At 49.7% G+C, this 138,889-nt stretch overlaps 8 protein-coding genes and 3 long non-coding RNA genes across 17 annotated transcripts; 6 read left to right on the top strand and 5 right to left on the bottom strand.

Moving 5' to 3' along the window:
• The first annotated feature begins 20,140 nt into the window (after positions 1-20,140).
• LOC120095536 (protein FAM246A-like) lies at positions 20,141-22,141 on the top strand. Its single transcript, XM_039088716.2, has one exon. The coding sequence runs from the start codon at positions 20,869-20,871 to the stop codon at positions 21,559-21,561; it is 693 nt and encodes a 230-aa protein (XP_038944644.1). The 5' UTR covers positions 20,141-20,868; the 3' UTR covers positions 21,562-22,141.
• Positions 22,142-22,411: 270 nt separating this feature from the next.
• On the bottom strand, positions 22,412-25,357 carry Car15 (carbonic anhydrase 15). The gene is made up of 8 exons (NM_001105901.1): positions 25,218-25,357; positions 24,976-25,011; positions 24,419-24,589; positions 23,834-23,994; positions 23,659-23,751; positions 23,057-23,123; positions 22,796-22,962; positions 22,412-22,676 (listed from the first exon to the last, which is right to left on the bottom strand). The coding sequence occupies exons 1-8, from the start codon at positions 25,279-25,281 to the stop codon at positions 22,464-22,466; spliced, it is 972 nt and encodes a 323-aa protein (NP_001099371.1). The 5' UTR covers positions 25,282-25,357; the 3' UTR covers positions 22,412-22,463.
• A 2,647-nt stretch (positions 25,358-28,004) lies between these two features.
• On the bottom strand, positions 28,005-78,549 carry Dgcr2 (DiGeorge syndrome critical region gene 2). 4 transcript variants are annotated; one of them, XM_039088526.2, is made up of 10 exons: positions 78,191-78,352; positions 58,152-58,274; positions 46,882-47,004; positions 45,410-45,629; positions 44,292-44,368; positions 43,782-43,958; positions 37,410-37,613; positions 32,612-32,764; positions 31,566-31,802; positions 28,005-30,395 (listed from the first exon to the last, which is right to left on the bottom strand). In XM_039088526.2, exons 1-10 carry the CDS (start codon positions 78,267-78,269, stop codon positions 30,139-30,141), a joined length of 1,650 nt encoding a protein of 549 aa, XP_038944454.1. In that variant the 5' UTR covers positions 78,270-78,352; the 3' UTR covers positions 28,005-30,138. The 4 variants fall into 4 exon arrangements, with proteins under 4 accessions (XP_038944454.1, XP_038944456.1, XP_063126728.1 ...); NM_001012146.1 differs by having other exon boundaries at positions 30,112-30,395; positions 45,410-45,620; positions 78,191-78,549; XM_039088528.2 differs by lacking the exons at positions 31,566-31,802; positions 32,612-32,764.
• A 1,573-nt stretch (positions 78,550-80,122) lies between these two features.
• On the bottom strand, positions 80,123-96,611 carry Ess2 (ess-2 splicing factor homolog). 4 transcript variants are annotated; one of them, XM_006248635.5, is made up of 10 exons: positions 96,423-96,610; positions 95,389-95,557; positions 95,211-95,306; positions 93,231-93,400; positions 93,001-93,118; positions 92,527-92,660; positions 91,718-91,820; positions 91,010-91,119; positions 88,781-88,896; positions 80,123-88,223 (listed from the first exon to the last, which is right to left on the bottom strand). In XM_006248635.5, exons 1-10 carry the CDS (start codon positions 96,564-96,566, stop codon positions 87,944-87,946), a joined length of 1,440 nt encoding a protein of 479 aa, XP_006248697.1. In that variant the 5' UTR covers positions 96,567-96,610; the 3' UTR covers positions 80,123-87,943. The 4 variants fall into 4 exon arrangements, 2 of the variants coding, with proteins under 2 accessions (XP_006248697.1, NP_001012490.1); NM_001012472.1 differs by having other exon boundaries at positions 87,664-88,223; positions 93,231-93,403; positions 96,423-96,569; XR_005491045.2 differs by lacking the exons at positions 80,123-88,223; positions 88,781-88,896; positions 92,527-92,660 and having other exon boundaries at positions 93,231-93,403; positions 96,423-96,611.
• Tssk1b (testis-specific serine kinase 1B) lies at positions 80,157-81,580 on the top strand. Its single transcript, NM_001011900.1, has one exon. It carries the CDS (start codon positions 80,273-80,275, stop codon positions 81,368-81,370), a length of 1,098 nt encoding a protein of 365 aa, NP_001011900.1. The 5' UTR covers positions 80,157-80,272; the 3' UTR covers positions 81,371-81,580.
• Tssk2 (testis-specific serine kinase 2) lies at positions 84,577-85,932 on the top strand. The gene has a single exon (NM_001012019.1). It carries the CDS (start codon positions 84,645-84,647, stop codon positions 85,719-85,721), a length of 1,077 nt encoding a protein of 358 aa, NP_001012019.1. The 5' UTR covers positions 84,577-84,644; the 3' UTR covers positions 85,722-85,932.
• Positions 96,612-96,674: 63 nt separating the features above from the next.
• LOC134481038 (uncharacterized) lies at positions 96,675-99,379 on the top strand. The gene is made up of 2 exons (XR_010056212.1): positions 96,675-97,453; positions 98,698-99,379. It is a non-coding gene; the product is annotated as an uncharacterized LOC134481038 (long non-coding RNA).
• Positions 98,384-100,372, bottom strand: Gsc2 (goosecoid homeobox 2). The gene is made up of 3 exons (NM_001108846.1): positions 100,084-100,372; positions 99,695-99,948; positions 98,384-98,967 (listed from the first exon to the last, which is right to left on the bottom strand). The coding sequence occupies exons 1-3, from the start codon at positions 100,370-100,372 to the stop codon at positions 98,866-98,868; spliced, it is 645 nt and encodes a 214-aa protein (NP_001102316.1). The 3' UTR covers positions 98,384-98,865.
• Positions 100,373-102,081: 1,709 nt separating this feature from the next.
• Positions 102,082-103,839, top strand: LOC134481037 (uncharacterized). Its single transcript, XR_010056211.1, has 2 exons — positions 102,082-102,347; positions 103,742-103,839. It is a non-coding gene; the product is annotated as an uncharacterized LOC134481037 (long non-coding RNA).
• A 9,885-nt stretch (positions 103,840-113,724) lies between these two features.
• On the bottom strand, positions 113,725-116,742 carry Slc25a1 (solute carrier family 25 member 1). The gene is made up of 9 exons (NM_017307.3): positions 116,535-116,742; positions 116,099-116,206; positions 115,920-116,019; positions 115,708-115,846; positions 115,193-115,277; positions 114,970-115,074; positions 114,694-114,809; positions 114,538-114,611; positions 113,725-114,432 (listed from the first exon to the last, which is right to left on the bottom strand). Exons 1-9 carry the CDS (start codon positions 116,626-116,628, stop codon positions 114,318-114,320), a joined length of 936 nt encoding a protein of 311 aa, NP_059003.1. The 5' UTR covers positions 116,629-116,742; the 3' UTR covers positions 113,725-114,317.
• Positions 116,743-116,909: 167 nt separating this feature from the next.
• LOC102555762 (uncharacterized) lies at positions 116,910-119,320 on the top strand. The gene is made up of 2 exons (XR_358439.5): positions 116,910-117,050; positions 118,350-119,320. It is a non-coding gene; the product is annotated as an uncharacterized LOC102555762 (long non-coding RNA).
• The last annotated feature ends 19,569 nt before the right edge of the window (positions 119,321-138,889 follow it).

Here is a 138,889-nt window from a genome sequence, read left to right as displayed (position 1 = left end):
TTTTATGTGTATGAATGTTTGCCTGGTACCTGTGGAGCTTAGAAGAGGGTGTCAGATCTCTTGGAACTGGAGTTCAAATAGGTGGCTGTGAGCTACCATGTGGACGGTGGGACTTAAACTCAGGTCTTCTGAAAGAGCAGCTGGAGCTCTTAACTGTTCACTCATCTCTCCAGCCCACCCCAAACCCTATTATTTTTAAAGACAGGGTCTTACTATGTAGCCCTTGCTGTCTTGGAATTCTGTGTAGTCTAGGCTCGAACTCACAGAGCTACACCTGCCTCTGTCCCCTGGGATTAAAGGTGTGTACCACAACGTCCAGCTTACAGTGGCTTTTTATTACTGCTTTTCTGTACACTTTAAAGCACATTGAGTGAGTGTTTAAAGCATTCATTCTAGAGGCATGACATTAGGCATTTTCTTTCTTTTTTTTTTTTTTTTTTTTTTTTGTTGTTGTTGTTGTTGTTGTTCTTTTTTTCGGAGCTGGGGATCGAACCCAGGGCCTTGCACTTCCTAGGCAAGCGCTCTACCACTGAGCTAAATCCCCAACCCCTGACATTAGGCATTTTCAATCACTCTGCTGTCCCTTATGTGGCAGGACACCCTTGATATTTTAGGGCTAGAGACGGGACCTTTTTGAACACGTTGAAATCCATTGTTAGCAAGGTAGAACTGTTCTAATGGTGCCATCTAGTGGTGAACACCAGCAACACCTGGAGCAGAAATGAGTCCTCGTAGAAAAATAACCCAGGGTGTGTTGCTAGGAGAGGACACTGAGGTGGGGATCCCAGGCTCAGGTCTTTGACCAAAGTTGGCAGTAGCCAGCTAGGGGAGAAGCTCAGAGATTGCTAGATGCTGGTGGTCTGGTGGGGTAGGAGTGGCAAGGACAGGAAGACACAGGGAAGTGAGGCAAGAGAGGTGAGGTGGGGGGTGAGTTGCACTGCCCACCTTGAGGGCACCTTCCAGACTCACAGACCTTCTGCTAGGCTTCTGTTTTTAAACTTAAAAATAATTATAGTGTTATGTGATGTGCGTGCACATCTCAGTGCAGGCACAAGATGCCATCGTGTACTGTGGCGGTCAGAGGCCAGCTTTGGAGAGGCAGAGCTCCCCTTTCACTGTGGAGAGAACCAGTCAGGCTTATGAAGTAATTGTATCTGCCCTGGTGAGCCATAGTGGCTTGTCATTGCTGGAGCACGTTGCAGGCCGCCCATCCCTCAAGATTTTCTCTCTCTCTCTCTGTCTTTCTCTCTTTCTCTCTCTCTTTCTTTCTTTCTTTCTTTCTTTCTTTCTTTCTTTCTTTCTTTCTTCCTGAGACAGAAAGGGTTTGACTTTGTAACCATGGCTGTCCTGGAACTTGCTATGTAGACCAGGCTTGTCTCAAATTTAGAGATCAGAACTGGCTTAGGATAGTTTCCTGGATTCATCAATCGAGTTTCCAGATTCCTACTCCTGTGACCTGGGAGCAGGACTCACGTTAAGGCGGACGTTACACTGTAGATCATCTTTGCTCCCTGTCTTTGCCCTCTGCTGGTTTATCCAGCTTTAGGGGCAGAGGAAACAGGCCATTCGGTAAAGTGCTTACTGCACAAATACGAAGGCCTGTGCTTCATGTCCAATGCTCATACTTGAGATTCCAGCTCTGACAAGGCGGAGGACGGCCAGAGCTCTGGGGTTCACCACACAGCCTCGTCAGAGTCCAAAGTCCTAAAGAAGGATGCTGGCAAATGGTTCTTGAGGAAAGATCCCCGAGCTTCCCAATTCAGCTAGACCTGCAAGCCCTAGGGGTCCTTCTGTCTCTACTTCCCCTGAGATTACGAGCATGTCACCAATCCTGACTTCCTGCGTAGGTGCTGGGGATCTGAACATAGGCATGCGTCGCTAATTTCAACTTCTGTTTATTGGTGTGTGTGTCTGATGTGTGTGCATGCATGAGTGTGTGCACCCATGTGTTTATTTACAGAGGCCAGAGAAGGACATCAAGTGTCTTGTTCTATCACTCTCTGCCTTTTTCCTTCAAGACAGGGTGTCTTATGAACTTGGAGCCAGGCTAGCAGCCAACAAGGCTCAGAGATCCTCTTGTGTCTCTGATTCAGTGCTGGGAGTGTCTGTGCACTCTGGGGACTAGAACTCAGGTTTTTACGTTGGCACCTCTGTGCCAGTTCTCCAGACCCTTTGTGTGTGTATCTGTATACATATTGGAGTGTGTGCTTCTGGGGAGACACCAGGTGCCTTCCTTTATGGGTTTCTACATTATTTGTTTATTTCGAGACAGTCTCACTATGGAGCTCTGGCTGGCCTGGAGTGCTCTCTCTCTCTCTCTCTGTAGACCAGTCTGGCCTCAAACACACAGAGATCCTCCTGTCTCTGCCTCCTGGGTGCTGATATTAAAGGCATGCACCATTATACACTTCATCTTGTCCTACTTTATTTTCCAAGCCAGTTTTCTGTGGCCGGAGGGATGGCTCAGTAGGAAGTACACTGGCTGCTCTTCCAGAGGACCTAGGTTTGATTTCCAGCACCAACATGGCAGCTCAGAACCATCTGTAATCCAGTCCTAGGGAATCTAATCTACTTTTCTGGCCTCTATGGGAACCAGGCACCCAGGTGATGCACTAGCATCCATGCAGGCAAAACACGTTGAAGAAATGCCAGGATCTCACCAGTTAAGCCGAACGGACTGGCTGGAAAGCTTCAAGGGCTTACTGGTTCCTGTCCCGCTCAGAGCTGGGCTTACACCTATCCACTATACCTGGCTTTTAAACAGGATCTGAAGGGGCAGACTTAGGTCTTCGTACTTGCATGGCCAAAAGCATTTTACCCACGGACACATCTACATGGTCCTTATTTCCTTTTAAAGGAAAGTGCCAGCTGGGAGGTGGTGATGCACACCTTTAGTCCCAGTGCTTGGTAGTTCAAAGCCAGCCTGGTCTACAGAGAGCTCCAGAACAACCAGGGCTGCACAGAGAAACCCTGTCTCAAAAAAATAAAGAAAGAAAAATAAAGAAAAAATTTTAAAAAGAAAGAAAATGCCTATGTCTAGTTGCAAAGAAAAAACCAGAAGGAAATGTATGCAGGTGTTCACCATGCCAAATCTTCAGCCAATGACCCAGGAGCTGGTACTGGATGCTATTTTTTTCTTCTTATAATTTTGATCTTTCTTAAACTTTTTCAGTATATATATTTTTTTCCTTGATGTGGGAGGGAGACTGGTTAGAAACAGATTTAAGAATACAGGAAGAAGGGGTTGGGGATTTAGCTCAGTGGTAGAGCGCTTGCCTAGGAAGCGCAAGGCCCTGGGTTCGGTCCCCAGCTCCGAAAAAAAAGAAAAAGGAAAAAAAAAAAAAGAATACAGGAAGATTTCACAGAAAAAAAGAAACAAGAGGCATATCCAAACAATTTTCAAGAAAGAAGTGTGATAAAAATAAACCCTGACACTGGGGGGGGGGGGGTTGCTCGGTGGTTATGAATACTTGCTGGTTTCCAGAAACATCCACACCAGGGAGTTCAAGCCCAGCTGCAGCAGACTCACAGCCACATGTATTCAAGTGCACAGACCCTCATACAGAAGTACACACACATACATGTAATTAAAAAAAAAAAACATGGCTGGGCATGGTGGTACATCTCTTCAATCCCGGCAATTGGGGAGGCAGAAGCACTACCTAGAGCTCCTGTCTCAAAAACAAAACAAAACAAACCAGACAGACTCTTGTAGACTGGGAAAGGGATTCAGTTGGTCCAGTGCTTGCTTAGCATACATTAAGCTCCAGATTCAATCCCGGCAACACATAAACCAGGCCTGTAATCTCAGTGTATCAGAGGTGAGACCAGACTGCATAGAAACTGCAAGGGCATTCTCAGCTATACAGACCAGCCTAGGCAACAAGAAACTGTCTCACGATAACCCCTCGTTAGTGGACTCTGGCACCACTAAGGAAAGCATGTTGGTGGGATGACTTCAAATCTCTCCCGAGGCTTGTCCCTTCTCTGGCTGTGACCATATCTAGTAGGAGGGAATGGCTTGTCAGAGCCTACTTTAAAAAAGCCAAGCCAGGCTTTTTCTCCTGGAGGGACTGCAGTCTGGCTCTGAAAGCCCAAAGGGCTGCTGACACATGACTTGGGGGAGTTAGGAAGTAACGAGTGGGTGTCACCCTGATTGCCAGGTTTGTTCTCCAGGGGACAGTTTCTATCAGCTGGAGGCTGTTTCACGCACAGCTTTGCTACACCCAAAGCGTGTACCAGGCCCATGCCAATCGCCTTAGTATTCCCTGCTTCCGACAGGCTGCCAGGCATGGAGCTCAGCAGGCACCTATTGAACTGAATGGTGAAGGGCTTCTCCTCATAGTGCAACCTCTGGGGCTCCAGGTGTGAGTTCCAGCCGAAAGCCTCCCCGACTTTGATGAAAGCTTTCTCTCCGGAGTGAACCTTCTGGTGTTTGGTAAGACAGTGGTTCTGGCTAAAGGCCTTGCCGCACTGATGGCATCTGTAGGGCTTCTCACCGGTGTGGACACGCTGGTGCACCCTGAGGTACTAGTGGCAGCTGAAGACCTTGCCGCCCTTGAAGGGCTCGAGCACTTGAAGGGTTCGTTGCCCGTGTGCGCCCTCTGGTGGAGGGCGAGGCGCGCGCGGCCGTGGACGGCCTTGCCGCAGTCCCAGCACTTGGGTTTGTCGCTGTGGTGGATCTCTTCTCGTGCACGGTGAGCGAGGAGTGGCAGGAGAAGGCCTTGCCACCGCCGCACTTGTAGGGCCTCTCGCCCGTGCGAATGCGAAGGTGGTGAGTGAGGTGCGCGCTCTGGTTGCAGGCCTTGCGGCACTCGGCGCATGCGTACGGCCTCTTCCCGGTGTGCGCTCGCGGGTGCGTGCGGAGTAGGGAGCTGCGGCTGAAGGCCTTATAGCAGGCGCCACACTTGAAGGGAACAAAAATATTCACAAGAGGAAATATGGTGACAAAGTTTGGCCAAGAAGTGCAAGCTGACAGGAGCCTGATCTAGCTGTCTCCTGAGAGGCTCTGCCAGAGTATGACAAATACAGAGGCAGATACTTGCAGCCAACCATTGAGCTGAGAATGGGGTCCCCAATGGAGAAATTGGAGAAAGGATTAAAGGAGCTGAAGGGGTTTGTAACCCCATTAGAACAACAATACCAACCAATCAGAGCTCCCAGGGACTAAACCACCATCCAAAGAGGACACATGGACAGACTCATGTCTCCAGCTGCATATGTAGCAGAGGATGGCCTTGTTAGGCATCAGTGGGAGGAGAAGCCCTTGGTCCTGCCAAGGCTCGATGCCCTAGTGTAGGGAATGTCAGGGTGGGGAGATGGGAAGGGGTGGGTGGGTGGGGGAACACCCTCATAGAAGCAGGTGGAGGGGGGATGGGATAGAGAGTTTATGGAAACTGGGAAAGGGGATAACATTTGAAATGTAAATAAAAATATCCAATTAAAAAATGTAATTTTGGTAAAGAGGGCAGAGAAAACAAAAGGAGCTGGGGCCAGAAATAGTCCAGACTTTGGGACTGTGGCTACCACAGTGCCTGTGCCAGGCTGAGGACTGGAGCTGTGAAGGCAGTGATGGCGCTGAGAATGGAAGAGGCTCGCCTGGCCTCTGTACCATGTGTCGAGGCGGGAGTTCAGAACTACACTTAAATCAATTAATTAAACAGTGTTTTGTTTTGAGATAGGTTTCTCTGTGTAGCCCAGGCTGTCCTGGAACTCACTTTGTAGGCCTCAAACTCAAGAGACCTGCCTGCCTCTGCCTTCAAAGGGCTGGGATTAAAGGTGTGTGCCACCACTGCCTGGTTCACTAAACAACTTTTTATGAGAAGTCACTAAAAAGAAAATGTCTGAGAGCTTATAACACGTTCTGGTAGTTGGGAGGCTGAAGCAGGAGGATCACTTTGAGTCTGAGGCAAGTTTAGAGCATAGTGAGTTCAAGACCAGGATGAGATCCTGCCTCAACAAGCCTACTCCCATTTAAAATAATAATAATAATAATAATAATAATAATAATAATAATGATGGAAGTTTTGCCAGCCTCCTACTGAAGATCTGCCCCTGGCTCTCCTTGATCAAGAAGTGGGACATGGGGGTTGGGGATTTAACTCAGTGGTAGAGCGCTTGCCTAGGAAGTGCAAGGCCCTGGGTTCCGTCCCCAGCTCCAAAAAAAAAGAAAAAGGAAAAAAAAAAAGAAGAAGAAGAAGAAGAAGTGGGACATGTAATGTGGCCTTGTCCTGCCCCTTCCTGTGCTGCCTCAGTCTTCTGCTTCTCCCACCAGCTCTCACTGAACAAGGTGCATATTCCTCGTCCATTCTCACAGACGCTGCACAGGGCGGAGATTTGGATGCGCTTGTCCACCCTGAAGTGTATTCTTGGGCACACAGCTGGTATTCAGTATATGGAAGAGAGAGGACAGGGCTGGGAGGGGCATAGAGAAGGCATAGATAAGGGTCAAGCAGTAGGGCTGAGGAAAGAAAGAGAGCTCTGACAGGGAGAACTACAAGGGGAAAAGGGACCCGAAGTCCATTATCCTTTAACAGTTACATGCTTACCTGGACAAACCTCTCTTTAAAAAAAAAAAAAGATTTATATATAAGTACACTGTATCTGTCTCCAGACACACCAGAAGAGGGCATCGGATCTCATTACAGATGATTGTGAGCCACCATGTGGTTGCTGGGATTTGAACTCAGGACCTCTGGAAGAGCAGTCAATGCTCTTAACCACTGAGCCATCTCTCCAGCCCTGGACAAACCTCTCTTGGGATCTTTCTGTGCTCCTCCCAGGGCTCCTCACCTCATTCCAGGTGGGAGATCATGTCTGGTCTGTGTCGTGGAGGCCCTGCTTCTGGGGGTTGTTGGGAGGGCAGAGTGGAGGGGGAAACAGCAGGGCTAATGTGCTCTGGTTCTAAGTTAGAAACCTCACAGGGCAACCCATGAACACAGACAAGGTACTGTAAGAGGCAGGGTGTCATCACCAGGGGCATGAAGCCTATGAGTCCCAAATCATTGAAGAGTCTCAGATACACACTTTCAGGTCCATATATGACATCCCCTCTTTGTCACCTGAAAAAGTTCTAAGGCTCCTAGCTCCCACCTTACCTTCTCAGCAGGCCTCCCTCTCTTAAGTGGTCTAGTCTGGGACCAGTCACAGCTCAAGGTCAGGAAGCTGTTTTCTGGGTACTTCTGGCATGATGGATCTGGCTGCAGATGTACCAGCACTGGTGCCCAAGGGCTCTTCCCTAACCTGTAAAGAAAACTGACAGCAGACATCCAGGTTTGGAGGAACCTGCTTACCAAGGGCAAGAAGGTTCTGGTAGTTCTCTGGCATCACCTCTGGATACAGAGCCTTTTGAAGAGAATGCAGCTGACCCCACTCCTCCTGGGTGTAGTCTATGGTCACGTCCTTGAAAATCACTGGTTCCTGAAATGGCATATACATTCTCATTCACCTAGGACAAGAGAGATGCTGTGTCCTTGGTTCCAAGGGATTAAGAACCTTGTAGAGTCCAATGTGAACAGAAGCTGACCTCAGAAGCAGAGAGCACCAGGCAAAAGAGTGAGGGGTGGGGCAGGAAGGGACAGACACTGAATTCTGGGCTTTGGCAGTGAGACTGAGTGCATACCTTGTCATGCTAACAACCCCAGGGACCTGGAGCCTGATCTTAGTTGTGCATGTCTTGGGTGGAATGTTTTATTTTCCAGGGCCAAGAATTACAACCTTAAAACCTTAAACTTTGGAGAGATGACTCAGCATTTAAGAACATTTGCTGCTCTTTGAGAAGATTTGAATTCAGTTCCCAATACCCGTTTAACTACCAGTAACTCCTGATACAGGAGGTTGGCCTATAAGCGTATCTCCAGTACACATAAATAAAAATAAGTATTAAAAAAAAAAAAAACAGGGCTGGAGAGATGGCTCAGTGGTTAAGAGCACCGACCTGCTCTTCCAGAGGTCCTGAGTTCAATTCCTAGCAACCACATGGTGGCTCACAACCATCCCTCTTCTGGTGTGTCTGAAGACAGCTACAGTGTATTCATATAAATAAAATAAATCTTAAAAAAAAACCAGAACCTTGAATATATGGTATAAAGAACACAGCAATTTTATTGAAAATTTACCAACTCCAGGCTGGAAATGATTTTTTTTTTTTTTTGGTTCTTTTTTTCGGAGCTGGGGACCGAACCCAGGGCCTTGCGCTTCCTAGGTAAGCGCTCTACCACTGAGCTAAACCCCCAGCCCCAGAAATGATTATTTTTAAGGAAGGAAAGTATGTATCAGAAAATACAAGCAGACTGCCATTGACTCCTTTTGGTGCCTTGAATATCCCAAGCAGGATTCCATCTACCACATCATCCCTGACTTGCTTCGTCCTTTAGAGGAGCAAACTGATGCCCCATATTTTTACTACTCCTGGTGAGTCTTAGAGAAATTTAAAGAAGTCCAGAAAGGCAATATTCACCAATGTAATTTGCAATGTCTAATATGCAATCAAGAAAAAAAGAAGAAAAGAAAGGAAAATCACAGGCACCAAGAGAATAGCAAAACAGTGTTTGAGATAGAAACAAAATGGCACACGGTATAGCAAGCAATGGGTGGCAAGGCCACCAACTGAACTCCAACTATGTTGCTAATAACATTCAATGCGAATGGTCCAAACACTCAGCTAAAAGGTAGACCCTGGAAGCAGAGGAGCAGCTTAGTTGGTGAGATGCTATTAAGGGTGCATGAAGACCCGAGTTCAGTCTCAGAAGCCACAGAGCAAAGCCAGGAGAGTGCTGCATGCTTGTCCCAGCAGTTCCTCACAATCGATCGAGTCTGACTGGAAGGGATTCAGGTACCATCTGCACTCCAACTGGGACTTCTTCCACTATCCAAAGGCTCCTTAAGGACTGGAAAGCAGGTGCCCAATTGTGAGTGCACGGCAGACTGCAGATCCAGGGCTAGGCAAGAAACATGGCGATCTTCTTTGTCAATGAAGAAAAGACAAGTCACTCACCTCAGATCTGGCTTCCAGGAGTCTCCAGTCTGATTTATCCTGGGAGTATCTTTGGGAGAAAGAGTAGGGCCCAGAGCTGGGTGGGGATGGAGAGACTTACCAAGAAATGAATCAAGTTTATCTACATCCATCATAGCTGTACTAAAGCCCTTGGCAGAGTCAGAATTCAGAGAAGACAAGGCAGATAAAGGGCAGGGGAGGACCCCATATCTGGCACAGTCTAATACAATCTCAGGGGTCAACTCTGCCTCTCAGGGTCCCAAACACTTCAATTAAGGAGGAAAACCATGGCTGTTCTCTTCCTCTCAAGCAAGCTCAACAGACAAGAGATGCTCCTTCAGGTAACCTGGCCCGACCTCTCTTGAGTGTTATCCTCCTTAGGAACAAAGGTGTACCTGTCTGCTCGGGCTCCAAGCCCAGGGTCTCCATAGGGACCCTTGCAGCGTCACCAGAAGGAGTAAGCAGCTTTATAGCCCCTGCGATCCTGATCAGGTCTTGCTGTCAGGATCCAGGAACTGCAGCCTACAGGGCAGCCTCGAGGTGATCTTTTACCTGGGAGCTCAGGTCCAGAGTGCTTGAGTCTCCACCCTGTCACGGCCACACACCATTACCTACTACTGGAGACAGAATTAGGATTCTGTCACCTGGGGCCAGAGGGAGAGGAGCATGGCTGGCAAGGACACAAGTACAGATAGGCCGATAATTGCTCAGTGGTGCCACAGCCTGAAAATCTGAACCCCATACAAGAACACATAGCCATAGCCACATTGACAGTTGCCGAGGGTTAATGCTCCTGCTGGGAGCAGGTATAGACTACATTTCCCAGGAGGCTGTGCGTTATATAGGCATGGACTCCATTCTCAGGAAACCTGGGGTCCCCCACATAAACACTGTTCTCCCGCCCCGTCCCCACCGCCAGCAAACTATCCGAACCTCTGATTGAGGAGTGGGTAGCATAGGCTTCTGGGAAATATAACTGCCTGGTGTCAGCGCTGAGCTCTATATGTTTCTTCCTTGCACAGTGTGAGAATGCCTGGAGTCAACTTCATCCTTGGAGAATTTTCCTAGCTGGCATGCCTCCTAAGGCCAAAGGGAAAATCCCCAAAAGACAACCTCAGGGTGGCCAGGTGACGCGAACCCGGAAGGTCACTGGACCTCAGCTACTGGAAAGCTCTGGGTATCAGCCCAACTCTTGCGCTGTTCTAATTTTAACATAAGGACACATGGGTACTAAAAGTAACAGCCATTTTTTACGGAGCAGATCGTGCGCCAGGCGTGCTCCCAAGGACTTACCTATTTCCTGGCAGAATGCTTAGGAGGCTTTTGTAATTATTTTTTTTTCTTTTTTTTTTTTTTTTCGGAGCTGGGGACCGAACCCAGGGCCTTGCGCTTCCTAGGCAAGCGCTCTACCACTGAGCTAAATCCCCAACCCCGACTTTTGTAATTATTATCCGCACTTGAGAGACGAGGAATCCATGGTACAGGAAGGCCATTTGACCCAAGATTCACAGATAGGGGGAGACATAGTAACCTCAAAACTAGAGTTTATTACTAGATTGGTTCTGGGATATTCAGATTCAAATCCCTCAGTTGCCTACCTTGACCTCAGTCTAAGCTTGGCTGCAGACTCTCACCTGACATCTCTATATCTTGTGCCGGTGCAAGCTTAGCTATACTCGGTCTTGCCCTGACAAGTACTGCGCTAGGGTTCCAGCTGCAGGATTGTGTGAATCTGAGCTGGACACATAATTAGCAAGAGTGCGTGCGTGCGTGCGTGCGTGCGTGCGTGCGTGCGTGCGTGCATGTTTCTCAAAAATCTGTTGACGTTACCTAGGAAGCGCAAGGCCCTGGGTTCGGTCCCCAGCTCCGAAAAAAAAGAACCAAAAAAAAAAAAAAAATCTGTTGACGTGAGTCTGTTGGCCATGCAGGAATATGAATGTGGACATGTGAGCTTATGTGCTAGTTAGTTAGTTAGCATTGGTGGAAATGCTAGACTTAAGGTTAGGACTATGGATAGCTCTTGGTTTGGGGTTAGGGTTAGTGTTGGGGATCAAATTTAGTTAAAAATTATATCCTTTTACTAAACAAACCATTTTAAACAGTAGCTAGATTTTTCTCAATGCTGTTTGTATGTTTTCCCATTAGTCAATGCCTCTACTTGCTAGAGAACCAGTGCCTAACAGTGAGATAATTGTGTATCTCCCCGGAGGATGCTACTGAATATATAAACATACAACTCACATTGATGAATATACTTGAACTTCCAGGCTCTGTCTGTTAGTAAAAGATTTGATCATGTCTGTCCTCTACAGTTGTCTGCATTGGTGAATACACAGAAAATAAGCAAACATACATTCTTAACCTGACACTTCCATTAATTCTTCTAAATCCAAGATCTATTCCTTTTTAAATATTTTTTTTTTCCAGAGCTGGGGACCGAACCCAGGACCTTGTGCTTCCTAGGCAAGCGCTCTACCACTGAGCTAAATCCCCAACCCTCCTTCTTAAATATTCTTAATCTTATTATTAAATAAATGCTCAGTGTCTTGTATAAAATTTAAAAAACAAGAATAAGAATGTCTTGGTGTCACATGCCTTTAATCTCAGCACTCAGGAGGCAGAGGCAAGCAGATCTCTGTGGGTTCAAGGACAGCTTGGTCTGCATAAAGAGTTCCAAGCCACTTAAGGTTACATAGTGAGACCCTCTCTCTAGAAAGTTAAATCAACAACAATATTAGCTATCTCTGCTATAAGAAGACATATTAAACTATAATACACTTTAAAATACGATAACTAAAATCCAAAACTGGTTATAGAGCTTTTCCTCAGCTCCCAGATTTAAAAAAAAAAAAAAAGCCAAGTGATTTCGTTAATTGGAAAAAGACAGCATAGCTAAGACACCTTTCAGCCTGAAGGAAAAGAAACCATGCTTTTATATTTTTATATTTATTTCTTTTAAAATAAAAAAATGTTTACCTGGGTTTTGAGCTGGTGTTTATTTATTCTGGAACTCCCTCTGTAGACCACACCTAGGAGGAGGGTTTTGTTTTATTTTTTAAATTCATCTGGTGTTGAAGCCCTATGGTTGGCATCTATGGGTTCCTTTCCAAGGACATGGTGCTTGAGCAGTAGTTGAAATCATGAAGCAGGATCTGTGTGTGTGTGTGTGTGTGTGTGTGTGTGTGTGTGTGTGTGTGTGTATGTGAAGAGCAGCCATATCAGGATTCTTGACAATATCCCTAGTGGGAGGACCTGGGATGAAGGAATAAAGAGTCAGAAGCTGGACTCAGGAGGGCTGCAAGGGCTCAAAACGACCTGCACAGCTCTTCCCGTGCCCCTCCAATGACAGCGAAGACAATGGGCAGCAAAGTGAGTACACAGCAGACCTGCGCAGAGCTCACATGCTCTGGGGAGGCAGACAAGCATTTCATATCTTAGTGTTTGCAACATTTGACCACATACATATGGAGGAACTGTCAAGCGCCAAGGCCCTGGCCCCACACCAGAGCTAGCCTTGCCTGGCAGGGACCTGGCTAGGTGAAGGCAGAATGTCCACATCTCATTGTCAGGGGCTCCCAGCAGTCTCCCATCCTGTCCAGCCCCCAACAGAGAGAAAGAGTGAATACAGGCCGCTTTCCTTTATCAGTAAGAAACCATTATTAAGCAAACCACACAATACACCAACAATGAAGGAAATGACTGCTGGAATCAGTTGTCATAAGGTTTAAAGCTCTTGTTCATGGAACAAGGCACTCACTGCTGGAGAAGAAAGGTACACACTCCCTTCCATGGAATTCCTGGATGTTGCCTGTTGGAGGATGCTGACTTGAGGAGTTTTCTAGGTGCTAAAAAATCACAATTTGATTGTAGTGAGAATTGTGGATTCTTTTGAAAACACAGAAATATAAGTGTTTTCACTTTAATCCCAGGTGTGGGATATGTGGCTACCTCAGACTGTCCACAGCAGCTGACTGTGGTTTGTCCCATGCACTGGCAGGGCTGTGATTTTTGCTGCAGAAACTTTCTACAAGTGTGTGATGTCTGGAATTCTGAGGACTCTTCAGAGGGTGTATCCATCCTGGGGCCCCAAGAGGTGTTGTGGGTTGTTGGTTGGTTGCTTTGCTTGGTTACTATTGGTCATGATTTGTTAAGCAGTTATATGCCAAGAAGAAACAAGACATTAGATATACTAACAGCAAAGATCAAACTTGCTCCAAGGAGCTCGACAGCCCTAATCAGCAGGAAGTAGTCCAATGATAACAACATCCCCTTTCCTTTCTATCCTTTTCCCTCACCTACCTAGTGTTAGGAGGTTGGATGGGTGGAATAGGATGAAAGAAAGAAGCCAGAGTAGCCAAAAAGCCGCTTGCTGCACGTGGTCAAGGTGTTAGTCTCATGGCTGAACACCGTTGTCAAATTGTATCTGGATATCTCCGTGGGTTATGTTCTACATAAGTTGAATACTTTAATTAAAAATGTTTCTTTTACTTAACTGGGGGGGGGGTGGTACACACCTTTAATCCCAGCGATCTGGAGGCAGAAGTAGGCTGATCTCTGAGTTTGAGTTCCAGGACAGCCAGAGCTACACAGAGAAACCCTGTCTCAAAAGGCAGAACATTTTTTTCTTACTTTATATGGATGGGTGTTTGCCTGCATGCATGTCTGTGTGCTATGTGGACTGGTGCCTGGGGAGGCCATAAGAAGACATAGGATCCCTTGGAACTGAAGCCATTGAAGCCCAGATCCCCTGGAAGAGCAGCCAATGCCCTTAAGTGCTGAGCCATCTCTCCAGTCCCTCCAAGGTAATATATCTTAAAATAAATTAACTGAATGAGATGGCTACAATGTATAAGAAAAACAACAAGAAGTAGAAACGAACATTTCACAGAGCAGGAGCTGTGCACGATTAACGTGCACAGAATGAAGCAGCTCTGTGTGGCGCCGTGTGGCAATGCATGCTGGGAATCCCAGCACTTTTTTGGGTGGGGGGGTGAAGGCAGAAAAAGCAGGAGTTCAAGGCCAGGTTAAAAAAATGACCTCATAAATTAGCAACAAACATAAACCAGAATGTTTCAACTGTCCATTGCTAGAAGTATAAATAATTCAGTTGAAACACTACACAGCAGTTAAAATAAATGGCTAAAGCCACACAAGGACTGAAGTGCATCTCAGTGGCAGGGGACTTTCTTGGAGCAAGGAAGACAGCCCTGTACAAAAACGAAACACAAAAAGGAGTGTTGTGTTGCACAGCAAGTGCCAGAGACCACATACAGCATAAACCAATTTAAACTCAGAGACAGGCAAGCTGAGGCATACACGGTTTAGAGGTAATACTTGGTGACCCTGGCACAGGGAGGGAGCTGGGGGTCACCCTGGTTAAATAGTTGGTTTACCCATGTGCCTTAGGTAATGAGGTTTTGCTTTAAGCAGACAGTGGGTAGTATTTTGTGTTCTCTCGCAGTTTACAGTAAATGCATAATAAAAAAATAATTAACCAACTTCAGGCTTCCTCATTTGGACACAGAAGCTGGGGGGAGGGGGGAGTGAAACTGGTGGGGGAGGGGAGCTGGCTGAAAAGGTGCAAATGTCTGAAATAACCTGGTTCAGGTCCTGGGAGAGGTCTGTTGGCTGGTGACACAGTGAGCGCTCAGATGGTGTCTGCTGCTGGGGCCTCCTCAATGACCCCTCCTGGTTAGAAAGCAGCAGCAGCAGTCCAAGGGCCACACTGTCTCTTCTCCCCTCCTGAGATGCTCAGTTGGGCAGTCTCTGCCTCTCGGCTGAAGAAGACAAGAGCGGAGCAGTGTGCCCTGGGTTCTCACTGGGCAGGAGGCGTGACGATGGAGCCAGCACCAGCACCTGGCCCTGCCCAAATATTTACCTAATGCTTACTGAATTCCAAGCCCTGGGCTCACGCTGTATTGACAAGGAACATGAATTTGTTTATTGTATAGTGTGTGTGTATATGTCCCTGTGTGTGAGTATATGCATGTTCCTGTGTGCACATGTTCCTATGTGTGAGTGAATGTGTATTTATCAGTGTGTATATTTTCATGTGCAAGTGTGTGTACATGTTCCTGTAGATTGTGCATATGTGTACATGTCCCTTTGTGTGTCTCTGTGTATGTTCCTGTGTGTGTGTGTGTGTGTGTGTGTGTGTGTGTCTGTTTCTATGTGTGCATGTGAGTTCAGAGTGCAACCTTGGGGAGGTTCCTTACCTCCCGCTTTGAGGTTTCATGGCCAGGCTAGCCCGTCAATGAGCCTCTTCCACCATTTCTGAAGTAACATGGACTGGGCTTACAGGTGCTCTTTCTACCATGCCTGGCTTTCATGAATTTGAACTTGAGTCCTCGAAAGTGCTTTAGCAACTAAACTATGTCCCCGCTGACACCGGGGCCCAGCAAACAGAGTCATTACCAGGTAATGACCTCATTAGGAGGTCAGACAAGGTCATGCTATATATGGGTGTTTCTCCAAGAGTCTGAAAGTGTAGACAGACACCAGTCAAAAGGCAAACAGGACAGGAGGGGTCACAAAGAGAAGTAGGCACAGACTAAAGAGAGGGGCGGTTTGCACAAGGACGGATAAGGGACATGGGAGGCTGCTGTGACAGGGATGTGTAAACTGTCCTGAGGCTGAGCTTGTTTACGTGACGTTTTCCACACACACAGCAGGCACTTGCTGGAATGGGAGCAGCACAGGGTGCCCCACTGCAGTGGCACGGCCAGGGCCTCAGACTGGCTTCCTTCTCCAGGAACAATGAAAAAGATTCCTCCATAGTCTGGAAGATGGCCATGGAGGGGACAGCTTAGCAGGCAGGGGAAGGGAGACTTTGAAAGACTGTCAGACACTGGACACATCCTTCCCAGGTGACTAGCCACGCTGTGTCCCGCTACAGCACCTTACATGTTGGCCCTCTTGTGTCCGGGGCTACATTTAGAACGATTCAGAGGCTGGGTGGTGGAAGTGCACACCTTTAATCCCAGCACTTGGGAGGCAGAGGTGGGTGGATCTCTGTGAGTTCAAGGCCAGCCTGGTCTACAGAGCGAGTTCTAGGGCATCCTGGGCTACACAGTGACCCTGACTTGAAAAAAACGAAAACAAAAACCAAAGCCAAAGAAACAAAAAGAGTCAGCCATATATCTGGGTAGAGCCCGGCACTGTGGGTGGTGGTGCAGGTTCTGCTGTGGGAGGAAGAGATGGGATTCATCTCTGAACACAGAGTGACAAATGGGAATGTATAGCTCCGTAGCAGGTAGGGGCTGTGAGGAGAGTGACACAGAGGACCAGGTAAGGAGGGGGCTCTTTTTGAAGATGGATGAGGCCACCAGGTCGTCTGGGACACAGTAGAGGCTGAGCTGGGTAGACATTTGCCCTTGCTAAACGGCCTTAGCAGAATTCCTATTTGGTTTGTGTTTCCAGAAACAGGGTCTCTTTAGTCCAGGCTGGCCCTGGGACTCACTTTATAGCACAGACTGGTCTTGAACTCACAGCAATTCTCTAGTTTCTGCTTCCCAAACACTGGGATTACAGGCATGAGTCATGAGTTAGGCTGAGAATCCAGAAGGACCTAGGGGACTTTAGCAGCTGAGTACGTTTGGCTGGGCAAAGGATTTTCATCACTGTCTGTGGTAAGATGGAGCACAGCTTGAACAAGGCCTTCTCCACCCAGGCCTTTGGGAGGGGCAGTCCGTAGGAGCTGAGGCACACCTGTGCTGGTGGGTTCATTTCCATCTCTCTCCCAGACAGGGGTTAGGGCCCAAGGCACAGACTGGTCAGAGCCACCTCAAGCCAGACATTGCAGGGCTGGGAGGCTGGTGACGACAACACCCAGCAAACAGAGTCATTACCAGGTAATGACCTCATTAGGAGGTCAGACAAGGCCATTACTGAGTAATGGGTCTGCCCCCTGCAGAGTCACCTGCCTCAGTAGTTCCCAGAAAACCTCACTGTGGCCAGTGCCCAGGGGTGTTCAGGGCAAGATATGCCCATGTTCAGCCTCCATGGAAGGAAGCCATGGACCGTGCAATGACATGTAGGCCCCATTCTCTTCCACTCAGTTTGCAAACAGAGTCCCCAAGTCCAAGAGCCAGAAGTTTGCGATTCTGTGTGAGGACAAACACGCTTTTCCCCCCATGTTACTTTCTGGCAGCATAGACTCTCACAGAACTGACAGGAGGGGAACTAAGGTAAGGCAGTGGGAAGTACGACTGTCTAGCAGGAGCTAAGTCGTCCTTAGGAGATGTGTTTGCACACTCCCATGTGGCTATCAGACTGTTTGAACAATTAAGGAATTAGAATTTTCCCAGAAATTTAATGCTGGAGGAGAGGAAAGCCTAACACACCAGCCAGAGGGGCGCTTGTCTCCCACAAAGAGATTTCAGAGTGCTGAGAACTTGTTAGATGGCCTCGCAGGGCAGACTACAGCAGAAACAGCCGCAAGTCAGTAACTGACCAGGATGGCTTAGCTGTTGTACTCCCTGCTCTCCACTAAACCTGAGCCTACCAGAGTCAGCCGGGGAGGTCACTGGGTCCCTTGCTCCTCTTCTCAGTGTCACCACAGGATCTCTCTCTCTCGTCTCTGCTTTTCCGTACTACTTGTCATTTTCTCTGTTGAGAGTGAACTTGTTAGGACTGCCAAGGTCCAGCTTGTACCCTAGAAACTCTGGTGACAGGGCCACCGGAGTTGTATGTATGAGCTGGGACCCTGATCCTGCTCCTTCCAGATCTCCTCACTCCCTGTCATGTTCGAGAGGCAATGCCAGAGCCCTGGAGCTGCACAGATGGCTCACACAGCCAGGCAGCTTCACCATGAACCAAGACAGCTTGAACTTGGCAGGTCTCCTGGGTTTGGGGGTACATGTGCTCTGAGACCCTCTCCCCAGTAAGGATGTGAAGCTAGTGCTGCATCCTCCTCTAAAGCCACCAAAGCCCCTCCATCATGGCTGAGTGCTCCCACATGCCCCTCTGGCTCTAAGAAATAAATCCTATCTTGGTGACTGCCAGGGCTTAATACCAAGAGCATAACAGTGGCAGTAGTGACGACATTTAAGTCACAGGAGGGGGTTGCCATCTCCATCCCTGCCTGGAGCCCCAGGTGTTCCACCCCACTGGCCTCGTTCATGAGTTAATGAGGGGTTTGGTCACTGACTGTCCTTTCAGGAGGTCCCACCTGGATGCACAGGGTTAAAGCAGGGGTCAGATGGGGATAACTCTGCAGCCAGGCTCCCTGGGCCACAGCGCCTGGCCACGCCCTGGTCTAGTCAGCCTCTCTATGCAGGGAACTAAGGATCTGGCTGACTCAGAGGCTCCCAGGAGGAAACAGAGGCTAGCCTGCCCTGGCTTCTTGTTCTGTGCCCTCCAGCTCTATCCCTGCTTTTAGCCCACCTCTTCCTTTCTGAAGACAACATCCGAGTAACCATCTGGTAAGGGCTGGTGCTCTCCCACCACAGCTTCTGCCTCCAGACCTCAGCATCTGCACTAACCCTGCCACCACCCATCAGACCTGGGCCAAGCACCCCACAGCCTTACCGTGCCCACCCCCAGCCCTCCGTGCAGGGCAAGATCCCAGGGTTTTGTTCACATGAGAGACAAACCCTCCCATCCTTGCACACACACTTGCCTTTCAGCTCTCATCTCTGCAGCTCTGCTCTGGAGTCCTAGGGTCCTCTGCCATGAGCATGGGACCCCTTGTCTGCAATGTTAGCAAGGGACAACGGGGACCTCTCTGTAGCTCAGCATATTCCTAAGTGCCCTAAGTCAGGTATTAAAAATACTGAGTCATTGGGGGCTGGAGAGATGGCTCAGTGGTTAAGAGCACTGACTGCTCTTCCCGAGGTCCTGAGATCAAATCCCAGCAACCACATGGTGGCTCATAACCATCTGTAATGGGATCTGATGCCCTCTTCTGTGTCTGAAGACAGCTACAGTGTACTCATATATAATAAGTAAATAAAATATAAAAAAAAAATACTGAGTCAGCCACTACTTGACATAAAGTACTTCTCTAATGCTGTCTGCAAGCTTAGAGTCTCTGGCAGCCTCTCTCACCTTCCCAGTTGCTAGGCTTCCTGGGTGCAGACTTGGTTCAGAAAGGGGAGAGCTCCTGGGCCACACAACCTGGAAATCAGGCCTGGGGCAGGCATTCAGGGCTTTGTAGTCAGCAGCAGGGGTTTGGGGAGAGGCAAGGTTAATGAGCTCTAGAATTCATCTGGGCCAATACAGGAGGGCCCAAGGGAACAGGTAAATCAGCAAGAACAGGGGTGACACTGAGTGTCACATTCTCATCTCCTGGCTTTAACTACATGAGCCAGAGTGAACGAACTAGAAGGGAAACAGGTGGTCCCTACCAGGCTGCCACACACCGCCGGCAGACAGCACCCCACCCCCACCCCTGCACTTACGCACACATGCAGTTGCAGGGATGCAGAGGCTACCCTCTCTGCATCTGGGCACACGGATCCAGCCTCCCCTCCCAGCACTGCTGGATTTCTGCAGAGCTCTCCCTCCTTACAATTTTCTTGGAGGTCCCAGGGCACTGAGCACCCAGAGTGCTAACAATGCCCCAGGGGTACAGTGAGAACAACACGCTTGGTGGGAAGATCCTGCCCTCTAGAGGGATATAAAACCCATTGTACAAGGCATGAGCGCAGCTCAAGTCCTACAGGGGCAGGAAAGGACCAGGCTCCACAGAAAGAGAAAGGGTAATAAAGACAGTCAGGAGAGGAAAGATTAGAGTCTGGGGACACCACCAATCAGGCATGTGGTTCATGACACACAATGTAGGCAAAATGCTCATTTGCATAAAATAATAAAAAGAATCTTAAAAAAAAATCACCCTCAAACTAAACAAAAACCAAAGCCAGCTGGTGATGGATCTCAGTCAGTAGAGGGCTTCCTCAGCTAGAGCGAATTCCTGGGTCGAATCCTCAGTCTGTCTGCATTAACTGGGCATGACGACCCACACCTGTAACCCCAGAGGCAGAGCAGGAGGCCCAGGAATTCAATCAGTCCTGGCTACGTAACCCCGTTTAAGAAACAATGAATGTGGAAGTTACCTGTGGTTGAGGCTCCAGTTACTTGTGAAATTGGGTGGGTAAGGAAGGTTCAGTGTCCTAGTGGGAGAAGCAGAAGCTGTCGGCAGGGGGAGGCATGGAGCCTAGGTACGTAAAGACAAGAGGATAGCTAGGGTGCCTGGTCAGAGGAGGTTAAACAGGATACAGTATGAGATGGGCTGGGGCTCAGCAGTCTCTAAGCCCCTCAAAGTTTTGTAGAGGGACGAGAGCTTGGGGTTGGAGATGCCAGTGAGAAAGATGAATTCTTTTTTTTTTTTTTCTTTTTTTCGGAGCTGGGGACCGAACCCAGGGCCTTGCGCTTGCTAGGCAAGCGCTCTACCACTGAGCTAAATCCCCAACCCCCGAAAGATGAATTCTTGTGGCTGATGTGCTATGTGGGAGACACAAGAGACAGAGCGGCTAGAGTGGCTTGGGTTGCTGTGGCCAAGACAACGTGAAAGAATGTGAGGTGGGCTTTGATCCTGGCCTTACAGTGTCTAGGCTTTAGCAGCTGTTGTGCCATGTGCTATTGCCACTGCCTAGAGGCCAACCTAAGTCCCCTATGGGGGCCCCAGCCGACAACACGGTCCCTACGGCCAAGTTTCAAATACCCCTGCCTACTGGCACAGCCCTCCCCCATACTCGTGGCCTCCTTGGAGCTCCAGCCACTCAGGAATTGGCCCTGCAGGGGTTCCCCCAGGTCTGGTCGTTCCCACAGACGTCCCAGAGGCGCGTCCCCGCGGGCTCAGCGGTCGCTAGGCTGCAGGCTGGTGCCCTGACCCTCTACGCTGAGCTGGCAGAGAGCGGTGCAGGCGGCAGCGCATGGCGGCAGAGTCCGGGCGTTCGTGGACTCAGGTGCGCGGCGCGTACGGCGTTAGAGAGGCGCTGAGGCGAGGCGTGGCCCGCCGGCTGGACCCGGACTCGCAGCCCAACGGTCCGGTTCCCGAAGATGCCCGCGCCCGGGGCCGCCTGGCTCGCCTGCGTGGCCAGCTGCGGGTCGAGGCGGCGGCGCGAGTCGAGGCACCGCGGCTGCTGCGGGTGGTCGAGCGCGCGGGCGCGCGAGCCGGGGCGACGGGGACCGGCGAGAGGAGCGAGGCGCGCAGCGGCGGCTCGGTGTGCTCGGTGTGCGGGGAGCCGCGCGGCGGCGCCACCTACCCCGCCGGTGTCCTAGAGGTGAGCGAGCGGCGGCTGCAGGAGGGGCTGGCGGCCGTGCGAGCCGAGCTGGGCGCGGAGCTGGAGGCGCTGCGTGCGGAGCTGCGGAGCGAGCTGAACGCCCTGCGCGCCCTGCTGCCGCCGCCGCCTCCACCGCCGCCGCCGCCACCCGCCCGCCGCGAGCCCCGCGGTCCGGCCCTGCTGCGGGTCCTCGGCACGGTGAACGCCTTGGCTTCGTCCTCCAGGGCCGCGGATAATGGCCCGGACGCCCCCGCGGATGGCCTGGCGAACCGAGTCGTGGCCCGCAAGAACTACAAGAAAACTCCAGTGCCTCCAGCGGCTGCCCAAGGCGGCGGAGACTGAGGGGCTCCGGTGTCCCCAGAAGGGGGCAAATCGGCCGATGTGCGGTGCTCCTATAGACTCCCCAGATGCCTCCAACTGACATTCCATTATTTAGAGGGTGGGCGGCAGAGGCTATGCAGATGGTTTTGCGGTGTGGTTGATGACCGCCCGGGACTGAGTCTGGGCTGTAGAGCTCCTTTTGGCCTTGGAACTGGGGAAGAATCTGGACTAGAGTGGCACTGCCTGAGAGGAGCAGCTGGCCGAGCCAAGGGATCTGCAGCCTGGAGGCAAAAGCTTGTCTTTTTCTTTAAAGTCCTCGGACTCAGCCTCAGACACTTACACGCTTACTTAGCCTCCCAACAGTAGGCCAACACCAGCTTCTCTTTAGAAAAGACTCCACAGGGCAATTATTTGGCAGGCCTGGTTTTGTAACGCTTGCTGTCTCTCACAAAACCAGCCAACTCGGTGACTCGTGTCGGACCCTGCTTTTACTTTTAAAGACTGGCCTTGGAATTTCAACCCGGGTCATCATTTTAATCGGACACAGTAACTCCCCTTGTTGATCACCCAGATTGTATAATAAAATGCAATTTCTGGAGTAGGTGGCATTTCTAAGGTGCACTGACTTTCTCCCTTTCCTCTGACCGGAAGACTCAAATAGCGTGTTGTTGCCAGTGCTTATCTTGACTGGGTCTCAGTTTTGGTTGAAGTTTCTATGGCTATGGTGGGCAAGAGGACAGTCACTCGGGAGCCTCTCGGTTCTGAGGATAGGAACATTGAGGTGAGGTTAAGTGAGGTTAAGGAGGATTCTCTATCCGCCATATACTTGACCACTAGGCACACAACCCTTCCCAGCCACATTAGGCCCAGGTCACTGTGCATGATTTATTGTGGAAACACTATTGTGGAGGTCACTGTGGATCCTAGGGACCCTGCCAGAGCCTCAGGCCAACTCCCAAGCCCAAAAGAGCCAAGTGCAAACAGGGCCGGATAGGGACTGATGATCGGATGGATGCTCCAGGAGAGGCTGATATTCTTCGCCCTCCAAGAGGCTGCTGGGGGCGGAAATTATCTGTGAGTGGTCTGGGGTGCAAACCTGGTGGCCCAGTCTGGGGCACGGCCTGGAACTGGACTACCTGAGGGTGGGCAAAGATGGGTCAAGATGTGACTGGGCAGGCAGAGAAGGCAGGGGTAGCAACTGAGACTGTGGGAAAGAGCCTGGTCGTGGGGGGGGGGGGGAGGCAGTGGCTCCCACCTGCGCATGCCCAATGGGTACGGTGTTTTCAAAGACAGTCCAGAGCACCGCGGGCTCGCAGCCTGGCGTGGTCAGAGACCCAGAGTATCGGTAGTAGCGCAAAAGTCCCAAAGCACTTGGCAGCAGAGAGGCCAGCGCAAAGGTGGACGTCAGATTCACAGAGACCCCTGGACGGGGGAAGAGAAGCTGGAACTTGCCTCTGGTGCTCTTGCTCCTCATCCACCTAACTTGCAGCCCAGAAGGGACCCCACGGCTCCTTACCAGGTGAAGATACATTTTTCAGACCAGACACGATGGCAGAGAAATTGGTATTGTCCTTGTCCTCCTCCTATGGAAGTTTTAGTAAGAGACGCTTTGATTCTCTCTCTCTCTCTCTCTCTCTCTCTCTCTCTCTCTCTCTCTCTCTCTCTTTCCTCCACCGCCCCCCCCCCCCCGTGTGTGTGAAGGTAAAGCAGGAACACCAGTGGGTAGGGCGCAGTCGGAGGGTCTGGGAGATCTAGGAGTGAGGAAGATGACCTACCACGAGGTCCACCAACACTCCATTCCTTTGGCCCCCGCCTCCTTGGTGGGGAGTTCCCTGGCCATCCAGGGAACTGACTGTCCTCAGGGGCTGTGGCTAGTTTCATTTATAGGGATCTCTTACCACCTCCCTACATCTTGTGTAGAGCCTCCTCTGCTCTGTTCACAAGGATTTGGACTCCCCTGTGCACCCCATTCTTATAGATGACTAGCCCATTTGTGTGCATGTGTTAAGGGGCAGTGAGCTCTTCTGAGTTCCCTAGAGACCTGAAGATCCCTGGTCTCTCCACACAACTGTTTTCCCTCTCTCTGGAAACATGCACAGGCCACAGCCCTTTCCTCACCACCAATAGCACAGCCAGTATAGCCAGCCCATCTGGTTGGCTCCGCGCATGCCCCATGCTCTGGTACTTTGTGTTCATGTGGACCATGTGCATCTAGGGAATACAGACCAAAGCTGGTGTCCGGGCGCTCTCTGCTCGCTATGCCCGTCTTTCTCCTGGTCCCCCCTGAACCCACCTCCATAGAGCCATGCTTCTCATCCACACTGTGCTCCGAGCCTTTGTGCCCTGGGCTTCCCCAGTGGAAATGCAGCTGCAGTAACCGGTATTCTGATGATGGGAGCCCAGCACCTCGGATGGCTGGGCAGTTCTGCTGACAGGAATGTACTCGCAGTAGCACTGAAGGCAGGGAGCACATGAGAGTATTTCTCCCCAGCAGTCCCCCCTCCCCCGTGTAGAATAACACTGTCACTAGCAGTTTGGTTACGAGGACTTTGACTTCTTTCCAGCATCTTGGCATCTAGACATGAACTGACTGACTGTCCTTGGTGGTCATGGCTAGTTTCATTTATAGGGATCTCCTGCCACCTCCCTACATCGTGTGTAGAGCCTCCTCTTCTCTGTTCACAAGGATTTGGATTCCCCTGTGTATCCTGTTCTTATAGATGATTAGCCTATTTGTGTGCATGTGTAGCGGGCAGCGAGCTCTTTTGAGAAGTTGGTCTCTCAGTTTGTCTGAGTCCTCATCGCTGTGCATGTGAGATTCCTGTAAGGTGTGTGGAGTCCTGCTTCTGGGTAGCAGTCTTAACCTCATGGTGCTGACCTGTATGGCCATCATTTTCCAGGATCCAAGGATCTTGAGGTGCTGAGTCATAGCCGTGAAAGATGAAGGGCTTAAGAGCGTAGTCCCGCTGGACCAATCGAAGGTCAATGTTGACAGGGGACTGGGTTGGGCCCCCACAGGCAGGTGCTAGCTCCTTCCAGTGGGCAGGGCCTGAGGAAACAAGGACTGGAGTCTACAGCAGGGGCGTAGGAGGCAGTGTGGGAGTACAATGAGGAGGGTGGATTCCATATACCCAGATGCCCTCCCTCTGCCCTCCACACATCTGGTTGCAGAAGAACCTTATCTGACTTAGCTACCAAGTCTGCACACATACCGGCCCACAGAGAGATTAAGTAGGTGGGTTTGGGACATGGCTGCATACTCATGCTGAGGACCATCCCAACACACACATGGTCTAGCCACACCCATAGGCTCACAGACCCCAACAACAGACACACAGAATCACAGCGTGCCTGCTGTCTGGTGTCCAGTCCCTTGGAGCACAGGAGCTAACAGAGACCAGACAGATCCACATAGCCTGTTACAACTGTTCTCACCACACTTTGGGTCTTGGGAGTCATAGCACCAGGTACCTGCAAACAGGAGGCAGGGACTGACTGAGCTGAGAACCACTATGTGGGTCTTTAAAGTTTCATCCTGGCCTCAGTCCAGGAATGGAGCCAGGTTAGACAGCAGAGGCCGTTCCCCTGTCACTGTGTCTCCTCCCAAACTCCCCACCCCCAGTGGGTAGATGTATCAGGTAGCTCTAAGAACACACAGGCAGAGCCTTGGTGCTCACCATTGGAGTCCACCTGTGCCGCCAGCATGAGGAGGAAGCAGAGCCGGAAGCCCAGGGCCCACATGATGCCGCAGTGACTGACTCTGGAGAACTGCAAAGTGGACGAGGAGTGTACAGGCAGACTACTGAGAAGGCTGCTCATATCCATTGGTAGGTGAACTTAAGGTCTGGATAAATTCTGTGGACACCCTGGGGTGGGGCTAGAGTGGGTGGAGTCCAGGTAGAGCCACTAGAAATGGAGGTGGGCTGGAGCCTAAACTTCAGAGCTGCTGCAGCCAGTGTAAGGCTTGGCATTACTCCTTAAGGGTGTCTGGTTATTACTCTCCCAGCAGTGAAAATGGGTGGCAGAGAGCAGGAGTGACGTGCCAAAGCCACCAAGGGCACTTTGGATCCTACTGCCTAAGACTTAAGAGGCTAGGGCAGGAGGCATGGATGTTTCTTGTGACAAGTTTGAGACTCCAACCCCTGTTCCAAGTCCAGGTCTGCACCTGCCTTCCTACCGATGCTCCTGTCTGAGGACTACCCTACTGAAAAAAGGGTCTTGGGTGAAGCTGCAGCCCTCCTGTGGTGGGGATACTACAGTAAGTAGTTCAAGCCCCTGACACTCTGGAGGGAAGTGTCTGACTCCTTGCCTTCCCGATGTGCCATGTGGTCACTTGACAGGAGCTCTGCACATGGGCACCATGTCTGTGGGTGTGAGCAGCTTAGGCTGAACAATGACCTCCAGAGCATAGACTGGAAGGCTGCCCCTCTCAGTCTTCCAGTCTCAGCATCTCTTTCCCATAGCCCTAGAGAGGCGAGGTACAGCTTAGTGGAAGAGTACTTTCTTAGCATGTCTTCCTGGACTCACTCTCAGTGCTGCAAAAACTAACAGCAACTACTGGAGGACCAGGTCCATCCCTGCAGAGGAGGAAAGGGCGGTGCTGACAGTGACCTAGGCACCCGGATTCATATGTGCTGAGGGTAGAACGAGGCTCCAGTCCCTACCAAAGGCCTCATAGGTCCTTAACGCCAACCCCTTGCCAGCCTTTGTGGCAAGCCTGGTATCACTGCCCCTTCTGAGCTAGGTTAAGCTGGTTAGGATAGTGAACTTGATCGATCACAGCTAGAAATCTAGTTCCCAAGTTTAATCGAGGGCTCTTGTATATATGGGGTGCTAAAACATACACTCAGGCACAAACACACAAAAAACTATCAAAATTAAAATATGCGGGGCATGGAGGTACACACCTTTGTTGTGTGTAGATTTAAAAAACACACCACCGCCTGGTTCCCTTTTGTTCCAACCGGCTTAGCTCCAGGATCATTGAAACCAGTCCTAATCCTGTTTCCTTTTCTACCAACCTTTGCTCTGGGAGGGGTCGTTACCAGTCCACCCCCCAGACCATAGAATCCGAGAATTAAAGACACACACTCAGCCTTGTTACCTTGACTGCTAAGCACAATTGCTGGCACAAATATCTCCTGCCTGGAAATTTGTGCTCTTTCAAATTTATTATCTCTGTCTCTCCTTCTGCCCTAAAGAATGGCTAGTTCCAATTAGCCCCTGCCAAACATCTTTGGTGATTTGCCTGGAGGGGGGCTGCAGGCCCTAGCTGCCCCCAAGGTCCTACATGGTTGCTGCATCCCTTTTCCTCCAAAGCATGGCAGAGAAGCCCTCTCCTTCCCTCTTTGGATCCGGATAATAAGTTACCAGTGGGCTGGTAATTCGACCCCTCCCGGAGCAAAGGTGGGTAGAAAAGAAAGCTGGGTTAGGGCTGGTTGCGATGATCTAAAACGGGCAGAACAAAGGGGAGCCAGAGGGGCTGGTAGAACGGCAGCTTCCAAAGGTAGCAGGTTTTTTGTTTGTTTGTTTGTTTGTTTTGTTTTTCGTTTTTTTTTTTTCTTTTTTTTCCGGAGCTGGGGACCGAACCCAGGGCCTTGCGCTTGCTACCACTGAGCTAAATCCCCAACCCCTGTTTTGTTTTTTTTTAAACTACAGGTAACACACCTTTAAATTCAGCCCTTGGGAGGCAGGTGGATCTCTGTGAGTTCAGTGCCAGCCAAGTCTACCATAATGAGTTCTAGGATGCTATACCATGCAGAGACACTGCGCGCGCGCGCGCGCGCACACACACACACACACACACACACAGAGTTTTGTTAAAAGGTGGACTTAAGGACCCCTTCCAGATACTGCTCTCAAGAACCCTGGTATCTCACAGAAATGATAGAAATAATAGTGTATAGGAGCCTACAATGCTGTCCCTGCTTCTCACCCCGACAGGCCAAGTGCCATAGTGAGTGGGTGTAATAACCCATCTTTAAAGGAGGGGCCCCAGCCCAAGCAAATAGCTGTTAGTCTTCAGCATCTCAAGACCTCTGGAGAGACAAGGTCATCTGATCTTGTATGGAGGGTAATCTTCTCAGAGAGCTCTCGCCTTTCCCGCCCTGTAGGAAGGGCACTGTCTAGCCTAGCCTTGGGTGTGCACCTACCCTCTGAGAAGCAGCTCTTGCTGGAAGGAGCTGCGTACACCCATCTGAGTGGCTGGAGACAAGTCCCAAGCCCTTCCCTGCTCAGCTCATCTCACACCGGTGGTCATTAGTAACTACATACACCAGCCCTGCCACTGACTGTAGTGAAACTTCAGAGGGAGTAGTGTGGCCATGTACCCTGCACAGAGGCTCCAAGCTCAGCCATCTGGTCCTCAACCAAGGGCTGTCAGAAGCCAACTGGATGCCAGTAAGGGCTGAAAACTTGGGAGAGCCCTGTTGATGGGGCTGGGCCACAGCAAGAACTGACCGTGCTTTTTCCATAACACAAGTTTATTTGGCATTGGATGAAATGGTTCTCACAGCATCTTAAGAAAAGATCAATGCCAACCCGACCAAAAATACACCCAAACTAAAACCTTTAATGAAAGGAATATGTAAAAACAGGCATTGAGACAATGTACAGTATCAAATTCCACTTCAAGGCAGGTCAGAGGGCACCTGACCTCTCAGAAGAGTGGCAAGGCAGGCCTGGGAAAGGGGCCTCCTAGGAGCCTGTCCCTCTGGGGCCTTGTGGGATGGGCAAGGAAACACCAACATCAGCAAATCCTGGATTTGGGATTATTCACCAGTAACTGGAATCGCAATAGTGCGAACAGCCCCAAACACAGGCCTTCCATGCACCCTGAAGGCATGGGGGACGGGGACCCCCGCAATCCTGACAGGCCCACCACTGCAGCACCAGCCCACTTTAGACCACCCTCTCCACCTGGGCCTCCTATTCTCAACCCCAGCAGCCATTTGGTCCCCACTTAAGTTCCAGCCTGTACAGTCTTCTGAGGCACTGGTGTGTGGTCCTTAGGGTTCTTTTGGGTGGCCTGGCACCAATACAGTTCCCAACTGTTGCTCTGGAGCATGGCTGCCCAGTGCCTAGCACTTGACACTTGCTGGAGGCATGATGAACTTCCTGCTGTTCTCAGCAATGGGGAGGGGCAAGAGCCCTCTGGCAGAGGGACTTCCGCAGCAGCTGGTCTGTGGGCGCAGACATGGGACAGATTATCTGTGAACAATCATATACCCGTCGGCCCTGGGGATCTGGTCTGAAGATGCTCCGTATGGAAAGAGGAAACGTAGGTTTCCAAGTGGTGTAAGGCTGTGCTCAGAGCTGTGTGGGTCTGATCAATCCCAGCAGACCGAGGTTAGTCACCTCCACTCCTGTTCTCACCTGGACAGGAATTGCACCGAAGTCCCACCAATCACAGCCTAGAAGAAGCTTAGACAGAGGTGGAAGAGTGGCCCCAGGGCAAATGGCTCATGTAGGGTATTGGCCCTGTCCTGAGCTCCTGTGAACCATTATCACCTGCAAACATTTGGCCATGTGAGGACACACACAGATACAGAAAGACCCAGACATCCAACATAGAAAAGACAAATGTGCTAAAAATCGCACAAACCTTGCTCATCTCCAAACCTTAGAAATGCTAAAGGCCTGTGTTGGGAGATGAGACCACTGCCCGGAGCTGGATCTGGATCTGGAGCTGGGGCCTTTGGGCCAAGCCCGGGGACCCCATTGCTGTGGAGGTCAGGAGGCAACGTATGTGATGTATGTGGCTGGCAGGCGCTAGGCTCCAGCAGTGTTCATGGGCGAAGTGGACTCAGATGACACAGCACAGGATGTCCACTTGAACATTCTCTTCCCAAACAACCGTGTATGGCACAGATACGGTGAACGGGCATGGCTAGACACAGCGGTCATGTGCCAGCAAGCAGAGCACAGGGATCTAGAGTGTGGCAGAGAAAAGCCAGCATGCCCCAACCCTCCGCAGGGGCTAGAGTCTACTCCTGGGGAGCCATGCAGAGGTATACACGGAAGAGTGCTAGAACGAGCAGGAGCCTCCTGCCACAGTGCTGGCCTCAAAGCAAAGCTAGAAGTGGTGTGGCAAGTTCAATTTCCTCCCAGGGATGGGCACCTTGAGAGCTGCAGTTGGACCTGAGCGGGAAGCCCCCGAGAGCCAATCAGCAGCTGCGAATGCTCTCCTCCGGAAGCAGTCCAGACGCTCTGCTGCCTCTAAACAACCCCTAGTGCTAGCTCTTCTGTCTACACTGGCTGACGACTGGCTTCTAAGGGGAGAGAGTGCAAGCCCATCCAAAGATGTATTTGTGTGAGTGAAGCCCACTGCCGCTGCTCTCTTGGAAACGTGTGGTTTCAACGCCTGTGTCAGTCCACCATTTAAAAAACGAGACTACCAGCCCCCAGGGAAAGACAGCACAGGCACTTGCTCCTCTGAGTGCCTGGCTTCAGTTTCTATGTACACACCTGTGCTGGTGGGGATGTGGCAGTCAAGTAGGTCTAGGCTACAGGACCCCTTCCAGTCCCCCACTGAGACAGGTGTCTTCTGAACAACAAACATTCACTCCTAGCCCATGGGGGGGCCACAAGCTGAGCCACCTAAACCACAGTATTGAGGGAGCCACGGGAAAGGCGCCCAGCCCCTGGAGGTGCTTCTGTAGCTGGAGTGCTTCCACTCTGGGCAGGATCAGGAGGCACCAGCAGGGCACTGCTACTGTCTGTCGAGTCTTCCAGATCTGCTAAGGAGGTCTCTGCAGGGGGCAGCGGCTGATCCAAGTGCCTGGGCAAGGCACCTTCAATGCCACCATCCCTTGGGGTTGGCAGGCTGGCCTCCACGGGCTCAAAGGCATCGTCATCTGCGGGGGAACAGAAGGATGTAAGAAGTAAGTGAAGGCCCTGTCCTAAACTCACCTTCATTTCTGAGCACTCAAAGGACCCAGGGGAGCTCCCTGCTTAATGTTCTGGCAGACTAAGTTCATCCTGCTACCCGTTTATGGTAGGTGAAATGCAGTGACCAACTCGTCAGAACAAAGGGGGAGCAGAGGGAAGCCACCTCTGGCTCAGCAGGGACACAGCACCCAGGGGTGCAGCAGAACTACAGCACCTAGAGCCAAGGGGGCTGGGTGGGAGCAGGTAGTCTGAGAACGACTGGTGTCAGCAGACATCCAGAACAGGGCACTCCTTAAATCTACCCTGCCTTGTACTCTGGGCTGTTTCCAAATGCATTGGCTATGAGCAGTCTCCAGGACTCCAACCCTGCCCTGAGGCTGGAAAGAGTGGGGATCTATAACCATCTAGAAGTCTTGGCAGAAAGCTTTCTATCTCAACCCCTTTGTGGTCCAAGAAGGGCTCCTATGCTAGGCCAACACATTATCAGTTGAGCTGTGCCCCCAGCTGTGACTGTGGCCTCTTAGAGGAGTTTCTGACAATCTGCTCTGAAGGGAAGAATCACATTCTTAGAGCCCTAGACTAAAGCAGTGTTAAAAGTGCCACAGAGTGCAGGTCTGTAAGGAGCCAGGCATGTTCCACATAAGAAATAGGCAGGACTCCTGTCTAAGGAGCCAGGCAAGGAGCGCACATGGAAGGGGCGCACTGGACACTCCTTAGCTATACAGTCTAGGAAGGACAGCTCTACAGCCAGGTGGAGAACAGCAACCCTAAAGCAGCTTTTTGACACGACAGGAGGAACTGTTACAATGGTTCAGTATACACTCTTGAGCTGGGTCAGGACCAGTTCTGTCCTTAGAATCCCTACTGCCCACAAAGATGGGCTGAGAGGTCTGAGGGCTGTACCACTAGTAGGTGCTCATAGGAGGAAGAGAAGGATGCTGTCCTCTGGGTCCCCAGAACTCTCAACACCCCTAAGGAGGCCAGGACCAAGCGTCTTCTGCAGGGGCAATCTCAGAGAGGGCCCTAAAGATTGGGAAGGCAGCCAGAAAGAAAGGAGGGCCCCCAGGTCCCAGCAAAGTCTGAATTCCTGGTAGCTTGACAATTCCATATTCCCTCTCCCTAGGGTGAACAGGCACCTGCAGGGTCATAGAACACGCTGTCTGGGTTGATAGAAGCCTCGTAGGGTGGTGGTGGATCGTCCGGCTGGTCCAGGTCTGGGCACTTGTAAGCAGTATAAGGAGGTGGAGGGTCATGGAAATGGAAAGTCCCACCTTCCCCATCGTCAGAAAGGTGGAGTGGAGTGAGTCCTGTGCCAAACCCATCTGGGCCATAGTCAAAGCCAGGGATCCTCCGGCCAAGGTTGAAATGGTGCACTGAGCCATCAAACAAAGAAAAAGGAGGGAAACTGTGTGACTCAGAGCAGGCTGCTGGCTCCTGAACCTCCATCCCAGTGTCACTAGCTCAGAACCAGCCACCCCCTTGCCAGCCACATCCAACATGTCACATGAGACCTCCCATCCCTGGGTCTCTCCAAACAAAGTGCCCTCACCCCACTTAGATGCAGCCTGTCTTAGCCCTGCCACTTGACTGTAGGAGCAACCTTTGCATTGCTATAGCCCCAGGCCCACCTCACTTTTGGGTATCTATGTGCTATGGAAGCTTAAGGAAACATAAAGGCAGATTAGGAGAACTGCTGCCCATGGCTAAAATCAAGGCACTAGTTAGTGATGTAAACATCAGCCATGCCCTAGGAAACACTGGGGACCCCTTCAAAGAATAAGTGAGATCCCTCGTAGCTGCTGGCAACTTGCTCCCGAGCCTCTTATCGCTAAGGAAGGACAGGACACTGAGCCTCCCCTTCTCACAGTGGCCACAGTCACGGCTCATTACGAGAAGTCCATGACTCTTCAGGGAGGCTGTTCCTGATACAGAGCTGGGAGGACAGAAGGCCTACCTTGAACTTTCAGCCCGTGTGTACCCTCTCGGGTATCTTGCTTCTCTGCTTCCCCAGGGTGGGGTCAGCCCTGAAGAAAGCAGGTGTGTGGCTACAGAGGGACACCTTTTCCTCCTATCTCACCACAGATTCCACTCTGCAGGGATACAGCTCAGACAGGGGGACCTGGAGACCTAGGAGGGCTGGGCTGTGTGTGTGTGACTACTGTGGCCCTTGGAGGACACTCACAGTTTGCTCCAATCAGGGACTCGATGCGCTCCCGGCGCCGCTGGCGCAGCCGGTGGACCATGAAAAGCAGCAGCGAGAGGATGAGGAAGGAGGAAACGCAGCTGACGACCAGGCGCATCCCACTGGCCATGGAGTCAAACAGGCTGCTACCATCTATGAGGAGGGTGAGGAGGAAGGAGACCAGCTGCTCTGAGAGGAGGAACGTGCAGGGGTACGGGTGGGGCAGACAGATGCAGGCATGCTCTGGGTACTCGGGCTGGTCCCGGCTTCTCCTAGACCCAGTAGCTTTTACAATGCTCTTGACAACTTTTTAGTACAGAGGAGAAAAGAAAACTTTTCAAAATTGAGAATATTGACGCAACACTGAAAAAGCAAGAGAGGGAATGGGCGCAGCCCAGAAGTTTCCAAAGGAACTGCACGACGCCTTCTCTGCTTAGGGAGACAGTGGCTCTCTGGCCCCACCCCGCCCCTTCTCACCTGCCACTGTGTGAAATGCTGCTGTAATTGCCACTAAGCAAGGAAGCAGAGACTTCTGTTCTTGACTGAGGTAGCTGGGCTGTGACAAATCTTGGGGCCAGGTGGCTTCCCTAGGGTATGTGTGTCTAACAGCGATGGAATGACAATACGGGCAGGACAAGCCTGAACTCTGCAGGACTGCACGGAGGACAGGAGGGTTGCTGCTACAGTGTTCTCCAGTAACTGTCTGGGCCAGGACTCAGCAGGACAGCTAACCTGGTCATTGTCCACCAAGTTTTTCACTGCAGCTCTGAGTCCTCTAGCTGCAGCAGAGAAGTAACATCTCAGTGCACACAATGCCCTGCAGCCTGTTAGCTCACACGGGACAGCATCCGTGCCCGCTCTGCACACAGCAGGCTTTCTACAAAAGATCCAGTCTACTGTACACACTTATGCAGGTGCAGGAGGGCAGGGCAACACCAGCAACCTCTTTACTGGATCACCTTTGGGAAAAGAAGATGCTGGATTGGCCTCCCATTGCACTGGAGATCAAGAAGCTGGCCCTGCCTGTGGAGCCTTCCCCAGTCCTTCTGTTCTTTTAGTGGTCCTGACTCAGGGAGGGGGCACTACTGGCATTTAGTAAGTCTAGGTCACAAGAAAGGTAGCCAGGAAACCCCTTACCAACTCCACATTGGCTCTGTACGTCTACACACCAAGATGGACATGGCACACACCGGGTCTCTCAGGAAGCAGGAGGCCCTGCATATGTGATGACCTAAGCTTCAGAAGATCTAGAGCTATCTACTCCCCACCTCTACAACAGTTTTGGAAGGCAGGTCCCCAAAGACTGGTATAGAAAAAAATTCCCCACAACTCACACATGAACAAGCCATTAGAGCCTTAATAAACCCTGCTTCTAGCCAGCTTGATCTAGACAAATAAAATTGGCCCAGGTATTTTTGCCCTCTTCTCATATGACCAGGAAGTGATGCTTAAAACTGTGGAGTGGATACATGAAAATCATCTACCCAGTCAATCAGCTACTTCTTTGCCTCTAATGACCCTCCAGGACCCTGCCAGTGGGATGGTGATGGGCCTGTTTGGTGGAGGCTAGCACCAAGTTTCTAAACAAGCGGCTTCTTTGTAAGACTAATTTCAAACTGGTTCTAAAAGCAAGCGCCAGGGCTGGCTTTTCGCTGTGGGGAGCAAGAAGACACAACTTCTAAGACCAAGCCGTAGTCAGGTACAAATCCAAACCGCAGGCCCAAGGTCCTCAAGGAATCATGAAGTGTTTAACCACTCCACACCAGGACTTGGTGCTATTAAGTTTAATGCTTTTCCTGGTCCACATAGATTTGTTTCCCATATGACTGATACTGAACATTTTATAATTTAAATGACTTTTAATACAGTTGTATTTTCTTATTATGGAGGTTTTAGGAGATTTTGTCTGGTTTTTTTGAGACCAAAATCTCACATGTCCCAAACTGGCCTGGAACAAGCTCCATAGCCAGGCAGTGTGGCCTTCTCCATGCTTCAGGCCTGTGCAGGGTGCTCTACTTTGCTGGAGACCAAACCCAAGGACTCGTGTGTGCAAGGCAGACACAGTATCAACTGTTGTGTTCCCAGTCTCCAGAGGTCCTCACACATTCCGGATGTAAGAATCCTGACGGACTTGTTGTAGACATGTTCTTGGTAAGTGCTGCATGTGTCTTTCATCTATCGATGGACATAAAGCAGTAGGTTCAGAGTGTAAGGACTATAACCTAGCAATCTTTTTAAGGGCCAGGCTTGTCTTTAAATTTCATTACATTTTCAAATCTGACGAATGAGAATTTCAAGTTACTTATGTGTGGTAGCAGGTGTGGCATTAAAGACCTGTATGGACAGCTGTCTGTCCCAGCACCATCTGTTCAAAGACTGCTTTCTCTACTGAGTTTCTCTTCCTTGTTATCAAACACAAATGGATCACACTGGGGTTACTTCTGTTCTTTAATTAATTCATCAACCACAGTTCTTAGCTCCTATCTACAGCTCACTGTTCTGATTAATAAGGCTGTAGTCTAATGCTGTAAATCAGGCATCACAGACCCTCTTTCTGGGCTCTCCTACGATTTTCCCATATTTTGTCGTTCCGGGTAAGTCTGAAGACCAGCTTAAGAACACACCAGCTGAAGTCTGCTAAGGCGTATGCTTGCATCTACAGTTAATCTGGGAAGAATTAACACCCATGAACATTTTTAAGTCTGGTCTTGTTCTACCCCAGTGTTCTATGCTGGCAGCATGTATAATGTGCAGGACTTACAGCTAGACATTCCTGTGTTGGGGGTGCTATTTTACGTGGCACCTTCTTTAAGTTTTCACTGTTCAACTGTTATAGATAGCGTATAGAAGTACAATGGACGGTATAATGCATTGACAATACATCTAAAAAAAAAAAAGAAAAAAAGAAAAAGAAAAAACAAACAGAAAAAGGGGTTGGGGATTTAGCTCAGTGGTAGAGTGCTTGCCTAGCATGCGCAAGGCCCTGAGTTCGGTCCCCAGCTCCAAAAAGAAAAAAAAAAAAAAAAAAAAAAAAGAAAAAAGAAAAAGACAATACATCTAGGCCTTGCATTAGTACTTCTAGTTTCCTGCAGATCCCCCAGGACTTTCTTTGTAATTATACCATTTGAAAAGAGTGATGTTTTCACTTTTCTCTTCCTCCTGCAATGACCCTGGCCTTGAAGAGATGCTGACCCCTTGCATTGCTGAAAAGAAACTAAAGGTGATTGTGGAGACTCACTTCCTACTGTCTCCACTCCAGGTGGCAGGTTGGCTCCTTGGTGCAGTGAGCAATTCCTGGGAAAGGCCTCTATGAGAAAGACAAGAGCCTGTGGGGACAGGCACAGCAGGGCAGATCCTAGTGAAGCCGCCCACCTGCACAGCAAAGCAGCCTGCTCAAACTCTGGGCCTGCCCTGACACACCAAGGGTTCTGCTCTGCCGAAAAGTCGCCAGGGGTGGGCAGGCTTACTAAGCTAACTGTACCACAGAGGGGTCACCTGTCTAGCCTTGTTTCTGCAGAGCCCAACAGAGTGGCAGAGTAGCACTGGAAGATTTCTAAGGCGTGGAACCATAACCCTCTATCAGGTAAGCAACACTATCAGACGATACAGCTTGTGCAAGCTCCAGTTTGACTCCCACAGCTGACAAGCTGGAAAAATGTAGCAATGTGGCTGGCTCACAGGAAACTTTGTGACTACCCAATTAGTATTTGTCTGATCATGATGCTGGATAGATACATCCATACAATGAGAAAACTGATTATTCTGTGGAAAGGAAGAGGCCCAACTGTCAACCTCCCTGATCTGTTCTTCCTGTTCTCTGCACCCTGGTGTGTTTTGCTAAAAGCACAGCCTCTGCACTGACTGCAGTCATCTGCATGTCTGATGTACACGTGCCGGAACGCCTGCCTCTAAAGGACCACTCTATTCTCCCTACCTAAGCTCCTCTCCTGAAGGGACAGTGATGACACTCTGCTCAGGGGGCAGTACTCACTGTCATGCCTCCCTTCCACAGAGCTCCTGGAGAATGAGGACTTAATTTTCATGCCTGCCTAAGCTGCTATTCTGTGGGGCTACCCACATCACTTTCACACAGTGGCATCCAAGAAAAAAAGAAATTCATGCTTTTAATGCATACTCCCCAAGACCCAAGTTCATGCTGAGACATCAGTGGCTCTGAGGTACCACAAAGGAGGGCACCATGTGGTGTTCTGAGCAGGACTCAAACCTGCTGGGTTTCCTCCCAGGAGTGGATATAGGGCAGGGCTTTGCACATGCTAGGTAAGTGCTCTACCACTGAAAACTTCCAGCCCCATGAACGTCCTTTTGTTGCAAGTAGAACAGTTATCCTGAAAGCTGACTATGCAGTGTACACCTCACCAGCACCACCTAGTGTTGAGTTTTGTCTTAATGCTAGGGCACAATCTTTAAAACACGACTGACTCTAAGCAAGGATTGTTTGCTGCTTTTCATATCCCACCTTAACATGAGGAGGAGGAACTCAAACGCACAAGTAGATTTCAAGTTTAGCTCTTACTTTTAGGAAGTGAAAGACAGGTCTCAGGCTGCCAAGTTGACCTGTAAACAGTCAGCCACCGTGAGATTCAAGTTTATTTGTAAATATTACCTTAGAGTGAGGAAGCAGGCAACATGAAGGGTGACAGTCACTGGGCATGCCACAGATGCCCACTGAGGCTCTGAGCCAGCTATATCAGTATATGTTGCCAGCACTGCTGTGTCACCGACAGCAAGCCCTTGAGAATTCTCATCACTGCTTTTGGCCACGAGGTGGCTATCTCACCTGGGTCCAGACACATGAACTTGCAGCATTCCTTAGGGTCTTTGCGGTACTGCTGGCATCCCTGGGGCCGCTCACACAGGGCAGCAACACACATCTCAGGCTCCCCTCGATGGCAGGTACAGCTCAAGCATGGGTCATCTCCCTTGGGAGTGAAGTAGAACCCTTCATCCACCACATTGTCTTTGATATCAACACATGTCTGACCTGCAAGGGGCACATGTGCACGGATGTATGTGTTACCAGCAGCACCGCGCCCCAACTCCCCTCCACCACCTGTACCCTTGAAGAGAAAAGGGCAACTGAGGAACTGGTCAGCTCTTTTGAGTCTTCCCTGTAGGCATGCTATGGACCTGAGGTGGCCATCACACAATCTGGAGAAGCACAACTAGCCAAGACAGACAGGCAGTGCCCACTGCCTCAGGACAGGGGCAGCAGGTTTCAGGGCCAAGGTCCCCTGCACAAGTCTTGGTTAGAGGCACCTGGCTCATTTATGGTGTTTTCTAAGCATGATGGACATTAACTATTTAAAACTTGGAATGTGTTTAGAATGAGTCTCTAGGCACTGCCTACAAGACGGTCCCCTGAAACAGACATGTGTAGTAAACTGCACAGAAGTGACCTGGAGACTAGAGCAGGGCAAAGAGCTACAACCAGCCCCTTAAGCCAGTAAGCAGATGTGACAGATGCATGGGGAGGGGATGGGCATGAGGTAAGGAAACCAGAACAAGAAGCTTAGTCTACTCTCCAAATGGCATGGAGGTGTCTGAAGAGAAGTCTGACAGTTCTTCTCAGTTAGAACTGGATCATCTTCTCCACATGGCCATCGTGTTCAGGGGAAGACAGAGAACATTCTCTGCTACAACAGAGAACCATGGGTGCGACTGAACACCCCAAAAACGCTAAGTACCACCATGTGTCCTATGCAAGCACCAAAAGGAGAAAGGAAGCAGAAAAGCAGTTAAAAATGATGCCTGGGAACTCCTCCAATCCAGTAAAAGCAAAACCCTACATCAGAGTGTGCAACAAACTCCAAATAGGATTAAAGACAGAAAAATTCGGACAGGTATTTACAGTAAAAATACTGAAAATCTAACATCCAAACTTCTGACATCATCTACGAATGTGTCAGGCCCCAGAGCTACCTTGTGATCCATGTACCTGTAGGCCTAAAAAATTTTTTTTTAATATTTTCTTTATATATATATATATATATATATGTATGTATATATATATATATATATATATATTTTTTTTTTTTTTGGTTCTTTTTTTTTTCTTTTCGGAGCTGGGGACCGAACCTAGGGCCTTGCGCTTCCTAGGCAAGCGCTCTACCACTGAGCTAAATCCCCAACCCCATATATATATTATTAAGGCAACTCTTATGAAAAAAAAAAACATTGAATTGGGGGCTTGCTTACAGTTTCAGACCTTAGTCTGTTACCATCATGGTGGGGAGCATGGCACTAGAGCAGGAGCTGAGAGCTGGATCCCAATCCATGATGGGAGAGGCACATGACAGACAGACACAGACAGACAGACTGACAGACTGACTGACTGACAGACAGCGGGCCTGGCCTCAGCTTTGTAAACCTCAAAGCCCACCCCTAGAGACACACTTCCACCAACAAGGCCACCCCTCCTAATCCTTCAAACAGTAGCACTACCTGGTGACAGCATTCAGACACCTGAGCCTACAAGGGCTATTCTCATTCAAACACCACAGACGGGAAGTTTAGTCACCCTTTAAGAGGGCCTTGAGCACACCTGATGCAGCAACGGGAAGCAATGACACCAAGAGGACATGGTAGAAGATGCCATGTGTGACTCTGGACCGGACTCAGAGGCTGGAAAAAATTAGCTTAAAGGACATTACTGGAACCACAGACAAAACTGAACCAACACATTGTTCATGATGGCAAGGTGTTACAGTCAAATGAAATGTCCTGAGGTTGAAAAATGTACTATGCTTATTTAAGAGTGTGCCTTTGTTCTTAGTGAATACACTGTATTGCTACACGTCCATGGGACTTCTAATTTCGCAGATGTTGAATTGGTAAGATAAACACAGGCACGTCTCATACATGCATTACACTCCTTGCAACTTTTCCCTAAGTTTAAAATTTTATCTAATAAGTTACCCGAGGTTACCCCTGCTCTCTCTGCCCAATGCAGATGGTCCTATAAGTTCTTATGTATCAAACACTCAATACTCATGTTGTGTATTGTCAACACATATAGATTTAAAGACTGGCATGGAACTGCTTCCCAATTTACATGATAAAATGAATATGAATGCTGACAGAAAAGCGAGCCGCAGTCTGGGTGGTGAGGTGGTCAACCTGCTCTGCTGCTGCTGCTTCAGCTTTCCAGTCCCAACCCTGAGGGAAGCTGCTGTGGATGGTTAGAGCTCTCACTCGTCGCCTGCTGTGCAGCCAGTGGCAGGACAGACAACACAGACAACACCAGGCTAAGCTGGAAACAGCCACAGTTCACTGTCTCTTCTGCGTTGCTGCTGAGGACTCAGCTAAAGTAGGTGATCAAAACTCCAAAGGAGGGTGATAAAGTGACTTAAAAATCTACATACACAATGAGTGGCCTTGCCGCCATGGTCCAGCTGAAGATCTCCGTCCAACGGAAAGGGTTGGGATCTGTGAGCTAAGGATGGAACCTGAAGGCCATTGCTCTGCGTCTGTTAGATGTTACCTGCCTACAGCAGGAAGGACCCGACTGCTCAGACAGCTGAGTCTCTTAAGGCTCCAAGCGCACACAGGCTGTTCTTACTCTGGCTACATTCTAAGTCTCAAGCCATGTAGGAGAATGGGCTTTGATGAGTGTTGTACCAGAGAGCAGAGGAGCCACTGGCCGGTTCCAGAGGTGGAAGGGCATCTGACTGGCGGCTGTGTGAAGCACATTCTAGTCACAGGACAGGGTTACTGGATGCAGCAACTGCTGAGAGACGCACAAGTACGAGCCCTGTAGAAAATTCACGCCAACTGCTAAGGAGCTCAAGTACTGCAGCTCCGTCTGCCCTGCAGCTCCGTCTGCCCAGACTTGGTCAAAGAGTCTAACTAGTACAGCAAGGACAGTGCAGACTGGAATCAACAGTACACTGAAGTCAACTTGATTTAGGAAAAGAAAGATCTTGGGGAAGACATTTGTCTTCCAAGCCAATGACCTGAATTCAATCTCCAGAAACCACATGATGTAAAAAGAAAACCAACGCACTTCTGACAGTTGTCCTCAGATCTCCACATGTGTATACACGTGTGCTCACAAAAATAATCTTTCCACTAACACTGAAAGAGATTCTTAGGACCTGAAGCTTAAAACAAAAAACAAAACAAAACAAGACAAAATCCAATTTTAATTATGTGTACATGTGTATGTGTAGGTATGATCATGTGCGTGGGTGCCTATGGAAGTCAGGAGAGGGAATCCAGTCCCTGGAGCTGGACTTACAGGTGGCCGTGACTGGCCTAACATGGCCAACTGTGTGTTGTACATGGCCTTAACCACTGAGCTTTGGCTTCAGCCTTTGGAAATCATTTTTCTTCTTGAGTTTGATTTAACATAACCTATCTTGAAGTTATAGATGAAATAATTCAGAAATCCTAACGGGTATTGATGTCCTCTACAGGAAGACTGACCTGAGCCATTTTCAGGGACTCTGGCGTGGCTGGCATAGACCACAGGGATTTGAACAGAGTGCAGACGCGAGGCTGAGGCTGGAGAATGAGCAGTGACAGCCTGGGGCATCGATGCAGGCCTCCAGAGACCAGACCCAGTGTGTCATCACAACCCTGGGTCATGTCATAAAGTCAACTTCATAGTCATTATGGTTAGGGAGACAGAAGAGAGACAATCTTTCTAATGACCTCGTAGGTCTCGATGGTTGGTATTGAGATTTTAATCTGATGTGAAACAGTAAAAGTAAATATTCTCACACAGAAATGTGTAACGAGCACATCGGAACACAAACCATTGTGCTTAACTTCAGACTGAGAATTTGCAGCTTATATGAATTAAATACAAGTGTTTAGTTCTTTTTGTACCCTGATATTTTGCATATTACTCAATTGTCTAAGATTTGATGGGATATAATAACATGTAGATAGTTCGATAGATAATGCTCAGATTGTTTTCCCCCCCTCTCCCTGGCTGCCCCACCCCTATTTTCCCAGCCTGCCAAGGGTTGTTTTTTGTTTTTTTGGTTTTTTTTTTTTTTTACAAAGGCTTTTGGAGCTAAGAAGCTTGTCTCCTGGATGCCTCTTGATTACTTGCCCTTCTTGTTTTAAAAGAAAAGACTGCTGGAACCGCACTATATTGCCATTTAAAAACAACCAACTTGGGTACAAAAATTGGTATATTCAAAGCTTAATGACTTTCTCATGTTGTGAGACTAGGTCTCAGTGTAGCCGTGGCTGGCCTAGAACTTCAGAGCCCTACCTGCTCCATCCTTCCAACAGGCCCAGCAGAATGTTACTTTTTATGTACTCTACACACATTATTTTTAAGTTTCAATATGTTTAGTAATTTCATTTAGATGACTGGATCTCTATTTGATATTTTCATTTCTATCTGAAAAACTTTTTTAAAATTTTAAATTATATTTATTTGTGTGTGTGTGTGTGTGTGTGTGTGTGTGTGTGTGTGTGTGTGTGTGTGATGGGTATGTATGTGCCATGGTGCAAATGTGCAGGTCAAAAAAACAACTTGGGGTTGGGGATTTAGCTCAGTGGTAGAGCGCTTGCCTAGGAAGCGCAAGGCCCTGGGTTCGGTCCCCAGCTCCGAAAAAAAAAAAAAAAAAAGAACCCTCCCCCCCCCCCAAAAAAAAAAAAACCAAAAACAACTTGAGAAAGGTGGCTCTCTAATACCCAGTGGGCCCTGGGTACTGCACCCAGGTTGTCGGACTCGGCAGCAAGCACCTTTACCTGCCCAACCATATCCCGGTCCTTGGGGATATTGTTTAGTGCCAATCACTGACTTATTTATTGTGGGAGACTAATTTTCTTCACATCTTACAATCTGGATTATGAAGAAAAAGTTGTGACAATAAATGTGAACTTTATTTAGAAAACAACAGAAACAGGAGCCAAGGAGAGAAAGCAAGCACAGAATGAGAATGCACTGGGCCCAGCTCCCTTCTTAGAGAATCATAAAGAACGTGAAACCAAGTGTCAGCAAAGGAAATTCAGCAATGTACGACACACAAACCCACAGGAATGGTTAAACAGCAGCTATGATGGCAAGGGCTTGAGCTCCCAGCTACTTAGGAGGCTGAAGACGGTTGCCTGAGCCCAGGTGCTCAAGATCAAAGAAAATCTAGATCAAAACAAAGTCTAACAAAAAATGAACCAAGTAATGAGATTAAGGAAGGAAACCCCACATAACTCCAGAAACTAGAGAGGCCCTCTAGTAATGCACAGTATACTCTTGTGCTCCTGGACAAGTAGGAGTAGAAAACCAACTGCTCTTCTCCCAGGACCCATCTAAAACCTATAGAAATCAGTAAACTTGATGCTGACCCACTAAAAGCATGCTTGGTACTCCCAATCACCACAGCAGTGGAGTCCTCGGCAAGGAGAATCCTAGGAGTAGGATTCTAAAGTCACAAAACTGTATGCACAGACAAGTAAGAGAACCCCACACTAAAGGAATGAGTAAAAAAAGAAGAAGAAAGCCAAAAGCCCTAAAACTGGTGTAGAAGAGAAGGCCCAGAAGAGCAAGAGGCAGAGAGAGTGGAAACACATGCCAGACACGGAGGTCCAGCCTGACCTGATAGCCCTTGGAGTGTGGTACTGACACAAACTGACAGAAAGCAAGGGTCATAATAGGCCAAGACCTGGAACACAGGCCCGTGACAAAGTGGGGAGGCCGGGAATATCAACACTTCAGCTGAGGACACACCTAACCGGAACCATGTATCAACAGCTGTCAGCAGGTGTCAAGGCCAGTCGTGCTCCTCAGCCCTTCCCAGAGGACTGGCTGTAGGAGGGGCAATCCTAGCTTTGCTTGATATGGCTACACTGTGAGTAGAAAGAATCCTTGATGTAAAATTTGGATGGATGTGTTGGCAAAGGACTGGAGGGCTCCCAATCCCGTATACTAGGGAAGAGGACTCACACAGAGCACACAGCCAAGAGGGTGCCCAGCTGCCTGCCACAGGCTTCCCAAGTCCTCAGATCGCTATTCTCACCCACTGTCTTGAGAACATGGAAGCCATAAAGTGAGAATTGTCCCTATTAGGGGAAAGGGAAACAGAGGCCAAGAACTCCTCCTCTGTGGCTGCCCAGGCCACAGAGGCCAGGTGGGTAGCGCTACTTCAAAGCACCATGAGGTGGGTGCCTACTGGAGGCTGACCGAGGGACTCACTTCTTTTACACAGAAATGACGACTTCTCAGAGCAGCTCTCGGCGTGCCAGCTGTGGAGGTCATGGTGCCTCAGGGTAGGAAAGTGGAAGCATTGGAGCTGGGCACAGAACACGTTGTCATTCTCAGACATGGCGGAGGCAAAGATGGGATCTGGGGGCAGGAACACTTCTGGGGAGCCTGTAGGAAGACTAAAGGTGAGCCCAGACACACCAAGCCTTCAGCACATTGTCACACACAGTCCTCAAGGAGGTCCTAGTGTCAATAGGACAGCAACAGCAGGGCTGGAGGATTGCCAAGAGTTAGAGGCTGCTGCAGCTCCAGAGAAGGTCCCAGAAACGCAGGACCTGACAGACCTGACAGAGGGCAGTATACTGGTCCAGGGGCCTTCTCTGTAAGTTCCCCATGTCCACGTGCCTTGTCCTACTCAGTGGAAGGAGACAGGGAGACTCCAACAGTACCTTCTGAGTTAGGGTAGCTCCCTATTTCCAACTTAACACCCACACTACTTACCTTTGAATGCCACTTCCCAGCGACCTTCTAAGGAATGGTTCCGGCCAGTAATGACATACTGATAACCAACCCAGAGCCTACAGTGGACAGAAGGAAAAGCCTCAGCACCTGAGCAAACAGCCATTGATGACTACATGTGTACATCTAGGAGTCCTGAGGACATTTACCTTTCCTGGTCCCGGGCCTTGAGTTTGCGAGGCCAGCACTCTACTCCTGCACAACAACGGTCTTCATTCTGGGGCAGACTAGAACCGAGCTTTTGACTCTACTGGCTCAGCTCTATAAGGAGCTGGTTTGCCATACACTACATAACTGAACTTTATCTTGAAACAGCCCTCTGGCCACCTGCCTCTTAGGTCATCACGCTCTCCTGGCAGAATGGCAGCTGCGCCATTGTCGGGAGGCAGCAGGTGACTGGCAGTGAACACTGGCCATTGTTTGGACCCAAAGAACTGTGCTTCCTTCTAGAGAAGGGGAGACAACTGGCTACCATTTCCAGTTTCTGCCCCTCCAGCATGGATAGGGTACCTTTCGATGTGGTTTTGAAAGGCAGCACAGTGAGGATTTTGGTACATTCTTGTTCCTTAAACACAAGCCCCACAGATGCTGAGCCACTTCTCTGTTTCCTCTGGATGAGCAGGTCCTGGAGCTCAGGTGGCTGGCTCTGGGCAGAGGCTGGCTCTGGGCAGACTGCCTGAGCACATGCCTGGCACATGCCCCCGCACCCAACGTCATATGTGCATGAAACTTGGAAGCCTAAGGCTTTTGAAAGGTAAGACTCAGCAGGGCCCCAGGAAGCACCCAGCAGAGCTGAGAGTCCTCCCTTTCTCAGAAGGCACCCCGACCTGCCTGTGTGCCCTTCTTATCATGCCCAGAGCCCCATGTGGAGCAGCTCCATGGGAATCAAGCTAGTACACTCTAGCCACTAGCCACAGTCACCAAGTGTAGCTGTATCCACAGGGAAAGCCAACAAGGCCCTGTCCTCCTTTCTTCACAAGCCCTCTACTTCCGCCGTGACTCTGCCACACTCTGCCCTCCCCTGCTGAGGGGATGCCTTCTTCAAGTGTGGCTGCCGGCGAGTGCTCAGTAGCGAGCGGACTCTCGGCCCCAGGACTCACTTGCGCTGGTCTTTCCAGCCGAAGCTCCGCTCTGGCTGGTCCCATTCCTGGGCTAGGACGAAGCGCAGCTCTTGGTCAGTGGAGAAGGTGGCAAGGGAGCCGTTCACACGCTGGCAGGTCTGTGCGGCGTCCCAGTAGTTCTCTCCACTGAGGTAGACCCGGTAGCAGCTGGCTGTGCCTTCGTAGTGGTGCCACCCGCTTGGGCATTTCCCTAGGAAGCATGAAGAATGGAAGGGGAGTTTCCCCAAAATTAGGATCATGATTTCAAAAGTAAAATCACACGTGCTGCGTCAACACGAGTTTTACTTCAGAATCCCCTTGGAGAACTAGGGCTGTGTTTTTATGTTCGTCTCCTGAGTGTGGGTGTTTTGTCTACATGTCTCTGTAAACCATGTGTCCAGGGGCCAGAAGAGGGCATCAGATCCCTGGCCCTGAAGTTAGAAGTCACAGCCGTCTCACCAGCCGAATCCTCATGTTTAGGTTTCAAGTGTGTGACTGACTTATTAACAGACACAGAGTCGGAGGGAGGAACAGGCAAGCTGTGCCCCAGCTGAGGCATGTGAGTCACACTGTGTGCGAGGATGGCAAGCTAGGCAGCACATCTGCTCACTGTTCATGCCTTAGGTAAGCACAGGTGAGTGCACAGGGACTAGGAGCCTCCTGGAAGAGACAGTATGGCTCAGTATACACAGGACACCTTTCCAAGGGTAGGGATGGGGCAACATTTAATTCAAGTTTCTCACACACACTCAGATACCTGCCTACACATTCCCACATTCACTTAGTCCCACTCAGACCAATAACTATGGCTCCATGAAATGGTAGGAGCTTTGAGGTGTGCTGGGGGCCTGCAGGGTCTGTCCCTAACCTTCCAGGGCCATCACTGAATGGACTGTGTTGGGCTTAGGTGGTCACTGTAGGTTGGTAGCCAAGCCTGAGCACTGGTGATGGGCAGCACAAGCGACAGGCACAGGCTGAGTCCGCAAAGCGGCTCTCTTCCATGCTGAGGCTATGAGCTCAGAACTAGCACAGACAGAAAACAGACCCTGTGCTCAGTGAGCAGGCACGTTAGACATGTTTGCTAACAATCCGGCTATTCTTGTACATAAGAGAATGCTATCCCCTTAGCATTATGCCTGCTCAGGGTAGGGGAGCTTTAAACTACGCTTCGCACGTCTTCATCTTTGTCCACTCATTCACAAGTTTAGTCATGGTTACTGTCTCTGAAGGTAGCCCCGTGAGCACAGGCAGCTTGGTTTAAAGTCTGCCTGGGCACCAAGTCTCCTTTACCACTTGGGAGCTAGATGCTCCTGGCAGGCCATTCATGTTCTCCAGCCCTTCCAGGGCAGCTTTAGTTCACTGATCCCCTCAACGATGGCCTGAAGAGAGCCAGGGCTGAGTGAAGCTGCAAACTCAAGGTGGACTAACAAACACTTTAGTGGGGACTGCCTTAGGGCAGGTCTGCAACTTACTGCTGAAGCGGACAGGCTGAGCCACATTCACTGTGTGGAAGTGTGTGGGGTCCCCTCCTCTGGTTCGCCCCTGCCGCAGGTCCACAGTTTCCTTCCCATAAGGACGGGCCTCTCCAGTCACTTCTGAAAGCACAGGAAGTATGCTATGAGCTTATTAGCAGCAACCAGGACACAGTGCTGGAAAGGCCTGGTGGGGGTGACACCAGGAGTTACATTTGACCTTGTTTGGACATTCCTATGAATAGGACAAGCATGTTTCTGGTGAAGTGTACCTTTCATTTTATTGCCATTATGAACAGGGTCTTGTCCTTTCTAAGCCCTCGTTGCACAGCCCTGAGTCAGCTATGCCTGCTTCATAACCCTCGGCCTACAAGCTCTATAGGGCACCTGGGGAGGCAGTTCTTCCATAGGTCCAGGCTGCCCTCCCCAGCCTCAGAGGCCTGGGAACCTCCTGGTAAGCGTGCAGGGGACACCACCACATGCAATCTTCTACCACACTGCCACTGGCCTGTAGGTCCTGAGTCTGTTAACCTTCAGACCAGTGCCTCAGGATACAAGGCACCTGGCACAGGTCCTGGCGTGCAAAAGATCTCCAAGTATAGTTAAAAGTCTAACTAGGAGGCTGAAGATAGGAAGAGCCTTCTAGCTTTACACAGAATGGCCTAACAATTTTCAGGTCATTCCTTTCACTTCGCGAAGGAAGACTAAAAGAAGTGAGGCAACTGACTCAAAGTCTTTGAGCAGGAGACACCAGAGCCAATATGACTTCCTGGGCTCACCCCCTCCCACTCCACCTATATGAGGGCAAGGTGAAGCCAAGAACAGTGGGTATGCATGGCTGCCCTCAGACAGGAAGATTAGACCAGACTCTGGCTGTAATGGCTAGCCTGAGACTGAAGAAGTGGCAAGGGATGACCTACTTCCTTGATTTTATCGCTGACAGATTCTGTTACTATCCTGGGCTCTAAGTTATTTTTACCTAATAGAATTCAACCCTCTCATTATGAAACAATATTCAATGTAAAATATTTAAAGTGCTTAAGTTTGAAAGTTAAAATGTATCAACCATTACTACATTAAGTCTCTCTTAAGTCTCTTAAGTTTTTCTATGCAAATCCTTAAAAATCCTGGGCTGAGGTCTGTGGAAGTACAGCCGGTGAGCATGGGTCTGTGAGCTCATCTTCACATATGAAAAACAAAGAGGCCTAGCAAGCGCAAGGCCCTGGGTTCAGTCCCCAGCTCCGAGAAAAACAAAAACAAAAACAAAAACAAAGAGGGAAAAGCGGGGAGGGTGTCTAGTTATCTTTCTACTGCTTTGAAGAGACACCATGACCAAGGCCACTTGTAAAGGAAAGCATTTAATCTGGGGCTTACAGTTTCAGAGGTTAGAGTCCATGACTGTCAGGGAGCATGGCAGCAGGCAGGCAGGCGTGGTGCTGAAGTAGTAGATAAGAGCTCATATCTTGAGATCCAAGCCAGAAACAAAGAGGACAAAGCTAGCTGGGAAGGAGGGAGCTTTTGAAACTTCAAAGCATTCCCCAGCAACATGCCTGCTCCAACAAAGCCACTCCCACTGATTCTGTCTTTTGTACTTGGATTGAGCTCACCTTCCCTAGACTTGGGACATTTTCTGCTGTTTGTCCTAACTTATATTCTACGCTTCTGGCGTGGCCTTCCTCTCTGGCTATGCCCAGTTTGTAGACACGGCCTTCTCAGTGTTCCTTGCACATGCTGTTTGTATGTGTTTAAGATCTTTTTCGAGTTCTTGAGTGATACACTAAGTCCTTTCTCTTGTCTTTCAGCCCTGATGTTCTGCCTGCCCACGGTCCACTCTATCAGTTAGGCTTTCCAATGTACTGGTCATCTGCCTCCCTAACTTTGTTTTCAGTATCATTTCAGTTTGCTTTCCCAGTACTGCTCTTTATATTTTCATTCTGCACTCACTTCCTTGTCTCGCTCATCTTTGTCTCCTTGACTTCACTCTTCAGTTCCTTGAAGTGTTTCATCATACTTCTGAGTTCTTTAGAAATTCATCTAAGTCACAGTCACTGGGGGATTTGATTCAAGGATTGTGCATTTTAGATGAAATGTGTTGTGGGAGTCAGGCATTTGTGCTCTAAAGTTTTATTGTGTGTGGGTCAGAGGACAGCCTTCAGGACTCAGTTCTTTCTTTATCCCTGGGATCTGGGGATTAAGCTCAGGCTGTCAGATTAGTGGCAAACATTTACTTGCTGAGCCATTGTGTAAACCTTCATTCTACTTGTGTTTGGGATTGGAATCAGGAATTAGATTACTGGCTAAACTTTTATTTTGTCACCTTTCCTAAGGAAAAACTAGGTAGTAATAGGAGTTGAAGTATTGCTTTTGTTACTCTAGTGTTCAGAGTATGAGGCTCCATTAGCACTCCTCCTCCATTAGCAGAATTTTCTGCAACAACAAACAGTCAATATGTAGGGATAAACCCTCTATGAAAATAGTCAACTAAAAGTTATCGCCCTCTGAAAAAAAACTACAAACAAACCCCACAAAAACAGACAAATCATACCCCCACACACACACGAGCAAAAACTCCTCCCCAAATAATCATCCCTTAAATTCTAATCTGACATGTTAATACTGTGGGGATTTGTATGTCAATATGGACATGAGTAAAAAGAAAAGTAAAAAGACTCTGCCTGTCCCCCACTCCCCCAGCAAGATTGGTGATCAGTGCTGGAATGATGGAAAGTAGAGGAGACAATAGAAGGGGAAAAAAGCTGGTGGGAGGGAACATGAGGGAGGTTTAGCAAAGGTAGACTGGTATGAGGAGAAAATACACTCAGATAACAGTTCCATCCCAGGAAGTCAAGACACAGAGACCCAGTGAATCCAGCCAGATTGTGTTCTGGTAAAAGCAAAGATTAAGGAGAAATATGAGGAAGGGAGAGGGAGAAGGAGAAGGAGAGGGAGAAGGAGAGGGAGAGGGAGAGAGGGAGAGGGAGAGAGGGAGAGGGAGAGAGGGAGAGGGAGAGGGAGAGGGAGAGAGGGAGAGGGAGAAGGAGAGAGGGAGAGGGAGAGGGAGAGAGGGAGAGGGAGAGAGGGAGAGGGAGAGGGAGAGAGGGAGAGGGAAGGAGAGAAAGGAACCTGGAGCAGGTCTCCTACATTACACAAAGAGGGAGACTACAGGTAGAGACAGACAGATCATGGAGACCTACTGGCCTAGTTGTGAATTCCCTCGAGTCTCTTGCCTTCCTTTTTGGACTTCTTCCCACTCTTCTGCAGTAGCTTTTCTGCTAGTTACTGTTCCTCCCTCCCAGCTTCCCTCGGCATGATAGTGATGTCTCGAGAGGGTGGTCAAATCTCTGTGATTCCCTTCAGGTTCTGAGTGCAAATGCTGACCACACTTCTAAGCAGCTCTTGCCAGTGTCCTGTGTGCTGCTTGGAATCTGTGCAAATTCCCACACATACTTAAGTTCCTACCAAAGGTTTTCAGCCGGCTGAGTACTGTGCAGATCTGATTTTAAAGTTTTCTTTCCCACAGTCTCACCGGATTCTACTTGACAGGTTTTATTCTAGAGTACCATGGCACTTGGCTCTTGGGTGGCCAAACTACCACAACAGAACTCTTCTGCTCTGTAGAGCGGCCAAAACCCAGCAAGGAGAGAGGGGTTTTCCGGGCTTCTCCATCTAACTGCCTCTTGTTTTCTTGAGTGTTTATAGAGTGCCTAGGACACTTTTAAGACTGTGCCTGAGTGTCACCTGCCATGTTCCTGAGGGAAAATGTTTTTACTCTTCAAGGCAGTTTCACTCTGTCACATGGGCTGTCACGGCCCCCGGAACACTAAGAAGTTGTTCTGGGTTTGGACTTCTCAGCTTGTGGCTCCCCTGGAAGCACAAAGCCCTACTAGGCAAGCATTCTGCCCCTGAGCAATAGCCTCGACCTGACTTTGTTATTTCACTGTTTCAGGTTTTTGTCCATACTCTCCTTTGGTTCCTTCAACACACATTTAAGATATTATTCTAAAGCCCGTATTTCTTATATAAAAAAAGACATGAAAATAGAAAAGGAACTTCATGGAAAGAGAGGCATGAAACAGAATGATAGGGAAGGACTAAAACGTATTATATACATGTATGAAACTGCCAAAGAATAAAATGAAACATGGCTGCTAGGCAGTGCTGGCCACACCTTTGATCCAGCACTCAGGAGGCAGAGGCAGGGGGAATCTCTATAAATCTGAGGCCAGCCTGCTCTACAGAATGAGTTCCTGAACAGTCAAAACAACACAGAGAAACCTTGTATTGAAAACCTGATTGACTACTTAATTAAAATAAATAAAATGAATATTACCTTAAAAAAAAAGAAGACTCTTGTTTTTCTACAGAGATAGGCCATGTTCTCCTTTTGTCTGGGTAAAAGTACCTATTTGTCCTAGTCTTTAAAGACTTGCCCTGTGCTGGAGAAGACAAAGGGCTTGGTGGGAGCCTTGACTCACTGTGAGATGGCGTTTTTTAAGGTCTTCTCAGATCTCTTTGTGCATGCTCTTACCAGTGCCCATGTGTAAGTTTTTCCTGATTTCCACACGTACTACTTTATTTATGTATATGAGTACACTGTCACTGTCTGCAGACACACCAGAAGAGGGCGTCAGATCCCATTACAGATGGTTGTGAGCCACCATGTGGTTGCTAGGAATTGAACTCAGGACCTCTGGAAGAGCAGTCAGTGCTCTTAACCACTGAGCCATCTCTCAGCCCTTTAAACACACTACTTTAAATGTATTCACCTCCCTCAGGCAGCAGCTCTTTACCTTCCTAATTATATGACCCTTTAACACAGTTCCCCACATTGTGTGACCTTCAATCAAAATTATTTTCATTGTACATCATAACTGTAATTTTGCTACTAAACTGTAATATATATTTTTGAAGACATAGGTTTGCCAAAGGAGTCACAATCAAGAGAGGGCGGGGGGGGGGGGGCCCGGGGGCGCAGTGTGTTTAAGATAGGATTTCTCTGTTGTATCCTTGGCTGTCCTAGAGCGAGCTCTGTAGCCCAGGGTGGCCTCAACCTCAGAGCCCTGCCTATGTCTACCTCCAGAGTGCTGGGATTGAGGTGTGTACCACTCCCCTGCCCCAGACACCTGCAGGTGCACAGCCCTTTACTTTCAGAACAGCTGCAGCTGCTCTGCACAGCGCCTTCCTACCCGCCACATTACATCATCAGGAGAGACCGACGTCTGTGTCTCAGAAGCCCTATCCAGCTAGGGACACTGCACACAAGGCTGGAGGTAGACACTAGGACCAAGTGGAGTAAACACAAATAAAAACAATGTTGAGCTGGGCATGCTGGTGCACACCTTTAATCCCAGCACTGGGGAAGCAGAGGCAGGGGGATCTCTGAGAGTCCAGGGCTAGCCTGGTATACATAGCCCATTCCTCCCTACATAAATACCTTGTTTCAACATGCATGCACACATACATGTATGCGTCCTAGTGCAAACTTAAAAGAGTCAGATCAGATCAGAAAGGCTAGCCTTTCCATCCTCTTGCCTCTATCTTCCCAGTGTTGGGACTCCAGGCATGTGCAACCATACCTAGTTCATACAATGCTAGGCTCAAAGTCTACCGACTCAGCTGAGCTCCCAGCCCTTCCCGTTCTGTTTGTTTTAGACAAGGTCTTGCTATGTAGTCCAGGACAGCTATGAACTGGCATTGCTGCTTCAGCTTCCTAAGAGCTGAGACCAGGCATGTAACCATCCCAGCAGCTGAACATAGCTGTGATGATTCGAATATGCTTGGCCCAGGGAGGGGCACTTTTAGAAGGTGTGGCCTTGTTGGAGGAAGTGTGTCACTGTGGGGGTAGGCTTGGAGACCCTCCTCCTAGATGCCTGGGGGTGCTCAGTCTGTTCCTGGCTTCTTCCTTTGGATGAAGATTTAGAACTCAGCTCCTCCTGCACCATGCCTGCCTGGATGCTGCCATACTCCCGCCTTGATGATGATGGACTGAACCTCTGAACCTGTAAGCCAGCCCCAATTAAATGCTGTCCTTTATAAAACTTATATTGGTCATGGTGTCTGTTCACAGCAGTAAGACCCTAACTAAGACAATGGCTTTGTCCTAACTAGGTGTCTTCTTGGTAGATGCAGACTTCCGATCTTTCCCAGAGAGGCTACAGAGTGCCTTTGTCCAGCCTCTGGTTGCATTGGAATGTTTCTGTGGCAGAGTGAGAACTTAGAACTTCCTAGACTGCCATTTTGTTAAGTAAGAATATACATGTGCATGTGTGCGTGCGTATATAAGTGTGTGTACACGCACGCGCGCGTGCACATACACACACACACACACACACACACACACACACATGTATACACACACAGCTTTTTTATTTTGATACAGGTTTTCTCTGTGTAACCCTGGCTGCCCTGACCTCAAACTCAGAGATCCACCCACCTGCTTCTGCCTCCCAAGTGCTGGGATTAAAACCATGTGCCACCGCTGTCTGGCCAGAGTATATTTTGAAGTTCTCGTTTACTCCTTAAGTTAAGATAACAGTGCTGGTTGTCTCCACTGTAAGATTACTGCGTGCTACGCCCTTTTCTAAGGACCTCACTGTTCCGTGTATCCTGTTATCCAGCAGACATCCTGGATTTAACCACTATTTCACATGCTGCAGTTGCCTCAGTTAATCATGCTCTGACTCTCCTGGCTTAGAATCCTGGGTCAAGTCTGTTGAGCATCCATGGAGTCCAGACGTACTGATTGTTCTTCATGGGTAAAAGGAGCGTGGTTGAGGTAAGGCAGAGTGTGGGCTCTTGAATGAGGCATAGCTTTTTAGCTGGGAACTTTCCGTGATGGCTATTCCTGTGACACACCTGTTTATCTCTAGATAAGACTCTTCTGTCTCTTCTGAGGTAATCCTTCTCGATTCTTCCCTATCTATGTGTGCCCAAGTAGCTTCAAATTCCAACAGAAAGAGAACGCAGCCAGCTCTTCTTTGACAAGTAAAAAGGACCAGATGAATCTCGGCTTGCAGCCTCTTTATAGGCTTAGCCGCTGGTGCCTTCAATTCTAGATGTGCACTGCAGCTGCTAATTGCTACATATTGTAGACTTCCCTCAATCTTCATCCCAAATAGTCCTTTCAGGTACCTGTCTCTTACCTGTGTGCCGTGAACTCGCTGTTACTACTGGATTGCACAGGACTAGAAAATACACCTATGATGTTTTGGTGGGAGGAGTCAGCTGTGCAGAGGGCAGAAAGAAGGGTGTAGTACCGAGACTCTCACCTGTCACCTCTCAGTTTTCAGGGACCCCACAGGGCAAAGTGCAGTCCTTATTGCTCTTTTCAGGAGGTCCGTGCTGTGGCTGCTGTTGGGGTAAGTCAGCCCACACTCTGCTCCTACTCACGTGCTTTAAAAACTACAGGCTCGTGTCTATAGCTTCAACACTTAGACCTCAGGCAGGAGGATCTCGTGAGCCTAAAAGTTTGAAACCAGTCTGAGCAGCATAACTTTCTTTCCTCAGACAACAATGGCAGTCTACCCCAGCGTCCAGAGAATGAAAGCTATAAGCACAAGTGAGATAGAATACTGAACAGAGGCTCACCTGATGAGCTCAACTCACGATGCCTGCTCCTCCCACTATCTGTTCCTGACCCCACCCAGGAGGGAGCCAGAGTAACTTTGGAGGAGCCGTCTGCCACTGAGCCATGACTCCTGTGCAGCTCCTGAGCCATGACTCCTGTGCAGCCCTGAGCCATGACTCCTGTGCAGCTCCTGAGCCATGACTCCTGTGCAGCTCCTCTGCTTCCTTCAGCTTACCTCATCGGCTACAGCACAGAAGGACCCACGCCTACACTCCACTGGGTGCAGTTTTCTGTCAAAGTTGCCTACTGACATAAATGTTGATACTTATACCCAATACCATTCTCTGTCACTGGCACAAAATATCTTATCATGTGATCATGTGCGCTGTTTTCTAAGATGTTAGTACAAGAATGCTAAAAGCATGTCTCCAAAGTTCTCCCAAATAAGAATCCATGATCACGAGACGGTATGACATGGAAGACAGACCTGTTTTCTAAAGCAGGCAGATCAACTTACCCTCCTTACTCAAACAACAGCAGAGCCCCAAGCGATCACAGCCCCACCACCTAGTTTGGCAGTCAACTTAATTTCTGCCACCCTCAGGTGTGTAGGCGCCATCTTACCCAGCCTTTAGAGTGCTGGCTTGTTTAACTCTGCCTAATGTAACTGTAACTTCTCTGAGAAGTAGCTATGCCTCAACTGTGGTCTTTTGGGCACAGACTCTCACTGGGACCTGGCGGTTGCTGATTTGACCAATAAATCCTAGGGGTCTGCCCATGTCTGACCCTCACACGTGCCGGGATAACAGCCTTAGACCACAGTATGGGGCTCAGGACTCAGCTCTCATGCTTGGATGGCAAGCACCTCACCAACTGGTCCCTGCCTGGCTTCCATTGTCCGTTTAGAGCTAATATTTTCATCTTGTATTAGTGTCCTTTTGTTTGTTTGTTTGTTTGTTTGTTTTTCAAGACAGGGTTTCTCTGCATAACCCTGGCTGTCCTAGAATTCACTCTTAAAGTAGGATGGCCTCGAACTCAGAGATCTGCCTGCTTCTGCCTCCCAAGTGCTAGGATAAAAGGTGTAAGCCGCCACTGCCCAGCTTTTACTAGAGTCTTTTAACAAAGGGAAGATATTTTTAACCTCTTATCAGAGTTGATAATCACTTAGACTGCCTTTAAATTTTTTTCTTTACCCTAAACTGTTATTTTCTATGTGTTATGAGTTAGGGATCCAATTTCATTTTTCCCCCAGCTGTCACAGGGCCATAATGCAACTCTGCCTCTGCTGTGTGGCATATGTCTTGCGTCTTTCTGTAGACAATAAAATTTTCTCTTACACGCTATTTGGTGCCTCCCTAAAACAACTCTGAAGTAAAGCTAGTTTCTTGTAGCCACAGCTCTTTACTCCTTCAGAATGAGCTAAAGAGATGCCCCCTCACATCTTAGAACTGAAGTCCCATTTCCACAGAGCCTTCTGGAGGAACACAACGTTGTTTACTATATAGAGAGAAAGACTCCCCAAGTGGGAAACAAAGCCACAGAGGAGTCGAGTGGACACCTCTGCCTTTTGTTTCACCTCCACAGCCAACCCTGAATGCTGTTGGAAGCTAACATCAGAGGTGCTCTTAGCTCTAAGGCAGCTGGCGATCATAGCAAAAAACTGTGCTCCAGTCAAAGCTGACGCTCTCACGTGATGGCAGGGAGAGCGAGTCTTGCCTTCCCTTGTCCGCACCTCCTAGAGTCAAAGGATACACTAAAGGCTGCTGGCAGGGTCCTGAGAAGCGAGTTTAGTCTTCCAGTTTCTGAAAGACCAGAGCCCAAAAGGCCACAGTGCACTAAGAATGTCCCCCATTTCTATTTTCAAAGCCCATGAAGCCGGGCACATTCTTTCTGTGATGGCAGCACTGGGAGAAGAGTGGGCTGGCTTCCATCCTAGGCTTTAGGCCAGCTCGGGCTACACTATTTGTCTCAAAACAAACAGTACCAAGGCGAAGGCTGCAATGGCTCCTCTCAGACTGCACTCACTCTCTTTGTTTCTGTAACATTCTATCCGTATGCACTGTTTAGACATGGCTTTGGAGGGTAGGGCCATGAAATCATCTAATGTGGCCGATTCAAGAAAAATCTCATGTTCATACACAAAAGTGGCCCGCTGAGAACGGCTGGGGCTTTCCATTGGCTCATTTATACACTATGCAGGAAGACCACAGCTTTTAGAGCACAGTGGTTACACACACACACACACACACACACACACACACACACACACACACACACACAATAAATCTAGGGAAAAAGAGAAAAAGAGATATACCTCTAGCAGCCAGCCCTGGAGGTGAGTAGAAAGTTAAAGTGGAATACAGTAGAGAAGACTAATCACTAGATACTGACTTAGTGAGTCAAGCACTTAAGCACTGCTGTACTTCAGACTTGCAAAGGCACGACTTCACTTGTCTCCTGAACAGAATGATCAGAGAAGCTGACGTGATAGGCTATCGCTCTTAACTGCCTGCTGTCCTCTAGACCTCTGTGCAACGTTGTTTGCATGCTTGTCCATCTTGGGGTATCAGAGAATAAACGAAGTGCAAACTGGGCTTGCATGGGTGACATTTGCTCTCATCCATGCTCACTGGTGTCAGAGTGCTTTTTCTACAAAGATTTCCACAAGAGGGTCACAACTATCATTAAGTCCAGGCCTTCCATAAAGTCCTCTGCACTCTCTTGTCAAGAAAGACATAACTCTGTCAGGTGGGCAAGATGACTCTGTATAATAATTACTTAAAACAACACACTGGTGTACTTAAATAATTTTGGTAATAAATAATCTTTGCTATGTAAACCTATCTGCCCAAGCTAAGCCAGATTTGCAGCCTCCTGTCTTTGTTTAAAGTATTCAAGTGTAGCCTGGGGCTGGAACTCAAAAGAGATTTAAGGATGCCGGTGTATGTAGAATGCATAAGCCTGAGGTGTATGAGCTAAAGAAATCTTCTGTTGGGAGTTGATTGTTATTCAGGCATTAGACCAGCCACTCAGGGGCTTAAGTAAAGAGTGTCCCTTCACCTCTAAGGGTGTGGAGTAATTTCTCACTGAGAAAACAAATTATTTCTATTACATGACATGCCTTCTGCTGACAGGCTTCCTCAAAATCCTGAAAGATCCAGAATCAGTGTGCTCATGTGCTCATCAATGTCAACTATGACACATATGTGATGCTGGCCCTCCCACCTATCACAGGGACTGATGGGTGGATGAATGCTAGTATTCGTGGTGCCTTAAATTCATCAGGATACTGAGGTGGAAACCAGTGGATATCCAACAACATCAAACTTTTGTGGCTCTCCATGCCTTCAGGCCCTGAGAAAACCCAAGTGCCATGTTACTAGAGAATGCCTTCCCAGGCAAGGGAAGTAAGGGCAGTGCTGGCTGACAGTTTACACTTGTCCAGCCTCAGCAGGCACCAATACCCAGAGCCAGTGAGCACACACGCGCTCCCTCTCAAGGTTCTTTGACAACAGGGCTAATAGCACCCCATATCCCCAGTGCTGTCAACTCATGAGTTCTAGCTCAGTCTGTGTCCAACACTTACTTTTACAAAGCGAAGAGTGGGTCAGCACACACTACCCTCCCATGTGTACAGAGCATAGGACTGCCTCCCTCCCTGTGGGAGACTATGGCCAAGAGACAGGTGGATCCACACACTTACCCGGACAGTCGGCTTCATCACTCTTATCCTCACACGTTGGCCAGCCGTCACACTGCCAGGGGAGGGGTATGCACTGGATGATGCCACTGTGACATGCAAACTGCCCGGGGTGGCACCGAAGCTCTGTGAACAAAGGGTAACAGGCTTTGAGGAAGTAGCACAGAAGCAGAAACCTAGAAGGGAAGTGCTTGGTCCGCACCACCGTAGGGGTGTAGTAGTCTGGGAGCTGAGTAGGACTGCTTCCTCAGCAGGGTCTGAGCATGCTCCAAAATAGAAACAAGAGGTTATAACCTTTTATCAGAATATACAGAATATTTAAATGGTGTGCCAAAACAAGGCGAAGTCAGGGGACTCTGGAACACCTTTCTAAAAAGGTGGAGCTTGACCGGTTTCCTAGAAAGGCGGCACTTCCATATGTTCTGTGTGGTGTGACAACAACAATGGTTCCCGAAAATAAGGGCTTATAAGACATGTTGAGGTGACATGTGAACAGATGGGACCACTCAAGAAACTGGAAACCCAGCTGTCAGAGGTTGCAGGCTGAGATTCCTGACTTTTATGGGCACATTGCAGGAAGCCAGGTTACTAAGGCAGTAACATGAGAAGATGTGCTTGAGTAAGGTAAGTGGCAGTGGTTTCTGACATGATAAAAGTGCTAAACAAACCCAGCAAAACACAGGCTTCAAGAATAGGCAGCAACCGACATGAGCCAAGTGCCCAATTCTTCCCTTGTTGACTTTCCCTTTACTCTCCCCTCATGCCCTTTTCCTTTGGAGACGGGCTCTCACTATGTAGCCCAGGTACACACCAGCACACTAGCGGCTGCCTGTGCTGGGCTTGGAGCCCAGGCCTTGTGCACAGAGGGCAAGTGCTCTCCCTGAGCTTGGCCGCGAGCCTGTCTGACTTTCATACACTGTGTATTTGTTATGTGGATTATGTGTTTTTCTCAGGTGCTATCCACCTTCTTTTTTGAAACAGTTTCTCATTGGCCTGAGATGGCTGTTTAGGGTAAGGCTAGCCAGCAAGCCCCAGGGCTGCCTGTTTCTGCCTCCCCAAGCACCCAAGACAGTGAGTATGCACTAAGGGTGCTCAGGATTGAACCCAGGCCCTCATGTTTACATAGAAACACTTTACTGACTGAGATATCTCCTAGACCACAATGCTGTTTTATAGAGAATCTCTCCAAGATTAGGAACTGGACTTAAGGCTTCATCTTTTGACAAAGAATATGAGGAGCAGTGTGGTGGCTGAGTGGGTCAAGTGGCCTGCAGCCAAGTCTGGTGACTGAGTTCAATCCCTGGAGCCCACACAGTAGGAGGAGAGAACTGACTCCTGCAAGTCATTCCCTGACCTCTACATGCACCACGGCATGCATGCACCGACACCCACACCAAAAGTTTAAATGTAATAAAGTTTTCCCTTTAAAGGGGTGTGTGTGCGAGTGCGTGCGTGCGTGCGTGCGTGCGTGCGTGCGTGTGTGTGTGTGTGCGCGCGCGTGTTGGAAAGATGACTTACTGGTTAAGAGCACTGTCTGTTCTTCTAGAGGACCTGGGTTTGATTCCCACATAAAGCCTCACACATGCCCTCCTTCTAGGGAATGGATCAAAAGAAGGGTGCACCTCCAGCTGGGGTGCAGAGCTTACACCGCGGTGGTTAATCCTTTTTATTGCGTGTGTGGGTATGTGGCCATGGATCATTTGCATGCAGCATCCTGGAGGCCAGAAGAGGTCATTGGATCCCTGGAACTGGAGTTATGGATGGTTGTGAGCCACTGTATGGGTGCTGGGAACTGAACCTGGGTCCTCTTCAAGAATAACAAGTGCTCTTAACCACTGCAACATCTCTCTAGTCCTGTTAACTTTGTTTCTTTTAATTTAAATTTTATTTTATTAATGAACACAGGTGTTTTGGATGCCTGCATGATGCCTTTGTGGAGGCCAGAAGAAGGTGCTGACCTCCCTGAAACTGTTGCCAGTTACCATTCTGGTGCTAGGAATCAAACCCAGGGTCTTCTGAGAGAGCAGCTAGCACTGTGAACCACTGAGCCACTTCTGCCACCCTCAAATTTAAAAAGAAAAAAAAAATCTTAAAAATAAAATAAAATTAGAACAGTGTGAAGAAGCAGAGAGGATGACCCCCAGACAGACCAAACCTGCGCGCCGCTGTATACCCGTGTTCAGTGCCACTGCCATGCCCAAAAGACAGGCTGAAGGTGCTCTTAACCACTCAGCTGTCTCTCCAGCCCAAGAAATTTTCTTTAGCAAGCAAAAATTAAATATGAAGAATAACTCTTTAATTTTATGAAAACCATAACAAATCCACAAATCTAAGAAATCCAATGAGCCTTCAACACTAGAAACAGAAGAAAATGACTTCAAGTCACATGACAATTGAACTGGTTAAGAACTAAGAAAGCTGGGGCTGGAGAGATGGCTCAGCAGTTAAGAGCACTGACTGCTCCTCTAGAGGTCCTGAGAGTTCAATTCCCAGAAACCACATGGTGGATCACAACCATCTGAAATGGGATCCGATGCCCTCTTCTGATGTGTCTGAAGAGAGTGACAGTGTATTCACATACATCAAATGAATAAATAAATCTTAAAACATAAAAGATTATTCTATAAAAAAAAAAGAAAGCCAGGCTTTCTTGTATAGGGTTTTATTTGTTTTTGTTTTTGTTGTTGTTTTGTTTCAAGACAGGGTTTCTCTGTGCAGCCCTGGCTGTCCTAGAACTCTTTGTAGACCAGGCTGGCCTCCAACTCAAAAGATCCACTGCTTCTGCCTTCTGAGTGCCAGGTGCTGGGATGAATGGCACCACTGCCTGGTCACATTGCTTATTAGAAGTAATAAAAACTGGCAGGCAATAGCTTTTTTAATTTTGAAAGGAAAAAGTTGTCCTAACTACAGTGATAAAATTCCATAACCAAAAGACACTTAGGAAAATGTATCCACACACAAATGTGCACACAAGGAGCACACCACACACATCAAGACCTCCTGTTCTCTCATGGGGTGCTTCCTAGGTGGTAGGCTGGGCCTTTCCAGCCACTGGCCATCAGCAACTAAATTATGTAGACAATGAACTCAAGCTTCGTACTTTTTTTTTTTTCTTTTTTCTTTTTTTCGGAGCTGGGGACCGAACCCAGGGCCTTGTGCCTGCTAGGCAAGCGCTCTACCGCTGAGCTAAATCCCCAACCCCAAGCTTCGTACTTTTGTGTGGCCACAGAAGTTGCTGCTGCTGCTCTGGGTGAAAAGTGGAAGGATTATGAGGTCTCAGTCCCCATCAGTGATTGGAAGAACAAGGCTTCCCCATGAATCAAGGTGTCCTGACCCATAGCAGTGTGTTTGCTGCTGACTGAGAGGCATTCTTGTCCTAGACTAAGGAGAACTGGAGAGAGGAAGCACAAGCCTCTTCACAGATGCAGTGTGAACACCAACTGGAGTGTTTTCAACTTGGTTACTGTTTAGAAAGAAGAGAGGAGGGGTTGGGGATTTAGCTCAGTGGTAGAGCGCTTGCTTAGCAAGCGCAAGGCCCTGGGTTCGGTCCCCAGCTCCGAAAAAAAAGAAAAGAGGAAAAAAGAAAGAAAGAAAGAAAGAAAGAAAGAAAGAAAGAAAGAAAGAAAGAAAGAAAGAAGAGAGGAGACTCTTGGACTGCTACACGACTATGTCCTAGTGACTGGGGACCAGGAGCTAGCAGCATCTGAAAGTCTTCTCATCTCTGTCTACCAGTGTTGTCAGGAAGCCCTTAAGCAAAGGTGGTGAGACCAGGACCAAAGCACCCAGGATTCAGTGTTACTCCACACTCCTGCAACACAAACACACTAAGAAAGACGAGGGAGCAAAGGAAGCTAAACATTCTAGCTAAGAGAATGAGAAAAGCCAAGGGCAGATGCAGGAGCAGACGGCCAAGAGACATGAAAGGCTACCCTTGCTGAGAGCTTCTGCTTCTGAAGACTTGCATTATTTCTAACTGCATGTGTCTGTTTATCTGTGTGGGTAAATGAATCCAACTGGCACCAGAGCTTCCGGCACCATAGGCAGTTGGGCACTGTGCTGGGAATCAAACTTGGGTCCTTTGCAAGAGTAATACATGTTCTTAACCTCTGAGCCATCTCTCCAATTGGGGACTGTCTACTTCTAAGTCTGAGTCCCCAAAGATTAGTGTTTAAAAGTACAAAAGTTGGGTGTAATGGATCAGACCTTTAATCTTAGCACTTAGGAAGCAAGCAAGCAAATTTCTGTGAGTTTGAGGCCAGCTTGGTTCACATAGTAAGTTCCAGGATATTTAAGGGACACAGTCAGATCCCATCTCAGAAAACACCCTCCCCAAACAAACAAAAGAGTAATAAATAATCAGACCCTTGGGGGTAGGGGGAAGAGGCTCCTCAATGCTTACATCTCGGTCAGTAAGATCGGTGGCTTTCTCTACAGCGGGCTGCCTTACCTGGACAAGCTGAGCTTGGCTCACAGTTCCCACCTCAGCTCCAGAGCAGGGATCAGGTAGTCACAGTGCCAGGGCTGGCTGACTGCCTACCTGCTGAAAACTGTATTTAATGAGGAATGAGAGTCTCTTCTGGTCTCAAGTATCTATCCGTAAGCATTAAGTCAGGTACCTAAGATACTCCATTCTTCCTATTCTATGCCATTCTAGGCATTCCAGATTTTTTTGGTTAAAAACTAATTTCTAAACTAAAATCAGAAAGGAAAAAAAAATTAGCTGAGACCTTTGGGAAATGGTCTTCCCGTGAAGTTTTCTTTCCAAACATCCCCATTATTTCCTTTAAGTCCAACTGTTTTTGCTTTGTGGTCAGCATGCCTGCTGGGCAAACAGTCCCTTACTTCCACACACACCCAGCTTTATTTGCTGCTCACTACTTAGCACTTGGGGGTGAGGGAGGTTGTTCTGTTTTCTCACTTTCGAATGCAAACTCCTTCTAGCAAAGGGTCCTGAGGCTCCAACACTAGTTGGAAACTGCCTGTGTAGACTATTAACTGCCTGGATGGGCAACTCTGTCAGACATTGGGAGTTGATGTTGAAGCATGACCACCTCAAGCTGTGTGTGCACCTGATGCAGGATGAACACCAGGGAAGATTGGGACCCTTCCTCAGTTCAGAGAAAGGAGCCTCTTCCTCCTACAATTTCGATAAAACTGCTCCTTTAAACTTTTATTTAAAGAAAAAAATGTTGTGGGGAGCAGACAGCTCTCAGCAGGGTCCTTTGTTTGCCTCATCCTGGCCTCCCTTCTCTGGCTTAACTGGACCTTAAGTTTCAAAACACACCCTCTTCTTAGAACCTTTCCCTCCTCCCCAGTGGGGTTGTTGGATCTCTTACCCCAGTCTGTCAGTAAGTAGGCTTGCGTCCTTATCTCCTTTAGCAGGCATCAGTACACTCTTAGAGGTGGGCGCGAATTCCCACCTCTGTTGGGTTAACTCCATGTACCTGACGGAACTGTGTTGCTCCAACACCTTCCTATAAGCATTTGTGGATGACCGAGTGTTGAGAAGGAAGGTTCCTTCCTGAACCCCTCTGAAGGAGAGAGGCTGTGCTGGGAGCACCTGAACAGGTGAGTTCCTCACTAGCACATGGGAATCCAGGCTTCTAACAGTGTAAGGAGTGTCTGGCCTTAGCCAGGAGAGTGGGCTGCTGAGGTATGCAAGTGAATTCCAGCATCTGGAGTCTGCATCACTCACCAGACATACACTCAGGAGAACTGAGAGCAGAGACTCTAACAGGTAGTTGTGCACCAAAGTCCACATCAGCACTTATTATGGAAGCCACTCATATTCATCAGTGGAGGATGAAGAGGAAATCCACAGTTTCTGATCCGTATAATGAGGAAACTGCAGGAATATGTAGAGGTATTGGCTATATAATAATCTATATAATAATCTGGATGTACTATATGCCACTGAACCACGTGCTGGCATAGGCCCCACAGTTAAGGGCTGAAAAGATGGCTTAGTGTGTAAAGCATGAAGGACCTGGGTTCAAGTCCCTAGAACCCTTATAAAAGCTGCCTGTGATATGGTGTTTCTGTAACCCCAGTGCTCCTACAGCAAAACAAGAGGCAGGCAGAAATATGAGACTCCCTGGAAGTTAGCAGGTATAATGGAGACCCTATCTCAAACAAGGTAGAGGGCTAGGACAGATACCTAGGTGGTCCTGTGACCTGCACATGCATGTCCATACTCATATAAACTACATAGTCACACACATGCACAGACACATGCAAAACCTAACACAGTTAAGGATGGGAATGTAGCTAAGGCAGAGTCATTCCCAGAATTTACAAGGAAGGCCCCTGGGTTTAACAGGACAGCAAAAGTGAAAATAATTAAAACAGTTAAGGAGCTGAAAAGATTGAGAGCAGGCTTTGCACAGGCTCTCAATAGGTACCAGATGTTTCGAGGGAAAAAGTATTTTTTCCAGGACCACACTCCAAACCACAGCAGAGCAGAAAGGATCTGAAAGGATATCTGATATGATAAATGTCATGTGATGTATATTGTACCACATTTTTTAAGTCTTTAAGAAGAGAGATCTCCAGCACTTACCTCATTAACTTCAAGAGTAATGAGATCGTATCATGAAGGCTCCAGAAACACTAATGTTCGTGTGGTAAGATGAGCGGCAGACGATACTCTGAAGTGAGCAATTTTCCTTCTGGATCCTGACAGTCAGGGATATCATAGTGGCCCCTGGGTATTTGGAGATTACTGATAATACATAGTGCTGTGGGTGTGAACTGAGAGTTTTTGTAGTTTGTCTCTGTCTTAGCAATAAGATTCTTTTTCTAGAATCACCTTCTCTGTCAGCAAGATTTAGCCTCGTTTTAAATTATGTAAATTGAGTTGTCTCAAAGGCCTGTAGGAAAATTTAGAATACTTTCTAAATCATTTGAATGAATTTCTCTCCAATATTTGCCCACAAAGTCCATTAGCACAAGTACACGTCACATTCACATCACAAAGGACATTAATTTCCAGCAAAGAAATTGCCCAAGACAATGAGGACACGTGGAGAAGTGGTCATGCACAGCTTGTGCCGCAAGACCAGGAAGTGCCCTGTGCAGGCCTGCCATTTACCCATCATCCCGCTCTAGACTGAGCTAGCAGCTGCGTCCTAGCAGGCTTTGCACAGGCTCTCAACCTGTACCAGAAGCGTCTAGAAAAAAAGATATTTTTTCTAGGACCACACTCCAAACCAGCAACAGAACAGAAAGGATCTGAAAGGATCTCTAGAAGACTCCTCCTTTTCCATTTGGCCACACTATTCTGGACAACATCAAGAAGAGACACAAACCACTGTTAACAATAGATAGCTAACATACAGAACAGATCCCATCCTGAGGTAAGTGAAGAAGGACCCAAATAAGGACTCAGACAGAGGCCACCGACACTGCCTAGGGCAATCCTACAATCAGCACTGCAGCCTGGACAAGAAGTAATCAGTAGCTAAATGGTACAATAAAGAGGGCCCATCTATGTGCAGCACAGAGGACTGAGCCTAGCTGCTTCATAAAATATGGTCTGGCTTCAAGGCCTGCAGCTGCCAATGAAGGGGAAAATGTATCAGAGTGTTTGTCCAACACATGCCAGGGAAGACAGAGCCAGGAAGGGAGGACAACCATGATCAGACCTTTGTAATGTTTACAAAACTTCCCACGACCTTCAAAAGTACCATTTGTGCTTTCATGAGAGCCAAGGGACATTTACACCCTTTCCTCAAGAATCCCACCATCTTCTTAGGCTGATCTGGCAGTCTCCGCAACTCTGTAACCACGTAGCTCTTGTCTGGTCACTGCCATGTACAATTACCTGGCCCTACAGCTCCCTGGGATGGTATATGAGGAGATCAGTAGAGAAAGAGGCACCAGAAACCCATCTAAGACTAGCTCAGCTCCAGACTACTATCTTGTCAGGCCACATTCCTTGTTCTGAGTTGCATGGAGGTAACCATTCCTGGCAGTCCTGAGGGCTGAGAAGAACTCACTCAAGCACTGCTCCTTACTTAAGTCTCAAGTGGTCTGCTGCTAGCAATGACCTTGAAGAGGTGAATGCTCTGAAAAGGTCCCCTAAGCAAAGGGGAATCAGAACCTAGGGTTTTGCAGAGCACAGCTCACTGCTGGGTCTTTCCAGTAAAGCCCTGGTCAGGGTGGCCAGTTCCCAACTGAACCTGAAGCCGAATAAATTCAGAGGCCACCTGGCCACGTACCTTGGTGACTTTCTATTGCTATGAAGAGACACTATGAGCAAGGCAACTTACAGAATAGCTTAATGGAGGCTCACAGTTGATCACTGCTGACTTCAGGGTGGGGAGTATTGTCTCAGGCAGGCAGGAATGGTGCTGGAGCAGTGGCTGAGAGTTTGCATGTAGAGACAACATACGAGGCAGTGGTAGTTTCTGAAACCTCAACGCCTACCCCAGTGACACACCTTTCCAACAAGGCCACACTTCCCAGTCCTTCTTAAACAGTTCTACCAACTGAAAAACAAGCATTAAAATACATGAGCCTAGAGGGGCCATTCTCACTCAAACTATCGTACCTACATAGCTGAGTTGAGGCTTCATGAGACACTGCCTCAAGAAAACTTAACTTTAGGACTGGCAGACTGTGCACGTGCACACACATGGACACACACACAAACATGTAAATTTAACAAAAACAAGAAAATTAAACTTTGCTCCCCCGTATCTAGTAAACAGCCTTCTACAGTACATTTTAAGTACCATCCCTATTAGAGAAAAAGAGATGAGGTCCCCACATGCCTCTGAGGACCAACTTTCCAAATGCAATGGCAGACAATTACCTGAATCACAAAGCAAATTCAAGATATGGAAAGATTTCAAAGTCCTAGAGGTAAAGTTTTTGTTGTTGAGACGAAGGTTTTGGCTTTGTAGCCCAGGCTAACTACCAACAAAATTCTCCCTCCTCCCTGGTAGTGTAGGGTGAAGTCAGGACCATGTACACACACACACACACACACACACACACACACACACACACACACACACACGACAAGCACTCTACCACTAAGTTACACTCCAGCCCCACATAAGGGCAATACTACATTAAACAAGGAAACCCCTGAAGCAAAGCTGGGCTGAAGTTCTGAGGCATACAAAAAGATGATCTAAGGCCAAGCAGCAATGGACAGCTTTACTCTACCCCTCTAGATCTAAACAGTATCACCCCCGGTCTCTGCTGAGAGTTCTAACAGCCTAAAAGCATCATTTCATATACTCCTTGGGAATCTTAAGTCAGCACAAGACCAACACACCAGAAACAACCTGAAAAAGAATGTCATCATTTATGGTTATCTAGGCTGTGCACCCAAAGTGCTTAACAGAGTGTGGGATACTCAGACATGATGTGGAGGCAGAGGGACAAAGACAGAGGGCAGCTATGCCCAATACAGACTGTAGGACAGGTGAGATGTGCTCAGTTCCTGACAGGTTGAGTGTGAGAATTTCTGAAGGGCAATGCTGGGCACAGCAGCAAAAGGGAACAGCAAGGACAAAGAGGATTGTGGTGATGGTGACAGGTGGCAGAATGTGGGGGCTGAGACTCAAGATGAAGAGGTACAAGATGAGACAGAGCCAAAGGTCCCCCACAGAGCAGCACATATCAGAGCGCTGATGTCAGGCTTAGACTCCAAATGTTTGCTCTACTTTACCAGGTGAGCTCTGGAGCTGTGTAACCTTGGCCAAGTAACTTAAGACCCTGCATGTCTGTAAAACAGGGTTAAATCCCACCTCACATGGCAACTATGAAATACAAACATGTAATAGCATTCAGCTATAGTTTTATGTCTTTTTTTGTGTTCTAATCATCTTTATAGTTGCTTTTTGGTTTTTTGTTTTGTTTTAAATCATGTTTTGGGCTGGAGAGATGGTTCAGTGGTTAAGAATACCGACTGCTCTTCCAGAGGTCCTGAGTTCAAATCCCAGCAACCACATGGTGGCTTACAACTATCTGTAATGGGATCCAATGCCCTCTTCTGGTGTGTCTGAAGACAGTGACAGTGTACTTATATATAATAAATAAATAAATCTTTAAAAAAAAATCATGTTTTACCTTTAGTTACAGGACCTATTTCCTTTTAAAATAACTTTTCTTAAGTATGGTTCAGGAAGTAAAAAATTAAATAAGTAAATAAATAATAAGACAAAAGTCTTGCTACACAATTCTGACATCTAAGCCTGATCCCTGGTACGTGTGAAAAAGCTGCAAAGAGTAGTTCACAGCTGTGATCCCAGCAATCTCGGGTGAAATGCGGGGCAGAGAGAAGAGAACTGAATCACATAAGAAACTCTAAAAGAAACAAGGAGAGACAACTATCCCTCAAAAACAAGGTAGAAGAGGCTTCACTAACCCAGGCCAGTCTGGTCTACAAAATGAGTTCCAAGCCTCCTAGGCTATACAGGAAGACTGTCTCAAACACAAATTGAGGTAGGATGAGAAAACTGCTTCCCAAAAACTGATCTCTACACAAAGATTGTTTAAATGCCCCCAACAGCGTGCGTGCGTGCGTGCGTGCGTGTGTGTGTAGGTAAATGAGCTCCAGAACCTCTCTTCACTTTTCACAGCTGACCCATACTGTTGTTCCAATTTTCATGTGCTTGCTAGGGATCAAACTCAGGTCCACAAACTTGCTTAGCCAGCATTTAACCAGTCGAGTCATCTCCCCAGGCCTAGGAATACTTGTTTTCAGTGACGGTCTCGGTCACTACAGAGTCTGGGCTGGGCTGGAACTCACGAGCCTCTCTGGCCCTTCTGGGTGTGGTTGAGTAAATACCCTTTTCTGACCCTTTACTTTCACAGAAATGTCTTCAAAGGTAATATGACCTCATGGTTCAAAATACAGTCTACATAAAAGGTGACAACAAGGTTAAAATTATGAGCAAGTCTTCCAAGCTTGTAGAAATGCATGCCATGCAGGTGTTCTTTTGAACACAAAGATACTGTGGTGAGATCACAGGCCGAAGCCACTGATGGACTATCCTGAGTTGGTCACCAGGCCAAAAGAATTGTAAAGCATTAGTGCCCACCCTTTGAAAACTATGGACACTGAAGGGTCTCTGCCCAATGACAAGGTACCTATCTTCAAGCAGGAGGACTCTGCACTCCTCAACTACTGAGTGCTGTCATCTGGTTTTGGAATTGTGACACAGGAGGCAGAGCACACTATTACACTGGTCCTGAGTGTCCTTCTGTTTCTGTTTCTGATTAAAATCTAAGTGATGCCCTCTCTGATCTCTAGGGACACCTGTGTATAGACACACATAAACAGAAGTAAATATTAAAAACCAAAACAATGGGGTTGGGGATTTGGCTCAGTGGTAGAGCGCTTGCCTAGGAAGTCCAAGGCCCTGGGTTCGGTCCCCAGCCCCACCCCCAAAAGAAAAAAACAAAAAAACAAAAACAAAAACAAAAACAATAACAACATACAAACAAAAAAGAAAAAGGGCTGGGTGTGGCAGCACATGCTCACTTGGGAGGTTAAGGCAAGAGAATCACCACGGGTTCAAGTTCTGCCTATGCTATGCAGTAAATCCTAGGACATCTGGGCTGCAAAGTAAGACCCCGTTTCAAACAAAACAGATTTAAAAGCCAGTTGGTAAAAATCTTACCATGCAAGGACTTGAGTTCAATCCCAGAAACTACTTTTTTTTTTCTTTTCCTTTTCTTTTTTTCCGGAGCTGGGGACCGAACCCAGGGCCTTGCGCTTGCTAGGCAAGCGCTCTACCACTGAGCTAAATCCCCAACCCCCAGAAACTACTTTTAAAAACCAGTTGTGGGGCTGGAGAGATGGCTCAGTGGTTAAGAGCACTAGCTGCTCTTCTAGAGGTCCTGAGTTCAATTCCCAGCACCACTTGGTGGCTCACAAACATCTGTAATGAGATCTGATGCTTTTTTCTGGAGCTACAGTGTACCCATATAAACAAAATAATAAATCTCAAAATAAGCAAAAACAGCTGTGGCAAACTGGGCATTGTGATGCATGCTTTCAATCCCAGCACTTGGGAGACAGAGACAGGCAGATCTTTTGAGTTCTCAGCCAGCCTGGTCTACAGACTGAGCTTTAGGATAGCCAGGACTATACAGAGAAACCCTGTCTTGAAACAACAAGCCCTAAAACAATAAACAAACCCAGCTGTGGTAGTGTGAGCTTGTAACCCCAGTGCAGGGAAGGGAGGCAGAGGTGGATACCTGGCTGGCTTAGGGGGATGAGTACCAAGGCCAGGGAAAACTTCATAAAACCAGATTGGGGATGTGGAAATGGCTCAGTCAAGAAACAGCCTTTGTACACACATGAAGACCTGAGTTTGGTCCCAGAATCTATTTAAAAACTGGTGTGGCAGCATGTGCCTGATCCTAGCACTGGGAAGGTGAAGACAGGACTGTATAAGGCTTACTGGCCAGCCAATCTATCCAACTCCATGTGCTCTGAATACAGTGAGACCTTGCTTCAAAAACCAAGATGGAAAATGGATTGAGGGGCAGTCGATGCTTTCACACATGCACACATGTGCACCTGCACCCATCTCCATATGCATGCATTGGAACACAAACATATATACACATACCATCAGATGGTGGTACCTAAGGAGGGAGAGCGGAGCTTGATCCTGGCTTCCATACTCATCTGTTCACAGTGTCCCAAGACCCTCCCACACCTATGGCTATGATCCCCTAATGTTCCTTCAGGAACAAGAGTGGCAGGACCACCCCGAGAATGCTCTCAAGCCAGCTAACTCACCTAGCCCACACTCAGCCTTGTCCTGCCCAACAGAAAGCAGCCCCCCAGCTGATGGAGACAGACAAGCTGAGTGAAATGATGGCTGACCTCAGCAAGCCGAAGTCAGCAGAGAGGGAGCAAGGAGAGTAGAGGTAGAAGCAGCTCAGGATAACTGAAGTAACAGCTTCTCTGGGCAGGAGAGGGAAAGTGCAGCTTCATATCCAAGCCAGCCCCAACCAAGGCTACTCGATGAGCTGCCCAGCTCATGCAGTCAACTCTGTTCCCAAGTCCAGATGCCAAGCCACACCTCCTTTCTCTGGGACATGCCGTCTGTACTACAGACTGAGTGGCTGGTAAGCTTTAGGAAGGATCCACATTGGCAAGAATCCCTCGTTCTTTGTCTCTCAGTATAACTAATACCCAAGGAGCAAGATCCACCAAACATGAGGCCCAACCAGATGGCCCTGCCTCCTCCCTCATCCAACTCCCATCCCTACAGAATGACTACAAGGACCTCATCCTCTCTGCCACCTCCATTAGGGCAGCTGCAAGGCAAAATGACTAAAGGAACTACTGTCCTTTATGTTAAAAAGATACAAATAGCCATTTCCTCTTATTTTTTTTTCTTTTCTTTTTTTCGGAGCTAGGGACTGAACCCAGGGCCTTGCGCTTGCTAGGCAAGTTCTCTACCACTGAGCCAAATCCCCAACCACAAATAGCCATTTTAATATGTGTGCGTATATACACACACACATACATACATACATACGTATGTACATACATACATATAAATTTTATTTTTATTTTATACACATTCCTGTTTTGCCTGCATGGATGTCTGTGTGAGGGTGTCAGAAGCCCTGAATCTGAAATTACAGACAGGTGTGAGCTATGGTTGCTGGGAAGTGAACCTGGGTCCTCTGGAAGAGCAGCCAGTACTCTTAGCTGCTAGGCCACCTCTCCAGCTCCTCAAAACTGGTTTCTAAGTGCCCACTCTGTGCCTGTTCAGGTACAGGGGACACACACAGAATGTGTCAATGAGTAAAACCTGTCACTGTGAATCATCCTAGCATTGTGAGAAGTGTAGTGGCTGCATGTTTGCTCTTATTTACGGATCCTAGCTCCAAATCTTTACAAGCGTGTGTATAGCCTAGAGTAACCACAGAAAGTAAAGGGGGCGTGGCCCTAGGGAAGGAAACAGTAAGACCCAAGTACCATGAAAGGAGAATGGGAAAAAGAAATGGGGAGGCTTTACCTGGGGGAAGGAGAGGGCAGGTAATATAGAGGGAAGAGGGATAAAGAAGAGAAGGTAAACTGGAGGCAAAGGCAGTGATGGATCTGTATGTGATTTGAGGCCAGCTTGGTCTACATAGTGAGCTCCAGGACAGCCAGGACTGTAGAGGGACCCTGTCTCCAAAAACAAAAAGTAAAATAAATAAATAAATAAATAGTTTTGTGCTTATTTAAAAATATGTGCACATATTAAATAAATCGAATGAGTTCATACGACTTGGGAGTAGTAATGCTCCTCCCAAGAGCTATGAACTAACGAAAACTGAAGTACCAGGCATGGAAAACCTCCCTTCAAAGTACTGGTTAGGAGAGTCTAAGAGACTCCCAAAACAATGCAGGGTACTGCTGTTACCCTTGGTTGCTTTCCAGAACTTGAAAGTTAAGCCCCTATTGCTGAAGACACTATACATTTTGCATGCATTAGGTAGAAAAGTTGAACTGGAGCTGACCTTGAATCCTTCTCACTGAGGACTAGCTAACATCCAAAGGTGTTACACCAGCTGCCAAGGGAGAAAGGCAATCACCAGCCTTACCCAGCTGTGAAAGCTATAGAACACAGTAGTCACCTGCATAGTAGTCACCGAGGGCAGCAGTGGCAATCGCACCTTGGAAGTAACCAACAATGGTTTACTAGACTCAAGGAATTCATGTCAAAATACAGAGAACAACTGAGAAAGAGGTGTCCATCCACAGTGGATAAACAATTCCTACAATCAAGGCTTAGGGAACACACAGAAGAGGTCACAGACGCTGAAAGGGACTGGGAGTAGGGCAGAAAAACTGTAAGAGCAGAGGACCAGGATATTTTTTTTTTTTTTTTTGGTTCTTTTTTTCGGAGCTGGGGACCGAACCCAGGGCCTTGCGCTTCCTAGGTAAGCGCTCTACCACTGAGCTAAATCCCCAACCCCAGGACCAGGATATTCACTGCAAGATAGTATCTTTATGACAGGGAGCTGCACCCACGAAATCTTAACACTGTTATTTCCTCAAACAAGACTGCAGAGAGACTACCAACTCACATCCAACCTGGAAGAGCTGCCACAAGGCGCCACAGCTAGAGGAAGAGCTACAGGTAAATAATGGTTGCTAAGAGAAGAAAATCATTCTTCTTTCCAGAGGATGAGCCCAACAGGCTATTCAATCCCAAACAGTCAGCACACAGACCTTCATAGACGGCCACACTAACTGACTCAGCAGTTGTATTTATGTACACGTATGTATATGCAATAATAATCAAGAAAAAGAGGTCAAGAATTTCTAGTGGGGACACAGGCGTTGGAGAGTGGGGGTAAAAATGATACACAGTATTCATACATGACATTCTCAGAAATAACTAAAATAATGTGAAAACAAAGAATACAAGGTGAAAATGAAAAAGTGGGATAGCAAAGAAAACCCTGCAGTGGTTGCTATGTGTGTGGCACGATTTAAAACCACTGCACTGAGCTCGGGGCCTCCTAGAGGGAGGCCTGCTGACTGGCATGCACACACCATCTGGTTCATAGACTCCTCCAAATCTACCTGTGAACAATATCAGCAGATGATCTGGGTAAAGCACTTGCTTTCTATCAGACACCTTTTGGAACAGCTCCTCACCTTGTTAGTCATGGAGATGTAAATCTCCATGAATCCATACCTTGATGCTTACTTCAGAGTGAGGAAGCTGAAGCACAAAAGCAATCTAGCAAGGAGGGAGGGGAGGAGGGAGAAGGACGGGGACAGGGGGAAGGGAGAGGAAAGAGGAGAGGAGGAGGGGAAAGGAGCAGATGAGAGGGAGGAGACCCTAAAGCACTATGACAACATTGACCTGGCAGTGTAGCTTCAGGGTACACGGTTTGAATCCACAACCACCAGTTATTGACTAGAATGAGAACAAGACCTTTGCATAACTTGTCATAGTTTTGTCAACTTGACCAGCAGGCATGTCTGTAGAACATTTTCTTGATTACTAATTGATGGAGAAGGGAAGAGCCCATGTGGGCAGTGCCATGCCTAAGGTGAGTGGGCCTAGGTTCTATAAGAAAGATGAGGGAAAGCAAGTCTATTCCTGCCTCCAGGCTCTTGCCCCAGCCTCCTCATGATGGACTATAATCTGTAAAGTGAAATAAACCCCTTCTTCCCCTCATTGTTGTGGCTGTGGTATGCAGCACAGCAACAAAGCAAACTGTAACTTGCACTCCTGACAGACAGCTCACTCTTCTACCAGCATAGCCACAGGCCTCCATGTGCACAGCCACACCACCAAATCCACAGGCCTCCATGTGCACAGCCACACCACCATAACCACAGGCTGTCCACATCCATAGCCACACCACCATAGCCACAGGTCTCCAAGCTACCTACCTCCAGCCTGGGTTTGTCCTACCAACACCTGCCACTGCAAAATACGACCCCACCTCCACTAAACTTTCTGAGACAGTTGGTGAGTCAAGCCAGAAAGAAAACCAAAGCTGTCACAGGATAACCACACTTTACACTCAGGTATCCCTCTGCTCAGTTGCCTGGGACCTCAAATAGAGCCTCACAGGTCACCAGTATGCTCTGTAGGCTGGGAGGAAACCAGAGCTTAAGACATCCTCAGCACACATGAGCACAGGCAGTGAACACAAAGATGACAGAGCTGCACACCTAAGAAGACATCTGCTTAGTCATGGCTCTTTATCGGGCCCTAAATATTGTTATTGACATTTCAGAATCAGAAACCCACCAAGAGTCAGCGGCTCAGCCCACAAGGGCTGGATTGCTGCCATCCCTTAGAGGGCCTGTTGTCACTGCCAAGACGACAAAATGCACAGCTAGATCAGCTCTACAGTATGAGAACCCACAGACAGACAGCATCTGCCATCGCTGCTAGGGCACTACCTGGTATCCAGACATCTCTCCTGACTACAAAGGGGAGAGCTTCTGTGAAGTAGGCCAGGGAGAAGCAAGTGGTTTCCTTAGTCACTCCCAGCTGGGAGCAGCACAGCTGGGATACACAAGCTAGCTGTCAATGCTACTACCTCTCGGGGTGGAATACACAAGCTAGCTGTCAATGCTACTACCTTTCGGGGTGGAATACACAAGCTAGCTGTCAATGCTACTACCTCTCGGGGTGGAATACACAAGCTAGCTGTCAATGCTACCACCTCTCGGGGTGGCCCAAGCAGCTTTCAGGGGCTAGCAACCAACCGGGAGAAGGACGAGGATTCTTGGACTGTGGCCCTGCTGGGAAGGCAAGTTTTCTTAACTATGAATGTTGGAATCACCCCGAAGAAAGCTATTGCTGAAACTGTGGCATAACTTTGTTTCCCAATGAGAGATTAAACTTAAAACAGTACTAGGGTGAGCAAAAAAAGTATAATGCTGCACTCCCTTTATAGGTGCATAACGATCAAAGCAGCCATGTTCCCAGAATTAAATCTCATCTAGGTCACTTAGCTTTATTAAAGTTTTCTATTTTAGTTTCTCTGTCTATAAAATTGAACTAATAACAGTCTTCCAGGGACCACTTTAAAGTTATCACATACATTAGTACTTAGAACAGTATCTGACATGTAAATATAATACCCTCAAGATTAAACATTTTTTTTTAAAGGAAATTTGGGGGCTGGAGGTAAAGATCAGTGGTAGAGCGCTTGCCTGCCATGCATGAGGCCTTGGGTTGAATTACTTGGCACCACAAAACAGTAGAAAACGAGTTTAGACAAGTGAAGCCCAACTCTACATGCTGCCTCCCCTCATCACCACTGGAAGATTTAGCCTGCATCAAAGAAGAAACCCACAACGCCCTGGCTCTCCCTCACAACACTGGGTAGGATCAAGAGGAGAGCCCTCCGCCTCCCTCCTAAGAGGTGAATTCTAACTAGTCCACCTAAGGATGGTTCAGACCTTGGACCTTGAAAGGAAGCAAGGAAATCTAGAATAGGACTTTCATTTTGCAAAAGTCAGCTACAAAGACTGCCCAACACTCCCAGGACAGACATGATGGACGTGTAAAGAGACATAATAGCACACAAGAAAAAAACTGACGCAGCAAGCCCTGTCTTTGCTCCCATGTCAAGGGACAAGAGGGTGCTTAGAGTTTTGCAGGACAACTTAAGACAGAACCGGGGGCTGATGCCGAGTTCCGACCTAGAAAGCCATGGGTTCAAGATCACATTATTGCCTCTACTGAAGTTCCACTGTATGTCCCATTCAGGTTGAATGAGGGCTCCTTGCTGTACATGTACACATGGGTGGCCTCTGCCATCTCCCCAGGAACACCCGACACACAGGCATACACTGAAGAATTCATACTTGCTCTCTCCTTCAATATTGAGCACTTTTAAAAAGAAGGCTGTGTTCTCTGCATTTGAGTATCTCTACCATTGGACAGGCAGCAAGGACTCATGTCCTTTCTGAACTGCTCTCAGCCAGCTGACAGGATCTATGACCAGACTGGCAAAAGAAAAATGGTTAGGGACATCGGATGCCTATGCCATCGAGTCAAGAGATGCTGGCCCTAGAACATGAGGCAAAAAAAGGGCAGATGTGTGGACCTCAACTGCAAAACTGGACCCAAGAATCAGAATGGGTTCGCTATAAGCAGAGGTATACAAATGTGTTTACCAAGGTATAAACCACAGGACTGGAGAGATAGCTCAGCAGTTAAGAGCTCTGATTGTTCTTCCAGAGGTCCTGAGTTTAGATCCCAGCGAGCACATGGTGGCTCACAACCATCTGTAATGGGATCCAATGCCCTCTTCTGGTGTGTCTGAAGATAGCAATAATGTATGTACTCACATACAATAAATAAATCTTTAAAAAAAGAAAGAAAGAAAGAAAGAAAGAAAGAAAGAAAGAAAGAGGTGTAAACCACAAGATTCCAAAAGTCCACTATCCCAACAAGAGAATCAAATCCTGGGTTCCTGGCAGGCTATTTTACAACCAGTCGGCTCACTCTGCAGAACAGCTGGCTGTTCCTCCTGGAGCCCAGGGAAACACTCTGTTCAGTAGAGTGTTGGCTTAGGCTAGGTCACTGAAACACAGACGTTTCCACATGGGACAAAAGCAAAAAGCCAAGCAATGAAATATGTTGCAGGATGGGAGCTGGACTAGGTCACTGCTGAAGGTGCACCCACCTATTCTGATACCCAGCCATGATGTCACCCACAGAAGACTTGCCTTGGGCATTCCTTAATGGGAACCTTCCTCTGCTAAAAGCATTAAGAGCTCTACTTACCCCTGCCCTAGCACAGAAAGGAGTTTCTAACACAGAGTGTGCACATTAAAGCGTCTCCTCTCCCTTGAAAGTTCACAGACAAGACCTTCCTGCTGTTGGTAAAACTTTTCCACAGATCCCTAATGGGACAGTGATTCCTGTGCCTGATGGGTAAATCACCCTGCTTTGTTTGGGAAGTGGGGAGCAGTGAGGGGTTTTTGGCACAGTTCAGAAGTATCTGAAATAGGTAGAAAAAGGACCTGAGGTTCCCCACCACACAAAACTCCAAGGGAGTACCAAAAGTAGTTAATCACACCACACAAAGCACTAAGTGCCAGGCACCGCTGAGAGCACTCTCCCCTGCACAAGGCGCTCGGTTTACTCCCAGTATCTCCTTTGGGCCGGGCGGGACTTCTGTGATACAGCGTTTCACTAAGTGGCAATAAGCAACCAGCCATCGCTGTCCAGGGCTGAAAGGCTGGCACTAGGCCACAGTTGGGAGGACACTTGGGGCACCAGGTGCCTCCACAAGCTGCTTCCCAGACTTCCACTCAGCCCGGCAGAAGGGTGCGCCGAGACGCAGCTCCTGGCCATTGGGTCCAAGAGCACGCGGCGCTCGGTAAACCTGGGTCCAAAGGCGACATCCTCGAGGCTCTGAACCCTGGTACACTCCAACTTGTGCCGGGGCAGGGGACGCCCAAAGGCCCGCAGACAGGCCTCGCCTGTGTCCGGCCGAGGCGCAGTGGCGCCCAGCAGCCGCCGGTGGACGACCGCCGCAGCCCCACCCCCGACCGCGCCCCCACCCTCAGCGCCGCGCACCTGGCCGCAGCGGCTCGGTGACAGTGAGAACCAGCAGGAAGAGCAGCAGGAAGGCACCGCTGTCTGCCTTGGGCACCATTTATCCTCCGTTCATCGTCCCCGGGGCAGCCGCGTGACCCCGCGGGGAGGCCGGACCTGGCCGAGAGGAGGGGGTGAAGGCCGGACTCCGGCCTGGGGCAGAGGGACGGCAGGCAAGGGATCCAGCTGGATCGCAGCAAGAGAATGCCGACTCGCGCACACTCTAGGCCGCAGAAGCGGGATGAGATTCCGGCTCGCGCAAGATGGCGGCCGTCCTGCTCCAGCCCGCGCTACCCCGCCTCCAACCAGCATTAACCAATGAACGCAGAGCTGGGCGGGAGGTGGCGGGGGTGGGAGGCAGTACCGGAGCTTCAGACGCCGGGCGGGGCGTGAGCAGGAGAGGTCAGACCCAGGGACTGAGCGGCAATGGGCGTGGTCGTGGGCGGGGCTAAGAGAAATGAGACGTGCCACTGGCTGAGCCGAGAGGCGGGACTCGGGGGAGGGGGACGCAGAAAGGCTGCAAGGTACCCAAAGGGGACCCTAGAGCTGGTAGGGTCACCGGGACTGACAGTGTTGGCGCCAGGGCTGGGGTGGGTAGGAGTGGAGATCGGGGATTAGAGAATCAAAGAAGTATAGCTGGACTTGAATGATCTTTATTCCTGGAAGCCCAGGTCTGTCCCAGTGCCAACACATTCCCTAAAGTGGTCTTCTAAACGCGGAACCGCTGTGAAGACAGTGAAGAGCTCTAGTGAAAATAAAGGACCAGCAGGCTCTGTGGATGGGAAAGAATACAACACAAAGAATACAACAGAGGAGGAAATGGTTTAAGGGATGTCAGAATAACAAGAGAAGCCCATAGTCTCTGGACCCGATCTAGGGAAGGAGCTGCCTATACAATGAAGATAAAAGCCCAGGCAGAGACCAGACTAAAGCCTGGGAACAAGGCTCCTCGTGTTAAACTCACACCTGCCTTCATGAACAGCATGTACCTGGAAGGACAGACAGCAAATGAAGGACCAATCTGTTCAGGGGAAGGAAGTGAAAAGGGGGTAAGGTCAGTCAGCTCCAGCATACCTAACTCACTATTGCCCCTCCACCAAAGGCCCAGGATTCCAACCAATGATAGAACCGTGGAACTGTGCGAGTGAAAGATGCTAACTCTTATAGGTGGATAAAGCCAAGGTCGAACCATCAGATATTCCAACTTTCCCAGGTCTTGGCCCAAGGCGTTGGATATAGGTCTTGTCACAACAGAAAGGGAGCTCCTTGCTGACAGCAGCAGAGGTACCTGTCCAGTACTACCTTGGCACTTGGAGAGTTTTATGACACGTTCCCGGCACTCAGTACAAGATCCAGGCTTAGCCTTCTGCCCCCATACCCACCACCACTGCAATCTGCCCTGGGAGCTCACTCAGAGCTAGGAGTTGGGCAGGTCCTTTGGAGGGAACTCAGCCAAATGCAGACTTCCTGCCAACTGTCCACCTGCAGAGCCACCGTTAAGAGTCCAGGAAAGGTTAGGAAGAGAAAAGAGCAGGACAGGAAGTAAGAAGTCTGGCCGAACGGTACGGTGAAAGCACAGTGTTAACTCCCTAACCCACCAACCACCACCACCACCACCACCACCACCCCTGGGCCAGGAGATAAAGAACTCGAAGGATCTTCACAGCTGTAGGTCAGGTCTGTCTCAGGGCCCCAAAAATTTAAAAGTGGTCTTTTAAAAGATGAACCCCCTTACCTCAGGCCAGAGCCAAGCATAAACCATTTTGTTCACTTTTAGTCTGCTCCAGTAGAGTGGCAGACCTTCCAGGTTCGAAGTCAAAGCACCCCAGGCAATAGCTGCATTTCCCCCTGGGCATTACTCCTTTGTGACTTCACCCACTGAAGTCACCCGGGAGACGGCGCTGAAAGTTCCATGTTAGAGTCTTGGGCCTCTTAGGAGGCAGGGACAGCAGGCCTGGCCAGCTCAGAGGACTCTCTGTCCACAGTATAAATGAAAACACTGCTGGCCCATGTCTGGCAGGGATGTAGAGGGCAGCCTCAGAGGCACTGGGCACTCCCGGCACCATGGATGACGCAGCCGTCCTCAAGCGACGAGGCTACATCATGGGGATAAACTTAGGAGAGGGCTCGTATGCCAAAGTCAAATCCGCTTACTCTGAGCGCCTAAAGTTCAACGTGGCGGTCAAGATCATCGACCGCAAGAAAGCCCCCACGGACTTCCTGGAGAAATTCCTTCCCCGGGAGATTGAGATTCTGGCCATGCTAAACCACCGCTCTATTGTCAAGACCTATGAGATCTTTGAGACGTCAGATGGCAAGGTCTACATTGTCATGGAGCTTGGGGTCCAGGGTGACCTCCTTGAATTCATCAAAACCAGAGGAGCCCTGCAAGAGGATGATGCTCGAAAGAAGTTCCACCAGCTCTCCTCGGCCATCAAGTACTGCCACGACCTGGATGTCGTCCACCGAGACCTCAAGTGTGAGAACCTTCTGCTTGACAAGGACTTCAACATCAAACTGTCTGACTTTGGCTTCTCCAAGCGCTGCTTGCGGGATGATAGTGGTCGGCTGACATTAAGCAAGACCTTCTGTGGGTCAGCAGCTTATGCGGCCCCCGAGGTGCTGCAGGGCATCCCCTACCAGCCCAAGGTGTATGACATCTGGAGCCTGGGTGTGATCCTCTACATCATGGTCTGTGGCTCCATGCCCTACGATGACTCCAACATCAAAAAGATGCTGCGCATCCAGAAGGAGCACCGCGTCAACTTCCCACGCTCCAAACACCTGACTGGTGAGTGCAAGGACCTCATCTACCGAATGTTGCAGCCAGATGTCAACCGGAGGCTGCACATTGATGAGATCCTCAGCCACTGCTGGGTGCAGCCCAAGACTCGAGGTCTGTCCTCTGGAGCCATCAACAAGGAAGGGGAAAGCTCCCGGGCCGCTGAGCCCTCATGGACCCCTGAACCTGGTGCTGATAAGAAGTCTGCCACCAAGTTGGAGCCTAAGGAAGAGGCACGAGCTGAGGCCCAATCTGAGACAAAACCCCAGGAAGATAATGTGCAGGTGGCCAGGCAGTCAGAGAACGTGGGCCTCAGCAGCGAACTGAACAGGGCCACAGAGGAAGGGCATCCCCAACAGCCTTCAGAGACACATACTTAGTGAGCCTCTTGCAGCCCAGGGGGCCAGCAGGGAAGGAGGCAGAGCTCATGGCTTGAAGCCTGAGCCTAGAAGTCAAGGGACGAGAGAGAGAAGGAAGACACTCCCGGATGAGCTATTTTCGTCACTTTCTTCTCCCCCTCCTTTGAACTTGGTAACTCACATGGCTAAAGAAGCAATAAACCACTATATGGGTGCACACCCTCAGGTGAATGTCTTTACCCAGATCACTGTAGTCCTGGGCTCCCCTTGTCTTCCTGTGAGACTGCAAATCGTCACTCATAGGGAAGTCCATTCCTGCGCCCCAAGCCCAGACTGTGTCCTTAGGCCGAGGTGAGGCAGTTGTACCAGTGAAAGGCTGGTTGGGGGAGGGGGGGCATTTGGAGGAGCAGAGCCCACGGAAGATAAGAAGAAGATAACTTCCAGAGGGAGGCTGAGGAGTGCAAAGAAGGGTGGAGAGAAGACAATGGGAGGCTAGCCCAAGGATGAACATGACTGCCTGTAGAAGAAGGAGGGCTGGAAGCCAAAGCCCTGTCTTGCACCAGGAGAGCTGGCTTCCTGCATCAGGGGCTCAGGGTCAGGCAGGTGTTTTAACACTATCCCAGGGCTGCAGGCTGCATGACCATGCCTGAGGGCTGGGGAGAGTACAGAAGGCATACTGACCAGCCCTATAGTCCCTCTTGGGACTTGCTTAGCAGTCCAGCCTAGGACACGTTCCTCCCTGTCCAGCTGGTACTCAGTCCTCAACTGTGCTCTAAGTTGCTACACACTGCTGTTTCCCAGCCCAGGAGTAGGGGCTCCACTAGCTAACTCAAGCATGCCCCACAGCCCTGTATAGCTTTTGACTGTATCCCATTCCCCTCCAATCATGCCCCAGTAGAGCTGGAAGCTGACCTCTGCAAAGCAAAACTGGCAGCATGTCGGAACTCTATGGGCAGGAAGGCGGCTATTGGTATTCCAAATGGGCATAGCCTGCACCTGACACCACTGGTTCCCATGTGCTGCCTGCCTTGCTTACATCATGACCCAGGCAGTCCTCACCTTGCCGTTGTGGCCCCTTCCTTCACCTCACTCTGGGCAACATCATGAACATCTATGGGTTTAATACACAAAACCAAAAACATTTAGACTCATCTCAACCCTGAACCCACCTATATCTCTACCTTGGGAAGACACCAGTGCCAAGTACCCTAGAAAAGTGGTGTTCAGTGAGTTCCTGGACTTGTCCTTGCACCCACACCACATCCAGCCCACCTTTGCCCTACTGTATGCTTTTCTACCCATTGCCTCCCAGTGTTCACAGCAATACCCAGGCTACATCCTCCCATGCTCAGACAGGATTTCAGTGCTACCTGCTGACCTGCCCATCAGTGCCCCACCCACCCCAACATGTACGCCATAAGCATACTTGCCAATTCACCTTTTTTTTTTTTTTGTTCTTTTTTTCGGAGCTGGGGACCGAACCCAGGGCCTTGCGCTTCACCAATTCACCTTTGAAGACTGCCCATCTCCCCAGGCTCAGCAAGGGGGTTTGTCCTCAAAGCCTTCTGGGACCAAACAACACTTTACAGCCTGCTTCTGTGAACTTTGCTGTGAGAACCAAGTATCTAGGGTTCAGGCATAGTACAGACTCTGAGCAGCACTGCCATGAAGAAACCTGCATGGGGCAGAAGGCTCCAAGACATGGGGCTAGTGGTGGGGTGTTCTGAGAAGTGTGTAGGCACCTGGCTTTTCACCTCTGTGGTTTTTGCCAAGGTTTTGGGGACAGAAGACACCAAGGTGGCCTGAGGCTGCTTAAAATTCAATGAGGAGACAGTTGAGATAGAAGTGACACAAGGGCTCCTGCTGTGTGTGTCACTCATGGGCATTAGAACCAGAACTTCAAGGTGGCCTCTATGGTGTATTCTTGTTCCCCTCTGCGCCTATGTCACTTCCTGTTTGATGCTGTCTGTCCCACCTCCCATCTAGAAATGGGCCTTCTTGCTTGCCCTCTGAGCACAGCACTTACACATTCTGGCAACTCACTGAAAGTGTTTGACTTTCATCTGTGGGATGTGAAAATGAGCATGGGACTTCTAAAGGAGCCAGGAAGATGGACAGATGATGCCACCTTGCAAAACAAACATCCATGCACAAAACACAAGACACTCCAACTGCGAATAATGAGCATTGCCACAGCCCTTCATGTGGCCTGGCTCACCTGCTCACAAAACTCCAAGCTTGCTCTTCATGGGCAACGCTAAGGGCTATCAATCCCTGGGCTGTCCAGCACCAAGCCTAACACAGTCCCCTCCTCACTACCAGGCCCATTGGCTTTTCGTAACCCTCTCCCCTCCCCTCGACCCTCAGATGCCTGCTCTGGCCCGAGGCCCTGGGGCTCCACATGCATCCCAAAGTCACCTGGCTTCTCTTCCTAACAGCAACCATCTTAAAAGGGTGTTAGGCTCTATAGGGGCTGCCGATCATTTGCAGACAAAAGCTCCATGACCTTTTTCTTCCCTGACTTACACTTGAACCATTCTCAGCGCTTGTCTGCTTGGGTACCTCGCCACCTTGTACATCTGGTTGAAGCCTCCCTATCTTCCACACCGCACTCTCCCAAGCATGCACCTGCCTACCTGGACCCTCAGTCCATCCTCTTGTACAACCTACCCTCCCACCCCCACACACCTGTTCACCAGGGATGTGGGTCATCTGCCCACTCTGTAGCCCAAAGACCCTTGCCAACTCCAGGCCCCAGACACGGGGCTGCTTTCATCCAGTAGACTGGAACCACCACTGGACTGACTGGACCTGGGCAGCTTCCACTGACTGACACAAACTCATAGGAAGTTTTCTTCAAACCCCAACCAACTGGGTCCAGTCAAGTGAGGACCGACACAGGCCCGACTCCCATGGCCCCACAGTGAAACAGAGACTGAACCTGTATGGCTTCTCTTTGGGCCTCACTGGTGACAACGAAGTCACAGCAAGAAAAAGGGCCAGGGAGGGTTACCACAGGCCTGAATGCCAGCTTCATTCCAGTGGGTGGGGAGGGGGTGCTCCTTCTAGGCCTTCCTGGCTTCCGTCCAGGGGCCCCATTCCCCCAAGCCTAGTCCCCACTCCCAGCAGCCCAGCTTTATGACTTCATTCGCTGGTCACTTGGTGACAATGCTGAGCGTTCCACTCCAGGCCCAGCCCAGCCAGACGCCTCCCCACAGTGGGAATGAGGACAATGCCTGCTGGCCCGTGTGGGGAGGGGATGTAGAGGGCGGCGGCACCGGCCGCTCCTGGCACCATGGACGATGCCGCGGTCCTAAGGAAGAAGGGTTACATCGTGGGAATCAATCTGGGCAAGGGCTCCTATGCAAAAGTCAAATCTGCCTACTCAGAGCGCCTCAAGTTCAATGTGGCAGTCAAGATCATAGACCGCAAGAAAACACCCACTGACTTTGTGGAGAGATTCCTTCCTAGGGAGATGGACATCCTGGCGACTGTCAACCACCGTTCCATCATTAAGACCTATGAGATCTTTGAGACCTCTGATGGACGCATCTACATTGTCATGGAGCTGGGCGTCCAGGGCGACCTCCTCGAGTTCATCAAGTGCCGAGGAGCCCTGCACGAGGATGTGGCACGCAAGATGTTCCGCCAGCTCTCCTCAGCCGTCAAGTACTGCCATGATCTGGATGTCGTCCACCGAGACCTCAAGTGTGAGAACCTTCTGCTTGACAAGGACTTCAACATCAAGCTGTCTGACTTCGGCTTCTCCAAGCGCTGCCTGCGGGACGGGAGCGGGCGCATCGTCCTCAGCAAAACCTTCTGTGGGTCAGCAGCTTATGCGGCCCCCGAGGTGCTGCAGGGCATCCCCTACCAGCCCAAGGTGTATGACATCTGGAGCCTGGGTGTGATCCTCTACATCATGGTCTGTGGCTCCATGCCCTACGATGACTCTGACATCAAAAAGATGCTGCGCATCCAGAAGGAGCACCGAGTGGACTTCCCACGCTCCAAGAATCTAACTGGTGAGTGCAAGGACCTCATCTACCGCATCCTACAGCCAGATGTCAACCGGAGGCTGCACATTGATGAGATCCTCAGCCACTCGTGGCTTCAGCCCCCCAAGCCCAAAGCCATGTCTTCTGCCTCCTTCAAGAGGGAGGGGGAAGGCAAGTATCGAGCTGATTGCAAGTTGGATACTCGACCAGGCTCAAGACCCGAACACCGGCCTGACCACAAACTGGGGAGCAAACCCCAGCACCGGCTGCTGGTAGCACCTGAGAATGAAGACAGGATGGAGGAGAGGCTGGCGGAGACTTCCAGAGCTAAAGACCATCACATCTCTGGAGCTGAGGTGGGGAAAGCAAGTACCTAGTGGCGGAGAGGGCCCTGGGGGATCATGGTGTGCAGTCTGCACCCACATAAGCTAAGTAGGAGGTAGGAGCTGAAGAAGGCACAGGTGCAAGGAACAAGTAAAATCCGTCAATTAAACCACTATTTTGATTACGTTCTATTAGCTTTCTTCCACTTCGTAGCAAAGCCATTAATTACTGACCACCAAATAAACCACAAAGTGTATACAAGCATTGAGAGTGCCCAGTGGGGAGTCTTTTTCTCTAGGACTCATCCAGCGCGGGGATCTCCAGCACAGGGGTTTAGGAACCTGTACACAGGCACAGGCAGACTCAGTGAGGCCTGTGGCAGGGGGACCTCTATCAAGGTCCTTTTGCTAGGCTCACACATGTTGGCTTCTGACTTTCCTCCATCCCCAAGGCCTCTAGCACTGGACAGCTCCATGCCTCTCTCTTATCTTAAGCAATACAAGCCACCCCGCCCCTGTTTTGTTCTTACACAGTGCTCATTGTCCATTCACTTCAGGGGCAATCAAATTCAGACCTTTCCTGTGCAAGTCTCACCCTCACCATCCCCAGGAATGGGGCAGCCCGCCTGGAAACTTGTTGCTATTTTACCCATTCTGTAGACCTGCAATGTAGACCCTTAGCAGCCCTCAATCAAAGTTCCTTAGGCACCATTTCCTGGTTCCACCTCTCCTTAAAGACTCCCTCATACTGGCCAAATGCTGGAGGTGGCCAGCACCCAGATCACACCCATTCTCCCTGTCTCCAGTATCTGCTTTCTCTTACTGGAGGAATCCTTGGTTTAAATCTCAAGCTTCCTGAGCAGAAGATCCCAGCTCCAGCCCTGAGGGTCCCAGGGTTGCCTCACTGTGGGGAGCTTCTGGTTAGTAGAGGCCTGGCCTAGTTTGTCTCTGTTGCCTTGATAGAAAACACTAAACACTTGATAGAAAAGTAACTTAAGGGAGGAAATGGTTTATTCAGCTCACACATTCAGGTCACAGTCCATCACTGAGGGAAGCCAGAGCAGGAACTCAAGTAGGAGCTGAAGCAGAAACCATGAAGGAGTGCTGCTTCCTGGCTGGCTTCCTTTCTAGCTTCCTCCGAGGCTTTCTTACACAACCCAGCACCACTTGCCCAAGCACCACTATCAATTAGCAACAAGAAAATGCCTGCAGACATGCTGTCAGGCCAATCTGATGAGGTAATTCTCCAATTGAGGTTCTGTCTTCCCAGGTGATCCTAGCTTCTGTCAAACTGACAAAAACTAAGTACAAGGCCCGAGGAGGAAGGTACCCAACCTTGGTGGTCTCCAGAGAACGTGAGTGCTGGGCTTGATAGGCCCAATGCCAGCAGACTAGAAAAGGTGGCTCTCATGGAATCGAAGCAAGATCAAGAGTGAGAAGACTCTGGTGTGCTTCAGGCTGCCTCAACAGCTTGGGCTGTTCAGAGGGCGGCCCTAGGAAGCCACTTGAGGCCTGAAAACTAGATCAGTGTTTTGACTCTGTTAGGCTGAGCAGGGACCCTTTAGGTCTTTCTGTAGGCACAGGCTCACAGGCATAGCTGGCCTCTAGTTTGCAGGTAGTCCACACTCTTCTCAGAGTACAGCTCAGGCTGAGGTAAAGCTGGTGTCTCAGCAGAGTCCAGTAGGCAGAGCTGAAAACACTGGGAGGCAGCCAGATTGCTGGGAGGAACTTGCTCAAGTCACAGGAAGAGGATTGGTTCTGGTGAGCCTCCCATAACCAACAGACCCAATGGTCAGCCCTGGCTGAGAGGCCCATGAGCGCAATGGTGCAATGTTTGGGGTCTGTGCTACCCTTTACAGTAGAAGGCTCTGGGGTGATCTCAGCATAGAAGGCAGCTCTGTGAGCCAAGGTTTCCTCCCCTAGAGCCCCTTGCTTCTAACCCCGAGATCCCAAGACACCCACATGGGCCCCAGGACATGGATCGGCAGCCCGGCCAGACAGTGCCAGGTGTTCTTTAATGAGATTCAATTGGGGGTTTACTAGAAGGCAGTTTCAGCAGGGCCCTGGGGGACAGCACCAACGCTATACTCCCAAGAGAGTAGTTAGCATGATGTGCCACCCTGGTCATGCAGCAGCACTGTATACTTGTGGTTCCTGGAATAGTCAACTGCCTGTGGCCTGGGGCTCCAAGGCCTGGATCCTCTGAGGAGTACAAAGCTGCCCTCGACGCTCCACAGTGTCCTACAAAATATCCACAAGTCCAGCCAGGCCTGGCTTTAAAAGAAGTCTGAAGCTTTGCGCCGGGCAGGGAGCTGCAGCAGATTGTCTGTGATGGAGGCTGGGTCTTGTGTGAGAGGTGTGCGTGTAGCAGACCCAGGGGCTGGTGTGCTTGTGGGTGTCTGCGGCCCACCAGCTGGGGTCTTGAGGTGGGTAGAGCGTGCTGGGGATGGTGTATAGCTGGCCCGCAGGGCACGATCCGTATACTTGCTGGCTGTCCTGCTTACGAGGCGCTGTAGGGCTGGGGACATGGCTGGGCTCAGGCCTTTGGGAGTAAGACTGTAGAGAAGGAGCAGAAGAAAGCAACCATGTTAGGGGTAAGGGCTGCTTAATGCAAGGCCTCCTTCAGCCCTTCAGGAGGAGCCCTATCAAGAGACATGGTCAGTCTGAGCTGAGAAGGAGAACACTGTTCACAGAGCAGTCAGGCCAAACCTGAGGCCCTATGGAACTGCTTCCTTTGGCTGTGGGGCTGAATGAATCACAGACTTTTGAGAGCCGGAGTCTCCCACCCATAGCTATGTAACTCGAATGACATTGACTCCACAGGACTAACAGGAGCTCGTGTAGTTGGGTAAGGAGCCAAAAGGTATCTCTTAGGGAAAAGCCAAGGATACTGAGGAAAGACGAGAGAGGACTTCCTAGCCTGCTCCACATAAAGCCACACTCTGCAGCAGAGAAGCAGCCACAGCACTTAGAGAAGAACCCTGTGGATGTCCTCTGGGCTCTGTTCGTCAAGCCATGTACACACATGGCCTTGGAGGCTGAGAGAGTAGGAATGAGACAGGCACAAACTTATCTCTGCTCCCACGCCTAACCAGGGACCCAGCCGCTCTCACCTGGCCAAGTTCTCTGTCACTCTCCTCAATGCTTCCTGCTTCTTGGCCCGGTTTTTGGCAGCTGCTTCATTGGCCATCTTCAGGCCCAGACGCTCCCTGCGTCCTGGCTCCAAGATCTACAGGGAAGCAAGCATGTGGGTGACCTGTGCTGGAGCTGCTACCTGGCCAGGCAGTCCATTATCCAGAAGAACAGCTATTGTGCAACCTTTTCCTCATGGCTGCTACAATCCTAGTTACTCGTCTTTCCCAATAGCCTATCAAAAGGCTTCCCAATACCCTCACCCCCAAGTGGACATGGTGGTCTATTCCTGAAATTCCAGCAACTGGCAGAAGACTGTAGAATTTGAGGACACCCTGGGCTACACAGTGAGACCTTGTGTTAAGAAACAAACAAACAAAAAACCCAAAATGGCCAGTGGTAAAGGTGTTAAGAGACTGACAACTGGGTTTGGATCTCCTCCTGAGACCCCACAGGGTGGAGAGAACCATTTTACAGGCTGTCCTCTGACTCCACACATGTGCTGTGCCATGTGTTACGTATGCTTATACACATGCTCACACAAATAAATAAATATAAAACAAAGCAAAACAAAGGGCTGAGAGCTGGAGTGGTGGTGCAAGCCTTCAGTCTCAACACTCGGGAGGCAGAGCTCTGAGTCTAAGGGCAGTTTTGACCCACATAGTGAGTTTCAGGCAAATTTGAGCTACATGGTAAAACCCTGTCACAAGAAACAAAAATAAACAAAAGCTCGAGTCCCAGCCCTTCAGATGGGAGGTGTGTACAGGAACCAGGTCCTGGGTAAAATACCCAGCACAGCACAAAACAAGAACAAGATTAAACAAAGAGTAACAGTTTAAAGCATGTTACCTTCTAGCTGTTTTTACAACTGTTTATGTTGAAGGTCTTCACTTTCTGGAACTTCCTTTGATGCTACCAGGACCTAGTTTACTTTATCTGCAAAGGCCAGGCCATCCTGCACCATCTGAAACATCGTCTGTTCCATACCCTCCCCAGCTTTCATCCTGCTTGACACTTGGGCAACAAAGGACACAGCTACACTTGCCCTGTCCCCTGCAGAGCCAGCCCAGGGCTTATTTTGTCTCAGAATTCTCTGCTTTGGTAGAGGCCACTGGGCTCTATTGTTGCTTCCTGTGCACCCAGTCAGAGCCTAGGCCACACAGCATCTTGGTTGTTGTTTTCTCCTGTTACATCCTCTTACATCCCAGACATGGTAACAACCAAGACCTTCAAAATCTTCACCTATGATTTGTCTAGGTGTGTATGTAGTACACAACCTCTACACTCTGCTCTAGGGACCCCAGGGCCATGTTGGGGGCCTGTGGCTTGGATGAGGCCACAGCAGAAGTCTGATGCTCACTTTCTGAGAGCTATGCTATCCTTGGTGACTCTGACTGAGCTGCTGCACTAACGGGATCCTTTCCCACTGCATTCCAAACTGATCACAGGCAGTTTGGAAAGGTCTGGCTTAGGATGATCTGTGACCCAGCCACTAAAGCATATCTGTCTATTTACTCAGCACTGCACTGATCCACTGGGTTTCCAAAGAAGATTCACATTCTTGGCCTGCCCATGCATACTGTGAGTCACTGGTCTCAGCATGCTCATAGTACAGATGCTCTCAAGTATCAGAGACCTTTCTTTGTTCACTTTCCAAACTACACCAGACATTGTTTTACACATAAACTTCCAGAAGCCTTTTCCCCATAGCTCTCAGGGGCATTATTGCTCACCCACACACCCAAGCCATCAGAGGCCCCCTGATGGGATGTGCTGTCTGCCTGCCTTTAGTTTCCTGCTCCACCTGATAGGGCCACATGATGTATACCAAGCCCTACCTGACTCAGACTTTCTGGTCTGCTCTAGGTCTTGACCTCCATTCAACCCACAGCTACAATACTGGGTTCATACTGTATCTTTAACTATGCTATGTAACCAGAGGCTAGCACACAGTCCTTCTGGGGACACACATGGTATCCCATAGCCTTCATGACTACAGTGCATTTGGAGTTCCTGGTCTGAATGTGTGACAGTAAAGCCTCTGGGCCTGCCTTGTTGCCTTGGCATGGCCTCCACTCTTCCACATCTGTTTGACAGTACTACCAGAACGCCCTCTTCTGCACAAGTGCAGTGTCTGTGCTGAGTGCCAAGCAGCTCATTCTAAGGCATTCACATAGAGCCCCAGACTGACTCTTGCTAGCACAACGCACCTTGAACGTGGGTCCAGGTGTCCTGTCCACATAGGGGCTCTCAGATCCTTCAACTCGCAGGGGTGTGTTCTCAACCTCTCCCCACGTCATCAGTGGGGACTCATTCATACCTGCAAGGGGAGAGCACACACCTTAGGCCAGAGTACCTAATTCGGCAGTTTTCTTGCTTCCTAATACATGTAGCCTAGCTGACATTAAGGCCAACAAACACCTCTCCTTCCCTCACCATTTGATGAGAAAATTCAACGACAGCAGAGCACCAAGACAAGATAACTGTATTCTGTATTTAGGTCAGGGAAAGTGGGTCTATTGGACACTATCCTAGCACAGGGCCAGGGGTGTCAACAGAAGAAAACATTTGCTTTCCAAGGTTTCCTAAATGCCAGTGCAATCATATGGTGCCTTCACATGTGACACCCTACGGTGTCATTACAGCAGCCAGCTCCTGGTGTGGAGGCCGGTGTGCAGTGCAGCACTAAGGACAGCCAAGGCTCACCTGCCTCCCTTGCAGAGACAGTGGGATTAGTGTCCAGAACCTCCCCACCTACAGAACTCTCCAAACTTACATCTATAACTGTGCATACCTGCAGCAGTCTGCCCATTCACCCCACAGGCAAGACCAGAGCAACCTGAGGCATTTCAGGTCTCATGTAGGACTCTAGCCTGTGCACAGTCCTGTCTAGCCTGGGCTTATAGCCTATTTCTTACCAGGAGCAGGAGAAGGAGTAGCAACGAATCCAAAGCCACCCACTCTGGGGGACTCCTGGGGAATGAGCTCCTTGCCATCAGGGCCAACCTTGCCCTGTTTGTGCTGGAAGAAGCAGAGACAGACCAGTGTCAGGGGCTCTACGCAGCTGACTATGGTAGGTGCTGAGGTGCACACAGGAAGCACTTCTCCTCCCCGGGAAAGAGCTGCAGCTCTAGGAGAAACCCCATTCTCACCTTTCCCCAAGGACATTGAGGAACTGTAGCAGCAAACATCAAGTAAAGGGTGCCCCTCCCTCCACCCAAGGAAGAGCCTTTTGGGTTGCAATGCTACAGAGGGCCAGTGCTGGCTCTCCTCTGCGGTATCTGAGTCTTCCCATCTCCTGCTTCGCCTCCAACCCCATGATGATTGGGGATACTGAGGGCACTCACTCATCCTGATCCCAGGCTCTTAGTTGCAAGGCTATTTCCCAGTATACACGGCTTTCCTCAGCTCCCTGAGAGCTATATAGTATGACATGTATGTACGGTATACGAATATAGGTATGGCGTCCAGAAGCTTCTCTCCTCTCTGGTCAACATCTTAGGGGTTGGTACAGGGCTGGACCCCATAGGTCATATGTCTAGCTCCAATGGAAGGGGCCAAAAGGAGGTACAGGTCCTGCCACACAGGGGCTGCATAGTTTTGACAAGTAAGCTCCATCTAGCCTCGGGAAAATCCTAACTTGAAGGACAACCAAGATAGGAGAGGCACACCTCTCCACAGTCTTCCCAGTGTACCTACTCAGCTGCTGCTGGTTCTGCTAGCTCACCTGGGCATTGAGGGCAGCTGCCTGCTGAAGCTGGGACCTGCTCAGAGCCTGACTGAAGGGGTCCCGGAGGAAACGTGTGTTCTTGTGTACTATCTGCCGTGGCTTCTTAAACAACTGCTCTTCATCAGGGACACCTATCAATGAAGAATAAGGTAGCAGAAAGCCAAGGGGTAGGAAGCCCTATGCCTCACCTCAGCCTTACAAGTCATGCAGCCTGGAGGCTCAAAGTTTACCTCCTCAGCTAAGTCACCCCTAGCAGCAGAGACACCTTAGCTCACAGACCCTGAACAAAGCAGCAGAGGAGACCACAATGTCCCCAAAATGTCACACATTTCCCCAACCCCAGGATGAACCAGGACTTGTCTATGGTCCACGCTGCAAGTGAACGCATACACACAGACTTTAAAAGCTGGCTCAAAGGTAACAAGACAGACCACTTGTCTTCTGTCCTGTCCCTCCGCCCTACTCACTCACCCTCGGGATAGTACATGAGAGAGTTCTTGGCCTTGTACTTCCAGGTCTCCACTCCAGCCTGACTGCTCTCAATGGCTTGGTGCTCTGCCGATGGGAGTTCAAGATTATCTTTCTGTCGCTATAGTGACATGGGGGGAAAGTAGGGTCAGAGAGGCACCCAGACCCTGTACCTGTGGCCCTGGGACTCCATCCCAAAAGAAGGTGCCTTTGTTTTCAAGCTCCAGGGCTACCTTCTCAAATTCCTCCTCAGCCTGGTACAGCCACGCATGGCGAGCATGGCTTTTTTCCTTGGCCACCTCCATGATCTCCTGGAAAGAGGCATTGTCCTCGCTTGTGTAGCGGCTCAAAAAGACATCCAAGCTGGGCAGCGGCTCCTTCTCCTCCTCCTCTCCAGCCTCTCCTGCTAAGGGGTCACAAGCAGGGAAACACAATACCACACACAGCATGATTACCACTGTAGGGCTGTGGAATATGACACAGCTAACCTCAGGAACCACCCCACTCTGTAAGAGCTAGAACACTAGTTCCTGCTGGGTGACACAACAAACTCCGACTGTTCAGGCAGACCCAGGTGGCAACCACAGCTGACTGGCCAGCTCCATTCATCTTCTGGATGCCAAGAGAAGTTGGGGTCTGGTTGACTAGGGAAGCGGCGGGGTCAGACACTAAAGCCAAAGCTCATGACAGCTTAGTAGGCTCTTCCGCTGCCCAAAGCGCATTAATCACGTAGATTCTACCTCCAGAGCCCCACAAGCTCCTCTTTCCTTCCTGGAATTATCTTTGCCTTCCCTTTCTGATGGATATTAAAGGTGAGTAGAGGCCACTGATGCCTCAGGGCATGACAGTTAATTCCTAAGGCCCATATGACCCAGGGAGCACCACACAGACCCTGGGCCAAAAAGCCAATCAACCACTTCAATCCTGCTACCCAGATTGTAGAGGTAGCACTGCAAATTTCAGGGGGGCATGTGAAGCTGAGGTTTCTTGTCCATTCTACTGACAGTCTTGACCACAGGCTGTGTGCCAGTCAATGCCAAACAATGGTTATAAGTTCAAGTCCTGAGGCTAGAAAAGGGCAAACTTGGGCCAGGTGGTGGTGGTGGCACATGTCTTTAATTCCAGCACCCAGGAGGCAGGCAGAGGCAGATGGATTATCTGAGCTCAAGGTTAGCCTGATCTAGGAGCAATCTCAAGGCCAGCCAAGGCTACACAGAGAAATCTTGTTTCAAAATAAATAAATAAATAAGGAAGGAAGGAAGGAAGGAAGGAAGGAAGGAAGGAACGAACGAACGAACAGGGCAAACCTGGGCTCCATTCTACTGTTATTCCTCACACCTACAGAAATTACAGCCTTTTGAAGCCCGTTTCCTGCATGTGTAATTACACGAACTCCTATGTTTACTGGAATGTATAAAAAGAACATCTTCCAATTGCCCTATTACTCTCCTGTATTTCAATTAAGGGCTAAGCTCCAAGAATAACTACTAACATAACATGTCCATGGCAGAAAAGGCTGGGCTGTTGACGAAACAGGCTTCATCTGTTCTACATGTGTCTGCTGAAGGTACGATACACCATGTGTCCTAAATGTGCACTAAATGTGGAGCACACTGGTGGAAGCAAGACCTAGACCTTGCTCTCCGGGAGGGCTTGCCAGTTAGTAATTAGGGGGACAGCAATAAACGGAAATGCCTCCTGAACGGTGAAGGAAACACAGTGAGACTCTCTGGTCTCAACAAAACAAACAAATCAGAAAACCAAAGACAGTGAGGATTAGAGTCCCAGGTGGCTCCAACTTTACACAAAAGATCAAGAACTCAGCGTCCAGACGAGCTTCTGCCTCTTAGCCCAAACAATTAACACCTGAAGGGAGAGAGACAGAAAGGAGGTAGAGGGCCCTGAGATGTCATCAGAAGACGTCAATGAAGAGCCTTGTAAGCCCACAAAGCCCACAAGGCAAAGGCTGGCACACTGGACGCAGACTGGGCTCTCCTTCCAGAGATAGGCCAGAGGCAGAGAACATAGCTTCTCCACAATCAGGAGCTGGCCTCGGCTCTTCTGCCTCCCAGACCAGTGTCTCTGATCCCAAAAGTTGATACTTAGGAGACCCCCTCAAAGATGAAATGAACCCTGAGAAAATTCACAAGAATATGATTCCCAGGCAAGTCTTGACCATGAGACCAAAGAAGTGAATTCACTCACACACTCACCATCCTCTGGGTCTCGGCCCTGGGGCCGGGGCTTGCTGCCTAGCACACCAGAGCCCGGGTGTACCTCAGGAGTTTCAAAGGTGGCTGGAGTAACGTCTGAGGGAAGCAAATTGGAAGTTAGAGTGAGTCTTAGGTGACAACAGGCCTCCCCTAAGCCCTTACAGCAGCCTCCTCTTACACGGTGGCGGAGGTTCCCGAGAGATCTTGCCCAAGGCAGAGCCAAACTTGATGGCAATCTGGCGCATGCGCTCCAAATCTCCATTTTCCTCAGCCTCCAGGTACTCCTTCTGTGCCTGTAGTTTCTCCACATCAGGGAAGAAGTCTCTCTGGATAACTGTTTGAAGTCCCTGCAATCAGAATAAAGCCCAGAGTTGGCATCACGTTCCACCCCTTAGACCTCTCCCTTCTGATTACCTGGACGACTGTGATCTGCAAGACAGTTTAGAGGCGTTTTTTCTAGTAAGGCTGTTCATCCCACATGGCTCTGATGTATTATTTAACATGACTCAACGATCTCTTGAAGCCCATGAAACCCCTCACTAACTGCCCTTTCTCTTTGCTGGCCCCATCTAGAACACCAGGACAGACTAATGTGTACATTGTCACCCTCATCCCACCCATAAACTTTCATTTCAATCCAAACCTTTCTCTTGAAAGCCTGTCCCCACTACCACCACCACCACCACAGGATGAAGTCCGCAAGATTTCATCTCCAGCCAGACCTTGCTGTGAAGCTGCAAGTCTGTAGAGTCAGCTGCACGGCGATAGTACAAGCCAGCATATCCCAGACGTGTCCTAAATCTAACCAGTCTAAAACCAACCCTATGTCAGCCTGTCCTCCAGCGTGTTTGCAGTGGAACCCTTAATTCGAAGAGCAACTGAGACCCACTCAATGACGTGGCCAGTTCCACTGTCTAATTCCGGGACCCCAAGCCTTTGACACTTTACAGCCTTCCAGGAAATCGTCCTCGATAAACTTGTCAAAATTCTACCTATACTACAAGAAACTATTTCCTTGACCCTCAGCAGAAAACTAGATGCCCATTTCTTCACTGTTTCCTTGGTTTTCAATGCTTTCCAAACTCAAAGACAGTTGTTACGCTTCCATGGGAGGCTGAGAGTGGCAGGACCAGAAAACATTCAAAGGACTAGAGAGTGACGCGAATCGGGGGAGGGGCCCGGAAGTCGCCAGTGCTCGCACTGAACTGGTACCTCGATGTACTCTTCTTCATCCAGGACCCGCTGCTTGCTTTTCGCAACCCCGGCCTCTCCGGCCTCCCCAGCCGCGCGCTTCCTCGGGGGCGCGGACGCAGAGGACAGAAAGAGAGCACCCGCCGAGACCCCGGGCGTCCCCATCGCTATCCCAGAACCGCCCGGGCGGCGTCGGCACCGCTCCAACAGTCAGCCAATGGAGAAACAGTATTTTTGTAACAAAGCCGGCGCTCCAATGATGTCACTGGAGCGCCGGATATTAAGGGAGTTGTAGTCTTTTATCCCGACCGCGTTGCTTATGCCTGTCTAGACTGTGGTCACTAGGGGGAGCTGTGGGGTGACTGACGCCACAGTCCCTCTGTTACAAGCAATTCTTAAAATATATGTATTGCAGATGCTTCAAAGACATTATAAATACTTCAAAAAATTCTGTTATATATGACTTCCAAACTCAGAAAAATAACACTAAGACAATTCTTCCCATAGAGTTATCTAACGAAATTTAAATGAAAAGAAAGAACAAAAGGGTACTTAAATCTCTGGTTGGATTTATTAGTTCCCTGCCCGCCAGGGTGGGTTTCCCAAAAGAGGCCTTTTCTCCTTGAAAGCATTCATGGCGCTTTCTTCCTAAGGGAGGTCATGAAGTAGGCGAAACAACCTCTAGCCCAGAATGATTTGTTACAATTTTGCTTTTCCAATGATCTCTTCCTTCATTGTGAGTCACTGGGGACTTTATGACGATGTCTCTGCCTCCATAGAGTTGACCATACAATAGAAAAAACACATGTTAAGTCATCCTGCAAATGTGTAAAATTACATCTGTGACCTGCAAGAAGTCTGCACTCAGAGACATGTTCCCAGGCAAAACATGTTTGTAGATGGAAAAAGTTAATGAATAGGCATCAGGCAAGTGAAACTGGTAGACACGTGCAAAGGCCCAGGGGATGGAGCAAGGCAAATGCTAAAGCAGATCTTTGGTTACACAGTGCACTGAAGGATACGACACCAGAGGGGTAGAGCCAGGTTATACAGTAAGTATCTTTGCGGTCCTGGCAAGAAATATTTTTATTTTGAATTCAGGGAGGTCAGAGTTAGCTCGGGTGAAAACCAGAGAAAGCTGCAATGGTTGTCGTGCAAGGGGATGCAGCTTTCATGGGGTTAGCTCCCCTGAAGCTGCAGGGGAGCCAGTTTAGAGGTGGAATCAGCTGGATTGGCTATGATTAGGTAATGGACAGAAAGCAATCAGTGATGGAGAACTCTGTGATTCATGTGCCTTAAACACATGTGAATGGAGAGATGACTTGCTGTATATACGGTGCCTGCAAGGAGCTTGTGGGCTTCCAAGTGTCGTCAGAGGGATAGACTGTCAAATACCTAGCTCAGAGGAGACAGGCCTGGACTGGAGACAGAGATATATGTGACAAAGAGGTGGGAACTTGAGCCCAAGGATGGAGAAGATACCTCAAGAAGAGTGTGGAGGGGCTGGAGAGGCGGCTCACCCTTTAAAAGCATTTGCTGCTCTCCCAAAGGGTCTGGGTTTAGTTCCCAGTACCCACGACTATCCATAGCTCTACTTCCAGGGTTCCAATACCCTCTTCTGATCTCTAAGGGCACCAGGCAAACCTGTGGTGCGCATGTAAGCATCAGGAAACACACACAGGTGTGCTCTTGCACACGCGAACATGCACACACAGCCAAGGATTCCTCCCATCTGTGAAGCCGCTTGGTAGAGCCTAGAGGCCCGAGGTAGCAAATCTGCAGGGGGCCTTGCCACCACCAACTGGTTTTAATTCTGATGGGGGGAACTTGCTACTGGACTGAGGACTTGTTGAGCTGTGCTTTTCAGGACATGTTGATCCCTGCCTCCCAGCTCCCTGGAAAGGGGGAGAGGAGCCAGCTCCTCAGTAGTTGTGGAAACAAAGCCTGAGACATGGGGAAAATTGGCATCCTGGACTGTTTCCTGGTCTTTGTAATCTCGTTTATGTCTTGGCATCAGCTCAAGGCTGAGAGGAAGGCTCAGATGCAGGGATCTGGAAATTACCAACTATAACCTTCTTCCACAGGTCCTGACACCAGGGCCCAGTGCAGGGCCTTTGAGGACAGAGTAAGCCCAGAACTGAGCAGACAGCACTGCCTTGCATAAGAAGGTGGAAGGACAGAGAGGAGGCCAGTCTTGAAGACTGCCATGAGGTGGGGAGGGAGGCTCTTTATCCTGTGTGGCTTCTCTAGGTGGCCGAGGAAGTTAACCTGCTCTGTGTCTGCCCTTTACCTGCAGGGGGTCTCTGGTTCCTGCCCCGCATCCCCTCCCTTCATGGGTGAGAAGGCTTTGGATTCCCCGTCTCTCAGTACTGACAGCTTTAGTTCCTGTTCAAGTGGGTCTGTCCCCCTCCTACTTCCTTGTGCTCCACTTCACCGCCAAAGCCAGAAGAAACTCCGGACACCATCAACAACTCTCCTTGTGGGGCTTCCTAGACCCAGGCGCGAGCCTCGATGAAGAAACACGCTTTTGGTGTCGCCACTTGGCCCTGCGGTTCTTGAACCAGACCTGAGGAGGAGGAAGACCAGGACAACTCAGGCCCCAAGGACCTACCTACCATCCAAAGAACCTTGGAAGGACTAATAGGTGGGCCAGGATGTAGGCTTCACCATGGAGATGTAGGTGAATGGATTCGTGACACAGCCTTCCCTCACACACAGAAGAAAAGGACCAAGACTTACTATTTTCCTAGTCTCCCCAGACTGAGCAAGCAACCAAGCTCTCTCTGTCTCTGTCTCTCTGTCTCTCTGTGTCTCTCCCCCACCCCACCTCCCCACTCTTTCTCTCTTGTGTAAACCGTGTGACCGTGCAACCTAGGTGGCTTCTCACTATGTGAGGAGAAAGACTTTGACGAACTCACGATCCTCCTGCCTCCATCTCCCCAAGTGTTGGGATTACAGATGCATGCCATTAAGCACTATGCCTGGCTAGTTATGCACATTTCTTAACTTTCTCACATCTGGGGCAGGAACAAACGCGTATTTCTTCACCATGGGAAACTGGGGAGGCGGACAAAGTCAGAGAGAACGACTCTAGACACCTCCGAGTTCCAGCGACATCCAAATAGTGTGTTGGAAGAACTGGCCCCGCGCCCCTATCGAGTGATCATGGGGTGGGGCTGGGAGGTCTCCCTCCAGTGTAGAAGCCTACAGGTGAAGCACCATCGGAAGGTAGGTCTTTGAAAGAGAAGAGGTGGCGCTGGAGTTGGTCTCCAGGCTGCGGGCGGAACACCCACCTCCACGCGCTCCTCCCGCAGGCGGATGCGGACTGCCAAGCGTTCGCGCGTGCCTACGTCGGGATACTGGTTCTGTACGAAGAGTGCCTCGAGCGCCTGCAGCTGCTCCTCACTGAAGATGGTACGGTGGCGCCGCGTGCGCCGCTGCGGGCCGGGGCCGCTTGTGCCAGTCAGCGCCGGAGATCCTGTGCTCGGCGCCGTCAAGGGGGAGGGCGACTCGGGCGCCAGCCTCAGTGGCCACCCTAGCCTCAAGCCTACAGGGCGGGCGGGACGGGGCGGGGCAGGGGGTGCGGTCAGGTGTGGGGTTAGGGTTAGGTTGGGAGCCGGGCTCGCCCTGCCGGCCGCCCTGAGAGATCCCCGTCTAGCCTTACCACTCCGCGCGCACTCACCCGGCCCGGACGCGGTCTCCGGGGTTCCGCGGGGCGCGGCGCGCGGGTTGCAGCAGCAGCAGCAGGCGCAGGGAGCAGCGGGGGCCGGGGCCTCGGGTTCGTCTGGCTCGGCGGGGTTCCGACCACCGACGGGCTGCGGTGGCCGCGCCACGGGCCTGCGCTCGGGCAGACTAGAGAGGATGTGCTCGATGGAGAAAGGGCAGGGTCGCCCGGGGTCCCTGTGGCTCGCCGCGCTGCCTGCAGTCGCCATGCCCGCGGGCGGCCGGCGCAAGAGGCGCAATATATACATAGGGGGGTGGGAGGTGCGGTAATCCCCAGACCGGCGCCGCGTTCGCGCGTGCTAATCCCGTCTCCAGTCCTCAGAGAGCTAATCCCCGGCCACGGAGGAGGGCGAGCCCCTCCGTCAGAGTACAGGGTGCTGCATTGCGAAGAGAGAGCCTTGCTCTCCGCCACGTACAGAGCGGGAGGGAAAGAAAGGGCTCAGGAGCCTACCTTCTATATCTCCTCTGGCATTGCCAGGAGATATGCCAAAACCCTGGAAACCTCTAACTCACAGGGTTCCGCCACCGCTCTGCCCCTGACTTCCTTAGTTCTGTCGCTACCCTTGAAACTGGAGATTACCGGAATGAAGATTTCTAGCTCCCCTACTTCCTTGAGCTCAGAACCTTTGTCAGTAGGATAACCCCACTTGGCAGCTCTTGCCCACTTTGAAGCCCCGGTCTGAACCTCCTGTAGAAAAAAAAAATACCATCTCCAGAGTGGGAAGCTGAGGCTGACTTCCAACGCTTAAAGATTCTCTTGCTTGTCTCTTGAGTGCCGGAATCAAAGGCACCAGCCGCCAAGTCTGTGCCTTCTTTCTAGAGTTGAGAAGGTTTTCCTAGTCCTTTCTAGGGCTGTTACTCTTGTTATCTCCTGTCTTAGAAGGTTCCCAGGCCTTTGCCCGGCTCCGTGGTACATCGACAGCTCTCCCACAACCACTTTGTCTAAGAGCTGTTTCACGTGCCCCTGCCCTACCTTTTGCCCAGGCCAGTTCTGCTCTGTCTGTCCGCTATTCTTTCCAACCCCGAGCAAATACTTGGCCCTATTTATGTCATTCTCAACTGTGAAGCTTTGGACCTCTGGCCCTTTGCTTAAGACACATCGCTCTTGGGGCTGGGGATTTAGCTCAGTGGTAGAGCGCTTACCTAGGAAGCGCAAGGCCCTGGGTTCGGTCCCCAGCTCCGGAAAAAAAAAAAGACACATCGCTCTTGATCTCTGAAGGTATGTTGTGCGTCTTGCAGGACAGAGCACCAGACTGCCTCACTTTTACTAAGCTCCGTGGCTCATCTAATGTCATAATACTGATCAACTATCTCTTCCCAAGGGGACAAATGTTGAGAATGGTGGGCCAAGTCTATAGTCGCAGGATTCCAGGGGCTCCAGAGGCTGAGACAAGAGGATTACTGGGAGGGAAAGGCCAGTCTGGTGATATCTGGTTTTCGTTTTTTTAAAAGCCTGGTATGGTGGTACCTTTAATCCCAGCATTTGAGAAGCAGAGACAGACATATCTTTGTGAGTTCCTGGCCAGTCATAGCTACATGGCAAGACCCTGTCTCAAAAGTAAAATTATTTGTTCTTAGGGTTTAGGCAGTCACTGGGTGTGAGGAGGGCCCAGGAATGTTAGCTACCACGGTAGGCAGCATACTCAGTCACCCATCTCCCACACTGCCAAGTCCTCTTGTAAGTTCTTCTGTTGACTGCACTCTAGTACCAGTGACGACTCTGTGAAGCTGAAGTGATGGACATTGCTGGCTCCTCTCTGTCACGAGAGTCCCAGAATGTGTTCATATGAAAGGCTTCCCTAAGTAGTTAGCACTGCTAACTCCGTGTGACCTTTCAGCCTGTCTCCTGGTTACAGAATGGCTGCCACAGCCCCCAGAACTCCTATGTGTTCCTTTGGTTGTAGAAACCTTGTCTAGCAGAACTTCATGTAGAACCATATAGAACACCTGTGCCTAAGCACACCACAATGCCCAGGGGTGTGGGGCGGCCAATTACTCACTCAAACTGGAGTTCTGCTTAGAATGGGACAGCAAGGCCAGGGGCCAGGAAGGCCTCTGTGATATCTTCCTCTTTCCCTGCCCATGGCCTTCTTCCTTTCTCTTGTATTTCTCTCCCTGTAGCAAGACATGGTGCTCTGCCAAGGCCGTGCCCTTGGGAACTTCTCCCTCAATGCTGCCATTGAGGACCACGTTGAGGTGAGCCAGTCCCTGTGCAGGTAGCAGGTATGTGTTCACGTGGCTCATTTGTGTCTTCTGAATTTGCTTAGAGCTGATTGGGGCAATGCCATTGTGTGTGTGTGTGTGTGTGTGTGTGTGTGTGTGTGTGTGTGTGTGTGTGATAGTGTCTTGTAACACTATTTCTGAAAGTATCAAGCAGACAAGCATCTACTTACCCCAATTGGGGAACCAGTGATAGCCTAAGTAAGAACACTACTGGTCTAAGGTCTAACTTGGTAGGGTTACTGAGAATATGGTTGAGGGTTTACCTACAACAACAGAAATGACTCAAAGACAGCTGTGTCACTGTGATGGATTGAGTGACACTAGCCCCCATGAGCTCAGATGTTTTATTGATCCCAGTAGGTGGCACTGTTTGCATAGGTTTAGGAGGTGTGGCCTTGCTGAAGGATTAACATCACTGAGGGTTTTGAGGTTTAAAAGCTGTGATAGGAATGAATTCTTATTCCTCTAAAACTGTAAGCCCACAAACCCTCCTTTTGTAATTTGCCCCACCATGTTTTATCACAGTAATAGACAAATAAGTAGTGCAGTGACTAAATGTCCTGTCCTGTATGGGTGACAGCTCTTAAAAGCTGCAGGCAGCTGGTCTTTCTTTGGTTTCAGATGCAAGACAAGGGACCAAAGCAGACCTAGCCTCCAGGTTCTCCCAGAATCCCCCAGTCCCTACCAGGCAAACCCTGCCCCCAAAGGGAGTGGGAGGAGGGCTGTCACTGAGCTGCCCTTCCCCTAGAGGGAAGGTTCCTCTCTATGTAATTCAGAGATGGCCTCTGCTCATGAACATTCTCTCTCTCTCTCTCTCTCTCTCTCTCTCTCTCTCTCTCTCTCTCCCTCCCTCCCTCCCCCCTCCCTCCCCTCCCTCCTTCCTTCCAGCCTTCCCTACCTCCTCTCTCCTCTCTCCTTTCTCTGCACTCCAGCCTCTTTCTCTTTCTCTCTTCCTACCTTATTACCCTGTCCCCATGGTGACTTCCCTGGCCTTCGTCCTTGGGGCCAGTGAACTCACCCACCTGAAAGCAGTTTCTCTTTTTTTCTTTTCTTTTCTTTTTTTTTTTTTTCTTTTTTTCGGAGCTGAGGACCGAACCCAGGGCCTTGCGCTTGCTAGGCAAGCGCTCTACCACTGAGCTAAATCCCCAACCCGAGAGCAGTTTCTCAAATGAACCTGCCTCTAATATAATCTAATCTGACTTGAATTGGCTAATTTCAGTGGTGGAGAAATAACCTATTAGTCATGTCTGTTTTCTCAGTGGCTCTTACTGCTTCTACCATAATGGGTAGGGAGAGGTCTTGTGAATCTGGTTAGTTTTAGCAACTTCCTGAGATTCTTAAATTGTTTCCTCCCTTCGTCTTAACAAGGTTCCCTTTGAAATGTCCCCCTTTAGAACTTCCTAAGTCCCAACAAGACCTTGGAAGACACTGCTGAACAACAAGAAAAGAACAAAAATATTTTAAAAATTGAATAAACCAAATTTACTTTGTCTTTGGTTGTGTATGTTGGTGGTGCCATAGCTAAGAAGCCACTGCTATATCCAAGACTTACTGCTAGGGGATGGGGATCTACTTCAGATGGGAGAGTACTTGTTCAGAATTCATGAAGCCCTGGGATCCAGGAGCGGAAATTGGGGCAGGGGTGTTGCAGCCTATAGTTGTATAAGCTTTATGCTTTACAACTCTTACATTGATCCATTTAAGTTAAGTTTTGTAAATAATGTAAGATATGATTTAATACCACCTTCCATCTCCGTCTATGTGGTGGGGATAGAACCCGTGGCCTTGACCACTAGGACATATGCCTACCCCACCCCCAACCCACGGTTCAACCCTTTTCTTTTGTGTGGGTCTATGCTTTGTGTTTTTGGGTGTTTTGCTGTTATTTTGAGGCAGGGACTCAGGTATCCCAACCTGGCCTCAAGCTCACTGTGTATCTGAGGATGACTATGAACTCTTAGCCCTCCTCCACCCGTCTCTGGGAGTACTAGGAATACATACATGTGCCCCACATCTCACTAGGATCACACATGTGTGCTCCTTATCTCACCCCGGCACCATATGTTAACAAGCTTATTCTTTCCCGATTGAGTTTTGTACTTCTGTGAAAAACCAATTGACCTCAGGTGCGAAGTGCATCAATTTATTTGTTGGCCACACAGAATAGAACCTTGGGCCTCATGCATTCTAGGCAAGCATCCACCACAGAGCTGCAGCCCTCACCCGTGAAGCTCCTTATTGCAATTCTACTCTATCAAGCTACCGCTTTACTTTTTAAAACAACGGTTTTATCGCTTATTTTTATTTTTTATGTGTGTGGGCGTTTTGCTGGCAGCCTTGTTCATGTAGCCCATCTGTGCAGTGCTTGAAGAGGTTAGAAGACATTGGACCACCTGGGAGTGGAGATACAAGCAGTTGTAAGGTACCATGTCGGTGCTAGGAATGGAACCTGGGTCCTGTGGAGGAGCTGTAAGTCCTTTCCAGTCCATGTATGTTTATTCTCATGCTAGTATTATGCTGCCCGTTTTTTAATACTGGAGAACGAACCTAGAGTCTTATGATGTGGAGGCAGGTGCTCCTTCACTGAGGAGAGGCAGGTGCTCCTTCACTGGTGTGAGGACACCATAATGAGACTTACAAGCTTGGAGGAGGGGCACAACAATTAATAGTCTTACCCAGCTATGATGCCTGTGGACAAAAGCAGCAACCAGCGTGGCACTCACACTGTGGTAGTAACCAACAGCTCTCGAATAACACTGGTGAAGTCATGAACCCTGGAGGAGAACCCACAGCTACCATTTAGTAAACGGATGGGGAAACAGGAAAGCAGTGCGAAGGAAGAGTTGTAATACTTTATCTCATGGGTCACCCCGCCATAAAAGGTGCCATGCACACTGGGCAGGCTGGCATTGTGATGCAGGCCTGTTGGACCCTCCTGGGCCTCTGTTATCCCAGTATGTGGGAGCTGGAGACAGGGCGTTACTCCATCTGCTGAGCATCTCTTTCCCCTGGAAAGAACTGAACCCCATTAGCATCGTTGACTTTTAGCACAAAGACCCTCTTTTGATATTTCTTTCTTTTTTCTTTTTTTTTTTTTTTTTTGGTTCTTTTTTTTCCGGAGCTGGGGACCGAACCCAGGGCCTTGCGCTTCCTAGGCAAGCGCTCTACCACTGAGCTAAATCCCCAACCCCTTGATATTTCTTGAAGCTCATGACTGAAGGTCATCTCAGCTTTGCTTACCTAAAAGTGCCTTTATTCCACCTTTACTCCGGAAGGATCTCTTTTGATGTTAATGGATTCCTGGGTGTGTGGCATTTCCCCCACCCTATAAATATGCTTCTATTCCACTAGGAGGGGGGCTTGCTTGCTTGTTTAGGGACAGGTTCTCACGTATCCCAAGATGACCTTACAGAGATTATTTATGTAGGAGAATGATCTTGAGAACATGTCTCAAAAAGGAAAGGAAAAATTACACATGCACACATGCACACACACCCATCAGTTCTGTATTTAAAGCTAGACATGGCGGCAAACATCCCTACTCTCAGAACTTATGAGACAGAGCTGGAGGGTCAGGAGTTCACAGTCATTCTTAGTTATATAGTCAGTTTTAAGTTAGCCTGAACCACAATGAATTCCAATTGCAAAACATACAAAACCTAGAAATACCTAGGTGGAGCTGGGTGTGGTGCTGAGGCTCCCAGTACTCAGAGGAAGAGGCAGGCAGACCTTTTCAAATCTGAGGGAAGCATGGTCTTCCATAGTGAGCTCCATGCCAGCCAACGCTACATAGTGAGACCATGTCTCAGTGAAATGAAATGAAATGGAGTGAAATGAAATGGGACTGTGATATAGCTTACTGCTGGAGTGCAAGCAGGAGGACCCAGGTCCCATTCCCCACACTGCTGTGCAATACAGGTTGTGTCTTTAGTATTACTACCTTTTACCCGAAGCGTTATTATCTGTAACTGAACTGTAAAAGGTAAGGTGTTACATTGTAATTCCTGTAGATACCAGTAAAAACAAAAACAAAAACAAAAACAAAAAAAACCAACAAAGTGGTATAGCTAATAGAGAAACTAAAGTGGCCGGGACAGATGACACATGCCACTACTCCAGAGACGGAGACAGGAGGATCATTCAAGCCCAGGAGCTTAGAGCCAGCCTGGGTAACATTGCAAGACTGTCAAAAGGAAAGGGGAAGCAGAATGGGCTGGGGTGTAGCTCAGTGGTGGTGTAGCTCAGTGGTGGAGTCTTTGCCTCCCATGAACGAGGCCTTGGGTTTGGTCCTGAGCACCATAAAAAGAAGAGAGAGGAAACTGAAAGAAAGAAAAGTGGAGTGGGTTTGCTGTGTTAAAACAACTCAAGGGGCTTTCCCCCTCTCCTCCTCCTCTCTCTCCTCCCTTCTCACCCTCCCCTCTCCTCTTCCCTCCCTCACGTCCTCCCCCTCCCTTCCCTCTCCTCCTCCCCTCTGTCCTCCTTCCCTCTCTCCTCCCTCTCCCTCTTTTTGTTTGCACTTCTTTTGTTTCTGTTTAATGTGCTCTGGTGATTGAACCCAGGGTCATAAGCACACTCCTTGCCACCCACTTGGTTTGTGTTTTGAGACAAGTCTTACTATTGAAACCTAAACTGGTCTCACACCACACAACCAAGGCTGGCCTTGAACTTGATCCCCCTTACCTCCAGTTCTCGAATGCTAAGATTACAGTCAACTGGCTCAAGTTGACGTTTTGTTTTTAAAATGTAAGACCTAACTAGGAGGGATTTACTTTTAAGAGAAAGCCACCGATGAGCTAAAAAGGAAGATAATGAATAGACACATAGCATGCCTAGAAAAGCTAGATGCTTGTTACCCCAGTACCCATGAGTCACGGGGGTGGGGGTGGGGAACGGAGACAGAGACAGAGAGACAGAGAAAGATTAAGAAGAAAAGAAAGGAAAAAGGATTGGGCAATGGTGTAGAGCACAGAGCATTTAGCATGTCCAGTAAGATCTCATCCTAATTAATCTTAACTGCAGCTACAAAGGCCATATCTGCAACTTCAGTGGTCCCTGGGGTTAGGGTTTTAATACGCCTTTTTGAGGGCTGCACAAATGCAGGTATACTGCAAATCCTGACTTTCCCAGGAATTCTGCACGTTTAGTGTTCAATGTCCTGTTCTCTCGAGAAGTTTCTTTGATCTAAGACTACTGACAGTATTGATTAGTCACCCTGGGGAGAACAGGGCTAGCTGATAGAACAGAGGAGGCAGACAACAATTAAGCGGAAGGCGTTCTCAGGACCAGTCTCCAGACAGAAGTCCTTGGGCTTCATCTGTGACCCACTCTGAAATCAGAGCCAGCCTTTGGTGGGGGGGGGGGGTCTGAGGAGTCATAGCTAGTTCTGTTCAGGGTTTGGGTGGCTCTTATTCAGATAATGACCCAAGGTCAGCAGCAACCCTCACGAGCCGGAGGGCTGATGAGTCAGCTCTGGACAGAGCCACAGTACACATCCTCCTCCTTGGTATGGCCTGGCTTTTTTTTTTTTTACACACCAGTAAATTAACATGTCAGCTCTTGTTTACCTTAGTAAATACACACTTGTCCACCCAAGTGGAGAGCACCCCATCTACATGTCTTGGAAAACTCTCATGTATTCTTGCAGCTGCCAACCCCTCACCCCTAGGACCTCGCTTAACCCTCTCCCAGCCCTAACCTTATCAATACCATTTCAGCCATCTCTGCCATCTGCCCTTTTCTTTGATGAATGATTTTTTTGTTTTGTCTTACTTGTTTAGCTTTATTTGTGTTTTTTGGTTTTTTTTGAGACGAGGTCTTATATAGCCCAAGTGGGTCTTGAATTCACCATGTAGCTTACTAACCTTCTAGATTTTCCTGCCTCTACCTCCCAAGGACTGGGACAGAGTCAGGAACCAACATGACAGCCCAGGAATAGCCTCCCACTCCATTTCCAGCCGCTTCCTCTCCTAACCCCATGCTTCAAGAATGGTGATTCTACCCACACAAGTCCCATCCTGAGGCTTCCTTGCTTTGAACCCCCACTACCAGTAGTCCAGCACTCTCCACCTCTCCTACCCACAGGTTTCTCTTCACTCTCAGCTGCCCAAGCCTCCAGCGTGCAGATCTCATGTCTAGCCTAGCTCTGTGAAGCCAAATCCCAGAGCCTTGCTGGCCTTTACAATGGCCCCTTCCTGGAACTGTCAGTTAGTCACCCCTCTTTTTAGTACTCCACTAGGGACAAGTCCAACAGTGCCTGTCTGCCACCCTTCCTTTTCCCAGTCTGAAGAGAGCATACTGTTTTCAGCATCATCCCTGCCCAAAGAGGACAGATGAGAGGACCCTACCACTGACAAGCTCCGGGTTCTCAACAGGCAGAGAGGTTGAGCAGGCAAGGGCAAATAAAGCCAAAGCCAAGGTCTTGAAAGTGCAATGGTGAGGCTGGAGGTGGGGTGGACCCTCTTGCACTCCAAACATTCAGAGCTGGGGAAGATGGGTTGGAGATGTCTGAAGAAGCCAGGACCCACGATGCCTTCTGCTGGGCCTCGCTGCCCCTCCCCTTGTCCTGTAGGACTCGGGCGTCCCCCTCTCCTTGTTGTCCTCATTCGCTAGCTGGTTTGGACCAGGCCATCAGGATTCCCCTGATTGCATTCTTTCATGCCAGTACCTTTTCTACAGCAAACGTCTGCTAATGCCTCCTTTATCACAGAATTAGGGGATTTGGGGCCGATTGCACAAAGGGTCCTCGATAGCGCGGTAATCAAACGCCAATCGGCCCCATCTCAGGCAGGCAGGGGAAGAAAGCAAGCACCGGGGATTAGCACGGGTTCGCTGCCAGGCGGGGCCGAGATAGCATCGGCGCGGCTGCAGGCGAAGCTTCGGGAAGGGCTTCAGCAGGCCGCGGAGAAAGGCCGGCTTAGCGCCTCGCACCGAGGATTCTGAAACCATTAGAGGGGATTAACACCCAGGTTAATCTGCTTTGGCCGCTCAATTGTCACAAGCAGGGAACATTCCTGAGCTGGACAGACCTGGGGCCAGCTAACGGGTCTCAGTTTCCCCAGTTGTTCAGAGGCAGATCCCAAAATGCCAGATGGGGGTGGATCTGGGCAGCTGCGGAGTGTGAAACCTGACTAGTCTTTTGTTCAGTGCCATCCCTTTCTGGGGACCAGCAGGGTATACAACATACTTACTGCCTCTGCCCTTTCCAGGTAAAAGGAAGAACAGTTCTTGCCCCTTTATGTACCCACTCCGCAATGAGGCTCCAGTTTTCCTAGTTGGGCTCCCCAGGAAGGTGCACATACCTCCCATTGTGCAGCTCTTCTCATCTATCAATGAGGTTGGCCCATAGTAGACGGGGCCAGGCATGTAGCAGGTCCAGCAATGCAGCCTGTATACACTGCTGCCTTCCATAGAAATATAACTTCCTTCTGCAGCTACAACATGACGCAGAGCAGGGTACTCAGGGATGTGCCTGCACCTGGTCTCCTTCCCCATGGAAATACAAATACTGTGCCTCTGATAAACCCACAATTGCAATAGGAGCCTGGACTGGAGCAAGCCAGGTAGGGAGGATGTGGAGACCAGCACAAGAAATAAGTGAAGATCTTTGGTCTCCAACCTGTACCCCAATCAGCACTGGACCATTAAGATCCAGAGGAAGGCAACGATATGCTGTTTTTCTTCCTTCGTTTAATAGTGAGCAATAAGTTTCCAACCTAGTCGCTGTAGAGGGAACACTGAGGAAGAGTCACATTGTCATCAGTGAGTTTGGATATGAACGCACAGGAAGACAAACAGATGAGAGAGTAGTTCAGGAAAATGATTAAGTTCCTGACCTGCACATGGATTACACAGGACCTTATGGGCAGTTAAAACCATAGGGCATATACGGAGAGCCAGAAAGCATGGTCCAGAAGGAAGGAACCACAGGGGGCGGAACTCTGGGACTTGGTGGGGAGTGTCCCCTTAAACTGAGCGGTTAGGAATTGCCAGGGGCTTCGTCAGGCTCTGGAGAGTAGACTGTGGCAGCTGAGCAGGCCAGTGTGGTCGGGCTTGCAAGCGAGCGCGGGAAAATCTAAGGACCCGGAGTGTCCGCGAGGTGCCTCCAGATTAGACTGGCGGCAGAGAGTGAAACCGAAGGCTACGGTAGTCAGATCTATTGCAATTCCTGCATCCACGGCCGCCGACAGAGCGCGTGCGCGGCCCCTGGCTACGGGCGCGTCCTTGTGATGTCATCAACAAGCGCCGCTTGGCTTATTAGCTGGCTTGCTCCGGTTTGGGGTGAAGTGCTTCTGTCTTGGAGGCCGTGTTTCCCTTACTCCGGTGTTTCCAAGGCCTTGGAGAGCGCTAGGTAGCGTTTCTTCCAGAAGTGAACTCCCGGAAACCTCGCTCGCACACTAGACGGTCTGTGCTCTCCATGGTGCACGTCAAGGCAGGCACAGCCCGTCTCTTGTGTTCTGCTCCGTCCGGGTCAGCTTTTGGATCATGGGAGCAGCGTTTTGTTTTTCCTATTTAGAGCACCGGGAGAATCTCCCAGACACCCGAAGAGCTGGTCACTTGAGGTGCTGTCTTGGTGGAGAGGTCCTGGCACGTGGCCAACTGGTGTAGGTCTGTGTGGGCCTTTGTGCAGGCTGGCCAGAGAGCCTGAGCTGTCCCCTACGAGTCAGTGCTTGAAAACTTCCCCGAAGCGTGGGAGCGCTAGGAGGCCGTGCTGCTCTGCTAGTCAGGCTAATAAGGTAGGCATTTCAGCAAGGCTGAGGACCGAAGGGTGGTTTGTTCCTGGGGTCACTTAAGATAATGCCTTTGGAGCATAGGGTACTTAGGCAGTAGCTTCCAAGTTAAGCGTCACCTTGGAAGATAGAATGTGGTGGAGAGGTGGCTAGCCTCCACTGAGAAGACAAATGTGACAACGGTGTTAAAGGCCATGTTGGGGACTCAGGGATCGCCACAAACAGATCAGAAGGGAGAATGCTCTCAGTATTGCCAGGAGAGATGTGATAAGTTACAGGGCCATGCTCTCCAAGGCTGCTTCCACTGTCTTTTTAGGAGATGTAGTGCCAGCATCCCCATTCATTGTCTCCTGTCTAGGACCTCGTGGTCCCCAGTCTTGAGGCCACGAGTTCCTCAGACTCTAACTCTGTGCTGTATACCTACGAATGTATAAGTCCAGGAATCTGTGAAACAGGAAATTAAAAGCCAGCAAGGAAAATGTTGAAATCATAAACCGAGACTGTTTTCTTTCTGAGTTCTGGGATACAACGTGAAAGCAAGAATTCTTTTATTTGCCTAAAACGAGACAGTCCCTGGGCTAGGGCATGGCTCAGACTCTTTGAATCTCTTAGTTTTCTACTTTGTCTTTTTTTTTTTCCTCTCAGGAAACAAGCATTTTTCCAAAGTGTGGCTTCTTTGAATTATAATTGTGATTTGCCATTTCATCACCTTCACAGGGGCACACATAGAAAATACCAGGGGCCACCCATACAGCTGTAAGAGAAGCTTCATAGAATTTAGAATGGGACAGAAGACATCAGCTTGGGGTCCAGCACTGTCCCTCTGTCTAAGCACTGTCCTCACTCTGGAGCTATTGTTCCTCCTGGCACAATTCTGTGAGGATTGTGTGCCTCTGCAAACTTAGTCACCTTCTGGGATTCTTCCCTAGATAAACTCTGTCTGCCTCCAGGATTTTAAGAACAGGTAAAGTTCCATTCTGTAAGTTGCATTTGTTCTGCAAAGCATCTTGATCAAAGACCCACATTACATAATCTAGATAATTATGCTATCTAATTAGCATAATTACTGCTATCTAGAGAGGCAGTGGCCCCAGCAAGATCTGGGGACAGTCAAGGGCCATCAGATATAGCTATGGGTTCCTCCTACAAAAGGTATGGGCCTCTATAAGTACAGTGACTGATGATATTACTGTGACCAGAGGAGGATATAGGAACTTGTCTGGGGCAGTTGCTGGCCTTTTCCTGTCTCAGTAGCATCAAGCTCCTGGGGAAACTACAAGCCACTTCCTGCAACTCAAGAAAAGCAACCCTTGTGAGGTTTCCAGGTGCCAAGTTCCTCCCTACAGGAGTCATTTTAGATACGAAGCCTAGTGGTGTGTTCTTTTAACCCTATTTCTCAGATTAGGGAATTGAGGTTAGGTAACTTGCTCAAGGTCATGCAGAAAATGTGGGCGGGAGGAGCAGAGCAGGACTTTCATCCTTCTCAGGTGCTTCTTGGGTGTGGACTTCAAGGCTAGTGCCACTTTACCACCACAGCCAAGGCGGAGGAGTCTGAAAGTGGCCTGTGCCGGGTCTATATAGCAGGGGCAACCCACTGGTGGAGGTAGAAGTAGGCTCTGTTGCTTGGGGGCGAGGGCACCTTTCTCTGTTGAGGACTGGGATAGCCGTGACCACTGAGATCAGTCTACCTAAGTTCTACTGAAGGCTTCCACACCATATCCATCTCTTATCTACTTTGCACTGACTTCTCACCTATCATGTGTTCCACCTAGAATTCACGGCTATCTCCACCTCATCTGCCAGGCTCCCCAAAGGCCCCGGCCTACAGGGATGCTTATTCTGTCAAGTGTTCCTCAGCTCTGAACAAAGAGCTTGCCACTCCCATCCCCCTTCCCTAGCTTCCAGGCAGGAAGCTGCCTTTCCTAGCATAGCTGGGAGTACACTGGCCCTGTCCATTTGGGTTCCTACTCTTAGCCCATGGTTATGGCAGAAGGGGTCAGGGTCAAGGCCAGTGACTTTACTTCAGCTATATAGCTGCCAGCCTCGAATTGCCTCTCATCTGTGCCTGGCAAGGGACTTCCAGGTATAGGTATTCCATTAGAATACCTGCTGATGCTCAGGGGCAGGGAGCAAGGCACCAAGATGTTCCCTGGCTTTAGGGACCCATTCCTGCACAATAGCTGTGTCCTCCCTACCACCTCAGCTGTTCATAACCTTAAGGGAGCACAGGGTCAGTGTCTCCATGCCTCAGCCCTGAGCACCTACCTGTCCTTTCCCTGCACTTTACAGGGTGGGTTGGCTACGCCACAGCAGACAGGCCAAGAAGCTCTACAATTAGCCCTTCTCAGCGATGGGCAGAGGCACCCTGGAAACACTATCCAGTGCCAGCCCTCTATCCTGCCAGTTCACCGAGGGCCTTGTGGACAAACCCCTTCAGCTGATGGCAGGACCCCAGTTGCTGTATAAAGCCAGGAAGCAGCACAAATCCCTTTTGGTTCCAAGCTGGGCCTCCTAAAGGAGCTCTCACTAGGGGCTGCTGAGCTTTCCGATTGCCCAGCCAACTGCAGTGAATTCAGGTGGAGGGGAGGTTGGTCTCTAAGGAGGCTCAGTCAACAATGCCCCACCAACTACAAAGGGATGGACAGGAAAAGTGCAACAGGATCCGGTTTATTCTCCTTGGCAAGGTGGTCCTGAGAGTGGCTGGTGCCACCCTGTTCCGGGCAGAGGGAGGGCCCGAGGGCCATTTAAGGCCAATGGCGGGAGAAGCAGGGGGGCCTATAGCCCCTGGAATGCGGTGAAGCCAGGCCGAAGCCCAGAGGCAGCTGTGGTAGGCCAGGGCAGGGCGCCCTTGCCATAGGGGGTGGAAGGCACCGGACTGTGACCTGACCATGGCTCCAAGGCCATGGACCAGGGCACATAGGCACCCCAGGAAGTGGGGCACAGGGTCACATGACATAGAACATGAAACAGGCACATGGCTCACAAGCAAGCACATGGGTAAGTGAGCACGTCTTCACAGGCCAAAGAGACACCCAGCCACGGCCAGGCTGGACACAGATACAATAGTAGTGTTACACATAGACCACATGGGAGTACAGTACTAAGGAACACATGACAGTCACTATGACACACCAGGCCACAGAACTTGAGGGACAAAGGAAGGGGCCTTTTGGCACTACTGCACTGGAATCGTCAAGAGTAGGTGGCCTGGAGGAGCTGGGACGCCCCATTGCACCCTCCAGGGTTAGTCCGTCTTCCACACTTTATTGAGCAGCTTCACCACTTCATCATAGATGACGAATACGATGGCCACGTCCAGGCAGACTCGGCCCAGCCGGGGAACGGTGCCCTTGTAGAATCTGGGTAGAGCAGAGAGCCTAAGGTGAGCAACGGAGGAAGACCCCACCTAGGGCAGGCAAGAGGGCCTGGAACGGGGACGACAGCTCTGCTTTTATCCTACTCACGCCTTGGGCCCCTCATTCTTCAGGATCTGCACTCCACAGTCCAGGGTGTTCCGGTATTTGTGTGCCTCCAGGCCCTGCAGGACGCAGCAAGCCATTGCTTAGCCACTAGCTTCTGACTAGGGCTCCTGTCCCCACTCTCCCAGCCTCCATCCATACCTGCATCCTGGTCTTGATCACATCCAAGGGTGTGTTCCCAAAGACACTGGCTGCACCTGCGACAGCTCCAAAGACCCCGGTGATCAGTGGGTTCATAGGCTTGTTGGGGTTGTCTCCTGGATGGAGTACAGTTGCAGTCAGAATACTGGGAGGATTAAGTCAGAGGGGAGTTTTTAAGTCTAGGAAAAATCTGGGGTAGCACCAGATGCCTGCCTCCCCCTCCAGCATCAAGCCAGCCTTCAGGGTTTGGAATGTGTCTCTGGGCCACAGATTTACCTTGGTACCAGTTGCGTAGGGAGGTCATGACGAAGAATCGGATGGCTTGGTTTGAGCCCTGCTTCAGTACAGTAGCTGTGAGGCCTTGGTATGTCCCCTTTAGCCCTTGGGGCAGGCAGACATGGGTCAAGCTGGGGCCTTCCAGGCCCCTCCTGTAGTCAAGAGGGAGCCACTCAAGTAGAGGCTCTCCCACTTGGCAGAGGTCTTGATTCTCCAAGCTTACCTTGTTCCCGAACAATCTCTCTAACCCCATGGAAAAATCCTCGGTACTTTGGATTGGAGGAAGTCTGGTCATGGATGAATTTCACCTAAAAGGAAGGAAGCAATGGCCCTGATTCCTGGCCACATCTGGACTTTAGTTAGCAGATCCAGGACCCCCGAGGTCACGCCAAAGCTGGGAATTCCCAGCTCTTCTGCATGAAACCTTCCCTGAGGCTGTTCTTGAGTTCCACTACACATAGGCCTCAAGACCTCCGGGGGTTCCCCTGGCTGAAGGTCCTCCGGGATCACATTTGCTAATTCCTAGACTTTGAATAGTTATGCTAGGTTTCCTATCAATAGAAGTAGCTTTAAAGACATTGCTTATGCTTTTGTTGTGGATGGTCAGCCTCCACGTGAAACCCTTTCTGTCTCCCATTCACCATGAACCTGGTGTGTATATATGGGACCGTCCCCACCTTGACATGGCCCTTAAAACCTGGGACACCCTGGCTGTCCCTAAAAGACTCAATCCCTCACCTTCACGGTCTCCATGGGGCACACGACTACCACTGCCTCTGCCACGCCGGCACCCAGACCGCACAGCAGTCCTCTCCTGCTGTCCAGTCTACCTTGGGCATCCCGCATGTGGTTGCTGAGGAACTCGAACATCCCAAACCTAAAGAAGAAGTCATGTGAGGGGGCCGCTCTGGCCACTCCCTCCTGGTCGTTCCTGCAGAGCCGAGTCTCACCTGACAGCCGCCTTGGGGATGGAGCCGTAGAGCAAGGAGCTGAGGCCGCGGTACAGGCCCAGGACGCCATGGCTGCGGACAGTTTGCCGCACGCAGTCCCCTACGGGAGGCGCGGTCAGGACCCTAGCTCCTCTGCCCCGCAGTGTCGCCCTCGCCGCCCCCGGCAGCCCCCTCCTTACCAATGCCCCGGTACCGCGGTGGGTTCGCGCGTTCATCTAGCTGTAGTTGAGTCTTCACGTATTCGGTCGGGAAGGTGATGCAGATTTCGATGCCTCCAGCCAGGCCGCCTGTGGGGATCAAACATCCGTGGCTAGGGATACCCTTGCCTAGTGGACCCAGCCGCCGCCGCCGCCGCCGCGGCCGCCGCGCAGCCCCTCCCCCGCCCGGACTTTGCCCGCGTCGCTGCCGGCGTCCGAACGATGCCCACGCCCCCACCCCGTGGTCTCCTCCTGGAGAGCCCGAGAGACTCCGGGGGAGAGCTGGCGCGTGGGCTAGGGGCCCGGGTCGCACCCCAGACACCTCCGCCCCTCCGGAAGTTGGGCGGGGCCTGGGTGTCCCCGGCCCACCCGGAAGCGCGGTCGGACAGGCTCTGAGTTGGGGTTCCGAATGACCCACCTGCTAGGATCGCCTTCCCGGGGTGCGTCAGTTTGGCTTTCCCGGACCCGGGAGCGGCAGCCGTCAGAGCGCGGGGTGCGCGAGGCGCAGCCATGGCGGGCAGGAGGAGGGGCGCCCGGCGTCGACCTCGGGTCCGAGCCTCCGGCGCGGGGCACTCGGAAAGCAACGGGGCCGGAGGCTACAGAGACCGCGACCAATTCTGGTCCCGGAGGCGGGGTGGTCACGTCAGCTCCCCGGCTCCGCCCCGCGTGGCCTGAGCTGAGCCCCGCCCACGCCACGCCCCGTGCCAGCCGGGAAACTGAGGCTTGGGCGGGATGCACCGAGGCACGCGTCGGGGCGGAGAGCTGAGATCAACCAATGGCCGGTGCTGGGTTCCGGGGAGATGGAGAACACCGCCGGAGGCGTGGTCTCGGGACAGCAACTCTTTGCCAAAGCGGGTAGCAGTGGGTCAAGGTGCAGTTTCTATTAACTCTTGAAGTGGAGACACGTGCGTCTGGAGCGCGCCTTGGTGTTAAGGTGGGTCTCGAGTGACCGGATTCTCTGAGATCCTGGAGGCGGTGGGGGCACATCCTTCTCTGTTCGTGAGTTCAGCCTTCTGGACACATTGTAATCACAGAGCTTCTGCAGCCTACCGGGCAATGATCACTCTGCCCTTCCCGGATACGTCCGGAAACAAAATTCTAGGCAGGTTCCCCGGACAAATGCTGGTTTCCCTTCTTCTCAGTTTCTAGCGAATCTTTGAAGGGCCTATTAAGTTGGCCTTTGTCCCTCCTACCCACACAATCACCAGGCAAAGCTGCTTTGCTCTGATAAACACGTTTTAATATTTATGGTCGGCAGGAGGCTCAAAGTCTTGAGAAGTCTTTGTTGCCATTCATATCCTCAAAGCCGCCTGGAGGGGGCAGCCCTAGCCGGCTTGGGGTGAAGCTCCCAGGAGTCTTTGCAGACCATAACCTTTGCTTGCCAAGGCCTAGGGGTCCACCTCCTTGCGGTCTGAAGAAAGCAGTCGCTTTGGGTGGTCAGTGACATCCTCAGGCTCTGGGTTGGCTATCATTGGGCTTTAGCAAAAACAAAACAATGTCCAGACATTGCACCTCCCAGTTGGAGTCCTTTGTGACTCCCGGAAATGGTTAAGTGGGTTGAGGGTTGGGTGTGGACACAGTACCCAGTATAAACAAAAGCACTCAGAGAAGGCTCCACGCAGACAGGAGCTAGAGTATTACTAGGGGAAGCCTACTGGCTGGTGGGCAGCAGAGGAGAGCCTACAGCTAGCCTGGCTTCTGGCCTGTAAGGGGAGGAGCTCATAGCCAGCACAGATCCTGCCACCTGGTTTGTTTGGGGATGGATTCTCATTCTGGATGCCATTGAGTGGTCAAGGGCAGAAGGAACTCAGTTCCACTCATCAGAACATGAGGCATCGGCCCAGCTGATGTCTGATGGCAAGGAGTATGGGGGTGTCTATTGGGGGGCAGTGGGAGGCTGGCCAGGCTGGAGGTGAAGTTGGACCCCCAAACTGGACTCTTAGTCCAGTCTGGTGAGGGCCAGCTGGCATACTGTCCTCTCTCACCAGTGTTAGCACTCATTATACCCAATGTACTCAGGACCCAACAGCCTCTGAGGGGCTTGTTCCATGCAATCCCGGGTGGGCTTCCAATGCCAAGCCCTTTCTAGCACACATCAGAAGAACTTCCCTCCCACAGCAGCAGTCCACACCTGGGCATGGAGGCAAGAAGAATGCTGGCTGCACGTGTTTCTAGACACACTGATTGCCACACCTGGTCCTCACTGGGGTCTTTCCCATCTCTACCCATCCAGCTGTCGCCAGTGCAGGCTGCCGTGGATTTGCCTTTGTCCCTCTCTACTCCGAGGCACCACCTGACAAACACTAGCATCCACCAGGCAAGAGCACAGCCCTCATGCTCTCGACATGCTCCTCTTGTTCGCTCAGTCTCCTGCAGGCACTGAGTCTGTCTGTCTATGAGAGATGAGAGCACATGGTCTGGAGCTCTAGCTAAGCATGGAGAGAGGGGCATGAAGGCAGCCTCCAGGAGAACCGAAGCTGAGGACCTGCATCTCTGAATTCTGGGTCGGGCCCTGAGTTCCCTCATGCTTTACTCATGGGTCTCACTGTCAAGAGAGATTCAGGCAACACTCCTTCATTATATCAGCTTCTGCGTATGACTACTCACAGGTTAACGCATTTTAGGCAAAGAGAGAAGCTGATCTACAGGGAGGGCTGTTCCCCCAGGGAGCTGCTGTCTGTGTTCATAGATAATTAAGGACCCTTGTAAACCTAACCAGTTCGTGTGTCCTGGCAGCTCATGCAGTGTGGCCCAGGTGTCCGTGCTGTGTGGATGGGACTCTTGGCTATAACAGGGAGATTACCCTTCACTGGCCTCTTTGTGGGCCCTTGATGAGAGCAGGCAGCTTCTGGAGGAGCTCAGGCAGCTGCCAGCCATAGCCTACGAAGGCACTCAGGGCTGCTGCCCTAGTTCAGGATACTGTTTATTTTCTAGTCTACCCCAACCAGGATAGCTTCCGTGCCTGAGAATCATAAAAGCCTCAGGATATCGCCTTGGGACCCACATGGCTTGAAGTGGCCTTGGTACCCAGCAGTGGGTTAGAAAGTGCTCCTGAGAGATGGAGTTTCCATAGCATTAGAAACAACAGGCCAGGTCAGGCTACGTGGTCCCTAGAGTAGAACTCGGAGACTCAGGAAGAACTTTACAATCATGTATTGTCATCTTGTCACCTCAGTGAGCTAAGTAAAGTCACCCAGCCCCCAACTGTTGAAAGGAGTCATTCATTTATTTGTGTGGTAACATTCCTACCAAGGGTTTGGCAGAAGGGCTTCACTCCACTGGGGTCACTAACCTGTGCACCTCAGGCTCCACTGAGGAATGCAGGAATACAGCCTGGCTGCACAGAGCCCAATGGGCTGTGCTGAAGGTTTCCCTGGATAGCAGTACCTCACTGCCATTGATAAAGCCCGGGGCTGGCTGGCCCGCCTGTCTTACACATTGGTGGTGTGCAATGGTGAAGTTCCCGAGGGGTCTAAGCAGAAATGCTGCAAGTGACTCATGCCCAGCCTCTCAGGGATAGAGTGGAGCAATACTGGGCAAAAAGCTCTTGAGCCTAAAGGGAAGAGGCCACTCCTACAGGTAAGGAGGGTTGGGAAACAATCAGGCCTTGTCTAAAAGTAGCCCACTTACCAAGAACTGGCCCAGGCTGGAGTCACCATTGGTCATTCGTTGTGCTGATGGAGGCCAAGGGAACCACTGTGGCTGGTGCTTTTCTGGGGCATTGTCTCATCACATAGATGAACTAGGATCCAGCTAAATCCACAGAATTGTCTCCTGGCTAGCTTGTACACCAGGCAGCAAACCATAGCATGCCAAGTTCCCAAGGCACTCTGCTCACTTCCCTTCAAGAGTCATGCGGCAACTCCTTGGCCAGCTTGGGACTGTATGACTGCAGCACTCTGCATGTGGGGTAGCATTCCTTGTCTGCATGCAGATAGCGGTTCCACAGCAAGGCCACACAGCTCGGGGCCTGCAGGCCGTTCTGTAGCAGAGCAGCACTAACTCTGCCTAGAGCTCTCCTTACTGTAGATCAAGTATTCCTAAAAAGGAGATCCTACCTCCAGGGCTCCGAAGGATCAAATGTGATCTGTGACCCTGCCATATTGCCCAAATGTGGCACATATGGGTGGGCACTCAGAAGACAATGAGTCCAGCCTAAGTCCAGATACCTTGATACACAAGAAAGGTGCGAAGGTTGCTGTGGGCATCATGGAAAAAAAAAATACTGGTCCAGATCCTAACCCAGCATGGACCAGCCATCAGTGTGGCTGGTGCTTGAGAAACAGGGATCTACTTTCTCTCCACTTCCCTCAAAACTTTCTGACCGAGAGCCAGGCATGATGGTACAATACAAGAGGCTCATAAGTTTCAGGTGATGTAGAAAGACATCTGAAGAAATCCCTAGATTCTATTTCTGTACTTAGAAAAGTGAGTCCCTCCCCATCCCTCTGTGTGTGTGTGTGTGTGTGTGTGTGTGCATGTTCAGGCATGACACCCAGAGCCCTGTGCATGTTAGCATTCTACCACTAGCTCCACTCGCATGCTCACAGCCTCTTCTATGAACTCCCACCAGGAGAGAAGCATGTGCCTGTAGCTAGTGTTGCAAAGCAAGCTGCAAGTTTGCCACACTGATGGCTCTCCCACTGGGCCATCAGTAGGTATTAACTACTGCCCCTTTTGGAAAGAAAGGAAACTGAGAAGTTACTTGATCCTGGTCACACAGCCCAAAGTACCACTGTGACCTGTGCTATCTAGGAGCAACTAGTGAGGTTAGTGAAGTCTACTGTCACAGGCTACCACAGAGCTCTGGAGCAATTTTCAATTTTCATGATTACCTGACTGGGCTCTCTCTGGCTGGCTTGGTTTAAAATTGAGTCTCATGTGAGTCTCTGTCCTTTTCCTTTCATGGGCTTTGACCAAATAGAGACATTCTCTGAGGATGAAGCCATAGTCTAGTGGCTCTCAACCTTTCTGACGTTGTGTGTGACCCTTAACACAGTTCCTTATACTGTGCTGACCCCCAACCATGAAATTATTCTCCTTGCTACTCCATAACTGTGATTTTGCTACTGTTAAGAATCTTAATGTGAATATGTTTTTCACTGGTCTTAGGTGACCATTGAAGGGTCGTTTGAGTCCCCAAAGGGTTCGTGATTTACAGGTTGAGAACCACTTCTGTAAAGAAAAGGGCCCGTTTCCAGATCTCCAGTGCTTTGGACCAAGTGTAGCTACCCAAGGTGGCTTCTTAGAAGACTCAGAGTACAACGGTGCCCTTGCCCTTGGTGAATCCTGGTCCTGCTGCCTGGAGCTGGCTCTGGGCTGAGATCCCTACATTCTCCCTTTCTCAACACCATCCTGCCCTGAGCCCTCTCAAGGCAGTTTTGTATGGTTCGCCTTGCCACCTCTTGTCAGACCACTACTGGGACCTGGTGATCCTCACCCATGACTGTTGCTCCATTGCCTGGCCCAAGTCCTTCCTTCAGTGGTGGGTGTGGCAGGGCCCTGTCCTTTACTGGCCTCTTGTTTAGATTATCTTCTCTAATACTTACAGTGGTTAGGCTTACTGCACTCCAGCCCTCAAGACTGTCGTTGTCGACCATTTTTTATCTTACCACTGCCATCTGCAAACACTTTTCACTGTGCTTCCCTGATTGGGCATTGTAACATGACCGCCTACTTTCTTCAGGACTCCAGTGCAGGGTCCTCTAATAGGGAAGCTAATTCTTGAGAAGAGGGGCTCTTGGGCACCACTCCTGGCCACTATCTCCTACACATCCCAAGTCATGAAAGAAAGACCAAAAATACTCTTATGTGGATTATGCCACTTTCTACTGGTGGCTTTGCCCTGCCTCTGGCTGGAGGAGGCAGGTTCCCAGGAGCCCTTCTGGTGGCTTTGCCCTGCCTCTGGTTGGAGGAGGCAGGTCCCCAGCAGCCCTTCTGCAGCTCGCTGATCATTGCTTATGACAGGAATCAGGGTAACACTGAGTGCCGGTTAACTGAGCTAGGGTACAGCTGAGCTTCTCCACATCCCACAGCAGGCAGCACTGAGCCACCTCCCAGCTTTACCCCTCACAAAGGGCCACGTTCACAAACACTGAGGGACAACCAAAACCAGCCTGCTTTGAAGGGTAATCTGATCCTGACCTCGAGACTCGTGGGTTTTCTGGGTCGGAGCTACAGTGCATGTTCTCTGAGAGTGAAGTGTCCGTGCTGTGTGCGTGGCAGTCACTGCCTGTGTACCCGGGGAAGATACTTAGGAAAGCCCAGGGACAACAACGGAGAGTCAGACTCTCGGTCAAGTTTGCCAGCTGCTGGGGCTCTCGAGAGAGAGCAAGCATGATCTGACCATGGTAGCTGGCTTGTGCAACTTCACTTTGCCCCACTGGGACAGGCTCAGGCCAGACAGAGCTGGCGATGCCTTCAGGGTCTTGGCAGTCCCCCAGGCTGCCCAACCTGACTAGCAGATTCTGGGATTCAGGTCTGTGGCACCTCTCGTTGGCAGGAACATCTTTTAGGATCGATGTTAGCCTAGGTCTTTAATTCCTCTCAACCGGAAGTGAAGTAGGTGACAGGAAGTGAGTTTTGTCACACTGGTTAGATTGAGTTACAGCCACCTACATTCTGGAGAAGATGCCTTAAACTCTGCCTTTTGGGGCTGAAAAGGTGGCTCAGTGGTTAAGAGTGCCAGCTGCTCTTGCTGAGGACCCAGGTTCGGTTCCCAGAACCCACACGGTGCTCACGACCCTCTGTAACTCTGACGCTCTCGTCATGCCTCTGGGAGCACTGCATGGATGTTGTGTACAGACATGAAACAAAACACTTATACACATGAGATACATCTTTTTAAGAAAAAAAAGATTTATCTTTTTGGGGGGCTGGAGAGAGGGCTTTGTGGTTAAGAGCTCTCGTTGTTCTGGCAGAGGACCTGGTTCGATTCCTACCCCCTACATGGCTCACAGCCATCTGTAATTCCAGTTCCAGGGAATCCAGCTTCTGACTTCCTAGGGCACCAGGAATGCATGTGGCACAGACATTCATGTGTAACTGAAACACACACGCACACACACACACACACACACACACACACACACACACATATATATATAATACATCTTTTTAGTCTATCCTTTCTCCCTCCCCCCTTTTGTTCTACTGGGCATCAACGCTAAGATCGCATGCATGATAAGCAGGTACCCCACCTCTGAGCTACATCCACAGCCTTCTCTTTCCCTTGAGCTATGGAGCCCAAGCTGGCCTCAAAACTTATGTGGACTCTTGAACTCCTGCTCCCCCTGCCTCTACCTCCCAAGTGCTGGGATGGTAGGTATGCACCACTCACCAGCTCACACTTTCTAAGCATTGAGACAAGTTTTTATAAAATTATTCAGGCTGGTGTTGAACTTACTGTACAGCTGAACCTGCTTGAATCTTCTAAGCTTCTGTCTTAGCCTTTAGGGCAGCAAGGATGACTGGACTGTGTCACCAGGCCTGGCATAAGAGCCTTTCAATCTGAATAAATTTAATGGGGCCGCATATCCCTCCCAGTTCTCAGCCTGTGTTGCCAGTGCCCCCACCACCTTTGTCGCTGGCAAGGAGCTCAGAGCCAGGTCAGACAATGTCTGCGTCTGCCTGCAGAGTGCTGGGATTATATGTGTGTCCAGTATCAAACCAGGACTTCATGCCTGTGAGGCCAACGCTGTACCATCCAAATGCCATCCCTACCCACTCACCCAGCCTGTTTGTCTTGAGCAGTGTGGTAGAGTCATAATGTGTGAACTTCACTGAAGAATCAGAACATAGTAGTGGCTAATTCGAATCTCCTGTAAGCAATCTCTCGGCAAAGCAGGACAGCTAATCTTGTCATCTCCTTATGTATAAAGGTTGCCCACTTAGAGATGACTGACATCATTGGAGACCTGATATCAGCCTGCCTTACTAACTTGCCAGAAAAGACCAATAATATCAATTTCTACTAATTATACCACAAATATCATCCCTTAACTTAGAATCAGAGTGATAACAGATGCTGTGGAGCCCATGCTGTTGGAGTCTACCAGTATGACACTAAGGCCACCAGGGCCAGTGGTTGTTCACTGTGAGGCTCTGTACTGTCCTGGAAGTCTGGGCTTCTTACCTGGAAGGGCTGGGCACACCTTTCACAACTAGGTGCTGTTGGCACCAATGTGGGAACACAGAGGAGGCCAGGAAGTCAAAGTCAGAAATACAGTTCTATGGCAGTGTGGTGACCTCATATGCCCCTCCTAACAGCAGTCTTCTGCTGTCAGCCAACCAGGAGCTCCGCTGAGGTGTCCTGACGTGGGATGCTTTTCCCTGACCTGGTTCTCAGAGACTGGATGGTGTGTTTTCTTGTGTCCTCAGGAAGCAAGTATGTTCCCAGTCACTCAGAACACCTGCAATGCAAGATGATCCTTTCATTCCGGTGACACCCGCCTCCTCTCCAGGGCGTCTCAGCCTGAGTGCTCCCATGTGACTGTGGCTGTACCTTCCCCACCTGCTCGGCACTGGGTTCCAGGGAGACAGACTCTAGTTACCCCCAGGCTGTGACTGAAGCTGGTGTCAGACTTCTCCCAGTGGCCCTTGCACAGAGACCTTCCTTATCCCCCAGACAAGGTCTTCAATGGCCTGTACTCTGAGAACTCTGCCTTCCTTACCACGGAAGCCATTTGACACCATGCCCCAATGCTGCCATACAGAAGCCCCGTCTCGGCCACCTACTCTGCCTGCACTTGGCTCCGTCAGAGCACCTCCGCTCCAGCTCGGATTGGCACCTGCTCCCTGCTAAGCACCTACTCTGATTTCAAGAAGCTCAGCTCATGCTGTCTGACCCTTGACCCTCTTGGGTGTTCTTAGTCCTGTGCAGAGCCACTTCTGTGCCTGACCTACTCTGGGGCCTGGAGAGAGAGAGAGAGAGAGAGAGAGAGAGAGAGAGAGAGAGAGAGAGAGAGAGAGAGAGAGCGCCTCAGCAGAGTACTGCTGGGTTTCTGAGAATCATGAGCACGAACCTGGGTGAGTTGCAGTCCTCCTTTCTGGTAACTCCTTTCTATTTCTCTCCTCAAACCTCTAACTCCACATGGGGAGCATATAGCTTGCTGTTTCCTATGGAAGTGAGAACACTCAGAAGACCCCTCCCACCATTCTGGGACGGCTCGCTCACGGCACTCTGGATCACTAATTTCTGGTCTTGCTTCCATAATAGGTTCCCGGCCATCTCTTACCAACCTGCAAGTGCATTAGGCTTAAGGAAATGCCGTTCTTTCCCGAGAAACAAGCACAACACAGTGATCTTATTTGCTCTAGCCTCATGTTACCCAGAGGCTGCCACTGCTCCACCTTTCTTTTCTGTTCCAACCCGAGACTTTACTTCCAGAAGGTGATGTGGTATTCAGGACGCTACGGTCTCAAGCTTCTCCAGTCATTTTCCAGTTCTATTTCTCACTCCGGGACATTGAGCTGTCAGGCCCGTTCACTCCCTCTATGAGCACCAGTCTGTACGTCATAGGCTGACATGTATCTGTCTCTCTGAACTGATACCCCAGCCTTTCACGTAGAGCTATGTAGCACCTAGCAGAGCGCAGACATGTGCACCAGGAGCCCTGCCTCCCCTGAGGAGGCTGTCTTCCCACTGTTCCCATATATCAGCTTCGTTACCCCAAGGGGCTCAAGTTGGTTCCCTTCTCAGACTAAAAGAATCAGTCATCCCTGTCAGCTCTTCCACCAGGATGCATCCTGAGGGGGAAGCACTTCCCCTTCTCCCCAACCACTGTTCTAGGAGTTGTGCTTGTCACTGTGGCCCTCATCTGGAGCACAGCAGGGGACTCTTCTGAGAACTCCACCTCACTGCAGAAGAAAGCTCGTTAGTCCCAATGCAGACCTGGGTTCAGCATCTACTTCATCCCCACCTCCTCCAATCCCTCCTTCCCCATTCAGCCACCAAAGAGCTAGTGCCAAAACAAAACTGGACAGCAGAGATGTCCATGGAATAGAGTGTCGGTCAGCAACCTTTTAATAGCCACAGCAGTGATTGTGGCGGTCAAACCACCTTATGTAGTGAGCTGAAGACCAGAGCCAAGTGTGGCCTCAACACTCTGAGGGCTCTATGCACTCAGGTTCCGGGGGGCGCTCTTCTTATCTTGATCAGGATTCTCACTAGAAGAAACACAAGAGAAGGAAGGTTTCAGAGTCTTGTTCGCCTGCCTGCTCCCCCTTATACTAACAGCATGCCGGGCCCCTGATGAAGTTTATGGTTCCTGTAGTAAGGCCTGCCCACAGTGGGTCTGGCAGCTGACTCCATGTGGCTGGCTCACCTCGATCATTGCTGCAAATTCACAAGTCCAGTCTGGGTTTCTACTGCGTCTCACAGGACCCAGGGTTTATAGTAGAGCCTGCCTACATGGCAGCTACTGGCCACTCCTAGAAGCAGACATACTTGTTTTGTTACCTAATCTGCTAAAATCACCTGAACATTTCAATTCAGTGCAAAGCAGTTGGACACCAAATATTCCTTGGGCCACCTGGGGTTTTGCTTTGTTTCATTTTTCTTTTGCCTTTTTGAAACAGGGCTTCTCTGTGCAGCCCTGGCTACTGTTCTAGCACTCACTCAAACAGATTTTTTTTTTTTTGGTTCTTTTTTTTTTTTCGGAGCTGGGGACCGAACCCAGGGCCTTGCGCTTCCTAGGTAAGCGCTCTACCACTGAGCTAAATCCCCAGCCCCGCTAGCACTCACTCTGTAGACCAGGATGATCTTGATCTCACAGAGATCCCCGCCCTGCCTCTTCAAGTGTTTCTCAAATAAAAGTATTGATGGAGACAGGAGCCAGTGTATGGATAGGGGCTTCACAGACAGGGAAACAGCTAACACACAGGAAATGCACGCAGTCTCCTGCACGAGCGTTCCTGACTCGGGGTCCAACACCAAAAGTGCCTTCTTTTTTTTTTCTTTTTTCTTTTTTTTTCTTTATTAACTTGAGTATTTCTTATTTACATTTCGAATGTTATTCCCTTTCCCGGTTTCCTGGCCATCATCCCCCTAACCCCTCCCCGTCCCCTTCTATATGGGCTTCTGCTCCCCATCCTCCCCCCATTACCGCCCTCCCCCCAACAATCACGTTCACTGGGGGGGGGGGTTCAGTCTTAGCAGGACCAAGGGCTTCCCCTTCCACTGGTGCTCTTACTAGGCTATTCATCGCTACCTATGAGGTTGGAGCCCAGGGTCAGTCCATGTATAGTCCGAAAGTGCCTTCTGATCTTGAGAGGGGAGACAGTGCCACTGTGTGAGTGTGGGGAACAGGCTAGCTCCTTGGCCAGAAGCAGGGTTGGCTTGGCTGGGCCTGGCAAGGCTGCCCCCAGGTGGTAGGACAGGTTTTGGCAGTGTGCTGTCTCAGAGGGAGGACATAGCTTGTGCGTAGGCACAAAAAAAGAGAAAGGTTCTTAGAAGTTTCACTTGCACGTGTGGGTGTAGGAAGATGGGAAAGAAAAAGGCAAGAGAATAAAGAGTATTTGTTTCCAGTTGTTCTGGTGAGAGGCCAGGTCTAGGCAGCGATAACAAACTTGTCTCTGCCACTTGAACTCAGGTGCCAATTAGGGAAAGAGAAAGCAGAGAGAGGGGATTTTGTTCATGTGGCCACGCTGGGAATGGGGCCAGCTAGGGCACGGATGGGAGGCTTAGGTGGGAGCAGGCTAGGGGCATACATAAGTGTTTATCAGTTGTTGACCACCAGACAGATTCTATTTCCTTGTGAGTACTGGTGATTTGAACCCAGGACTTCATGCTTGTGTAGCGTGCTCTTATCCACTGAACCACTTTCCTGGCTCCCCTTGAGCCGCGTTTTGATTGAGCCCCACGCCCTGTGTTCTCTGTATGGATATCAGTCTTCTCTGAGACACAAACCTGGCAAACACTTCCTGTCCCCGTGCAGTATTTTCTTCTTGTGTAGTGTAGAAGCCATGGGGCTCCCTCTGTCCATCATTGGTTGTATTTTTGGAGAAACTAGTGTCCTGTTTAGAAAGCCCTTGCCTGTGCCTGAATCTCAATATAATTTCTGCTCCTGGGGTTGGGGATTTAGCTTAGTGGTAGAGCGCTTGCCTAGCAAACGCAAGGCCCTGGGTTCAGTCTCCAGCTCCGAAAAAAAAAAAAAAGAAAAAGAGGGGCTTGGGGATTTAGCTCAGTGGTAGAGCGCTTGCCTAGGAAGCGCAAGGCCCTGGGTTCGGTCCCCAGCTCCGAAAAAAAAAAAAAAGAACCTAAAAAAAAGAAAAAAATAATTTCTGCTCCTAGGAAACGATAGTTTCAGACTTTCAATCTCAAAATCTTTGATCCATCTAGAGTTATTTTTACTAAGGGCAAGAGATAATCTAGATTCATTTTTTCTTCAATGTGTAAATATCCAGTTTTCTTGGCTCCATTGTTAAAGAGGCCAGCTTTCCTGCAACATCTACTTTTTGGAGTGTTTGTTTGTTTGTTTGTTTGTTTGTTTGTTTGTTTTACTGTTTTTTTCAAAACTCTGGGGGCTGGAGCTTCATGGGTTTATACCTGGATCTTCTGTTTGGTTTCACCGATCAACATGTGTGTTTGCGTCAGTACCATGATGATTTTGTTACTATATCTCTGTAATATAAGCGGAAATCAGCATTATTTTTTCCCTTATGATTAGCTATTCAGTCTTTTGAACTTCCACTGCATTTTAAGATATATTACCTTGTATTTTACTGAGCATGGTGGCACACCTTTAAGCCCTATATTAAGGAGGCAGAGATCGGTGGATCTCTGAATTTGAGGCCACCCTGTATGAGAAATAAAACCAATAGCCTCCTTCTTACTGAATGAGGTAGGCTGGAGAGACGATTCAGTGGTTAAGAGCACTGACTGCTCTTCCAGAGGTCCTGAGTTCAATTCCCAGCAACCACATGGTGGCTCCAAACCATCTGTGATGGGATCTGATGCCCTCTGCTGGTGTGTCTGAAGATGGCAACAGTGTACTCACATACATAAGATAAATACATCTTTAGTGAATGAGGCTGAGGCTGAGGCTACCCTACCCTGGTGCTGAAGGCCTGGGGGATTCCTGGAGACAACAATGCCCAGTCCACACTGGAAGGCTGAAGCAGCTGGGTTCCAATGTCAGCGGAGCTGGCAGCGGAGTCAGCGGCAGGAACATGGTAGATGCATTTTCAGGTACTTGGTGAAGTACTCTGAAGTCATTGTGCTGTTCACTATTGTGTCCCTTATTTTAGTTTTACAAAAACATGTGCATATGACTATGCGAGTGTATGCTATGTGTGTTCAGTGCCCTCAGAGACCAGTTGAAGTCACAGCAACTGTGAGCTGCCAATGTGGGTCCTCTGGAAGGACGGCAAGTGCTCTTAACTTCTGAGCCATCTCACCAGCCCCCGTTACTTAAGAAATAGTTACTTTAATTTTTATTTGTATGTATGTGTGCATGCTGATAAGACTGTCTGCCTGCATTTCTGTGCAGGGGCCTGAGGGGGTCAGAAGGAGGCCCTCAATCTCTTGGAGTTGAACTGTGTGATATAAGTGCTGGGAATTGAATTCAGGTCCTCCAGAAGAGCAGTGTGCACTCTTAATCACTGAGCTACCTCACACTCATCTCATGTAAATATATATATATATATATATATATATATATATATTATTGTAGCCAATCTGTCTAGCTTTTCTACGGATGTTTAAAATTTCTTGCTTTTGCTGTTTTGATATTCTGTGATGAGGAGTATATGGGGAGACTGTGGCTGAATGGTAGATAGTGTGTAACATGGGTGGGGCCCTTAGGTCCATTCCCAGCTCTGAATTAAAATTAAAAGTAATAGTTACCCCTAGATGGCCAGAGCTTCCTGGGTATCTTTACACTTTTTACTGATTTTATGTATATGAATGTTTTGCCTATATGTATGTCCATACACCACAGGTAAGCTATGCCTATGGAGGCAAGGAGAGGGTGTCAGATCCCCTGGAGCTGGAGGTACATATGGATCACCTGCTGTGAGGATGCTGGTAATCCATCCCATGTCCTTTGAATCAGCCCCTGGCCCTCTTGGCCCCTGAGCCATGTCTTAGCCTTAGCTTCTCAGACCTCAGACTTGATGCTCTTGCTGTCAGTTTTGTTGCAGTCTCCTCCGGATGGAGTGAAGGCTGCTTTCTGTCTGTGCTTTCCAGGGACTGAACTACGTTTCTCTTTGTCCTCCTGACTTCTTTCATGTTTTGTTGGCTATGTTCTTACGCCTCCTTAGAATCTATTTTCCAAAGTATTTGCTCTCTAAGAACAAATAAAACCCTTTGGAGCTTTCTTCAAAATGTGGGCAAAGTTGTTTGGAGCTTTGGGAACTGTGCTTAATCTCTGTCTTAGTTTTTCCCCTGTTACTGTGTGAAAACATCTACATAAACCACTCAGGAGGGTTTGTTTTAGTTCACAGTTCAAGGCCACAGGAGCTTGAGGGAGCTGGTCACATACGTGTGCAATTAAGAAACAGAGGGGCGAATGCATGTGGGGTAAGCCCCAGGGTTTCACGAATGCCAGGTAAATGCCCTACCAGATCTCTGCAAGGTTATTTAAAAATCTTGTGAAAAGACAGGTTCTTCCCGGGATTTGTTCTTCTCTGGAAGAAGACTGAGAATCCCTTCTAAAGTTGTAGTTCTTCCCTGAGCATTTTTAACCTGTCGTCAGTGGATGTGAACTTGCCCTGAGTTCTGTTTGGCCTCTGACAGTGATGTGATGAGCTGCCCTTCATGTTTAGGATGTGTTTGCCACAGTGTGCCACAGTTCTTGAAATACACCCTCTTGGAATGAGAGGAGTTCAGGAAACTTAAAAGAGCCTCTTGCTTGGGAGAGTTTCAGCCTGAATCCAGCCGGCATCAGACAGTGCTGTGAGCCCCACTGCCCCTGGTGTGGACAGTGCTCTGAGCCCCACTGCCCCTGATGTAGACAGTGCTGTGAGCCCCACTGCCCCTGGTGTAGAGAGTGCTCTGAGCCCCACTGCCCCTGGTGTAGACAGTACTCTGAGCCCCACTCCCCCGGTGTGGACAGTGCTCTGAGCCCCACTCCCCCAGTGTGGACAGTGCTCTGAGCCCCACTCCCCCGGTGTGGACAGTACTCTGAGCCCCACTCCCCCGGTGTGGACAGTACTCTGAGCCCCACTCCCTGGTGTGGACAGTGCTCTGAGCCCCACTCCCCTGGTGTGGACAGTGCTCTGAGCCCCACTCCCCTGGTGTGGACAGTGCTCTGAGCCCCACTGCCCCTGGTGTAGACAGTGCTCTGAGCCCCACTCCCCCGGTGTGGACAGTGCTCTGAGCCCCACTGCCCTGGTGTAGACAGTGCTCTGAGCCCCACTCCCCTGGTGTAAACAGTGCTCTGAGCCCCACTGCCCTGGTGTGGACAGTGCTCTGAGCCCCACTGCCCTGGTGTGGACAGTGCTCTGAGCCCCACTGCCCTGGTGTAGACAGTGCTCTGAGCCCCACTGCCCTGGTGTGGACAGTGCTCTGAGCCCCACTGCCCTGGTGTAGACAGTGCTCTGAGCCCCACTCCCCTGGTGTGGACAGTGCTCTGAGCCCCACTCCCCTGGTGTAGACAGTGCTCTGAGCCCCACTCCCCTGGTGTGGACAGTGCTCTGAGCCCCACTCCCCTGGTGTAGACAGTGCTCTGAGCCCCACTGCCCTGGTGTAGACAGTGCTCCGAGCCCCACTCCCCTGGTGTAGACAGTGCTCTGAGCCCCACTCCCCTGGTGTAGACAGTGCTCTGAGCCCCACTCCCCTGGTGTAGACAGTGCTCTGAGCCCCACTGCCCTGGTGTGGACAGTGCTCTGAGCCCCACTGCCCTGGTGTGGACAGTGCTCAGAGCCCCACTTCCCTGGTGTAGACAGTGCTCTGAGCCCCACTCCCCCGGTGTAGACAGTGCTCAGAGCCCCACTCCCCTGGTGTAGACAGTGCTCTGAGCCCCACTCCCCTGGTGTAGACAGTGCTCTGAGCCCCACTCCCCCGGTGTAGACAGTGCTCAGAGCCCCACTTCCCTGGTATAGGTGTTTTCTCACAGCAGCCTCTCTTTGCCTCCTCTTAGCTCACTAATTCACAAAAGTTTGAAATTCACCCAAAATTTAGAAAATTTCTTCTTATAGGATCTTTCAAGCTTTCTAGCACACACTGACAACCTGGGCTATTTTCTCTTTTCCCTTCTTCCCTTCTTTCCTTCCTTTTTCTTTTCTTTCTTTTTTGATTAAAGTTTCACTTTTAACATGCTGAATAGTCACACCATTTTAAAACTTTGCATTTTCTCCTCATTTCAAGTGGAAATACATTCAGACTTAAACAGTCAAACAATTTCATACTGCTCTAAAAAGACAATACTGAAAAAAAAAAGATACCGCAAAAATTAAAAGAGTGGTGGTCACACCTGTAACCGTAGCATAGGGAGACTGAGATAGGAGAAATCCAACAATAGACCAATAACACGTGATCTAGTAACACGTGATCCAGAACCTTAGCTGTCCTGGGTCAGCCTGGGCTGTTTCCAACAGCATGAGATTTTGGTCCCCTGCACAAGCGGAAGCAGGAAGCAATGGACTGGCAAGAGTGCCCAGTAGCCAATGCCTAAGACAGTTGTGCCAGGACAGCATACCTGAATACCCTAGCCACCATAGGCACCGCCATCTTGGCATCCTATCACAGCTCATGGACCTGTAATATGTGAGGCAATTACCGATCCCATGATGTACCACGTGGAATTTCTAAGTTTAGAGTCGAAAGCCCACACACCTCTTCAACAGCTTCAAAGCCCTTAAAGCCTTTCCAGCTCTAACAATTCATCTCACAATTAAGTCTTCCCAGCAGGGTTCAGGCTGAGAGCAAGCGAGCATGAGCGTGCCACAGACCAGCACAGACTCGCTGCAACACAGACTCGCTTTGGCTGACTTTGAAGTGGCAGCATGTGAGGGAACCCTGTGGTGAAGATGCTTTCTGACCTCCCAGGGCCTGATTCAGCCACTTCTGTCTAGCATGCCCCTCCTCCCACTGCTCCCTCTCATCTGGTCCTGACCTCGCAGAGTCTCGCAGAGTCTCGCTGGTTCTGAGCCTACTTCGGTCACCCTGAGCTCTGTCTGCCTGCAGGCACTAGCTCTGCCCCAACACTGTGGTTTCAGAGCAGTGTGTGCTAAGGCAGTAAGAGCAACAAAGGCTCGAAAGGACAGACTGACAATGGACTGTGAGTCAGGCAGGTGTAAGAAAGGAAGTGGTGGCCTGAGGCCCAGGTGGAAGTCATAGGACAGGGCAGGGTGTGGGAAGCTGATGGTGGGGCCAGGCAAGGTCATGCGGTGTGACTGTCGAGCAGGTGTCTGATAGAGGCCAGGACATCTTCAAATCCCACATCTCTGAGTTTAGAAAGCTCATCAAATGTGAGCACATTTGATGTTTTGAGTCGATTCAGTATTAATCTTTAAATATATAGTTTTAAATTTTAGTGTCTTGCTATGTAGCCCAGGCCAGCTTGGCACTGTGTATTCTCCTGTCTTGGCCTCCTGTGTGGTGGGATAAAGGAAGGTATCTGTAAAGTTAAAAAGAAGGGGGTGGGTTGGAGAAGTTAGGAAATCTTGCCATATGGAGTGGAGAGATGGCTCAGTGGTTAAGAACATTGGCACCTCCTCCAGAGGTCCTGAGTTCTATTCCCAGCAACCCACAAAGTAGCTCATGACCTAATAAAAGAATCTCATGCCCTTTTCTGGCATGCAGGTGTACATTCAGACACACTCCTACATGAGAAAAATTCCATACATAAGTAATTTTTTTAAAAAGAAGAGAAGAAAGAAATTTTGCTGCTCTTGCAAAGATCTGGGTTTCTGATATCTACACGGTGGCTCACAACTGCCTGTAGGACAGTCCGATGGCCTCTTCTGGCCTCCTCAGGCACTACATGCAGGTAAGCAAAACACCCACAAGCCAAAGAGCAAATAAGTCAAAAGGAGGAGGAGGAGGAGGAGGAGGAGGAGGGAGGACTGCCGATGGTGCAGAGCAGGATAGAAAACAGGATCCTCTCTCAAGCTAGGGAGGGAGCACTTCTGGAGCACCTCAATGCTGAGGAACAATGAGTGTTCCATCTCCCTCATCAGAAGACACACAGGCAATCTATGTCCGCCTGTGCCTCGGTGAGCATGACTGCACCCTGAGTTCGTTTGCTCATTTATTTATTTGAGACAATGTCTCTATAGCACCGGCTGACCTGGAACTCACTATACAGATCGGGCTAGTGGTGAACTCACTCACCTCTTCATCTCGAGTGGTGAAATTAAAGGCAGGTGTCACCAGACCCAGCTTTGCACTTGAAATAGTGGACACATTGCTTTCTTTGCTCTGCTAAGCCACTGTTTGTGGGAAACACAGTGCACATGGCCGACCACGCTGCGGGGAGAGGAGCTTCTGAAGCCTTGTGCTAGCGTTGAGCTGTCACTGACACACAGCATACACAGTACACAAAGCTTGTGTTATGGGCAACCAGAGTCCAGATGAGCTGAGAGCCATATTCTGAAGTTAGCAAGCAATCCCTGGTTATGATGCCCTCACCCAATCACAGTGACTCACCACGGGCACTCACCAATCACAGTAATTTATTTACCTACAAATACTCACCTGTTATAGAAAGTTTCAATTCTGACCCAGGGTTTCCACCCCACCTTTGATCATTTAGTTCCTGGATAAAAGACACACCCAGCCTTTATATTTACAATAAGCCTTAAACAGCACACGAGCTGGGCAGATACCTACCCTCTATGCTATTAGAATCTACTTTCCTATTGATAACCCTGAGTTATTACTTTCTTTGTGTCTTAGTTAGGGTTTTGCTACTGCAAACAGACATCATGACCAAAGCAACTCTTATAGGGGCACCATTTAATTGGGGCTGGCTTATAGGTTCAGAGGATCAGTCCAGTATCATCCAGGCAGGCATGGTGCAGGAGGAGCTGAGAGTTCTACATCTTCATCTGAAGGCTGCTAGAAGACTGGCTCCCATGTGGTTAGGAGAGGGTCTCATTGCCCACTGTCACAGTGACACACTTCCTCCAACAAGGCCACACCTCTCAGTTGTGCCACTCCCTGGGATAAGCATATTCTAACCGCCACACTTTGTTTCATCTGGGCTGCTCTTAACTCCCAATTAGCCAGCCCTCAGGGCCATGCTTTCTTGACTTCTACCTCATAGCATCTTCCTTCTCCCTCTTCACCTTCTTCTCCCTCCTCCTGGTTCTCCTCTGACCCCCAAGCTTGGGAACCCTAAACCCCACCTATGTTTCATCTGCCTAGCTATTAGCCGTTGACTTCTTTATTTACTGATCAGAAATAACTTGGGGTAGGGTCACAGGTCTAGATGCAGACTCCAGGACTTGAGGGCCCACACTTAGCATTACAATAGACAACAAGACCTAACCTCCACACTCACCTACTATTGACACTCACCAGTCAAAGCAATTCACCTACCAATATTCACCAATCACAGTGACTCACCTTCCAATACTCACCAGTTTACAAAGGTCATCCATACACAGAGCATAGGTGTCCCCACAGCAGCAGGCAAGATGACCAGTGCTGCTCACTTTGCACTTTGGGGACCTGTAAACTTTGTCAAGTATTCGTCAACAGTGAGTTGACAGGGGAAAGCTCCAAGGGGGTCTCACAGCTGATGCCCATCTCAGCCATGGATTTTCACCTTCAAATCTTGAGGGTGTCGGTAATCAAAGGAATCCCACCCCACCTCCTTTTAGGTGTCCCATGTGCTCAGTGGCAGCATGAGGTACAGACGTGCCACCCTCAGGACAAGTGTGCCATGGGGGTGGGGAGGAGGACTATCACAGCAGCTACGCCGTCAGGAAGGCTACCTTTGAGGCACAGGCATGAAGTGGCACAGTGCACAGCTCACCCATGGGAGCAGACATACTGTCTGGCATCATAATAGCTCCTGAAAACCGCAGAGCCTTTACGTGTATCCAGGTGGGTTTGAGGGCAGATGTAGATTTCCACCTGCTATTGCCTGCTCTCTGAGTCAACATAGTTTCCAGGCTAAGATTACCTGGGGACACACTTCTCTCAGAAGTCTGCGTAATGAGGTTCCACTCTAGGCGAGAGAGCAGCGTGTTCCTGCCTGTACACCTTCAATAGGAGTGCGCCACTGGGAGGTGGCTACAGACAATCAGTCAGAGCAGACACAATGATTAGCCCAGCAGTAACAAAGAAACCAGGAGGCAAGTAGTCCCACTGAAGGCAGTGCCCTGCTGCCGTCTGCCCCACGCCCCAGTGTCTTCTGCGGCTGGGCTTTGCCTGGAGGGTTGATGTCCATAAGCTTGGGTATAGATATAGATCCCATTAGAATCTAACTGACTCTTCCTGGTCCCTGTGGAGTTCAGTGGTGTGTGTGTGTGTGTGTGTGTGTGTGTGTGGTGTGTGTGTGTGTGTGATGATGCAGGTGTGTGTGTGAGATGCAGGTGTGTGTGAGATGCATGTGTGTGTGTGATGCAGGTTTGTGTGTGTGTGTGTGAGATGCATGCATGTGTGTGTGTGATGCAGGTGTGTGTGTGAGATGCAGGTGTGTGTGAGATACATGTGTGTGATGCAGGTGTGTGTGTGAGATGCATGCATGTGTGTGTGATGCAGGTGTGTGTGTGAGATGCAGGTGTGTGTGAGATGCATGTGTGTGTGTGATGCAGGTGTGTGTGTGTGTGAGATGCAGGTGTGTGTGTGTGATGCAGGTGCATGTGCGTGTGTGTGTGTGTGTGTGTGTGATGCAGGTGCGTGTGTGTGTGTGTGATGCAGGTGCATGTGTGTGTGTGATGCAGGTTTGTGTGTGTGTGTGAGATGCATGTGTGTGTGATGCAGGTGTGTGTGTGATGCAGGTGCATGTGTGTGTGTGATGCAGGTGCATGTGTGTGTGTGTGATGCAGGTGCATGTGTGTGTGTGATGCAGGTTTGTGTGTGTGTGTGAGATGCATGTATGTGTGTGATGCAGGTGTGTGTGTGATGCAGGTGCGTGTGTGTGTGTGATGCAGGTGCATGTGTGTGTGTGTGATGCAGGTGTGTGTATGTGTGATGCAGGTGCATGTGTGTGTGTGTGATGCAGGTGCATGTGTGTGTGTGTGATGCAGGTGTGTGTGTGATGCATGTGTGTGTGTGATGCAGGTGCATGTGTGTGTGTGATGCAGGTGCATGTATGTGTGTGTGTGATGCAGGTGCATGTGTGTATGTGTGTGCGTGTATTTTGGAGACATAGAAAATGTAAATAGCCATCAGGTAAATCCTCAAGACGGTATCATCTGAAAGTGATTATAGTAAAGATTCGATGGCTTGGGCTTTCCTCTAATGCTGTGGCCAACGGTTTATTAAAATGTAATGGCAAGAGCATTAAGTAAAAGTGGACAGAAGACAGGCAGGTGAACCACAGGGGAGGAAAGGGGAGTTGGAACCCCAGAGTGTAAAGTGCCAGGCTGTAAGGGAGAGGGGAGGCCAGCTTAAGGGCTCACATGTCCAGGGCTGAAGGTCCTTTCAGGGTCCGGGCTTTGTTCCCTCCTGGTCTTGGCTGCCCTAAGCAGCGTGCCCAGCCATCCTGGTGAGTGTGGAGGACAATAGAAACACTGTCTAATGGTGCCTCAAGGCTGGGATGGTGGCAGAGATCCTCCAGAAATTGTGGGAAGTGTTGCAGGGCGTGGGACACAGAGTCTCCTCTGTCCGTAGATAAAGGGGTTTAGAAACTGTTGCAGAAGGGAGCTGGAGGACAGTTTTTTGCCATCAGGGGGAGTGCGCCCTTTGTGACAATGCAGGCAGGATTTTGCTCCTGGAAAATGCTAGAATTGTAGTTCTTAACCTGTGGCTCTTGATCCTATCATAGAGGTCACATAAAGCCACCATAAAACACAGATGTTTATGTCATGATTCATAACAGTAGCAAAATTACAGTTTTGGGGTAGCAATAAAAATAATTTTATGTGGGGGCTGGGGATTTAGCTCAGTGGTAGAGCGCTTACCTAGGAAGCGCAAGGCCCTGGGTTCGGTCCCCAGCTCCGAAAAAAAGAACCAAAAAAAAAAAAAAATTTTATGGTTGGGAACCATATTAAAGGGTGGCAGCACTGGTTGGTTGAGAACCGCTGTGTTGGAGGAATGGAGTTGGAGAAGGGCGGTGACAGCATGGTGTTGGGAGATGCTTTGCAGTTCTATCTCATCGAGGGGACAGTGCCTCTGCCCATTGCACTGTTTTACCTTCGGGCAGACCATATTTCTTCTCACCTTTTGGCACAGACACCTTTTGTCTGGGTTTTACATAACAATTTCCTTTTTGAACGCAGGAAGACGTTGGCCTTGAAAAGGCTGACTCACCTGGTCAGTCCACTCTTGTTTCTGTTATAGTGGAAGCAGAGAGACCAAGGTATGGTGGTAAACATATTTATACAACTGGAATTGGTTTTTAAAAGCTAATGAAACATGTGCTCTTGATACTGTCATACATACAGTGCACTGATTACTCACACCCAGCTTTCTCTCCCTCCTTGACGCCCACACAGGCCCCCTTCATGGCTTTTTATTTTGTTTTGTGACCTGGGTTTAACCAGGGTCATCTGTGTGACCATGGATCTGCAACAATCAAATGGGGCCCGATGAGCTCACCAGGAGGCATACAATAACATATAAACATTTTAATTATGAATATATGGGGGGTTGGGGATTTAGCTCAGTGGTAGAGCGCTTGCCTAGCGAGTGCAAGGCCCTGGGTTCGGTCCCCA

Source organism: Rattus norvegicus, chromosome 11, assembly GCF_036323735.1.
Source record: "Rattus norvegicus strain BN/NHsdMcwi chromosome 11, GRCr8, whole genome shotgun sequence".
In the NCBI taxonomy this organism is placed as follows: domain Eukaryota; kingdom Metazoa; phylum Chordata; class Mammalia; order Rodentia; family Muridae; genus Rattus; species Rattus norvegicus.
Note: the sequence above shows the minus strand (reverse complement) of the source record. Positions and strands in the feature narration are given on the sequence as shown.

What these genes read in the sequence shown, in the direction of transcription:
- Dgcr2 (XM_039088526.2), bottom strand. Translation starts at nt 78,269, where the DNA reads ATGGTGCCCAAGGCAGACAGCGGTGCCTTCCTGCTGCTCTTCCTGCTG. An exon ending in CACCGAGCCGCTGCGGCCAG is followed by an intron (nt 58,275 to 78,190) that starts GTGCGCGGCGCT and finishes CTTTGTTCACAG; the next exon opens with AGCTTCGGTGCCACCCCGGG. An exon ending in CTGGGAAGTGGCATTCAAAG is followed by an intron (nt 43,959 to 44,291) that starts GTAAGTAGTGTG and finishes GTCTTCCTACAG; the next exon opens with GCTCCCCAGAAGTGTTCCTG.
- Tssk1b (NM_001011900.1), top strand. Translation starts at nt 80,273, where the DNA reads ATGGATGACGCAGCCGTCCTCAAGCGACGAGGCTACATCATGGGGATA.
- Tssk2 (NM_001012019.1), top strand. Translation starts at nt 84,645, where the DNA reads ATGGACGATGCCGCGGTCCTAAGGAAGAAGGGTTACATCGTGGGAATC.
- LOC120095536 (XM_039088716.2), top strand. Translation starts at nt 20,869, where the DNA reads ATGGCGGCAGAGTCCGGGCGTTCGTGGACTCAGGTGCGCGGCGCGTAC.
- Gsc2 (NM_001108846.1), bottom strand. Translation starts at nt 100,372, where the DNA reads ATGTATATATTGCGCCTCTTGCGCCGGCCGCCCGCGGGCATGGCGACT. An exon ending in GGAGACCGCGTCCGGGCCGG is followed by an intron (nt 99,949 to 100,083) that starts GTGAGTGCGCGC and finishes CCCGCCCTGTAG; the next exon opens with GCTTGAGGCTAGGGTGGCCA. An exon ending in TGCGGGAGGAGCGCGTGGAG is followed by an intron (nt 98,968 to 99,694) that starts GTGGGTGTTCCG and finishes CCTCCTCCTCAG; the next exon opens with GTCTGGTTCAAGAACCGCAG.
- Slc25a1 (NM_017307.3), bottom strand. Translation starts at nt 116,628, where the DNA reads ATGGCTGCGCCTCGCGCACCCCGCGCTCTGACGGCTGCCGCTCCCGGG. An exon ending in CGGGAAGGCGATCCTAGCAG is followed by an intron (nt 116,207 to 116,534) that starts GTGGGTCATTCG and finishes TGATCCCCACAG; the next exon opens with GCGGCCTGGCTGGAGGCATC. An exon ending in GCCCCATGGAGACCGTGAAG is followed by an intron (nt 115,278 to 115,707) that starts GTGAGGGATTGA and finishes CCTTCCTTTTAG; the next exon opens with GTGAAATTCATCCATGACCA.
- Car15 (NM_001105901.1), bottom strand. Translation starts at nt 25,281, where the DNA reads ATGTGGGCCCTGGGCTTCCGGCTCTGCTTCCTCCTCATGCTGGCGGCA. An exon ending in GGCACAGGTGGACTCCAATG is followed by an intron (nt 25,012 to 25,217) that starts GTGAGCACCAAG and finishes TCCTGTTTGCAG; the next exon opens with GTACCTGGTGCTATGACTCC. An exon ending in TACCCATTGGGCATGCGCAG is followed by an intron (nt 22,677 to 22,795) that starts GTGGGAGCCACT and finishes GCCCACCCTCAG; the next exon opens with GTAGTCCAGTTCCAGGCCGT.
- Ess2 (NM_001012472.1), bottom strand. Translation starts at nt 96,566, where the DNA reads ATGGGGACGCCCGGGGTCTCGGCGGGTGCTCTCTTTCTGTCCTCTGCG. An exon ending in ATGAAGAAGAGTACATCGAG is followed by an intron (nt 95,558 to 96,422) that starts GTACCAGTTCAG and finishes TTCTGATTGCAG; the next exon opens with GGACTTCAAACAGTTATCCA. An exon ending in TACTCCTTCTCCTGCTCCTG is followed by an intron (nt 91,120 to 91,717) that starts GTAAGAAATAGG and finishes CTCCCCTTGCAG; the next exon opens with GTATGAATGAGTCCCCACTG.